Genomic DNA, 144,179 nt, shown 5'->3' on the forward strand with positions numbered 1-144,179 from the left:
GCACTGCATCAGTAAATCCACACAAAGTGTCTGTAATGTAGTCAAAGGAGAATTACAGACAAAGCACTGTAAACTATGGGGGAAGGCTATTTTAACTCTGATGGGGAAAGAAAATACTGCAGCTTATGGACTCACAAAGCTTAGGGTTAGGGTTTTAACTGAGGTTAAGATTAGAGTTGGTGTAAGGACTAGGGGTAGGGTTATATTTATGGTTATGGTTAGGGCTGGGGCTAGGTTTAGATTCAGGACCAGGATTCAGCTTAAGGTTAGCGTTAGCGTTAGGATGATTTGTCACACTGGGTAGGCATCAGAAATGAACTTGTATTTACAAAATTCAAAAGTCAATTTATATTTTGTACACTTTTACATATCCTGAGAATGGTCTTTTAATATTGTCTTTTAGTAAAATGCATGAATCCATCTTGAGACCAGGCTGAAAAAATTCAAAGAAGAACTTATAATAACAAAATACACATCAGAGTACACAGTCATTTTTAGATTTGAGTGATCCAGTCTGAGCTCTTTGCAGCTGGTTCGGTTGGTCATTTCCATCATTTCACTTATGATTACAGTGACCAGAGCATGTGGTTATCATTAGTTACTGAGCAGGTTCCAAGTTAAAACCAACCTTGGGTCAGGCGGTTGTCCCAGTGGCCCCCCACTCCCTTAACCTCCATGCTACGTTAATGATCAGTGAGAAATGGGAGCTGCTAGGCATAACATCCACAATCGCAGGCATTATCGTAAGCACCTGAGCAGGACTCCACGCTATTTATTTTTTCATTTATTTATTCATTTCATTTTGTCCAACAAGCCACTGATCAATAAGTAATTAATTTTGCAGGCTAAAAGCAAAATAGTTTTATGGGTCACCAATTAAAGAGCAGTGTTACTGTGTTGTTCTGTTTCTACTGTGGTCAAAAAGAGGAATTATGTGCATTATGGTTATTTCATGCTGCAGGGAAGAAGAACCCAAAGACAGACATGTTTCACGGCAATAAGTATAATCTAAACTAAATGATACAATAATCCAATACTTAACAGCAAATGTTGATGGAAAAAAATAAACGAATGTAAGTTGATGTAAGAAGATGATTCAACACATAGAGCCCAAAGCAAGAAACATCCATGTTATTTTGTATACAACTATGAATTTATTACTAATTAATTATTAATTAGTTCATATAAAAATATTGAAAATAATAATTAAATAATATAAATATGCAACATATTTCCACTGTTTATATGAAGAAAACTCATAAAGTTACATATAATGTGCTCAATATATTCTAATAAATTAAACAACATTAAAAAAGTTTATAACGTTTATTTGAAACTGATCTGAAGATTTTCCAAAAAACTAAAGATAATGTTCTTTAAACATTGTTGTTAATTATGAAACTTACCATTAATTAATGCTAAAAATAAAGGGTTGGATATTACACCAAATATAAAAGGTAACATAAATTTAAAAAGAAAAGTCCTGACTTTTAATTTGTATATTTGATTATACTGGTGTACACGTTTACAATTAAGCGATTAAAACTGATCGATATTAGCCCAAATCCGTATCTTAACACTGCCATAAATCAATACATGTGACAGTGTGTTTATACTCATTCATGTGACTACTTTGAGTGAATTTAGCTGTAGGTAAGAAACACTTGCTCTGGACTTGATTTGGTTTCCATCACCACTCCTTTTTTCATCTTAATAATATTATTATTCAGACGCCTTTAAATATTTCAATTAAGGCAACTTTAAAAGTTCGGGTCACCTTTAAAAAAATCCCATTACAAACAAACACCTGAACGACGGCTTGTGCTTTCAGTTGATGTTTGTTAGAGTTAGTGCAGAAGAAGAAATCTCAGCAGGTTCACACTCAGAAAAAGGAAGAAAATCAGCGCGGAGGGACGGGGAGTGAGCGTAAAATGCTGTGAGAGCCAGGCCAGGCACGGAGCTGGAAATTTCCCCCACTGAGAGCACATATTTTAGGGTGCTGGAATTTGAAAAGAGTGAGGGAGTGGAGGGGGCCTGCGCTTTGACATTTTGTTTGTTCTTGCAGGCAAAATGGAAGACATACATTGTCCCTTATTGCCTAAAGACCCACAATGCAATTCCAACCCCTTCAGTGGTCACTCGGGGAGTGTGCTCCAGGAGTCACATGGTCAGATGGATCACATCAATTTACCGTATGTGGGAAAAACAGAGATGAAGCCTCTTTTCGTTTTGCTTTTGTTTTGTGTGTGTGTGTGAGTGTGTGTCCTTCTGTTCTGTAGTATGTTATGATATGAATAAGGCCTGGCTAGCGTTTTGTTTTGGTTGCGAATGTGATAAATGAATTGCAGTGGGTGCTCATTATGGCTCGGCCAAGCATGAGCCACCAGAAAGCTCTATGTGTAGATGTATATCGCCACCTAGTGGTAAATATGGTCAAAAGAAGCCCAGTTTTGCTCTGTACCTTTACCTAAACTGCTTTTTCTGTTTTCTGTCTTAAATAATACATTGCGCTGTCTTGAATGCCACTTTCAAGACAAGATACTGACCAGACTAGTCTTACATAATCACAAATAAGGGCCATTCAAAGCCGAGGTTCTCTGAAACTGACAGTTGAGTCACCTGAGGTTGGTGGAGCGAAGGATGAAGGAATAGAGCAGCAGAGCTCTGTCAAAACGGTATGTCCTTTCAGGTTTGGGAAGCTGGATGGTGAAGGAATGGTGACAGAGTTGGGGGAGAGTGATATGAGTTTTGAAGGTGATGCGAGCGTTGGTTTGACTGATGCAATGTTGATGTCAGTGGTGTTTAGAGTGAGCACAGCGGTGCCACAAAGTGACATCATCAGACAGGGTTTGGATCACAGACTCCTCTGGGGCCCATTCAAGTCACTTTGCCATATCTCTACTGACATAGCTATTACACACACACACACACACACACACACACACACACACAACTTCACTTATACTCTGATATTCCTTACAATGTTATCAAAGGTTTTTTGGATCAATTGCAAAGAAGAATCCTGTTTATTTCCTATAGAACCTTTCAGTGAATATTCTGCTGAAGCCCTCCTTTAAAAGACACAGCTAAAGTTTGGACAAAACCAGCAAAGGACAAGTGTCTCGATGTTTGTTATGATTGTCCTGGGTGAAAACAAATGAACACGTCCTTTAAATGGAACACCTTCTCTTTCTGCTAATGTTACTGATACTGGTGTATGATTAATCTATTTATTTGCTTTTGTTTAACATTCTTGAATATATTTAATTTAGGAAATGAATGTTTATTGTGCATTAAACACACTTTCAAGTATGCAGATTAATTGTTCCCTTTCTAATTATCACTTAGAAGATCAATTAAACATATTTCAAGAGGGGTTTCAGATTTTATGATGACTTTTCTGATCAGGGTTTATTCACTTCTGATGTCATTTCAGTTTGACTGACGCTTATATAAACAGCAAGAGCTCTAAATTCATTCATTCATTCATTATCTGTAAGTGCTTATCCAGTTCAGGGTCACGGTGGGTCCAGAGCCTACGTGGAATCATTGGGCACAAGGCAGGAATACACCCTGGAGGGGGCGCCAGTCCTTCACAGGGCAACACACACAGACACACACACAGAGACACTTTTGAGTCGCCAATCCACCTACCAACGTGTGTTTTTGGACTGTGGGAGGAAACTGGAGCACCCGGAGGAAACCCATGCGGACACTGGGAGAACACATCAACTCCTCACAGACAGTCACCAGGAGCGGGAATCAAACCCACAACCTCCAGGTCCCTGTAGCTGTGTGACTGCGACGCTAACCTGCTGCGCCACCATGCCGCCCAGAGCTCTAAATATATGTACATAGAAAACCACTCAGCAGATATTCATAACATTTGTACAGCTTTATTCTGTCTTAAATATCTTATGTAGGTCTTTAATGAATCAGCTAATGAATGATGCCCTTCAGAAAAGTGCAACCAAAACCTGTTTATGAAAACAAAAGAACCATTTCTAAAACCATGCACCAAAAGCTTAGCAACGTCCTGTTCCACGAAGCAAGTTTAACTTAGGATTCCTGACTCGCTTCAGCTTCACAAAAGCAAGGGTTAACCCCCAAGCACCATGCGCTCTGGCCTTGTACTGCCAGCCTCATACTGTTTACTGGGGTAATAACTACTCTGTATTGTTTACAGCTGTCTTGTATGTTGTTTTTCTCCCATTAAATACAATATTCCTCAATGTGATTGCCATCGCAAACCTCCTAAAGAAAACTAATGAATTCACCTGATTGGTCAGAAGCTCACTTTGACTGGTCCCAGAGCTGTGAATGATTACAAATCCCAAGCATAACCTCCTTGGAGTAGATCACACATTCAGCATACCTCCATACTGCTTTTGTGTGAGATGATTGACAGACCAGAACGAAATATATATATATAATGATATCTATTATAATAGGGGGAAAAATTCAGGCTCACTTAATTTGGAGACCTGAATAAGGAGGTGGTGGCAACCCAAGTTTTAGTTTCTCACTCCATCACTCACTCCCTAAGCCTGAAAAAAAAGCAGCGAAGGAGAGGGTGGGGGGAAAATCCTAAAATAATAGCTTAAACTGAAGTATTACTTTAATACTTCAATAGAAATAACCTAATTCCAACATTTTCAAAGGAACAGGCTGCCTTTGCTCGAGGCCAGTGCGTAATGTGAGTGAAAGTATATCTGGTGTCAGTCTGAATTAGAGGCGAGCCGCTGTGCTGCTGAATGAGAGGCAGCCAGGGTAATAGGAAGTGCGGATATTAGAGTTAATAAAATCACATGGAAGAAGACAGATATGCAACTTGACCAAGTACCTCGATGGGGTGGGGGGGTGGGGGCGGGAGGCATTATATTAGGCCTCAGCAGTGCTACTCCAACAAGAGGACAACAGAAAAGCCCCATCGCAGAATAGCTCTTAATGCCTGGTCTAAATAAATACTGCACATCAAATAGAGGGCGCATTTATTTACTGTGGCTGGGACTAGTGCTGGGTGATATATCCTCTTTACACGTATTTTTGGTACTGGTTTCAAGTATCACTGTCACACAACTCCTGGGGTTGTGGATTCGAGCCCCACTTCAGGTGACTGTGAGGTGTTGGCTGTGTTCTCCCTGTGTCCATGTGGGTTTCCTCTGGTTTGCTTCCACAGTTCAAAAAACACACGTTGGTTTGTGAGTGTGTGTAGCCCTGCGAAGGACTGGCGCCCCCTCCAGGGTGTGTCCCTGCCTTGCACCCACTGATTCTAGTTAGGACAATGAATGAATGAATGACTTAATAATGATTGTAGATATAGGTTTCCACACTTCTATAGTTTAATCTTTGACGTTGCATTTCCTACTTCTCAAGATGCAAATAATCCCAAACACATTCAATGACGTTGAGGTATGGGTTCTTGGGAGGTCCATTTTTCAGTGAAACACCACCAGCTTCGTTGATATGTGGTCCTTTAATGAACTTGAAGGCTTTCTTTTAGCTCAGATGCTGTGGAGTGGTTAACTGTATTAACGTGAAAAGCTCTCAGTGAAAGTGATACTGGATAATGTTATGATATTGACTCGAGAATATGAGCCAGCCATCATTGGGGTCAAATATAGGCTACGCTGTCCCTAATATCTTACTCCCCCTCCCCACTCCCGACCTCAGCCCCCACTCTTTTCCTCTTAACTCCTCGTCATTTTGATGCATTAAATCGTACATCATGCTCCTGCTCCGTTCTATCACAGTCCTTCTGTAAATTTGCCACAAGCGCATTGAGAGAGGAGAGAGAGCATTTCCAGCTTGTCATCCAGGAAAACACAACTGTCACCTTCGGGTTTCCATCAGCATCCACACGCTACGCATGTCACAGAGCAAATATACAGAGGAGCCAGACAAATAAACAGCGCAGCCTGGAGTCATTTTAAAAATTGGTGGTCGGGGGGTAGTGGCCCGGTGATGGCCAGAGCTGAGCAATGCTGTCTCTGACCTGTGGCACTGGAAACAAGACTGTACAGTGATTCAATGCCGGAATATCCTTAATGTATCAAAGATATGAAAGACTAGTGACAGGAGCTCAAAAGCTCGTCATGGTGAACATCACCCAGAACCAAAATGTTGCAAGAAACAAAGCATAGGGAGTTTTTGTTGTCTTTTTTTTTTCTTTCCTCCCTTTCACCACAAGGCCACACTAGTGGACTCACGTCCATAAACCGTTTATGATGAACTGCTGTAGCACTTAATTAAAACAATAAATCCAAGCTGTGCATTAGGGATGTTAGCACTCTCTCACCACTCCCCACCACACACACACACTCTCTCTCTCTCTCGACCTCAACTCAGGCCACTAAACGACTGGAACTCATGGTCAGAAATGACAACACAAATGTGTTCTTATTACTGTCTCTCTCTCTCTCTCTCTCTCTCTCTCTCTCTCTCTCTCTTTCGTTTGCTCTATTCCTATCTCTCATTCTCTCATAAATTGCACAAATCATATAGTGAGATAATTTCATTCATATTTCACTTGTGGCGAGGAGGGGGTGGTGACAGAAGCATAATCTCTTTCACACACACACACACACACACACACACAAACACACATCCCAGTTCTGAGTGGTTGCACTGTAGCTCTGTTTGTGTGTGACTGTTTACAGCTGACTTTATTCAGCAGCATGGCCCCTGTGTGATCGTATACGCAAGAAAACAGATCAAAACCACAAAACAGAAATAATTTATTAAAATGGTTCTTGTAAATTAGACATAAAAAAACAAAGAACCAGAAGAGGAGGAACTTCTACATAGTTACGTTTCTGTTATACAGCAGATGTTTCTTACTATAGAATTTACAATAATATATAGTTTAGCACGGAATAATCCCAGATAAATAAAAAATATCGCCCGACAAATTTCAGTTCATGAAGAATGTGAAATATATTAATAACTTGATACTTTTTTGATTTTGAAAGGTTATTTTCAGTTCCATTTGGGCTATTACTACTTACATGATCCAGGATTAGGTCACTTAAACAGTCTATTAAACTGAGTGAATATTGGCAATAAATAAATAAATACATCACATGGCGAATGGTACAGAAACTTCTCAAGTGAACTGACCATAAACCTCAGTAATTACATAAGCAGCTTGACTAAATCTATGATATATACTTACCTCACAGAGGAAGACAGATGTTTCCATGGGAACTCAGCATGAGACAAGTAGACAATACATGTGTAAACACTCTAAACTACAGGACCTGAGGTTGTGTCTTTAAGATGATGTGTGGGCCTCTGTTTGAAGAATGTGTGCTGTTTTCAAGTCAAATCAGTTTGGGGACTGTTCACACCAGGAGGGGGTTGTTCCTAGTGTGTGTGTGTGTGTGTGTGTGTGTGTGTGTGTGTTAACTTGGAATATAGTGATTGGACAGCGCAGTGCAGTTTCCATCATCACTGAGGTTTATGTGACGGACAATAAGTGGTGTCCCAGTCCCGCCATAAAAAACATACTTTCCAGCCCAAATATGGCCTTGTTCCCTTGTGCCTTTATAAGTACAGTAAGATCACTTTTTGGCAGTATGTCTGTGTCTCAACACTTGTCTGAAATTCCCCCACAGTATGAGCAACTATTTGACAACAAATATAGATAGAAGAGTCAGCTTTAAATGCTGTTTTAAAATGGAAAATCACAAAAAGTCATAAAAAAACATAAAATACAATTAAATGAGAAAAGGGGTCTTTTTTCTGTTTCCTACATTTGCACATATACTAACCAATGCACATTAGTCAAATGTATAGTGTTGACTCCGCCGCTAGATGGCGCGATCGCTTATCACTCAGTACCAGATCCATATAAAATGTATGGCCCACCAAGGAGCCCTCTGCTTTTCAAATAGGTGGAACATTTGGTTTTAAATCGATTAGATTATGCTTTTTTTTTTTTACTTATAACAAAGTATCTGTACAATTGTCAAAAATATTAAAAATATTTAAAATATAAAAATAGGCTTTTTTTATAATAATAATGTATGTCAAATTAATCTACATTTTTATTCCCTGAATAATTTCAGTCCCAAAATAATAATGTAAAAAAGGAATAATACAATACAATACGTTTTAATAAAATTGAATAATATAGAATAATATATGAATAAATAATAATACCAAATGTATTGATTATTTAAATAAAAACAATACAAAAATACAATAAATCATGAAATGCCTCCTTTTTCTCTGCAGTGGTGCACTGCATAGTTCCTGAATAATGTGTTCAACGTACAAACGTGTTTTCCATAAACTGCAGTTGAAATTGAAGCGCAGGCAGTGCACCGACCTACTGAGATACAGTGTATTGTTTAATTGTTATTAAAATATTATAGCGCAGTGGCTTAGTTGTGTCAAAATAAAAGTTCTGTATAAACAATAAAAAATATATATAATACGCTGACGTCACAACAGAATAAATCGCTTATAAATATTTTAAAATCCCACGTATTAAGTGCGTGAATTTACAAACGCGATACAGACAGAGACTCGCTGAGGAAAGTGGCAGTGGCGTGTGCAGGGCCTCGCATTCCTCTGTGGTCACCTGACCCATTCCAAAGCGTGGTCACGTGATCCAGGCTCCATTCTCGCCATTTTGAGCGCAGGGCAGTGTGAGGGGGGAGAGAAAAGTGTGAGATCACTTTATTACACACAGAGAACAACGATTAACAGCGCCCAGGGACAAAGATCACCGCCAGCTGCCGCTTCAGTAAGTAACTTCTACGGGTGAATTAAAAAAGCGCATGACTCTGAGGTATTTTTTTTTATCACACACGTAATGTTTTACTGGGTTATACCTCAGTCTGCCCTCCTCACCATGCTCTGTGTGTGTGGACGTGCCTGCGTGTGCATGTACTCTCGTCAGTGTGTGTGTGTGTGTGTTCTGTGGGTGTGTTTATAGTGCCCTTCATTTACTCCATTTGCTAAATTCAAAGCCAGTTGCAGTTAGGATTTCCACTCTTTATGGTGTGTTTTCAGGATATGAAATCCCTTTTATTCAAATGTTCATGGTCTTTTAACACTGTCCCTCACAATAAAATAGCCTAGATACCTGTGTTGTCCATGAAAGGGGGTTCATCCTACACCTCTCTTCTCCTTAACTGAGCCTACAACGTTTTTCAATTTGCCAAACTCTGTGTTTTATCACTAAACAAATCACTATCGGTTCCGTTAACACTACACGAATAAGCTCTGCTCTGGTGTGCTGATCTGTATTGTCCCATTCAGAAAGCAGGCCTTTGGGGAATCACTTAAGCAGGTTTTGTAGCTAGTTTCCTGTGTGGACCTGTTGCACTAGGGCTGGGTGATCTGGTTGGAATCTTTGCCACTGCTTACACTGATATCTGACAAGATCTTTGCATTAGAATGGTTCCCTGGAAGGATATGTCTCTCTTATAAATCACAGAAATTCCATCAGACTGTTATTCAGATAAATAACAATAAAATAGATAGAAAAAATAAGAAAATGATTATTTTTTACCTTTTTTAAATGCCCGTGTTATATTGTTTATGTGATAGAAAGTGTGTCATGAGCGATTGAAGCAGTCGACATTTCCACTTTGCAGTGGCAGAGTTCCAAAGACTGTTTCAAACACTCAGGGTTTTTCATGCCATAAGTCTAAGGAACCAAACATGACAAACTGTGGGGCAAGTAGCTGAGGGGTGGGTAGATGGAAGAAGAGGCAGTTGCACTTTCATAGGTCTGCATGGGCTAATTGAAGGCAAATGTGTAGAATTATATCTAACAGATGAGTTTTTAAATAATGACTGAAGAGGGGTTTAAAAGGGAGTTCAAAATGTAAAAGTTGATCACTGCTGACACATTCGTCTCGACCTTTTCTCTGAGGCCATGTGGTCCAGCTGGGGTTGCACGTGTGTTTAACTCCACGTGTGTGTTGTTAGTAGGAGGGGAGAGTCATGGCCATGCTGCTGATGTTGCTGTGTTGAACTTCCCCAGTGAGTAAAGTCAGACAAAGCAGAAGTTAAGACCTTGTGGTCAAAGAGGGAAAGTCATTTGTTGTAAACCACATCTTTTTACTTTCTTTGATGTTGAATGGACCTGATCCCATTGTAAACATGTCAATGATATGAGCTTAGATGGGTTTATCTGCACAAACTGAACCTAATAACTGTGTGATAACAGTGTAAATCATACAGTAGTTTTAACCTCAACAGATTATCATTGAATGGGGACAGAGAAAAAGGCCACATTTTTTTTCCTCACAACGTGCCGTTACAGCATAGTGTTTACATTAACAGAGTCTCCAAATGGTCAGAGCAGAAACGTTTTACCAGCCCAGGGTCACACACCTCACACCATGTCATTAAAATAAGGCCAACAGCTGACTTCCTCCATGGCTCCTAATGAGAGATATTATTAGGGCTGTGAAGTCATAGCCTCTGCTATTCTCGTACAGTCAAGGCTCCTCACTGGACTAGCACTTAGTTTTACAGTAATGAACACGTTCAGGGATGAAAGTTTTATATCTTTATCTTTTCCTAAAAGGTTTCAAACCCAGACCATAGCAAACTTGCAAAATTTAGCAATTCAAGGTTTTCTAAAGACATTATTTAGATGGATTCTTTGTAGTGGGGAAATTCTTAATTAGAATTGCATTTTGACGTTAGAAAAGATGCATTTTTTTATTCAACTTGCACATAGAGCACCATCTCTACCAGTCAAAACGACAATTACATACAACTTCATCTCTCAGGCTCAAGGGAAAAATCAGCAAACATGTATTTCATAGAAAATGACATAGAACAAAAGTATGATAAACCATTTTCAGTGTTTTTGTCCACCCTTTGCCTTTCTTACATCGGCTATCCTTCTGTTTGCAATAAGTTGCATTAACCTCCACATCTCAGATGTCTGTGTTTGTTGTTGTGTATAATCCCTTTAAGTTATCAGAATGCAGCATAGCATGGAATACAGATAACATATAGTGTACACAGTTTGTTCCTGTGTATAACAATACGTCCTGAATCAGACTGGCTGTTGATTTAACCGTTTAGTGTTTTATATATGTCTAATATGATTACACATTTATAAAGGGGGAAAAAAATATATGACGGCAGCACAGTATTTCCTTTTATAGTAGATCTGAGTGAAAAAAGTGGGTTTTTTTTATGTGTTTAGGTATGGAGGACAGCAGTGAAGTTGCGGTCATAGTCCCTCATGCCAGAGGTCAGCAGGAGACTGTCTTGGTCCCTTACCTTAATGATAACCAGCAGAAACAGCAACACAAACAAGCTACAGACTCCCTCATCCAGGTGATCGAGAAGCTGACTAAGATAGTGGAGAAGCGGCCGAGGCGGTGCGGTCTGCCTGGGAAGAAGAGGCCCTCCATGACTTGCGCCTCATTGACCGTCGCAGAGAGTAGAGAAGGCAACAGCGGGGCTTCTCCATGCAAAATCTCCAGAGAAGAGGGCCAGACTCGTAGCCATAACACACAGCCTGGTGTGGAATCCATTAATAGAGACCCTCAGACAGTTACCTGCTACCAGTGCAGCCTGTGCCGCTTTCTAGCCCCCACGTTGGGTGCCTTAAAGGAGCACCTTAAGCAGCACGAAAAGCAGCAGAGCAACCTCATCCTCATGTGCTCGGAGCGCTGTTTCACGTCCAACCACCAGGAGGAGCTGGATGCACACGTCAGGCTCCATTTTGAGCAAGGGTCTGAGTCAAGGGGAAGTTCACAAGTGAGGACCGGGTTCCCTACCACATCTGACACTGAATCTGAGAAGACATTAGCAGCCCCTAAGAAGTGGTACAGTTATGATCACGGTGAGTATACTTCAGTGATAGTGCCATAGTTTTTCCTTAAAATCATGCCTTCAGATTCCTTGTGATGCTTCACTGGCATGTAATAGGGAGAATAGAACCTCTGCCATTGCTGCTCCAGACTCCAGACATAATAAGCAGAAATGCCACTATGTAACTTTTGGAGGAGTGTAGGAAACCACTCCATTCCCCTTGATTTCAACTGTAGGGGGAGCTCATTAGCAAAAAGTACCAAATTGTATCCCTTTTAACTTGATCTTATAGGTTCTACAAAAAAACAACAACACACACTTTAAATATTTGAATAAATGAACCACATATTTTGTATTTGTTTTGATAATGACTAATTACAAAAAGTTTGGCAAGAAGTTAACATGTCATTAACATGTAATACAATTTTCCCGTCCACCTTTAGGAAGGTATCACTGTCTGATCTGCAGCTATGAGTGCCGGCAGCAGCGTAACCTGAAAACACATGCCTGGAAGCACGCTGGCTTAGTGGACTGCTCATACCCCATATTTGAAGATGAAGACGAAAGGCATGCGGTTCGTCCCGTACCCACAGTCAGCACCAGCCCTTCCTTAGCGCAGAGTAAAGAAGAGGAGGCTATAGTGGTTTTCACACCCGTAGTCGACAAAGGCCAGGTTCTGCACAGCAGTTCCTCCATTCAGTTGGAGCTTTGCGTGCCACAAGGAGTGAAATGTGATGACATTATGGCTGAAGGTGCTGTAGAAATTGAGGGACATATCAGCAACGTATTCTCTGTTAAAGAGGAAGTTCCTGAAGACCCGTTGGTGGACGTTCAGGTGACCCCAGAAGCACAGGTGGAGCTGGAGCTAGAGATGGAGAACCAGCAGATAAGTTCTGACAGTCTGCTGTCTTCAGCACAGAAGATAATCAGTTGCAGTGGCAATGATGCTGGACATGTTAATGTCATTGTAGAGAGGTTGCCCTGTGCTGAGGAACCTGTAGGGAGCAAACCTCTTCTCCTGAGCCCAGAGGTGGCTGGGGACAAGTCCCTGCTTGCTTCCAAAGACTCCGGTTCGGAAAACCAACCTCATCCTGTCTACTATGAGGAGCAGGAAGAGGTTGTGATCGCTTGGAGTGGAGAGAAGGCACAGCAGGAAACTGAGAATGGAACATCTGATGAGCCACACCCGGATGAGAATGTGCCTCCAGTCCGGAGGAGGACGCATTCTGAGTGTTTGAGACTTCATTCACTGGCGGCAGAAGCCCTGGTGGCCATGCCCACAAGAGCTCCGGAATTGAACAGGTCCACCATTAAAGGAATAGTGGGTATTGGAACACAGATTCCAGACACAGGCCAGAGACTTATCGAGGTGTCTGCAGCTTCTGCAAACACGGGTCACTCAAAAACACCTCCAGGAGCCGTTTCGGGTCCCGGCACCTTGCTGAATCTTGGCCTTGATGGGGTCCCTCATAGCTCCAAGGAAGAAGTCCTGGTTGATGGACCTACCAAAGTCGGAATTAGCATGTCTCTGCTGACTGTCATTGAGCGGCTGCGTGAGCGGTCCGACCAGAACACCTCAGACGAGGACATTCTGAAGGAGCTGCAGGACAACGCGCAGAGTCAGTGTGGCAGTGGGAGTTCAGGGGTGGTGGTGGGATCTGTGGACCCCTCCATCTCAGAGGGTGGTCTGGTGGAGTACATTGCCGGGAGTGAAAGGCCATACCGGTGCCGGTTGTGCCTCTACAGCAGCGGGAACAAGGGCTACATTAAGCAGCATTTGCGTGTCCACAGGCAGAGGCAGCCCTACCAGTGCCCGATTTGTGAACACATTGCCAGTGACAGCAAAGATCTGGAAAGCCACATGATCCACCACTGCAAGACCCGGATGTATGCCTGCAAGCACTGTAGTGAGACGTTCCACTATAAGGTGAGCTTCAGACAATTCACTTTCGGTCTTTAGTTACCCCTGCTCTGGAGTTTTATCGCTGCCGAACAGGGGTGGGCGATAGAGCAAGGGTGTAAAGAAAGTATGCTATATTATGGGTAACTGCATGATGATACGTAAACAAGTTAATTAGATTTACCTGGGGAGGTGTAATAATGATTAAATGATTACTGACCAGATCTGTGATTTTAATCCAGTATTAGACCTTTCCAAAATGTTTACAGGTCTGACAAGTAATTATATGAATGTCCTTCTATGCTAATCCTGTTTGAACTGATGGTATGGTAATGCATAGTAAAGCCTAGGGGCAGTTCCCTGCACAACATTGATCAGTAAATGTGTTGGGTCGGGTTTGTTACACCAGGGGAAATCCTAAATATGCAGGCAGTGTTTGTGAGCCACACCCAGATGAGAATGTGCCTCCTGTCTTGAGTAGGATGCATTCTGAGTGTTTGAGACTTCATTCACTGGCGGCAGAAGCCCTGGTGGCCATGCCCACAAGCTCCAGAATTGACCAGGTCCACCATTAAAGAAATAGTGGGTATTGGAACGCAGATTCCAGACACAGGCCAAAGACTTATCGAGACGTCTGCAGCTTCTGCAAACACAGGCCGCTCAAAAATACCTCCAGGAGCCGTTTGGGGGTCCAAGCACCTTGCTGAATCAAATTTTTGTTCTGGGTTAAAGTCGCAACTGTGTTCTCTTCCAGTGGTGTGGACTGCATAAAGCAATATTAATACATAAACAAAATTGAATCTGCTGCCAGTAGAAGAAGTGATTTCTACAGGCCATTTTCCCTTTTATAAAGTTTTATTTTATTTAGTGTTCCACAAGTTTAAGTCCAGGATATTTCTCAGATCTTTTTTTTTTCACCTGCTGAAATACACTTCTTAAATCAAGTGTTTTTTGTGAAGCAAAATTGCCAGACTGCAAGGCTAAGAACCCGCAAGACCGCGTCTGAATGCCTCTGGTATAATGTGTTCACACTGTTGAACTGACCTTTCAAAGAATAGTGAAAGCATCCTGAACACACTTTGAATGGTGAGAACATTAGTCTGTGGAGGAAGGTGCACCTTTCTAAGATAGTGCTGAATGTTCTGTTTCTAAAGACCTTTTTAGATCTGCTTTTAAGCTCTTCAACCATGACAGGTTATACAGTGAAGCATCCTTGCCACTAAAAATGGCTTTTATAAGTGTATAGAAGATGTTGATAAAGCTTTAAGGTTTTGTGGAATAGCTGCTAAAGAATGGTTTTCTGACCACCGCATTTAATTGTTTTTTTTGGGTTTTTTTTCATGTCCACATCAGGTTGTTCATTCAATAAGCTCCATAATAAGCACCAGCATTTCTGGATATATTCTCACTTCCCTTGCTGGATATTTAACCTGATGTCATTTTCAAACTGTTTATTATTATAAGGGAGTTTTCAGTCTTAAGTCTTGTTTAAATTTCTGATCAGTGTCGTAGTCACACAGCTCCAGGGGAGGTGTGGTGTGTTCTCCCTGTGTCTGCGTGGGTTTCCTCCGGGTGACTCTTTGTGAGGAGTGTGGTGTGTTCTCCCTGCGTCTGCGTGGGTTTCCTCCGGGTGACTGTCTGTGAGGAGTGTGGTGTGTTCTCCCTGTGTCTGCGTGGGTTTCCTCCGGGTGACTGTCTGTGAGGAGTTTGGTGTGTTCTCCCTGCGTCTGCGTGGGTTTCCTCCGGGTGACTGTCTGTGTGGAGTGTGGTGTGTTCTCCCTGTGTCTGTGTGGGTTTCCTCCGGGTGACTGTCTGTGAGGAGTGTGGTGTGTTCTCCCTGTGTCTGCGTGGGTTTCTCCGGGTGACTGTCTGTGAGGAGTGTGGTGTGTTCTCCCTGTGTCTGCGTGGGTTTCCTCCGGGTGACTGTCTGTGAGGAGTGTGGTGTGTTCTCCCTGTGTCTGCGTGGGTTTCCTCCAGGTGACTGTCTGTGTGGGGTTTGGTGTGTTCTGTGTCTGCGTGGGTTTCCTCCGGGTGACTGTCTGTGAGGAGTGTGGTGTGTTCTCCCTGTGTCTGCGTGGGTTTCCTCCTGGTGTTGCCCTGTGAAGGACTGGCGCCCCCTCCAGGGTGTATTCCCGCCTTGCGCCCAATGATTCCAGGTAGGCTCTGGATCCACTGCGACCCTGAACTGGACAAGGGTTACAGATAATGAATGAATGAATTCTTAAAATCTGTATCGCCATTAGGTTCATATCGATCGATCCCTAGTTTACACTTGACCTGTTTGGCCAGCTTCCTACACTGTTTTGGAGGGCAAGGCTGCTGTGTAGCTGTATTGATTTCTCCGCTGCCTTGGACAGGCCCTCTGCACAGCAGCAGGGATCATTAAGCACATCATTGACCGAGCTCTAAAGTTTAGAGTTTCTAATTGTGGAGCTTCAGACCAGTGCTTCTCCTCTCCTCTGCCGTGTGCGTATTAATAAAGTGTCTGCTTACGACGAAGCACTGACGGGTTTTATTAATACCTCCCTCAGAGTCAGCTGAGGAACCACGAGAGAGAGCAGCATGGGATGGGTGACACTTCTGCAGCTCTGACGGCTGTCAGCGAAACCACGGCAAGCATGGACGAGTCTGAAAAGATGACAGAAGAGGGTGAGAATGGATGTCATTTCAGAATTCATGTCATTTCACTCCATGCCATAAACAAGTATTACTGACTGTTGCTTCATCCACAAACTCAAGTGGAAAGGAAGCCTTCCATTTGGCTTCAATTCCCCAACATTTTTAAGCTTTCTTGTAATATTTATAATCTCTGCATAATGAATGTATTTAAACAAAGTTGTGCTAGATAACTGTTAGTGGTGATTGGGAACTGGACATCAGAGGTATCTATTGCCTTTAAAATCTCCCTCAGAGAAATGAATGAACAGTTTTGAACGTGCCATTTGATGCCTGAAACATTCCCAGGAGTTCTGACAATGTTTTTCAATAGTTTTAGCGGCTTTTTTTCTTTGATTATCTACTACATGTCATTACAGAACAAGCCTCTGTGTTTAAGTGATTAAATATCACTCACATTTTGAAAAAGCAGTGGAATTTTCTTTCACAAGCCTTTTAGTGTTAATTGATGTTTGCGTGCACTCTTTTGCAGACTTGGCCAGCGACCAAAAAGTGTACAAGTGTGACATGTGTGACTACACCAGCTCCACCTACGTTGGCGTGAGGAACCATCGCAGGATTCACAATTCTGACAAGCCTTACAGGTGTGTTCTCAACTCCTATTTCAGTGTAGCATGGCATAGCAGGATTGTAAAGACATCGTAGATGTTAAACCATGACAGGGCTGCATAACTGTCTTCAACCACACGAGGGCAGTAAAGCCCAAGTTAAATTTTCCTGCCCGTATTCCTGCCCTCAAGGAGCAGGGCTTATGCTGTATGTACAAACATAGTATGGTGTGGGGTTAGGTGTGGGTCTTCAGGATCTTGCTCTCTCTTACACACACTCAGATACAGACCAGATCTCGTTGTCTGACTCTCAGCGGGGCTTCTTTGTGCTTGTGGAGACATCTCAGAGTCGTTCTGCTCGGCTAACCCACGCCTACTTCAAACAGCCCCTGAGAGACGCCAGCCTCTTTCAACTAACACACGCCTGCCGGCCGCACTTTGTGCTCGGCCTCCGCGCAAATGGTCTCTTACAGGACTTCAGAAGTAGGCCTGAGGGCACTTGCGCACATCACAAGCAGCCTCACAAATTAGCGCTCAAACAAACAATACGTCCAAATAGAGATTTATCCTCACTCTGAGCTGTCGGGCTCCTCTGGGGGAGGGCCGTCTTGCATGGGCTTGACAGTTTTCTGATGTTTTAAGTGTGTGTAAAATGTTTTCAGTCATTAGCGTCGGCAGGGTTATTCATTAAAAAAAACGATTAAAGAAAGTAATTTCTGACTAATTTAAATATTCTAGTACCTTTTTTAAGCGGTTGTTGAGAGGAAGTGGGGGTAAATGAATGAAAATTAAGCTGAAATGCAAGGCTTTGCGTATTCAAGTGAGAGTGTCTGTTTTTCACGAAAATTGCTGCGTTCACACGGCTAGATTTGAAAGTGTTTTAATATTCAAACATAGTGAAGTGAAATTATGATTTCAGCCTCATTTCCGCCTCAATTTTCCAGTCACAGAGGGGCTCATAGATATTTACCCCGTTCTCCATTTGCAAGCTGTCACTCTTATAGAGTGTGCACCTCTATGACTAACAATAGAAGCTCCGATAAGAAGTAGTCAATGAAGGCAAAAGCAGCCAAAACAATAACAGTCATGAAGGATATCTGCGAATATTGACCGAGGCGCTGCTTCCCACTGCAGCATTAATTTGGAGAAGCTTTGGAGTTGTTGTTGTTGTTGTTGTTTGTGCTGCCAATAGCCACAAGTTCCCTTCATGAACCCAGGAAACAGAAGAAGCTATAGCGCTGTGAACAGAGCATCGATGCTGGTTTGTAAATGATTAAAAATAGATTTTTGTGGGGGTTTTTTTTTCTTTTTTCTCTCTCTCTCTCTTGAACTCCTGTTTGGTATAAGATAAAACGACAGACTGCTGTTTGTGAGACTAGTCTGCGGCCACTTGTGTACTGTGCATATGGCTATGATAACAGTCAGTGGGTGGAAAGCAATAAATGTCATGTTATGTGATGTGTATAACGATTCCACTTAGCATAACAGAGGCTGGCTCATATGAGTTAATGCTGCAGCTATCTGCAAGAACGTTAGAAGATGTTGTCTTCTTACAGGTGATCTTTCGCTCCATTGTGTTTGTCAGAGTTGTATATTGTGTTGTTAGACCGGGTTAGCGATGGCAATGGTGAAAGCCCCTGGGAACCCATTTTTATTTTATTTTTTTGGTTTATTTTTGGTATAACTCTAAACTTGGGTGTTATGAGAAACTTTCAGTGAAGTTTAAATAAAAAACACAAAACAGAAATATGATAATTCTCTCCTCAATAATGAGCAGAACTGCTCCCCTCTTGATGTGCAATGGGCAGTCCTAAAAGTGGGTAATGCTTATGTCACTATTACCCTGACCAATCGCAAGGCTACCATAGCCACGCCTCATCTCTGAGTCGAAGAGACTGTTGAGCTAAAGCTTAGGAGCCATTTTAACAAGCAAACTGTTCACCAAGTTATGGAGGGAGTGAAAGACGTAAACAGAGCAAACACAGAACACAAAACAATACAGAACGAGCATGAATGGAGTAAGTCTGAGTACAGCAGCGATAGCAGTAGCACACTTTTAATTGACTATCAGCTGCAATATCAGCCACGCTTGGCTACCGCACAGAGCAGAGTGACAGCGGGGAAGGCAAGACCCACTCGGTCGGCGGTACGGGGGAGGTAGCGGCCACACGGGACCGGGATGTACAGCAAAGCAACAGCAGGGATAAAAGCCAGACTCGGTCGGCAGTACAACAGAGTAGCAGCGGTAGAAAGCAACAATTTGGACACACTCTAGGAGGTATACAATTCATACATTTATGTTAACATAATAATATTAAAAAATATCACAATGACAACCACAGTTCAGAGTAAAAACCTTGACGTCTCGATGCTGTGTGTTGCCATGGTAACGTAAACAGCATTCTGTTCTGATAGAGAGCTGTCAGTCACGCACGGTCATTAGTTTATTTCACCATGCACACACTGTCCTCAGAGAGCTCCGAGGTGAATGTTTTGGTCATTTTTGAGGAGCGATTAAACATATATCTGTTTTTTTTATTTAAACTTTGCTGAACATTTCACAAAACACCCATGTTTAGAAATATACAAATAAACAAAAAATTCCTAAATTGGTTCCCAGGGAATTCCCAGGGGCTTTGGGCCATTCTGTTATTCGGCACAATTGGAGGATTACAAATGAAGAAACAATGTTCTGGCACTGCTGTTCACTGGCTACATTACACATTGCCATAGGGTTAGAGACATATATATATATATATATATAAGAATAAAAACTTGTCAGGAAAAGTCACTTTCTAATAAGCATTGATGCTTGTTTGGGGTGTGTTTTGTTTTTTAATCAGTGATTCATTATTAAATCCCAGTTCTTGTTTTTATAATACATAACAGGTGCTGCAGCTGTGACTTTGCTACTACCAACATGAACAGCCTGAAGAGCCACATGAAACGTCACCCTCAGGAGCATCAGGCAGTGCAGCTGCTGGAGCAGTACAGGTGAGAAACCCAGTGTCAGCCTCAACCCTGTTATGAGTAGACTTTTGTTTTTAAACCTCCATCCCCACATTAGCAACTGGGTGACGCTCCAGGGGTAAAAAAAATAGAGAGGTGAGAACAACAAGCAGAAAGCATCTTAATTACCCTAGCTGAGTGTCTTCACGTCTGGTACAGAGAGGCTGAATAGTTGATTGTGTCCTGCTCTAACACAACTGGATTAAAGGGGATGGGTTAAAGTGATGTACTAGAGCATAGAGAATGCTAATGGGCTGTAGTCTCCAGAACCAAGGAAAATAATAAGAAGCAAATGTTGATTTATTTCGGTGTGAAACTCAGGTGCTCGCTGTGCGGTTACGTGTGCAGTCATCCTCCGTCCCTCAAGTCCCACATGTGGAAGCACGCTGGTGATCAAAACTACAACTATGAACAAGTGAACAAGGCTATCAACGAGGCCATCTCCCAGAGCAGCCGGTTAGTGCACCTTTCATTTCCGTGGCTACTATACTTCAGCTACGATGGCATTGACTTCTGTTCATCGAATGTGACCTTGCTGCTGAAAAGGGCTATAGTTAATAGGCAATAACTTAAACCTTAGAGTTCCACAGTTCTTGTCAGTTTGCTCTACTTGTAGTACATAATGTACTGTTAAAACATGGTTAGTTATATAATGAATTACATTTACTTTCAGTGGGAATTCTGTATTGATGTGTTGGCTCACATGTCTGACTTTATTTCAGGGTTAATTTTCATGCAATTATTATTATTATTATTTTTTTGCCGCAGAACTTTTCTGCTTGTTTTATGAGGTATGGCTGTGACATTACACCATGCATTTATCATCCATGAAACTGTGACCTCAAGAACACCCAGTGTACAGTAATTTGTTGGAAGACATAAGCTGATGTTTAACACACAAGCAAAAAAAAAAACATTTCCAAGGTAATGAGAAATGTGTTTTAAAGTACATGGATATAATATTAGATATTGAATAGCATCCATGTTGCACAGTGGTATTGCTGATAATGTTGATGCCACACGGCTCCAGGACCCCAAAGTCCTGGGTTCAATCCCCACCATAGGTCATTGTCTGTGAAGTGTTTTAGTAGGCGGATTGGCTGTTTGAAATTGTCCATAGGTGTGTGTTTGTGTGTGTGATACCCTCTGATTTGACTGGTGCATCCAGGTCCAGGTTGCTATTCCTTGTGCCCAAAAATTCCTGTTGGTGACCCACCGCAACCCTGATCAGAATGAGTGAATGGTGCCACCTTGTGGACAGTTTTGGGGTAAAGGTGATTGAGTATGTATATGTGCGAATGAAAGTGATTTTTAAAGCCGGTTTCATGAGCTGTATCTAACAAGTTCCATTATTAATTCAGAATAGGTTTAATACCTATACATTCAGTATCATCAGCATAATAGATACTGCAATGCATCTATCTGATTAGCTATATATTTATATTGTTGTACGTGTTGAGTTTATTACATTCTGTCGGTACTAGTCCCAATCACGCATTTCTGGTTTAGGCAACAGTGAATTTTACTTTGTCATTTTAAAAAAGAAAATGTTACAAAAATTGAATTCAGGGTTCAGCACTGAAGGCAAGGCATTACTATTTATATCAAGTTGTCCTTGCTCTCATATAATATGCTCTCCTATGTTCGTCTCTGTCTTGTCTAGGTCTTCAGTTGTGTCCCCTGTTGTCTTTGGCAAGAAGGAGAAAGCGCAGCCCGGTCCAGCCGCTGCTGTAACAGGGACCCTCGGAAATGACCCGAGAGCCAGCCCTGTTGAACATACCCCTGGGGATCAAGTGAGAAAAGGAGGCATTGGGCAGTCACGGGCAGGGATGGAATACTGCATGCTGTTGTTCTGCTGCTGCATCTGTGGCTTTGAGTCCACCAGCAAAGAGCAGCTGATGGAGCACATGAAGGAACATGAGGGAGACATCATCAGTATCATACTGAGTAAGGAGCAGCAGGGAAGCCAACCAGCAGAGGCTAGCGCAGTGCTGTGAGGAAAAAGGAGCGCACAAATACATACACATTCACTCACAATCTCTTAACGTTAGAGCCAGTAACTTTTGCACACGTTTCTTATTTGTTTTCAACCTGTGTGAACACGGATCACAGATTTTACAATATTTGCTTTAAACTGACGTGCACAGCTAGGAAAAAGATTCTGCACTTTCACTATCTGGACTTTTTAAAATAAGGACAAAAAAAAAAAAAGCATAATTACTTTTCTGTTTTTTTTTTTCTTTTTAAGTAATCTCTTTCTTTACCAATTTCACTGCTCAACATTTAAGTTTGTTCAGCTTTGCTGGCATAAACCTTTAATTCAAATCTACAAGTTTATATAAAAGGTCACACTGAATTTGAAAAATTCAGCCAATGAAGCGTTTCATCACATAGTGAAACATGTGTTTTGAGTATTGCTGAAAGGCGTTTCATACCTCATCAAGTCCAACTTGTTATACATAGTATATGTAGGTTACTTAGGGTAAATTATAAACAGGGCAGCTTCTAGTTCACTGTAAAGCTATTTATCAGTATATTGTTTATTTGCTACCTTACAATGTAGCTGTCTTTATGGAAAGGTTGGAAACGAGAAGGGTTCGAGTTCTTATTTGTGTCTATTTATCACGTTAATGGTTTGTGTGTGTGTTTTTTGCATGTATTTTTCCGTTATATCCGCGCAAAGTAGGTAATTTTGTTTCTCAAAAGCCGTTCTTTGGTGCTACTGACCCTTCCTTCCGGGGTCATTTTTGGAATGTATCTTAAACCTATAGATAAGCCAGTAGAAAGTTGTGTGTTTATCCGTTACAGTTGAAAAGCACAAGTTAATTCATAAAACATTCTAATGGTAATTGGTCCAATAATCAGGTAATACAAACTAAAGAATCATCATCTACAATCTGATAGTGCCGCATAAGCCAAGTGTGCCGTCGTACATTAGCCGTTCTGATATTTAAAGGGGAAGTTCACTGCTAAAACTGTTGATGGAATCTGATGACTCTCTCTAGAACGTCCTGTCTGACTTGGCCTTTGTTGTGAACCTTGATGTTCACCTGCATTCAGTCCAAAGAGCTTGTTCCAAATCTAAGAACATATCTACTGTCTCTCCAGATCTATGCACATATTCACAGCAGTGGGAAAGCTTTTGACTAGCTAGCCTAACTGGTCAGTTGTTTCCAGGCTTCATTCATTTTGGCTTGACATCTCATTGTTGTACCTGCACTGGTATTGACATTGAAATTGCACTATTTCCTGGTGACTAAGCTTAAAAATCCTTGTTAGATAAATATAATGCCATGTATGAGCTGTAAATATTCCTCTTTTTTAAGATTTTGTACAGCTGATTTATTGGCAGTTTATAATGGAAATACATTTGAGTGTTTACCAATATACCTCTTATGATCCATATACCTCAATTTTAGCCTTCTACACAATTTGTTTATACTATAAAGTAAGTCAATATAGCCTCAGACATCTTAAGAAAAGTTCAGACCAGCAACATGTCATTACAGTGAATACACTTCCTCTAGAAATGCAAGCTTTCCACTTATTGGAGTCTGAATTGAAAACAGCAGTGGGATCTATGAATGGCGTGTCTGCTCCTGGAATAGCAGCATTTTAACTAAATACAACTCAGCGAGTTGAACCGATGCCCAGAGTCAGATAGGAGTCTTGAGAGATAAATGGACCATTCTGATTTTTTTTATTTGATGTTTCTATATATAAATGTTTTTGTAAAATTCTACTCTAATTTGAAGTGTGTGGTTTGTGGAAAAAATATATGCCGTGTTTCAGTGGTTTGATTTGTCCCCTCCACATACGACAGCATTTTCTTACGATTGAACGGTTTTAGGTTTAGACTCGTTTGGAATGTTTAAAACGCAAAAACATAACTCACATGTTTTAGTACAGTTTTGTTTAAGTAAGTTTTTGCTTTACTTTATTCTGAAGATCAATAACAAAATGTTAAAATATAAGATAATAGTAAGAATAACAACAATTCTTGAAATTATTGCTGTAGAGTTTCTGGAGTCTAATCGCTGATGGCTACCTCTGGTCAAAATGTTCCCAAATTTGGTTAAACTGAACTTTTTGAATGCTAAGTCCTACTTTTCTGCTTTAAATGCAGAACATTTACCACAGAAAATATTTGCATGCTCTTAGAAATGCAAAATTACGAGGATAAAATGAAATCCATTATTCATAGCTCTTGTGATTGCTTTCATGCAGCACAATGGATCAAACACAGTAAACCTTTATTTTCTACCAAGGAATATCTCATTAACAGTATTGTCTTACCCCAATTTGCAAATTAAAATGAGCAGGTCAGGAATGTGGTGACATTGTGTGAATTCAAAGTATTAAATAATTTTAGCGCAATGTGCATTTTAACAGGAATGTCCAGAACAACAGATTTGGAATTACTTTTCCATTGACATCAAATGTTCTCACTCACGGGAGGCTAATCAGAATGCATGTTGCTAGTTTGCAATGTTTGCAAAATGAGACTTCTAGAATTGCAGGGAATTTGTATAATTTAGGAGAATAAACACTAGGCTTATCCTCTATATCCTAGTACTACATTTCAGTTCAGATTCACTCAAAGGAAATTAGATTGAAGACATTGCCGTGTGCCGGAATCTGACTGATATTTTGATTAAATTTGAAAGCAATCGAAAGTGAAAGTAGTTCTATCATCTCCCTCATTGTTCAGATAGATTACACGTCTATTAAAATTTCCTCTAAAATGACAGTTCACAAGAGTTTAGAGAGATCCACTTGCTATGTGCCTTCCATTGTTACGCCTAATGGTTTCCAATTATGTTTATACTGTGTTTACATGTTGTCGAGGAACATCGTTGCACATCATAATGGAATTGGCAACTGTATAATAGCAGTGTTGCTGCCAATGTACGGAGTGTTTTTTTTAATACTCAATTCTCCTTAAAATCTAGGTTTTCTTTTACACAAACAGTTGGGAACACTTCAGAAATGCATGTTAAGGGCCAGTGTTTGCCATCATTTGTCTACCACCAACATATTTACATAGTATTTAAGTTGGTTTTCTGGACAAGATATTTAAGCAGAGTCCTAGACTACGTTTTAATTTGTGTTCAAAATGCTATGTAGTCCTGGACTAGGCTTTATCCCTCTCATGGAAACTGAACCTAAGTGTAATGATTCAATGTTTTAGCCAAGTGTTGCCCCATTAATGGATGTCTATATTGTTTTGAGATGGGCCTTGACTCTAAAATGTACCCTCACAAGTATCAGTTTGTACTGACTCATGGTACTACAGTATGGCTTTGTACGTCACTGGCTGTGTATATACTACAGAGATCTGAACTGACATTTTTAAGAGAATCTCTATTTTTTTTAAGGCAACTTGTAAAAAAAAATTTAAAAAAATAAAAAAAAAAAACTATAAGAATCAGAAAAAATGTATTGCTTAGCCAAAGTATATCAAAATTTGGGGTTCTTATTATGCCGCTATTGTCAAAAAAATAAAATAAATAAATAAAAATAAAAGTAAAGGGAAGTTTTGGCATAAGAAACTTGTCATGGTGCCAAAGGAGGGAAGGAACTCTAGACTTTAACATGGTTAACGCCTTTCAGTACTATTTTCTTCACATTGTAGTGGTCCTCTGGGTCATTTTGTTTAAGTTAGTGTTCCGTTTGATTATTTATTTGCTCTTCATAGACTGTAAAATGTTACGACTTTTGCCAGTGTATTTTTGGTAATAAAGACTGAACAATAACTTAACCTTCTAAGAGTGTCATCAATTAGTGCTGTCTATGGAATGCACAGGCATCGGCGCGGAACGACTGGCCAACAATCACAGCGTTTAACTTTTTCGTTTCACTTATAGCATCTTCACTGTGCCATTTCCAGATGATCGACTTTTTCACAACAGTGAAGTCTGGCAGCATCGGTCCTGACTAAATGGAAGACGGTCCTTGTCCAGGCTCCCTGTAACAAATCACACCATGGCACAAGTTGGGGATCTCTCCAAACTAATCCAGCTTGGATAATTGGCTGAGTCAAGAAGAGCGCTAGTCGTTTGGAACGAGTTTCTGCTACACTGTTCTCACACTGGGACAGAAGCCCTCTGTGGCTTGATGTAATTTATCATTTAAGAGGGCAATGTCTTGTTCATTCTGTGCCCTCAGTCACTATCAGTTTGCTGCAGGGCCAAATATAGATAAACAAAAAAGAAAGCAGCAGGGATAAAATGGGCCCCTAACCCGTGGCAAATGCTCACAGAGGTGTCCATCAAAAAATTGATATAAATGCTCTAGAAAAGATAGCCTTCCCTAAAAGGCTGGGGGGGGGGGGGGGCTGATTCACTTCAGTAACTAGAATTAAGCCCTGGACTGTCCACTGAAGTGAATTTTTTCTAATCGCAGTCTAAAATGTGAAGCATATTTCTGTTGACTGAATATGCACAATTTTTATTTTATTATTATTTATTTATTTTTAATTTTTTTTTACAAAAACACATTAATCTAGAGCTCCTAAAAACCCACAAACTGAAGTAAAAAAAAAACCCTTTTGGTTTTTCATGATCTGCTTTAGAGCTGGGAAATTAAATATGAATAAACAAAGACGATAGACGAAGATAAATAAGAAATAGCTCCTTGCAACTCACTCCTTGTGCACGAAAGTAAACTGGCCTGTTCTCAACAGGTGTTGAATGAGGTTATTAGAAAGGGGAAGACAATGCTAGGAATGGAAACAGTTCAATTCATTCATTCATTCACTATCCAGTTATCCAGTTTAGGGTCGGGGTGGGTCCAGAGCCTACCTGGAATCATTGGGCGCAAGGCGGGAATACACCCTGGAGGGGGCGCCAGTCCTTCACAGGGCAACACACACATATTCACTCACACTTATGGACACTTTTGAGTCGCCAATCCACCTACCAATGTGTGTTTTTGGACTGTGGGAGGAAACCGGAGCACCCGGAGGAAACCCACGCAGACACAGAGAGAACACACCACACTCCTCACAGACAGTCACCCAGAGCGGGAATCGAACCCACAACCTCGAGGTCCCTGGAGCTGTGTTACTACGACACTACCTGCTGCGCCACCGTGCCGCCCTCAGTTCAATTCATTTTAAAGAAAAACTAGTTTGCAAGTGTAGTGGAATAAATCAAGCAGAATTATATATTTATTTTTTTAATATGCTTTGTTTCAACCTCTCAGATGAAATCTTTATAAAATACAGACATTGCAGAAAGTGTTGGTACCCCTGAAAAATATTTCTCCCAGAAAATGATTGCAGTTTTTTGCTATACACATTTATTTTCTGTGTGACCTGGAACAACACAAAAAAAACAGGAAAAAAAAAAAATTCCAGTTGAGAGGTTTAAGAAGCTTGCTGATGGTTATAGGAAGCGATAGATTTCAGATATTTTTTTTCCAAAGGATGGGCAAAGCTGAGGGTGCCAGTAATTTTGTCTGACCCATTTTTGGAGTTTTTCGTGAAATTATATCAATTTTGGCTTTTCTTGTGTTGTTCCTATACACACAAAGAAATACATGTGTACAACAAAACATGTACAATTGCAATCCTTTTCTGGGAGAAATTCTTCATTTTATGGAAAAATTTCAGGGGTGCCAACACTTTCAGCCATGACTACATAATTCAAATGTTTGTACGTAGTTAAGAAACATTCTGCTTCATGCAATTCATTATTCTTCAATGCTTTATTTGGATGTCTGTGGCTTATTGCTGTAATGAAGCAACACACGTTTTTAGGTTAATGAGGTTCAGAGCCAAGGCCTTTCAGTGGAGGCTATTTCTGTTGCACCAGTGTTCGTGTCATCTCCATGCTGCGCATTATTTCTTCGCGAATGAGCAAATTGAAATTTAAGGCAAATTAAAGTCACTAGAAGGGATATGACAGAAACACTTCCCACAAGGATTTACCGTACTGTAAAATAGCGTAACCCTGGGCTGCTGCGACAGTGATAAGCCGGGGGTGGATTCCACTCGTCTTTTGGCAAATAAGAATTTCCACCTCTCCATATAATCCCTTCATTTTACATGAAACCCTGACCGCCTCTAAGAAGTACAAAGCAGCACCATTCCACTGATGCACTAGTTTACAAGATCAGCCTTTTTCAAAAGCCTCTTGAAAGTGGAGATCATGTTGTGGGGGAAAGGGGGGTAATAGAGAGAAAGTCTGCACAAGGAAAAAAAGGTAAATCACGTTCAGAATCACGTTCAGTGATGGCAAAAGGGCGCATGCTTGAAGTAAGTGGATCTAAGCGTTTGGGGTGTGTGTGTGTGTATGTTTGTATATATGTATGTGTATATGGTCTTTTCTAGGTTGCCACCCTCTTAAATATATGAAGCGAACACAAAGCATTTTCTATTTTCTGTCTTCACTTTAAGAAGCCCCCTCATGTTCCACTGCAACAAATGGAAGCTTAACTTTAATAGGCTGTGGCCTCGTGCCTCACAATCTCTTCTACAACCAACTTCCTAAGAAAAGAGTGCTATGAAGAGAATGGCCGCAACCTACTTTCTCCAGTAGGCTTATCGAGAACTAAAGCAAGGCAAACAACTGCCTTCCTAGAAAGAGGGTAAAAAAAAAAGGGAGACAGCCATTAAACATTTACGCTTTTCTTCCTCCATAATCCCTCACTCCAATGAGCTGCCTGCCAATTTATTCTCTTAAATCTTTTCGATAATCTTCAACCCTTTCATGTCAAATGCTTGCCCCTCCCTATATTTTCTACCCCAACCATCCCAATGCCCAGAGTTTTCTCTCATTTTCTTGTTTTTCTGTAAAAAAGATATCCAACAAGGTCTTACACACACACACAATGGCACATATTCACGTGGAAACGATGCCCTGATTTGCCCTCTGTTTTTAGCTCAATCCAATACTAATGATATGTCATTTATCTTTTTATTTATTTGCGAGTGGGGAATTCAAACTAGGTTTGATAGGATCTCCAGGTCACATGAACTTCTTGATCAGGGCTCTGAATCAGTGAAATACCGAGGAAACAATGGCTGCTTGGTCATCAAGGGAATTCTCCAAGGGCTATCTGAACGTGTGCCAAAAGGTAATGTAATTGAGGAATATCAGGAGGACAGGATAAAGGAGTTTGTGCAGGCTGATGCCCATTAAATGAAGTCATTAACTTAAAAATCATCTTGTAAATGCATTAGCTGGTACTTTATGCTTATTAAAGTGAAATTTATACATACACAACATTTATCACACCAGCAGAGATGAACAGACTGGATCAGTACAGACGGATGCTTTCTGTCCTCCATCACAGCAGGGATGGTCAGAAGAGTGAAAGGGGAAACATTTAAAATTGGAAATTCTAATCAACGGTATCCTGCGCATAAAAAATGCTTGAAACCCTGATGGTATATGTATCGAATAGCAGACAGTAGTAAGCTCTACACTTTAGTTTGGACATGCATGATGCAGTTATAATAATGCAGTTATTCTAGAGTTACTGATCATCATCAACAGCTGTATGATCAGTGTTCAATTTTGTCATTCTGCTTTCTGATTTCTGTTGTTCTGTGTGTGTTTGGATATTCATATTACAGAGCACAGAAATCCTATAATTCTGCATAAAACCTTTTGCTTCTTGACCATTTCTTCCTTCATTACATTATCCAGAATCAAGCTATCAGTTACACTAGGTTCTTATGCCTCATATCAAAGTTGTGGACTTACATTACATTGCTAAAAGTGTGTGGACAATTGTGTATCTAACAAAGCCTTCTAAAATAAAGGTTATTAAGCAGTCTGCCTTAAGCCTACTGCTGCAGTAACAGCTCCTACATCTCTGACAAGACTTTACTTTTGTGAGAATTCTTTTTACCCATAATAAGTTAGTTGGCTGTCCAAATATAGGTTGTGATTAGATCTTAATCACTAAAACACTACTCCCACTCATCCCAAAGCTTTTGGATTGAGCTTCATCAGCCCTGAGACTGCTGTTCCACTGCTCCCTGTTATAGTTACTTCTTTTATAAAAACCCTGATAAGTAGTTATGTAACGTCAAAATAATCTGTAGATTACTTGATTGCTGATATGGTTTGTAATGAAAGCTCAAACCCAAAACTATATTCATTTCCATGTATACACACCTAAATGTTAGAGCGACACTCTGAGGGCTCTTCAGGGATGAGGCTAAAGAAATAATCTCTCATTCTGATAACTCCTGCGCCAAAGCTCCGGGCACTCACCAGGGTGAGCAGATAGTCAGTCTCTGCAGTGTCTGTGTAAGGACTCAGGCTGTTCCACACAAAAGGATGATATGCTTTCCTGCACAAACACATCCACAGTCAGTTTGGAGCTGGTGATCAGGTAGAGGCTGTGGCTGTGCGTGAAGCACTGAGAGAGATAAAAATCTAAAGAATCACTGTGCACTATTTTAAGCACATGATTTCAGGCGCTGCAGCTAGCGGTATTTGTGAAAGTTTGAAGTCTGAGTTTGTCCTGTTCTCATCTCAGCTGCCAAGTAAGTAACATTTAGTTGTCTGATAAATGCACTTCAAGTCAGGCTTGATAAACATCACATTGCAATCAACACATTTCTGCTGTAGCCAAAAGTGCAATGCCCTTTGTAATAAAAAATAATTTGTCCTAAAAAGTGTGAAACTGTAACATCAAAGTTTAACTTATACCATTTGTTAAAAGAACTTTAACTCACCAACTCACTTTTGTGAATATAAACAAATTTAGAATTAGATCCTGTCATGACACTGCAAACATTCATTATCTGTAACCACTTATCCAGTTCAGGACCAGAGCCTACCTGGAATCATTGGGCACAAGGCAGGAATACACCCTGGAGGGGGCGCCAGTCCTTCACAGGGCAACACAGACACACACACCCCTACGGACACTTTTGAGTCGCCAATCCACCTACCAACGTGTGTTTTTGGACTGTTGGAGGAAGAAAACCCACACAGACACAGGGAGAACACACCAACTCCTCACAGACAGTCACCCGGAGCAGGAATCGAACCCACAACCTCCAGGTCCCTGGAGCTGTGTGACTGCGACACTACCTGCTGCACCACCGTGTCGCCCACACTGCAAACAGTTTGAGACAAACGTAAAACAAGAGTGAGAAGTTTCTAGAATATTTCAATTACACCATTAAAAACATTCCACTCTATGGAGCTGAATATAACAGGTATAAATGAAACATCCACCAAAGGTTCAAATGTGGCCAGGAAAGAGAATTCATGGCTCATGACCCTGTACCACACTTTAAGAGAGATTTTTCAGAGTTCAAACAGAGAGTTCAAACAGAACATTTCTCAACAACGAACTGAATTTAGAATTTGTGCACAATATGCTGCACGGAATGAGGAAATCTATAGAAATCTCAGGGCAAGGCCAGAAACCACTATTCAATTTTCATGACCTTTGAGCCTTCAGATGGCACTGCAAGAGAAACTTTGTGAAGAAACACGACACAGACTGCTCAGGGCCTGAGCTCAACTCAGACGGTCCAATATGCTATGACCAGATGAGTCCACATTTCAAGTTGTTGAAAAGGAAAGGTGATGTAACACTGTGGTCATTTTTTGGAGTGTGTTGCAGGCATTAAATATCTATATTTGTTTATATATATGAATCAGATTCAAGTCAGTCAGGGAAATACTGGTACTCTTTCCTTTCTGCTTTTCTCAGTTACATAAATGTCCAAAATGTCCACAGCTTTTAATTATTGCATTTTATTTTTTTTGGATATGGGTATGTATTTATTTACACACACACACACACACACACACACACACACACACACACACACACACACACACACACACACACACACACACACACACACACACACACACACACACACACACACACACACACACACACACACACACACACACACACACACACACACACACACACACACACACACACACACACACACACACACACACACACACACACACACACACACACACACACACACACACACACACACACACACACACACACACACACACACACACACACACACACACACACACACACACACACACACACACACACACACACACACACACACACAGTGGCACAGCAGGTAGTGTCGCAGTCACACAGCTCCATGGACCTGAAGGTCATGGGTTCGATTCCCACTCCGGGTGACTGTCTGTGAGGACTTGGTGTGTTCTCCCTGTGTCTGCGTGGGTTTCCTCCAGGTGCTCCTGTTTCCTCTCACAGTCCAAAAACACACGTTGGTAGGTTGATTGGCGACTCAAATGTGACCGTGAGTGTGTGTGTTGCCCTGTGAAGGACTGGTGCCCCCCCAGGGTGTATTCCTGCCTTGCGCCCAGTGATTCCAGGTAGGCTCTGGACCCACCGTGACCCTGAATTGGATAAGTGGTTACAGATGATGGATGTAATAATGTAATCAAAAGTTAAAGTTTTATAACAATATGTTATGAATATTCTTGTGCAGAAGCTGTTTATTTGCTAACTAGTTTATTTCCAACATCTTGTGAAGGTGCTGCACCCAAAAACAGAAATGTCAGAAGTAACATGTGAACATTGCTGTACCTTACAGGATGCAGACTTGTGTGCTGTTCTGAAACATTCTGTTTTCATCCTTGATCTGCTCCAGTTTTCCTTTCATCAGCTGAGTTTGGCTTTTATATCTGACCTGAGGCCTGCGTCTCACTTCTCATCTGCTGCTTACAGGGAGGCCCAGATCAGTCTTTCCATATCTCTCATCTGCAGCAGAAAGAATTATAGTATTAGTAATAACTATATATTGTTTTTACATTTGATTCTGCTTTTACCTATAATGGCATTTAAATGTGCTCCAAATGTCAACAACTTTTAACAACACCTCAAGATCCTCCCACGTGTTGTACTAAAATTAAGGATCGTTTTTTTTGGAAAAGCAAGTTACCTTTCTGTACAAACATTTAGTATCTTTGTTAGTTGGAGAGTGTGTTCTTGATGGGTCTAAAAACAGAATAAGAAAATACAACTTTGGTTGAAAGGCACCCCCACAGTCAACAAAGGCACTGCATAGCCTACAGCACATCTACTGCCCTTAGGGTTTAAGCTGCCATTCTCTAGTAAACCTACCCTAGCCTACATGTATTATTAACATTTCCTTGTTAGGTGGTCTATCAAACACAGAGTAATCAACAGTCCACACTAATTTAGCACCTTCCTTATTCCAAAACCCCAGCATCAAAGGATTAGCAGTCACCCCCATTTCTTCTGGGGACACTGAAATGTTAGATTAGAGAGGGGGGGAAAAACACTTGAGGCCAGTTTAGCACATTTTTATTCTTCTTTTCAAAGAGTCACTTGCTTTTGAAATCCCCTTTCGTCCCAGGAACCCTTAGAAAGGGTGCTGCTGTTGCTCGAGGTGCTTCTTCTACTCGATGATGAGGATGAGTCACACATACTTTTCAGAAAAATCTTTTAATTAAAAGACTCAATGTGCTTTTATTTCATGTCAGGTAAAAGTTAGACTTCACAAGTGGTGGTTTGCCTTCTTGTTTGCCATAGCAACAGTTGGCATGGAGCACTGTGTGATTGGAAGTGTATGAGTTACTCTGAGCACTTAGTGGTTCGGAATCTGGAGTTACAAAGTGCACAATAGGATTATTTATGAATGACTGATGAATAATTTGATATTTATTGTACTGCAAAGGAACATAGAGTTTAGGCAGTGTGGAGCTACTGCTACTATTGAATATTATACTGCAGTTGTAAACCTTGAGGAATAAATGTCATATTTTCAAGGTATGGTAATCCATGTGGAACTAACCCACTTTCTTAAAATTTCTATATACTGCTATTGGCAAATATGCATGTCAAAGACATCAGATATTAACATTACCCACAGGTCCCATATTAGTGAATTCTAGCAGAAGGTTGGGTTTGTAGGATTATGGTAGTGTAGAAAATTAACCTATTTCAGTATTGCCATCAACATCAACAACAACACTCCAAATCTATTATGTATCCCTTCATTTATAAATTCATAACTTAATCCCAAAATCTTCAAAAACAAAACTGCATTTTAGTAAATATAGCAGCAGTTATACATTTTTATTGAGTTTTTTTTTTTGTACAATGAAAACTTAGGCTTTTAAATTTACATTAAAATTGTATTTATATATACACTTTGTTAGCCACATTTCACCAAGTTCTTAATGGTGAGGACGCCAAGAGGGCCACCACCATAACACAGGTGTTTCAGGTGTGGATACTCTGGTATGATGGATGTGTGTTAGTGCTGGTATGAGTGGATCAGACACAGCAGGTGCTCCTAGAGTTTTTAAACATGGTGTCACAGTGCTGATAATGGTCTCTTATCCAAATGACACCTGATGTGTTGTGGTCCTATGGCAGTCCTGAACATTAAAGAGCAGGGTCAAAGAGCTAACAATGTGTGCAGGGCAACGGATAGACCACCATTTGTAATTGTAGAACTACAATATACAGTCAGTTGACATATGTACAATGAATATAGAAACAAGGAAGCTATATTAATGTTATGGTTGATTAGGTTTTATGGTTTTTCATCTCTGTATTGGCGGAGGAAATATTTTGTGCTTGTGTCTTGTGACTGTATAGTGGCTCAGGTGTCCCGCTGCTGATTTTCAACAGGTTTTATGAAAAAATGTGAGTCACATCACCCCCTTGGCCTAGCTTGTCCTTTTTTCATTTCCTCTTAGATTCCCCCATGTTATTTTAAAACAGAAAGGCTGTTTGCTTTGGAGTTGTTGTTCCTTCCCACCATGTCGTCCCTGCATGGCAGCCGTAGACTGTATGGTGGCAGTAAGCTATTGTACTGTCAATCTATTCACAGAGGGGGACAGAAAAGAAGTGTTGGAGATTTCCAGAACTGCTGTTTCTGTCTCTAGGTTTAGAGAATTTGCAGGCATATAATATATGAGAATTTGGTAAGGCAGCCTTTATACATTAAACTCTTTTGGGTGTCTGTTTTTTTATCAACTCAGTGTGAGCTATTCTGACGATTGGACAGGTTTGGGTAGAAAGTTCTAGGCCAAGCCAACCCAATCACAACGGTTGTTAATATCTCAAAGGGTAAATTATGCAGAACTTCTGAAACACCTGTGTAATTCATTTTAACATTATGTTTAATCCTATTAATTAAAATGTTGAGTTTGTTGTGTTTCTCAGTGTTCGGTGCCTGGGATTTGAGATTTGTGCAGTCTATGCAAAGGTTTGGACACCTGTGTAGCTACATTTTTTCCCCCAAGTTATTACACAACATCACCAGGGAATGCACTTCTGAAAATTTTAATACACGTTGTTGTTTATTTGTTAATGTTTAAAACATTTTAGAAGACGGTAGGTTTTATATTCATTCCTAAAGAAAGTCTGAAACTAGTCATTTAAGCATGTAATAAGACTGCATATCTATGGTTGCCTCAGGTGTCCCACCAGTGATTATCAACAGGTTGTAGTAAGAAAATACGAGTGTTTATAGCGTTTATTTCAACACCCCCCATTGCAGTCTTTATCATTTTATCATATGATTCCCCCGGCGAACGCGAAAAAGAAGACTCCTGTTTGCTTTGGGTCGTTGTTCCCTCTCCGTATGCCCCCTCTACGCGGCAGCGAGCTATTGTACTGTCAGTCCGTCCACGGAGAGAGAAAGAGAGAGGGGATGCAGCGGTAGACGGGACAGAACCGCGGTTTCTGTGTGTTTTACTGACTCGTTAAATTGAGCAGTGAAGAAGATAAGCGGTGGACGAAGCTGCTTCTGTTCCCGAGAAAAGGAAAGGAGGAGGGGGCTGCTGGACATCCGATACTCAACTCCAGCCTCCGCGGAAGAGGGTGAGGACCGGCCGGTGATGTAAATTTGCATTAACCCGAGCGAATGTGGAAGGATTTTAGGGCGAAACAGCGGCGGGATTTGAGCGGCGTGAGCGAGCGATGCAATCAGAGATTGGATGCCACTCTGGCCGCGGTGTGGAGCAGGAAACGCCGCTGCATGACAACAGGCCTGCGGAGCAATGGACAACACAACAAAAGCTTATTATATTGCATTTTTAAACCAAGCAGGCTCTGGTTTACTAAGGCTGCACGACCCAGCTTATTGATAAGGGCTAAAAAACGCAAAACTGCTTAATTTTTCTTATGAATGAGCTCGACTTCCCGGAAAAAGCCTGAGAATATTGACATTGTTTTGGTTATTGTCCTCATTCAAAGCTATGGGTGGGTCAATATAACGGTCTTCTATCGATATCGTGGTAAATTATGTTTGATGTGGTCTATATGACGATATTGCCTCGTTATTGTGGTAATCTATGGTTGCTGTCCACCACCCACAAAAAAAACAAACACTTTATCTCAACAATAGTAGTAATTTATAGTAGAAATAGTATTTGTTTTACTGGTCCAAATGTAGGACTGGTTAAACAATATATCACTAATAATATAATAGACAGTAGTTGCATTTGTGTGGTGTGTATATATATATATATATATATATATATATATATATATATATACTCTTATTTATTTTGATTTAGAAATCTCTGTATTGCGAAATAATTCTGCTATATTTTCGCTGTATTGAGCACCCCATTTTATTGACAGCACTGATTAAATGTCCACACAAAACGAAGGTCTCATTATTCTGATATTGTGAGGGACAAGTGCACAGTATCGTCTTTGGTTGGTGTCCATCTGAGCTGTGACCATTAACAGATCCTGTCCACACATTAACTGGAGCTGAGGGACAAATGCACCCCTTCATGTTTGCTTGTGCATACTGGTTTGAGATCAGGCCCGCGAGTGTTAATAATTTAGAGAACAACAGGAAGCTTTCCATGGTCATGAGGATTCTCATTTGAATCATGACATTGTTTTCAGTTCCATAATTTATGGAAAGCCATTTCCAACAGGAGTAAAATATCACTATTCACACCCTAAACTTTTTTTGCTTTTCCAATTCTTGGAAGAGTTACCAAAAAAAAAAAATCTCAAGAATTTTATAAATATTTCTAAATTTGATCAGATTGAAGGTGAAGTAGAAAGCACACATTATGGATGCATGATATATACCATTTCAATTACATATTTTACATAGTGTCCCTATAATATACTTCCTAAGTGGTAAGGATCAGTTTAAATATATTATAAATAACACCACAGAACGTTGGTCTGAATTTGAAAACCATGCTTTTAAGAAGACCCTTTTTTGTAGTTCTCACTTTTTTTTGTTTAACTATTATCTCTGTATTACCCACATTTGTAAAATTCATCAGCACACAAACACATTCTTATAGTCCTTGGTTTCCTGTTTACATTTTCCTTGAAGCATATTACATTTTTATTGGTGATACTGGCAGAAATATAAGTGAAGACAGAGAGATCCTGTCAGTTTATATTTCAACATAAATCATAGATGAAATATTTGTTTGAAATTATTGCTCTATTTTTTTTTCAGAAATGTGTCTTAAAATAATAAGAACTTGATTAAGGATTTTTCCCAAACATATTTACTTTAAAAAAATAAATACGCCTGCTCATTGTATGTGGAAATACCATCTCTATAAAACAAATAATATAATTTTCTAAGTAAATGTCAGCTTTGAGACACTCACTAATTATAGAGAGCAGGCTTTTTTCCAATTTTACTTTCAGAAAACAAGTAATTATCTGAAGATTCTTTAAAAAATCCCAAGGCATGATTATAAATTATGATTTTGAGATATCAAACAGCAATTCTGTTGCTCTCAGGGACAACAAGAAGCAAATTAGGTCTAGACTGTGATGGGTCTATTGAAATATATGTGTAAAGTATGTGTGCATTTATCTGCATGGGCATTGTACAGAGTTAAATCTATCTTTCAAGTGCATTATTGATAAAGGGGAGTATTTTTGGTTGATTATTGACCTCACTTTAGTTCTTTACACAACATTTTACAAACCCCATTTCCAGAAAATGTGGTTTGTCAGTGAAAGCACTGAAAAAAAATCTTTAAAAAGTTTTCAGTTGAATAAAAGTGTAAGCGATTTAACAAATTACATTTTGTAGTGTAGTTATTGTAGATGATTTCAAGTGAATCTGCCTCTGTTTTGATGTTTCAGGAGCTGTGATCCAGAATGACTGCCCTGCGGCAGAGGAAGGGCAGTAAAGGGAAGGACCCAGGTCTGGATGCTCAGAACCTGAGGTGTGACCATGCACCTGAGGACGCTTTGAAGCCCATTTCTGGTTAGCTCCTTTTTTTTTTTCCTTGGCTGTTACTGGTTAGGAGTGATTTAGTGTTATGGACTCATAATAAGTCTGTCAGTGTGAAATAATAGGCCATAAACTTAGCACTATATATGGAAAGGCACCCTCTAAGCATTTACGGATGCTTGTAATACCCTGGTGTGATTATCATTATTGATCTTTTTAGCAGGTACTTCATGGTGGACAGTACTGAATGTTGTCAGTGGTTCTACAGTGGGAGTTAGCCTGGGTCTTTTGTGCTGCGTTTATGTGGCAACACTTCATGAGAATGACCTGTGGTTCTCCAACATAAAGGTGAGATTCAAATACAACATACATTCTGTCGGAAAACAAAGCACTGTTTCGCTATTTGAAATGATATCAGAAAAGTCTGTAACTCCTGCGTATTAGCACCTTAATGCTAAGGTGCTAATATGGAGGAGATGGAGAGACCACACAAAATATTTTTGAATAGTCAAATCTGAGTAGGAAGGGTCCTTCATATGTTGGCCCACACAGTTTTACAGTGGTACAGACAGTTGTATGATCTAATTCATGAAGAAACCAAATGTTATATGTTATTCAGAGTTGTTCAGAACAGACATTTTTGAAGGGAGATGTAGAATTCTCATTGCATTAACCCAATTTTTTTTTTTAAATGTTTAAATTGATTAGATTGCAGGTGGAGTACAAACACATTATGGATGCAAAATAAACTCTGTTACGTTTGTGAACTGAATAGTCGCAATTTCATATTTAAATATTGTCCCTATATTACACCTCCTAAGTCGTCAGGAGCAGAGTTTAAATCTACAGGAGGTCCTCGGGTTACGTCAGTCCTGAGTTACGATGTTTCGTGGTTACGACACATCTCCCATTTACTGTTTAAAGCCTTGTTTCAACTTAAGTGGTTTTGCATCGTAAACGTCGTAACGTGAACTTCGTGTTTGGTGTGCGCGGCGTAAGAATACACGGTTACGCGGCTCGGGACCGAGGAGGATAGGTGTTAGGATAGGATAAGTGCTTACAGTATGTTATTTACGTACAGTATGTACGTATGTTCCGACTTGCACCGAAAATCGGTTTACGACGCGACGTAGGAACGGATCAACGTCTTAAATCAAGGACCCCCTGTATTGTACATAACACCACAGAACCTTAGTCTGAATTTGACACACATGCTTTTAAGCAGCTTTTTTGTAGTTCTTGTCATGTTGATGTATATATTTCACACATTGTGAAACTCATCAGCACACAGAAGCATGCTTAGTCTCTGGTTTCTTCTTTACATTTTCCTTGAATCTTATTACATTTTCACTGACGATTGTAGCAGAAATATAAGGAAAAGAGAGAGATGCTTTCAGTTATATATTTAAACCCTAGAGCAAAAACTTGAGACATTCTCTAGAGAATAAAGTGATCTTATTGTTCTCCACATAAAGGTAAAACAGTTAAAAACAGTTAAAAAAGAGCATGCTTCATTTATTTTTATTTTTTGCATAAATATCTCAGAAATGTTTAGTTTGCATACTGACAGATTTTCTTTAAGTGCCTTTAATTGCTCTTTAAGTATATTTCACAGTATAAACATCTAGTGACTCGTGACTCTTGATATTTGATATGAATTTCGAATATGAATGCTGAAGACCGATAACAATAACAGGTTATTTATTTAACTGTGATTATGTTTTGTGATATTAAAATTGCAAGTTTGGCTTGTATTGCTGTAATATAATTAAAGTATAACTGAATTAATAATTTCTATAAAGAAATCCCTAAAACCTAATATTGAAGGTGTCTGTGTCACAGTATTCACAGAAGAAGAAAGGAAACAAAATAACTGTAGCCTTTTACTTAATACTATTCCATTTGAATCCACACATTTTAAGGCAAGATGTCTTGGTTTTATGCAAAAGCCAGAAGAGTAATTGCACACAAATGCAGTGCAGTGGATGCTCTGTTGTCATACCATAATAGGGGTGGGTAGGCTGGTCTGATATAGTACCTGTAGAGGAAGAAGGAAAGAGATCAAATGAATAGAAAGATACTTACCAGTAAGATGAAATCTGAAATAGAGGTTATGTGTATGTTTTTCTTATTGATTAGATCTTATGTATTTAGGTAATAGGAATTAATGGTTTCAAGGATGTCCCACCTAGGGCGGGGGGAATGGTTTGGCTCAGGCCAATTAGGGGGCAGAGCTAAAACCTATAAAGGGAGATAAGTAGAGACATTAGAGGGTTGAACGGAGGCTGGAAAGAGCTGTTCTAGAGGTCTATGGGCTATAGGTTTTGGACTAATCTAGTAGTTGCAAACCTTAGTTTAGTGACTGCTGTAAAGACAGTGTATATTGCTATATGCATATTTTTACTATTGTTTTCTTGAAAAAACACCTCACCTTTACCTGTGCACACAGGCCTCTGGATGTTATTTTTCCCAGACTTTTCTACATGCATGTGATGGGAAAAAGCAGCCTGATGATTATAAATTTACAAGAGGCAGGTTTATTTTGTTCGGTTCTTGCTACTTAATATTTGTCACACATACACATAGGCTCACACACATACTTCCTGCTGGGAAAGAATGATTCATTCTCCACATGTGGTGAAAGATTGGTTTTCTTGCACTTTCCCAGATAATCCACGTGCTTTAAAACAGTCAGGCAGAGTTTGGGCAGGGGATTACACTGTGGCTTCCAAGCTGTGACTGAACAAAATTCAAGGGAGAGCCAAAAAGTTATGTCATGTTCATTTGCAAGCGTCAGTTTTTGACTGTGTTCTCAAGCAGTGATTAAAATGGATTCAACTTGGGAAGGTTCTCAAACTGGGATCTAGACCAGAGCATATGATGGGTTTGATCGTTTACAGTTGTTTATTCTGGCACGATGCCAAATCATCTTCTCCAGTTTTGACAAAATTGCACTTCATTTTTAATTTTTTTTTTTATCTTAACAGTCTCAGGAGTCCAGTTAAGGTTAAAGCAGTAACATTGTTATAATTGTGTGATTAATAAAACAGATATTTTCTGTACATTTACTTTACATATGTTCTATGAGCCATTGACAGTGTTCTTGTGCTCATTCTCTACAGTATAATGATAATAATAAAAGCACTGCTTGTATGAGCATTGAAATTCTCTTACATTGGCAGTACTGTAAAGCCAAGACATATTTATGTGCTGTGTTCTTAGGATTGGAATAAGGAAGGAGCAAGCTGTGTTTTAAGGTATTGTAAATGTACTATGTAAATTTGGGAATATGGAAACAGTTGTTCACAAAAATGTCAGCTGGCACAAACTTATATTTAAAATTATAGGTTTATTTGTACAGGAAACCAATGTAAATTAGATATTATCTCACATAAACATTTGATTACAACATAATTATTAAGTACAGAGATAAGTAACATAAGAAATATAATAAGAATGTGTTGAACATGCTGTAATCATGGATTCCTCACTGTAACTAAATGGGGAAAACACATAATGTGTACTAGATGACTTATACCTTGCCTGATATATACAGTAGGTGGAGCACATGGTAGTTCACTCAGGCAAAGGACATTTTGGAGTTTAAATCAAATCCAGGCACAATTGCAATGGAAAGAATAACAGCGGCACATAAAGCACACGGTAGTATTTTAAGACTTGCTTATGATTCATTCTCTGCTTTCATCTGCTCCCTCTCTCTGTAAACATGGCTGGGAGCTGCTTCACTCTGCTCTCAGGGATTAAATGACCAGAGCTTTTTTTCTTCTCCATATGCTCTTCTTCTCTTTCTCGAGTGGAAGGATGCCTTCAGGACTACATCAGGGGCTGCAGGTTTTTCAGTGACAATACGACATGCTGGAAATATATTTTCTTCTGTTTAAGGGAGCCGACTGTGGATGAGAAGAGCAGTTGTGGCTAATCAGAGTGACTACAGACAGCGTTCAGTAGGAATACAGACGTCTTCTGGAGTAAAGTGATAGTTTGGACGGTTGTTTATACATTTTGGTATAAAAGGGTGTGCCGTGGAGTTAGCAAACCTGGATGCAGTTAAGATTATAATGATTTTGTTAAAGCCACTTCAAGTCTTTGAAGCACTCCTTCATGAGTTTGAGGATTTAGAAACCATCGTTGCCAACAGGTGGAAGATCATGTTTGTAATATTGGATTCATCTTGGCAACTTTAGCTGTCGTTTTTAAGTTGTGTACAGGTTCAGTGAATAACTATGTAGTGTTGGAAGTCTATATGCTTATTGCTATAGCAGTGACATTTGCAGCATCTGAAGGAGAAATCTAACAGCATTAAAAAATGGTGCTATCCACCTAGCTTGCTTTTTTTGGTACTGATTCATAATGCTACACTTTTTGTTTAAAAATCATGAGGTTAGATTATCTTGGATCAGTATGTCCCTCACAAAGCTGCCTTTTCAGCATGGGTCTTATGTACGACTTGAGTGTGGCCATATGTTTTGTTGACATCATTCAGACATGATCACAGGTCCAGTTGGTATCTTTTTTGGAAGCCAGTGTGTGATGGCAAACAGCTGCAGTTGGGACTCAAGTTGAATTCACTGTGTGTGAAGTCATGTCAGTGACGCTTATAGCACCTAGTGGACTGCAGAGTGGAACTAGCGCTCCAGTTTTTGGTCTTTATAAATGCTTTAACAAATGTTCTTAACATTTTCCAAATGATCTTCCAAGTGTTTTTTTTTTTAGCTCTTTGAAACTCCTTTTTCCTGAGTGTGTCAACAAGTCACCAGTTGTGCTAACCAAGTGCCTGCTGTTCTTTGTTTCTTTGTCTTATCTTTTTTTGTGTAAAATTTTTTAGTGATGTTGTAATTGCTCTCTTGGTTCTGTTCGGGCTAGCACGTTTTAAGTAAGCTCTTCCTGAAAGACTGCGAAACAAAAGAGACAGGACTTTTTTCACCGATACCAAGTGGGGAAACTAATTGGAAAGAGAAGCAGAGAATTGCTTGAAAACATCCGAAATGGAGCCTCGACACAGGGGGAAGAGTATTCGAGAGAACAATTTGAGGACCTCTAAGGATGTGGTGTCTTTACAAAGCTTTGGAACAAAAGAACATGTGGGGGTCGGGTACAACAGAGAGTGGATTGAAAACTCCCGGAACTCTTTACAGAAGAGGCTTCCTGCTTTGAGCTGTTGGCAGGCTGTTGTCATGGCAACGGGTTTTCTTGTGGCAGGGATAACTGGACTATCCCATGCCTGGTATGTTTACTCCATCCATGAGAACCTGCTGTGGTTTTCACAGTTGGAGGTAAGGAGGACAGTTTTGGCATAGTACTGGTTGGTGCTGATAGAATTCAGTATTTGCAAAACCTTTAATACAGTAATTAATTTTTGCATTAGGGCAGTCATGATCCAATCAGATCTAAATGCAGCCACCTTTTCAGATAGGAAAGGACGTTTTGTAAAATGCAGTAAAAATGAGAATCTGTGATGGGTTAAAGTTTTTTCTTCCTCCTCCCATGAAAAAAGCCCCAAATATTCCAGTGTTTTCATTGAACAACTGAGTTATATTTTTTAAATATAAACTAATTTAGTATTTAAATTTTAACCAAAGGCTTACTTTTTGCAAGCAAAATTAGTTTGAAAGACTTTGTGAAAGAAATTTATACCTTGTGAAAGAATAATAATAATAAAAAAGGTTTAGTCTGTTTGAATCTGTTTGATAGTTTTTTTTTTTTTTTGCTGTTATTACCATCCTGGGAAGTAATTTATTATTTAGTCGTTATTTCAGCATTCTATAAACAGCATGGCTTTGTAGACAGAGTGTATGTACTTGACTGACATGCTTGCAGTCCAGGCCTTTCTCTTATGTTACACCATGAAGAGTAGAATATTTACAAAATACAAGAAGTTGTTCAGTGAAACACTTTTTTTAAAATAACTTAGATTCTTGTTTTTAATGCGTTTTGCAAATGACTAACTTTTTTTTTTGATATGGGGTTTGTACATTTAATCCTGAGAATTGAACTGATACTGATTTGATATTTTTGTGTTTTTTATATACAGTGCAAATCACTTTCATCGTTTTTGATAAGTCAATTTTTGGAACAGTTTTGTTAATTAAATACGTCAAAATATTTGATAATGGGGATCATAAGTGTCATTCTGCTTATGGCCACACCTACATTAGACATACTATTTTATATGCAGGAATGATAGATAATTAGATTTAAAAAATATATATAAATGCAAATAAATAAATAAATAATAATTGCAGCATAATTCTCTTGATTATTTTTAAAAAAATGTTGGCGTCATGTCTGTGAACCAATGACCTTCTTTTTTTTTTTTTTTTACTTATTGGACTATAATGTTGTGTATTAGTATACTGATATATTTAATATATTGCTCAGCTCTGCTCTCTAGCATTGGTGTCAAACCCACAAAGCCTTTAGCCCTTGTTTTTGAGTGTTATGTTTATAGAGATTGTAGGGAGAGATCTTCAAGAGTCTTATACATCATCAACAGCTCTACAGTGATATCAGAGAGGAAGTGCTGGACTTCATTTAAATTTAAGGAATCATATGCCTTCAGAAGCATTCAGCAAGCATATAACAATCTTATACTATCACCCCGTCTATCCTTCCATGGTATAAAGCTGAAGCCTGCTAATTTCAAAGCTTGCTCCACTTTTAATGTTGTAGCAACAGCAGATGCCAGAACGCTTCACCATTTATGGTGGAACTGGATATGTACTTGCTAACTACCAAGACATCAGCATACTACTAGTAAAGTTTTATGCTTGTAGTTAAGTAACATAACACATAAAAACTATGTTAAAATAAGATAATGCAATGATTAAAACCATCGTATATCATAGCTTTTAAGAGGGGCAGGTATTAGGGGCAAAGTGGTATTCACTCTTATAGATTTGCATTTTCTGTATTCTAATATCTGAAGGCTTTTCTGATTATCTCATGAATTCAGTCTGTTGTGTTTAATGTGGCACAACTCTAAACTCAAAAGGGCTGTGGCTTGTACTCTGACACTTAAGCTCTGAAGCACAATTTATTTTGTTGTGTGTTAGCAACATAAGCGCTAGTGTATTTATGTATGTTTTTTTTTTTTTAGTATTCAATAATATTGTCTTTATTTCTGTCTAAAATATCTAGTGCAGGTCTCATGTTTGTTTTCAGCGGTGTCTGATAGATTCACTTTAAATAGAAAATGACATTAAAAAATGAATCAAAGAAGTTGAAGAGAACTTTGTTGCAGACTGTAATGGGTTCTGTTCTCTCTGGAGCTTAGTTTTTCCATTTATTACTTTCCATTATTGTTTCTCAGGTGGATGTGTAATGTATTTTCTTTTTGCGGTGATGTATGTATATGCTTTATATTGCATTGTATTTTCAAGAAACTGCAGAAATTTTGTAAACCATGAACGCTGAGGCAAAATTGGCTTAGCTCTTAGAACTCGAGCGATATTATATTTACATTGAGTTGACACATGATAACAGCAGATACAAACAAACACAGGTGCCAAAAATAAGTACTTCGGAGCACAATTTTGGTTCCCTCATAACGGTCCTTTGGGCCAAATAGATGGTTAATATTTTAAAGATTTTATTACATCTTTATTTTTGAAGTACATTTATAGAACAACTCCAGTTGTTTTAAATAGATTCAAAAACGATACAATGCTTTTTTAAATTATAGTAATAATAATAAAAAAGAAGCACAGAATAACTGATGTTTCCTGGTTATTTTATTTCATGTTTGACCATTTGGAATATTTATGTGGTCAGGATGAACTGAGATGGGTCAAAGTCTGGACTATTTTAATCAGTCAAATTTACTGCATCAGTTTGTCTCTGGACTTTTATTGCATCTCTGGCAAGATATTTCCTTTGAGAGATTTATTTCAACATCCATTGGAAAATAATGGATTGCTTTATAAGTATCTATTTCTCATATGGGACAGACATTTTATGAAAAACTGATTCATAGGAGCTGTTTATTTTTCCTTTCTTGTTTGATGACACTGCATTTGTCTTGGCTTGCACGGCAGGAAGTTGAGCGTGAAATCTCCTTTCGGACAGAATGTGGCCTCTACTACTCCTACTATAAACAGATGCTGAGGGCTCCATCTATACAGGAAGGTACAGAGATTTGTTCACTTCTTAATGATTATATTGTACTTGTTAATCACTCTGTATTGAGCTACAGCAATAGAATGGAAATGAAGAGAATATTTAGAAATAGTTTGGTATTTTAATAATTAACATTTATTTCCATTGAATCTTATACTGCAGTAGTCTTAGGTTAAATATGACTGGTTATGATTCAGTTGTTAACTGTGACATTTTTTCAGTGATCCTGTTTTACGAACTCAAACAGCAGGATAATATAAATATCTTAGCAGTAGGTACATTTTATCCTTTTTTTCATTTCCGTAATTCTTTTCATGTTTAAGGTAAAGATACAATGATTAGACAATGAAGCTGAGACACCTGTTATTGTAGTGTGGGAGGTTTCATGGCTAAATTGGAGCAGCCTGGTGGCCAATCTTCATTAATTGCACATTGCACCAGTAAGACCATGTGCATCCAATGGTTCAAACATTGTGTCCTGAAGGCAGTGCCATGTATCAGGACGACAATGCACCAATACACACAGCAAGACTGGTGAAAGATTGGTTTGATGAACATGAAAGTGAAGTGGAACATCTCCCATGACCTGCACAGTCACCAGATCTAAATATCATTGAGCCACTTTGGGGTGTTTTGGAGGAGCGAGCCAGGAAACGTTTTCCTCCACCAGCTTCACGTAGAGACCTGGCCACTATCCTGCAAGAAGAATGGCTTCAAATCCCTCTGACCACTGTGCAGGACTTGTGTATGTCATTCCCAAGACGAATTGACGCCGCAAAAGGAGGCCCTACACCATAGTAATAAATTATTGTGGTCTAAAACCAGGTGTTTCAGTTTCATTGTCCAACCCCTGTACATCACACATTGTTGTTGATACTTAAACATGATAATGTTTTTGTAATTTTTGTTTTCCTACATATTTATAAATTCAGCCTTTAGGGCTGTCATATAGAGCTTCAATTAGAGACTTAGGCCCTAAATGTCAGAACAGTTATCTCCAAAATATTTGCTGAGGCAATGGAATATAATTTTCATTATCAGACAACTAACTTATTAAACTGGTTTTACTTTATTCTGCGTGGAACTAGGGGCATCCTCACATTTCACACAACTTAAGACTGTACTTATTTTATTTGCAATACAAAACATGCTTGATACAAAGCAGAAACCAAAGAGAATAACTTGTTCTTTCTTCTTGTTGTTCCAGCACAATAATTTAAATGTGTTTTTTGATTGAAAAAAAACAGCTGCACGTCTCAAAAAGCTTCCCTGTTAATGGTAATCTTTCAATTATTCATACTTCAATCGTCCGGCAAATGGAAAAATGAACTATAAATGAACTAACGAGCTGACCAGTCATGCTTCTGTGTCTACTTCGTCTGCTTTTCATTATCATTTGTGTAACACATAAGCTATCACAGGAGTGAAAGTTTTATTATGTTACTGAAGGAAGAATGATGAATGAGAGACGGAAAATACGAAGCTGTTTTCAAAGATGATTGAAGTTTCAGTGAGGTAAAACCCTTAACAGCCATATTTAGAATGGGCTTCTTTTGTGCTGCAGTGTGGAAGATCATTACAATTAGGCCATTGCCCATCAAAAAGAAAATGGCTGTAGCAATGTCTATAGCTGTTCTCTGGGTGCCACTTTATCGTTGTTGAGAGATCGGGCTTCGTGTCATAATAGGCTTGAAGCATGCTTTGAGCAACATTTCTTTATTGAATATGTTGGTATTGAGGTAATTATTAAGTTCCCATTGCTATTAAGGGTGTTCTGTGTGTTTTTCTACAGGTCTGTATGAGCTCATAAATGACAACACTACAGAGTCTAAGAGGACTATCAATATTCTGCAGCGCATGAACATCTATCAAGAGGTGTTGCTAAGCATCCTCTACAGGATCCTGCCCATTCAGGTAGGCTGATGTTGTCATGGTAGCAAAACACATTAACTTAGTTTTAACAGGATTGCTCTTTAACGTTTTTTAATAAAGCAGTTTATTTCTGTGTAAAAGTAGAGACCACTTTACTATTCTGAAAATTAAACAGTACATTATATTCCCACATGTTCTCACATATATGTGGGTTGCAGTGGCGGATGCTGGTCTTTCAAGGAGGGGAAGCTCAGTTTCGGCCTACATCATAAAATGTGTCAGTTTATTTATACGTAAATTCTCCCCTCTGTTCCTTTTTAAGAAAATGATGTTTGACCCTGTCGTACCAACAAGGCGTCTTTTTCAGGGACTTGACTAGTGTCTTTACACCAAAGGATCGCTGATTCGCTCATTTTGCTGTCAATCAAAAAGGGATTCAGCCTCAGACAGATCATCCAATCATCATGCAGAAGCTGAGGCCAGCCCACTGCCCCATAGACCCCCAGAGACGCTGAGCGTCCGATGGGCGGGACAAAGCCCAGCATTTGTCCAATGACTCGTCTCCTTATGCTGCACTTCGCTATTGAACTCAGTGGACACTGTTTAAAGCACTGTGAAGCTGCGGGAATGATTGAGAGAAAAGCCGCGTCTTTACCAGTGAGAAGAAGCTGATTCTGAACAAAAGTTGAGCGCGTTGTAGTGCATATTTATTCAGTGACATGTACACACAACAGTATATATTTGATCACTTATTTTTTTACATTTTAGGGGAAGCTGAGCTTCCCTTGCAGTCTTAGAGCAATCGGCACTGGTGGGTTGTGATTGGAAATGCACAGGCGATGAGGATGTAACTGACAGGAAAACAAGCAACATCAGAATGTCTTGATTTTTTCGTGTTTTCTGACTAGGACAACCCCTTAAAAACTGACTGGGTAATCTTATTTCATAGTTTGTTGTTTTGTAGGCTCCAGACTCCCAAATGAAAGTGCAAATGTGCTAAAATCACATCAAATGCCGAAAACATTATTATATTTATTACTTCCGTTCTCAGCTTTCACTCTTCTTAGATCACATGCTTGTTTATGTAACGTGACAGTTTATTTCTGATTTCTCTATTGTAAATTTTACTGCATTCTTTGTCCACAGGACTACCTTGAGCCAGTTTATTTCTACATTTACACTGTGTTTGCTCTACAAGCAGTGTATGTTCTTGGTCTATTCCTCACCAGCTGGATGCTTAGTGACTCGTGGCTGGCTGGGGCTCTCACTGGAGTCTGGTACATCCTCAACAGGTACTACACACACACAAACAACACACACACACACACACACACACACACACACACACAATTAAAATTCACCCTCAAAGCTGTGCCTTCATTCTTATTCTGAAACTATTTGAAGTTAGTGCATCGAGTTTCTGACAAAATTCCACTGAACAGAAACACTTTACATAAAAGATTGCCAATTAATAATTGTTGTTGTTAATTAGTCATTGATTGCCAAGTGATATATTATTCACCTGTTCATTACCTATGCATTATTACTAAGTGATTAAGTTCTTACACCATAGGGACATATAAAATAGTAATTAATGGCTAGGTGTAAAGTAATAAAGAGCAAGGAATGGTCAGCATGGACAGGAACCTCGAGCACAATAAGGCAACTAAATATGTGGAGGTGAAGGAAAAGCTGAAATGTGGAGAGCATTACTGTTTACCATTAGAGTAATATACGTAACAATATCCTTTTTTTATGAAAAACCCATAGGTATTAGTTAAGAAAGACTTACCAGATAGTGTTCATTTATTCATTCATTCATCATCTGTAAGTGCTTATCCAGTTCAGGGTCGCGGTGGGTCCAGAGCCTACCTGGAATCATTGGGCGCAAGGCGGGAATACACCCTGGAGGGGGCGCCAATCCTTCACAGGGCAACACACACATTCACTCACACAGTCACACACTCGGACACTTTTAAGTCGCCAATCCACCTACCGTGTGTTTTTGGACTGTGGGAGGAAACCGGAGCACCCGGAGGAAACCCACGCAGACACAGGGAGAACACACCACACCACACACTTGATATTTTGTGCTCCTTTGAAATTGTCAGTAAATTATGTTTAAAAAGAAATACATTGGAAGCTTTTTTGTGCTTTCTTGTAAAATAAAGGTTCTAGACAGTTAACAATTTTGCTTTTGATTTTGGCATCATTCTATAAAAAGGGGTTTGTATATGCTATTAATTAATTAATGAAAAGCAGAGGTATAAAAAATAAACTTTAAGATGTTTGTTATAATAATAAATCAAAACCTTCTGCTTGCAGACTAATATGGTGCTGACAGAATGTTTAGATTTGTTGTACTCTTTAATTGATTTTTTTTGCTTGCTGACAATTAGTACTCCATTAGAGTTCCTGGTTTACTGGTGTCTATGCCTACATCAGTCATTTTTATCTGAAGATTAAGTGCCATGTAAATAACTTTAATTAACTCTTTGTTCATTGTATGCAACCGTTTATTGTATGCAAATTTGCTCATCAGATCTCTTGTATCCTATCAGTTAGTACTCAGTAGTGCATTGAAGATATACCTTGAGCTCGACTAAACAAAGATTACTCATTGCTACCCTCTAAAAGTGATAGAACAGTCTGTCAATGTGCATTTTTGTTTTCTTTTTATCTGCAGGCATTAGCGTTCTCATTGATTTCACATTCTGTTTGTCATATTGTACGTGTGACTGTAAAATTCATTCATTCATTCATTCATTCATTCATTCATTGTCTGTAACCGCTTATCCAATTCAGGGTCGCGGTGGGTCCAGAGCCTACCTGGAATCATTGGGCCAAGGCGGGAATACACCCTGGAGGGGGCGCCAGTCCTTCACAGGGAAACACAGACGCAGACACACATTCACTCACACACTCACAGCTACGGACACTTTTGAGTCGCCAATTCACCTACCGACGTGTGTTTTTGGACTGTGGGAGGAAACCGGAGCACCCGGAGGAAACCCACGCGGACACAGGGAGAACACACCACACTCCTCACAGACAGTCACCCGGAGCGGGAATCGAACCCTCCAGGTCCCTGGAGCTGTGTGACTGCGACACTACCTGCTGCACCACCGTGCCGCCTGACTGTAAAATGTCTATGCAAATTGTTATCGTTATGTAAACTAATTGTTATGTTGTTATGTAATTTGCAGTGTTGTCAAAAGTTGAATGGTATTAATAGGGCAGCAGGTAGTGTCGCAGTCACACAGCTCCAGGGACCTGGAGGTTGTGGGTTAGAGTCCTGCTTCGGATGACTGTCTGTGAGGAGTTTGGTGTGTTCTCCCTGTGTCTGTGTGGGTTTCCTCCGGGTGACTGTCTGTGAGGAGTGTGGTGTGTTCTCCCTGTGTCTGTGTGGGTTTCCTCCGGGTGACTGTCTGTGAGGAGTGTGGTGTGTTCTCCCCATGTCTGTGTGGGTTTCCTCCGGGAGACTGTCTGTGAGGAGTGTGGTGTGTTCTCCCTGTGTCTGCGTGGGTTTCCTCCGGGTGACTGTCTGTGAGGAGTGTGGTGTGTTCTCCCCGTGTCTGTGTGGGTTTCCTCCGGGTGACTGTCTGTGAGGAGTGTGGTGTGTTCTCCCTGTGTCCGCGTGGGTTTCCTCCGGGTGACTGTCTGTGAGGAGTGTGGTGTGTTCTCCCTGTGTCTGCGTGGGTTTCCTCCGGGTGACTGTCTGTGAGGAGTGTGGTGTGTTCTCCCCGTGTCTGTGTGGGTTTCCTCCGGGTGACTGTCTGTGAGGAGTGTGGTGTGTTCTCCCTGTGTCTGCGTGTGTTTCCTCCGGGTGACTGTCTGTGAGGAGTGTGGTGTGTTCTCCCCGTGTCTGTGTGGGTTTCCTCCGGGTGACTGTCTGTGAGGAGTGTGGTGTGTTCTCCCTGTGTCTGCGTGTGTTTCCTCCGGGTGACTGTCTGTGAGGAGTGTGGTGTGTTCTCCCCGTGTCTGTGTGGGTTTCCTCCGGGTGACTGTCTGTGAGGAGTGTGGTGTGTTCTCCCCGTGTCTGTGTGGGTTTCCTCCGGGTGACTGTCTGTGAGGAGTGTGGTGTGTTCTCCCCGTGTCTGTGTGGGTTTTCTCCGGGTGACTGTCTGTGAGGAGTGTGGTGTGTTCTCCCTGTGTCTGCGTGGGTTTCCTCCGGGTGACTGTCTGTGTGGAGTGTGGTGTGTTCTCCCTGTGTCTGCGTGGGTTTCCTCCGGGTGACTGTCTGTGAGGAGTGTGGTGTGTTCTCCCTGTGTCTGTGTGGGTTTCCTCCGGGTGACTGTCTGTGAGGAGTGTGGTGTGTTCTCCCTGTGTCTGTGTGGGTTTTCTCCGGGTGACTGTCTGTGAGGAGTGTGGTGTGTTCTCCCCGTGTCTGTGTGGGTTTTCTCCGGGTGACTGTCTGTGAGGAGTGTGGTGTGTTCTCCCCGTGTCTGTGTGGGTTTTCTCCGGGTGACTGTCTGTGAGGAGTGTGGTGTGTTCTCCCCGTGTCTGTGTGGGTTTCCTCCGGGTGACTGTCTGTGAGGAGTGTGGTGTGTTCTCCCTGTGTCTGCGTGGGTTTCTTCCGGGTGACTGTCTGTGAGGAGTGTGGTGTGTTCTCCCAGGTGGTGTGGTGTGATTCCAGGTAGACTCTGGACCCACCACAACCATGAACTGGATAAGGGGTTACAGATAATGAATGAATGGTATTAATATATATCTTGCTCTCCCTGTGCTGCAGCTTTTAATCTTAGAGTGCTGTACAGTATGTTGAAACATTTCCAGGACAATTTGAATGGTAGCTCTGATCCAGTCCACAGAACATAGTTCTATAGCCCCGCAGCCCAGTGCTAGACATGGTGTAATCTGAAGTAGTGAATAAAAGCACCAGTTATAAAAGATGTCTACCAATGTTTAGGTATGTAGTGTAACTGCGATAATTCAGCCTGAGGCATGTGAAGGATAGTTTAATAAATGTTTGTAAGTAGTGTAAAACATTACCCTCTGAACACATGTCTGCTCCAACTACTGTATTACAACTTCTTATTTTATGTTTTAATTTAAGTAAAGCATCAACAGCATTTCTGTGCTTATTCTTCTACAGAGTGGATACCACCCGTGTGGAGTTCACAATCTCTCTGAGAGAGAACTGGTCTCTGCCGTTTTTCGCCCTGCAGGTCGCTGCCATTACCTGCTATTTGCGTCCTCAGCTTAGACCGCTGCACCAGGTACACACGTGCCACATAACTAATTATTAATAAGGTAGTCTTTCGAAAGTTTTATTCGCAACTTTACTTTTGTCCATAACATCTGCATTAGAAAACATCTGTTAACAGTGAAGGCTGAGGTAATGCCAAGGAAAGAAGGCCATTTTTAAACAGTGGGCTGAAATATGAAAGAGATGTTTGTAGTATTTACTGAACCATGTGAAATATTTATTCTCTGGTGCACACATTTGTTCTCTGTCAGCTTGTATTCTTTGTAGAGGTGATAGCAGTCTGTTCCGGTCCTTCAGACAGATGGTGCTTCAGTGGAAGAATTCTTCTCCACACCTGGGCTTGAGACAAGGACCTCATGTTCCAGTGTATGATTGGGTGTCTGGATAGTTAGGGATTAACATCTTGTGTGTGTGTGTGTGTGTGTGTGTGTGTGTGTGTGTATGTGCACGCTGTGTTCACAGAGGGTAGTGCTGTGGTTGGTGTTTGTTTGCACACTCTGCTTCTGTCTGACCTGGCAGTTTAATCAGTTCATCCTTCTGGTGCAAGCCCTCCTTATCTTTACTCTGGACGCACTGGACTTTCTGACAGCGGAGCAGGTAACGCACTTAAACTCCCTCAGAACGCTACCATAAGCTTGCTTTGAATTAGTCTTTTTTGTGATTTCACAAAAAGCACATCTCCACCTATCCATTTTAAACCATACAGTGACATCGGTCTAAACAGAGATTGTTTATGGCTGTATATCACTGGCAAATGTAGGCTCCATTTAAGCTCTGTGGCGTAGCCTATTGACCTACGTGTGCCTTGGGACTGTAGGAGCACATCAGAACTGTTAATTACATGCAGCATTATGTTGGCAACATGACGGTTTCAAGACAGTATGCACTGTGAAAATAAAAAGCTATCACGATGACACAAAATCACACCTAAATCAATTTACACCTTGTCTGTGATGCGTCAGATAAATAAAGGATGGGATATCGGATGTCCTGTTTTATTACTCTACCAAAACTATACTGTGCCATTGTGTATTGTGTACTGCAATAAAAAATGGCCAGAGTTTTCTCATCATTGTCCTTTCCTCTCTCTCTGTAAAGGTGACGTCTCTGTACCTCGTGCAGGTGGTGAGTCTGCTGTGTGTGTGGACGCTACAGTTCTGCAACTCCATGATTCTGGGTTCTCTGGTGCTCAGCTTCATTGTGGCTGTACTCTTCATTAAACACTTCCAGGTGTGAAGCTAATTCAGCCAGTAACTGTAACTAGAGGGAGAGGGAGAGAGGACACTTTAAAAGAGGATGATGTTAAGAGAGGAAGGGAAATAGACCTTGATTTGAATCTCCTTTTTGTGTGTGTGTGTGTGTGTGCCTCAGACAGGGCTGAAGACAGGAAGCTGTGTTGCTCGTGTAGCGAAGCTGGCTCTCCATGCCTGCCTGGTCCTCACATTAACTTTCATCATCAATTATTCAGCCAAGGTGAGCACTGGGACATGTTCTACATCCTCCGTCCTGTAACCTGCAGGGGAATTCCACTTCTGGCCAGTCTAACTACCACCCAGGGACTTGTGTTATTTTTATTTTTTTTTGTTATGTCTCTCTCTCGCTCTCTCTCTCTCTCTCTCTCTCATTCGCTCTCTCTGTCTCTCATTCGCTCTCTCTCTTTCGCTCTCTCTCTCTGTCTCTCAATCGCTCTCTCTCTTTTGCTCTCTCTCTGTCTCTCATTCACTCTCACGCTCTCTCTCTCTCTCTCTCTCTGTGTCTCTCATTTGCTCTCTCTCATTCGCTCTCTCTCTGTCTTTCATTTGCTCTCTTTCACTCTCTCTGTCTCTCATTCGCTCTCTCATTCTCTCTCTCTCTCTCTCTCTCTGTCTCATTCGCTCTCGCTCTCTCTCTCTCTCTCTCTGTCTCTCTCTCTCTCACACACACACACACAAATATTTTCTCTCTCGCATGCTGTCTCACATAACCTGATTCATCCTACTTTTTTTTCTTCTTTTTCTCTTCTCAGAGAATCCTGCAGCTGAGGTCAGACGAGCACATCTTCAAGTTCATAAAGGCCAAGTTTGGCTTGGGGGCCACTAGGTATGTTCTGTATTGGAATTCTCTGCCTTTGTAGACTTAAGCCTTTTATCATCAATCAAAGCCATTAATGTAATGTTTTATTCAGTATCCCATTCTACAATGAGACTACATGGAGACATTAATCCCCTGTGATTTATAAAGGTCTTACCCCTGTGAAAAATGGCATCTGGAATGAAGTGTAATCTACTCATTCACTCAATATTACAGCTATTTCAGATTACACCATGCCCTCAGGACCATATCACTGTAACAACTTTTTCTAACGTCTAAGCCATAATGTATGGTGCTTTTTTTACATCATCTTTATCATACCTTCCTTCTCTCTCTCTCTCTCTCTCTCTCTCTCTCTCTCACTCACTCTCTTTCTCAGAGATTTTGATGCTAGTCTTTATCTGTGTGAAGAGGCCTTTGGCTTGTTGCCATTAGATACGTTTGATCGCTTGGGTGGTACTCTGCTGGTTTACCCGTATCTCTGCACTCTCTCCGTTCTGATCATTGTGCTGGCACTTGCTGCTTTTACCAACTTCAGGTATTCACCTAAATAAACAGACAATCAAGCAATATTTTAACAGGAATTGTTTTTAATTATAATACGTAAATGATTGTATTTGCTATTATTCAGAGCAGAGTAATTGGCAAAAAACTGTACAACAGGGAAGACCTGATAATGATATGTTGTCCACTCACACTTGCTTAGTATTCCAGGTTAATATAAACACGCATATAGCTGATTATTAAATGTAAATCTTACACATTCAGATTCTCAGAGTACTTCACAGTCTGAAGCTTTGCTGTAGTCCTGTCCTTTAACCATGTACTCTCCTCTGTTCTCACCCTGTTTCTCATTTCCGTCTGTAGCCAGCAGACACACACACACACACACACACTCCCTCACACAAACATGAATAGAGCTTCATTTCAGATAAGCCGGTTAACCTTTCTCTACTTTGAACAAGACGACTGAGGAATAATCAGGGTTCTAATGTCACCGAGTCTTTTTTTCCTTTCCCCAATGTTTAATGCATTTCTCTTTCCTCCTTTACCTGGTTTTCCAGAGAGACTGGGTTGGGCAGAGGGACCGGAGAAGGAGACGACTCGACCTTCACTATGCGGCCAGACATTGCCTACAATCTCCTACACACAGTCTTCTTCGGCCTGCTAGCTTTCTCCACCATGAGGTCAGTGTTACACAAAGTTACACAAAGAATAGGAGTTTTCCTATGAATTCCACATAATTCCAAGGGAGCTGCAGAATTGTGTCTGACCTTCTCTGACTTATCCCCAACCACATGACCATCTGTAGGTTTACGTAGCAGAATCGGATAGTTAATTAGGATAGGTTTTCTCCTCTCAGTGTTGAGCAGTTCAGTGAAGTTGGAGAATAATATTCCGGAGTGACGTAGTACTGGCAAGGCAGGTTTGTTTATATGGCACCTTTCATACACAATGGCAATTTAAAGTGTTTTACAGAAACAGTGTGAAAGTAAAGACATGTTAAGGCAGTAAAACAAATAAAAAAGTAGAAGAATTAAAATTATATACAGTATAATAGGGGCGGCAGGTAGTGTCGCAGTCACACAGCTCCAGGGACCTGGAGGTTGTGGGTTCGATTCCCGCTCCGGGTGACTGTCTGTGAGGAGTGTGGTGTGTTCTCCCTGTGTCTGCGTGGGTTTCCTCCGGGTGACTGTCTGTGAGGAGTGTGGTGTGTTCTCCCTGTTTCCGCATGGGTTTCCTCTGGGTGCTCCGGTTTCCTCCCACGGTCCAAAAACACACATTGGTAGGTGGATTGGCGACTCAAAAGTGTCCGTAGGTGTATTCCAGATAGGCTCTGGACCCACCGCGATCCTGAATTGGAGCGGTTACAGAGAATGAATGAATGAATGAATGACTGAATGAATACAGTATAATAGAACACCCCTGTGAGGATAACAGCAACCAGTATAAACACACAATTATAAAATGCTAACAAAGAAAATACCTGCCTTACCTCAACTGGTGTTCCCTCCCATGGGGATAACAACAAAAAATAAAAACAAATCCTTCACGTGAGAGGATAATTAAACCCATGGATTGACGGCAGCTATTTTGAGTGATTTGGGAAAATACCTGATGACACTCAACCATTAGCTGTTTCTTGCAAATCAGATCTCAGAGTTCTAAAATACTTTTAAACAATTGAAATGGCAGTGTGTCAAAACAACATGGTGCTGATTTAAGATGATTAAACGATTCTTGAAGTATTTTTTGATAAACCGCGTTCAGTTGTGACATAATGTTTCTGAAAGGTTTGAGAAATGGCATATTTTCGTTGTGTGATTGTGTGCTACTGAAAAACCAATTGGATTTTTTTTCCCCACTAAAGAAGAAAGCAAATTCATTACAACAGCAGCATTTGTGTAGCTAAATAGCCCTGTAGATATATGCAGCAGGGACTATACAAACTGCAGCCATGCGTTAGCCAATGTCAAACAATGTAAAAGTAGTCTGAAAGTTTTATTCCCTTTACGTTTCATTTTAACACGCCTTCCTTTCTTCGGTTATTATTTCCAGGCCCTGCCTAGCCGTTTAGTTTTTCTTTATGTTGAAATTCTACCTCTTTTATCTTATCAGTTTCTCTTCCTGTCACTCAGACCAGTTCTAATCTTTAATCTCCATCTTATTAGAGGAAGCCTTGAGCTGCAGGCCTTTTCGCCTCCTTCTGAAGAAAACGATAATGCTGAGTGAATTATTTTGCTGGAAAAAAAAAAAAAAGATTGCAATATATCACTCTCTGAATTTTTGTCTGCTGTCTTCTGAATACTAACAGGATTGAGAGTGTGGTCTCATCCATAGATAATGTGTTCACTGTATATTTTGCTGTCCTTTTATAAGAAAAATGATAGAAAGAAAGAAAAAGCACTAAAACACAGTTTTCCTCTGGCTGCAGGATGAAGTATCTGTGGACTGGTCATATGTGTGCTTTCGCTGCCTTTGGGGTTTGTGGCAAGGAGGTCTGGGCACTGTGTCTGAGAGTGATCCACTGCAACACTACAGCTAAGGTCAGTGGAAACACTAACGTAAGAGCAGAGGGCAGAAACTCGCACTGTGACCAAGAACTGTTTTTTCTCGCAATTTATCGGGAGTGGCGATATATTGTAACTGAATTTAACCATGGTTTCTGGCCATTTAAAAATATATCTTTTCATCTGACAGCTATAATTTCAGTCATGTTACAGAGAGTAGGGGTCCCAGCATCAAGAGCCTTGCCTCATATTTTAATGATGTAGCCCAGCTTTATTACTTGAGAAGGGACTTAGTTCCTTCTACATGGAAAGAAGCAGTGTTACCCACTACACTATTTAATAGTCTTCTGTGTTAAAGCTAGCAGTGCGTCACCTGTTTATACTTCTTAGGTGAGGAAGAATAACTATATCAACCAATCTACAACAGCCTGTGAGTCATCCTATCACATGCTTGAAAATAATCTCATTTATCACTCTTAATAATTGCTTGTGGAGTGAACTTCAGGAAAAAAAGCATGCCACCAGTAACTTAACAATAGAAGGATTACACCTCAGTGGAATTAGACTTTTTCCTGTGTACCTCAGTCTCCCATCGCCTAAGCAAGTGTAATTTTTAATATGTGCAATCAGAGCCTCATTAATGTCCTCACACTGTGTTCAGTCATGGACTTTTTTAGTCAGAATACAAGTTGGCACGAATGCGTTTACATGCATCCAGCTGAGGAGCACCTGGGTTTGTAAGTATGTGGACGTGGAAGATAAGCAATGCCATATTAAATGTGAGTTCATGAGAAAGTGGAAGTTGACAAAATAAGAATATAGATCCTATCTCGGTCTTGAGATGTATCTCGAGAGCTGCATTACACCTGTAGTTGTTATGAGTGGAGATTTAGTTTCTGTGAAAGCTTGCTATCAGATTGCTACAGTATTACAACATGCACTTGCAGTGCTCTCCACTAGGTGGCAATGTAGCAACAAAGTAGTGACAACCTAAATCTGTGAAAGTGTGTGTGTGTGTGTATGTGTATGTTTGTGTGTGTGTATGCGCATATATCCGTATATATGTGTGTGTGTGTGTGTATATATATATATATATATATATATTAACGTTTTTTTTTCTGTTTTTACAGCTCAGGCTGATCAGGTACTTTGTTCCGATTGTGGTTCTGGCATTCCTTTATTACAAGGTAAGACATTTGTAGCAGGGCTATCATTTTTCAATTTGCATATTGGGCTAATCTGTCTGGGCAGCAGTAAAGCGGGCAGCACTGCGCTGAGCTCAGACAACCATGAAGAAAATCTCACTGGAGAAATGCTAGCACTCTCCCCATGTTTGTTGTTTTTAAGAGGATTTCTTTTCTCCCCTGATGGACTATTTCTGCTCTGTCAACAGTGTACAGGCAATATTTAAACACACATAAAATATGCAGGTGCTTGCACTCAATTTCTAGTCTTAATCTCAAAATATCCAGATCTCTCTCTCTCTCTCTCTCCTCTGTTCTCTGTCACTCTATTTTCTCTCTATTTCCTTGCATTTTCTTTGTTTCTTTACATGTGTATCTCCTTCTGTCTCCTTTTTGTGTACTCTTTCTCTTTCTCTCTTTGTCTCTTTTTCTCTTTCTTAAGCAATTAATCTGTGTGTGTGTGTGTGTGTGCAGTTCTGGCCCAAACTGATGGAGGAACTGTCTGAACTGAGGGAGTTTTATGATCCAGACACTGTGGAGCTGATGACGTGGATTAGGTAAGGCACTTGAGCACAGACATACCACATGCTGAAGTATTCTTTTGAATGTAGACTGTACAAAATATGAATTTACAGTAAAACAGTGGAGCAGCAGGTAGTGTTGCAGTCACACAGCTCCAGGGGCCTGGAGGTTGTGGGTTCGATTCCCGCTCCGGGTGACTGTCTGTGAGGAGTTGTAGTGTTCTCCCTGTGTCCTCGTGGGTTTCCTCCTTGTGCTCCGGTTTCCTTCCACGGTCCTAAAACACACGTTGGTAGGTGAATTGGTGACTCAAAAGTGTGAATGTGAGTGCAGGCGTCACCCTGTGAAGGACTGGCACCCCCTCTAGAGTGTATTCCTGCCTTGCACCCAGGGATTCCGGGTAGGCTCCGGACCCACCGCAACCCTGAATTGGAGAAGAGGTTACAGATAATGAATGAATGAATTTAACTCAGCAGGGCTTCCAGGCATCCTGGAAAGCTGGAATTCTGTTGTCTGTTCATAGAAAGACATGGAGAATTATAACATTATATAAAATGTCCTGGAAGTATAAGTGAGGACCTGTAAATATGTAAAGTTGTGCCATTAAGTCAGAAGGATAGCACATGCTAACACATTGTTGCATACTTTTAGTCACCCACTTTAGTGTCAGTTCAAATGTGTTGTGTTTATCAATGCTGCAGTGTTGCCTTGGGACAGATATATAGATGTTATATCAGAAATAAATTCTAAATGGAAATACGCTAGCTTTCTTTAGCATATAATAATATTCTAGTATTTCAACAGTTAATAAAGAATGGGTTGTCTCTGTATGATTCTGTAAATGACTTAAGGGTCATTAGGTGTTCTAATATAGATATCCTTGCAAAGAACATTTCAGCAGGATGCATGTGGTCTCTTTGTATTGAACTATGCATATGTCTATCACTATTCCCAGTATGCTCAGAAAAGCAGAACCTCCAAATTAAATTATTTCCAAATTGTTATCATTTAAATTTTTTTAAATTTCACAACAGCAAAATAAAAATTCATACCAATAGAAATGAACACAATAACTGTAATGTTTTCACAGTGTCCAACTCTAAGCACACAATGCTTTTTTTTTATAGTTGTTATATGTTCTTGGTCATGTACTTATATTCCCAACTAGTAAGTCTAACGGAAACATACAGGAAAAAGTAGACAGTGATTGGCCGTTCCGTCTGGACTGTGCTGAGAACCTGCATTTTGTTTGAGGAGCGGGCTGTTTTTAGATGCACCATGAATAAGTCATTAAGAGCTGGAGAGGACCCAGTGGCTGGGACACTAGCCTTTCAGAGTGTATTTTATCAGTGCTATGAGATGTAGCTCAAATGAAACAGTATATTTACCCCCTGGTCCTGTTACTTGTTGTTATTAAGGCTGTCAAAATTTTTTAATATATGTCAAACCTAATAAAAAAAAAAAGACACATTTGATTGGATGTTTTCTAAAAGAATGTTCTTTAGTTCAGAAACTTCTGGGTCAGTCAAATTATTTATGCATTCTTTGAATTTGGCTCGAGGTTTAGTAAATTTAGATACCAGTATTTACACAAATAACACCTACCAAATAGACGAAAGAACACTGCTGACGTAAACCAAACAAAACAATTATTACGTTTGGTTTCAATTAGAAATATATGAGAATAATTGTGAACAACCAATGACTAGGAACTCAGTTTTTCTAAATGAGGTGATTTTGTTTGTTTCATAAGCTGAAGAAAACTAATTGAGTGAAAAAGTATCTAATGTGATTGAATGATCTTCTAATAATGGCATAGTTATTATTTAAGATGAATTTAACCTACACTGTAAACCTGAATTAGTTCGCAGAACTCAAAATAATTAAGGAAATCTGTTGCCAAAAGATTCATAAACTCATATGTCTGAAGAATGCGCACACACTTACTTTAAGTGTCTACAACTTCTTTCAATACTACTAGGTACTATGAACTAATCTAAAAATACATTCATTCATTGTCTGTAAGCAGTTACCTCAAGGTACCAGTTCATCACAAGGCACTACACACTCACACCCACTCCTGCACGGCCAGTCCACCTGCCAAAGTGTGTTTTTGCACTGTGGGGAACACACCAAACTCCTCAGGGCAGTGACCCAATGCAGGTCTCGAATCCTCGACCCTAGGACTCTGGAGCTATGTGAAAGTGATTCTACCTGCTGCGCCACCGGCCCTCACACTGAAATAAGCCTGTCCACACTCCCTAAAAGCAGTGAACCCCAGACCGTCCACCATCTCGGCTGAAAATTGCTGCACCCGTCCTCTGTCTGTGACTTCATGCTGCATAAACTCAACATTTAAGTTCAGTTAAATCAATCATATACAGCTATTTTTTACTTAAAACAGGACTCTGCTCAATCTAACTTTTACACTTTCACAAACTCAAAATTAAGAAATTGTTGAAAATAATTGAATTGTTCAATTGAGTGCAAAATAGAATCACTCAAGCCAGTTAATTACTTTGAACATTAGGGTTTGCAATATTGAAATTAGGAGATGAAACACACAACCAAACCCATATTTAGCCTAGTGCCACTCCACTTGGTAAGTTTTCCCAATCACACTATGTTACCAAGCTGGTAGGGTGGAGGTACAGTTTCCTCAGAGATGTGTGAAGCCAGCCACCACCTCTTTTATAAGCGACTGCCAATGCAAAGTCATTGCACAAATCAGTATGCCTAGTGACTAGGGGACACGGGGCTAACTAGTGGGCTAGGACTGCCTACCACTCCTGGCATTTGTGCTCACCGCCCCCTAGTGTTCACTAGTGTGTGTAAATGTGTGTTTCACTGCAAGAATTGGGTTAAATGCAGAGAACAAATTTGTCTGTGTACAAGCACAGTGGTCAATAAAGTAATTTTAATTCTAATTCTACTTCTAATCTTTGCCACCTAGAGAGCTTGCCATGGATTGCAGTGGCATCACTGGAGAGATAGGGCCAGTGCTTAGACTCTGGTGCCACTCGGTCACACTGTTATATGATATTACATGGGCATTGATTGATGCAATGATTTATCCCTTTCAGTTTACAAATATTGATTGTATTTTGTTTTATATTTCTTATTAGAGTTCTCTGTTTATTACTGTGAATGTTTCTGTGTTTAGTAGCTCTCTCACGAATGAGAAAGTCGGAAATGTGCGTGATTAAAAAAAGTGAAGCTGATAAAGATTGTGAGTGTATTTATGTGGTGAAGGTAGATGTGATGTCACATGACACAGGTTTTCTCCCTGCTAAGCAAATCCAATTTATGTCGGAGATTAGAGTGTGTGTTACCTTGGCAGCGGCTGCTACTGCGGCATTAAACCTTTTCTCTGCGCTAATTACCCCACAGATGAAAGAGTTAAGTACGGATCACCTTTCACCAAACCGCACCGCTGCCAAAACTCCCTCTTCTCCAATGTAGATTCTCCAGAGTGCTATGTTCTTCAGGGAAAATAGGGAGTGGGTGCGGGCTTTAAGATGGCTGGCAGACTTCAGAGAGACAGCTCTCAGCCTGTTCTCTAACAACCATGAAATAGAATACACTGTGTATCATGCATTATTATGCCGTGTTGATTGTGGACAGGTTGTTAAGAAAACCCTGGCTTTTTTTTTTTTGCCAAGCCTTTGAAATAATTATTTGTTTATCAGGAACTCAAGCAACGGAAGATTCAGTTTCAAGTTAGGCTGTGGCATGCCTATTTAAAATGACCGTTGTCCTTATTCCAATTATGATTAATCTACAGTCAGCTCTGAGATAATTGGCAGCCTCAGTATCAATTGGTGAAATATCATAAAAATCTCAGCTTGATAATTGAATGAAAAGAATCTAAGATTTAACTGCATATTCAGTCTAAGAAACCCAAATGTAATTTACTCCATTCAGCTACAAGATTAAAACCACTGATAGACGCCGTGTATGAGGTTGATTATTTTGTTACAGTTGTCAAAGGTGTGATGAATTAGCCAGCAGTTTTACAGTCAGTTCTTGGAGCCTGATCAAGGAAGGACACAGTGAAGGGAAACAGCCACAGGTTCATGAGTGCCCAAGGCTTATTGATATGCGAGGGGAGCAAAGGGGTCAGCATGGTCATGCAGTCCCATACGCATCAAGCTGTGATACATTGTGTGTTCTAACTACTTTTTGTCAGAGCCAGTATTCACTTTTCCATCGGTTTATGTTACAGTAGCTCTTCTGTGGGATAGGACTAATGGGCTCCTCTGGTGCCTCAGTGAGCCTTGGGAGGCCATGACCCTGCCACCAGTTTACTGGTTGCCCTTCCTTGGACCACAGTTATTAGGTGTGTGGTGCTAATTCTGCAGTGTGTGTGCGTTTTGACTGCTTTTAAAGTGTTCAAAAAAGGTTGCCATATGTGCAATCAATAGGCAGGTTGTAGTCAGTGTTTCTTGGATGTTCCTCATCATCAGCTTCTGATTGGAGTACCTCAGATTTTACTTTACAGCACCTTCTGGGTCGTTAATATGTGGATAATATCATGGTATTATATTAATAGTTTCCCAATAAATTTAACATCAGTGCCCTGGTTGTTACTAAATAATCTAAGGTACCCCAAAAGTAACTCATTCGCCTGTTTCTACCTTTGTACTGTTCCTGACCGTCTGTGTCTTTAAATGCTCAGGTACAGTGTCAATACAGATCTACTGCTTCTCACATTAGCTGATAATAACAGTTTTTTACAGATCTTTGCTTTACTTAAGCAGGGAATCAAAGCCTACTCGTTCATTTTTGCTAATCTGTAAAACTGGGAGTTCCACCCTGTTTTTCTGCATAGAAGGCAGCAGCTTTATCATCTACGCCAACCTCTGGCTACAACAATAACCCTCAATATTCTGAAGAACATATGTTATTATCAGATATCACATACATTAGCTAAGAAATAAGATGTAAGTCTGAAATAAGAAATGCATCAGCTTGTTTGGCGGCTTCATTAAGCAGAAAGAATATCATGAGCTACTCTGTTTTTTTTTTACATTCATCCTCCAATATTCACTACTGAATGAAAATGACAGTATTCTTCTTCTTCTTCTTCATCATCATCTTCTTTTGTACTTAATCCACTTTCATGGTTGTTCTGTAGACAGAACAAGCAAAGAACCCCCGGCAACTCTTTCCCTCTCAACTTCCACCAGCTCCTCCTGGGGAATCCCTATGTCTTTTCAAGCCAGGCTGGATATACAATCCCTGCAGCGTGTCCTGGGTCTACCCCAGGGCCTCCTCCCTGTTGGACATGCCCGGTACACTTCCAGCGGGAGGTGTCCAGTGGGCATACTTATATGAACCAGTTCAACTGGCGAAGGAGCAGCGGTACTACCCTGAGCTTCTCTCAGATCACTGAACTCCTCACCTGATTACAGAGATTATGCCCAGCAAACCACAAAGCTAATTTCAGCCTCTTGTGTCTGTGATTTTGTTCTTTCTGTCTTTACCCAAAGCTCACATGAACAGGCCATGTTGAGGGCTGTGTCCTATCACCCTCAAGGTCTAGAGTAAGGGTATAGTGCAGTGGCCATAAAGAACAATTGCAGCGTGGACCTTAGCAACAGAAACAAACTGTTTCTACTTTCTAGCTTTTAAGATGTGTTCAAATTAGCTTTATTTTATGGCGGCTGCCTTGGGAGAAAGTTAGAGTCTGAATGTTACATGGTCATTGATCGCAATAATTCCTAAAAACAGAGGGTAAACTTTATGGTTTAATTCAGCAGCAGTAAAATGAGTTGAATTAAGATCTCATCAAATAAAGTATTTGGGAAAAATCTCCTAATTGGTAAAGTCCACATTACTTTATTAAATGTTGACTTTTTGGGGGCACCAGCTTGCTCTGAGGCTTCATTAAGCAGAATCAGTATCATGAGCTACTCTCACTGGGCCACAGAGCAGGGTTGAAACAGGCTCAGAGAGTTCCCCTTTTTGGCACAAACGGAGCGAGGGCTTTATATAAAAAGCTGACTCAGCCTTTGATGCCATTGCAGAAGGGCCAGTAGATTTCTCATTGTCATGCAAGTAGGCCCAAGCTTCTTAATTCTTAATAAATGTCTGAAGTAGGGTTGGCACAATACCACTTTTTCTTCTTCTAATTTAGATTCTGAAACTTTGGTTATCTGCTGATATTAGTTTTTTCTTTAAAATGTATTTGAATAAGCTTTTTTTTCCCCCAAATGGAGGCACTTACAGCAGCAGTTGAGCAAAGAGCCAAATTATAGTTTTCAACTTTCACAAAAAAGTAGCCAGTGTAGCCCAGACATATTTGGAAAACACATTTTACTTCATTAATTTAGCACTAGAGTTTCAGGACAAATTTTTTCAGTAAATACATTCCCAAAATGCCCCCCCCCCCTCAAACTCATCTAAGTTTGGTTCTCTATTAAGGTTATTGTTTATATACTTTACAACAATGTCTAGGTTTTCTTTATTTTTTTGGGTGTGTAATAGAAATTAAGAAGAGCTGACTGTGGCTGCTGTGTGTGACAGTGACCATCCAGTGATAAAGTAAGAAGGAAAACAGTACACCAAGTATATCTCAATGTAGAAAACTGTCATACTTTAACAGCTTAATGCACCGAAGAGAATGGAAAGAATTTTCTCAGTGTTGCAGTCCAGACCCCTCTTCACTGATTGTAGATTTACTGTTGTTGTGTGAACGGAGAGTTTGCGGGACACAATATGACACATCAGTCTAGAGTTTTCCTCTGAGCTTGTCAATGTGGTGTTAAACCAAGCCTTTGGTGTGTGTGTGTGGGTGTGTGTGTGTGTGTCTTCTCAGTGTGAGTGATCCGTGGCCTTTCTCTCTGACTGCCTCTGTCCCACAGATCCCAGCATGTTCTTTGTCAGCATTGTGACGCTCTGTCATCATAGTCAGTCTTATCACTCTGAATGTCTGTCTGCCATGTAATTAATTTCCTCTCCATTGTTTCACGATTTTTATACCGCACATCCTTTTTGTTAGAAGGGGAAAAACAGAGTTATTTCCGAATGTTGCCTTGTTTTGGAATAATGAAGACAAATTAGCCTTTTGTTTTCTCCGGAGGAAGAAACTTTCACGGCCCCTCAGAGCATGGGTAATTTATGTTCCTTGAATGAACCAAGATGCTTTTCATTTTTTTTTCTGCTGTAGTTTCTCTGGCTTTTCTCCCTTTTTTTTCCTTCAGTGTTTTCTTTCCATCTACACAGCCCTTCAATTTTCGCTACCAAATGGCGCTCACACAGCTTTATTCTTCCCTGCTTCTTAATTTGGCAAATTAGCATTATTTTTGGTGACTGCCTTGGGAGAAAGCTCACTAACACTACGTTAAAGCATGTGAGTGAGTCCTGACTTGCCTCAGGCCCAATTTTACACCCCCTGAAGCTTTTAAAGTCACACCCCCCCACCCCACTGCATTTTGGAGAGCTCATATCTTACGTTTTGGGAGTATTTTTATGTTCTTCTACCTTTTGTCCATGTTTAACAACTAAAGGAGTTCAAGTTTCTCATTATCTTTTAAGATAATATCATCCTTTATTAGTCCCACTAATTCACAGAATTTTAGAGTTATACACAGTGTTTTGGCTACTGTGCTTTTAAGACTGATATATGTTTAAATAAACCGTGTGAAGGGACTGGCCGAGCTGCTGAAGGCTAAATTGGTAAATGTAAATTGGTTGCTTGTCCCAGCACAACACCATACATTCTAAGTTAATTTTGCTGCCAAATTTCTACATATGATCCTCAAAATATTTTTTTTGGGTTGTTCACCTGACACTATGCAATGCTCTGTAAATCCAATAAGACTGAGTGTTGTTTCCTGCATGGAACAGATATGTGTGTTACAGATTATTATTATTAGAGTGAGATCTAGTGCTGATTGTGTGTTTGACTTAATTGCAGTTTGGTGGAACACATTTCCTGCGAGTGGCTCTGTTGCTCACTGGTCGCCCAATTTGCAGTTTCCAAATTGTCCACTTTAAACTGTAGCTGCCACTCAAGAAACACTCAGAGTGAAATTTCATTTAACTCTGAGTCACTTCCCCTCATCTGCAGATCAATCACATGACATTTCAGTGGCTGCTCTCACCCGATCGATCGGATCATGACTCTATCTGAACTACGTAATCGATATTCGTCTTTCTCCCTGTCTCTCGCTGTCCGTCTCTTTTGTTTTCTTTCTTTCCTTGTCTGTCACTGTTTGTTTCTCTCTCTCCCAACCTTCCATCCATCTCTTTCTTGTTCTCTTTCTACCTCTTTTCCTTCTTCTCCTGCCTCTTTCTTTCTATTTTTTTTCCTTGTTTTCTACCTACTCACTGCCTTTCTCTCTCTTTCTCCCTCTCTCACACTACTCTAATTTTGTTCTCTCCCTCTCCTCTCCATACAGCCTCTTTAGAGTGATAGTCACTTTGTCCTGGATCTCCGCCAGTTCACGTACACTGTATTGGGCAATCAGCACCCCGCTCCAAGTATGCTCTGCTGCCCTCTGAGATACGTGAGCAGAAGTTTGAAAAGTTACAATGACTGGCTTCACCTGTCTCTGAGCCATATTTTTAGTTTTCATCCTCAACACCTATCAACAGTTTGAAGACTTGGAGATACATAGCTTTTCTTAATGTGTTGAAATCATTAGCATGTTCTCTTTGTCTTGTCTTTTGCAATAAATTAGCAGTTCTTAACAGAACTTGCAATGAATACATTCAAGGCATTCAGGTGTTTAAAAACATCGCCGAAAAGATTTTTGACATTTTGAAACAGAAAAAACTAAATGCTTTATTTAGAAAAAGAATAGTTTAAAAAAATTAGCATTACATAGAAACAAAAAACACACAGACACACAAGGTACACAGACCCTACTATGTTTTGTCTTTTTACAGCTTTTTGGCAGCTGTAGTATTTGGTAACCCTGTGGCTTATGAGCATGGAGTCCTCTACATGGTTTGTGGTCCTAGTAAATCAAATATTCATTTACCAACTCATTGTGGGCACAAATTACATATTGTGCAGCACATTTTGCTCCGCGGCTGTTCTCATACGTACATCTGGCCATGAGTGGCCACTTTATTTTGTACACCTGCTCGTTAACGCAATTATCCTGCTGCGCTGAATAGAGAACCATGTGGGTGCAAAGAATATAACAGGAGATGTGGAAAGACTCTGGTGTAAACCTTAGATCAAGCAAGACACAAGATCTAAGTTAGCTTGACCATAGTATGAACAATAATGCCAGATGTGTTGACACTAGCATCTCTGAAACAGCTTAACAGCTTGTGATTTCATGCCCTATAGTCTCTTGAGTTACAGAGTGTAGTGCGACAAACAAAGAACACACAGCGTGCAGCAGCTCTGTGGGAGAATACACCTTGTTAATGAGAGGGGTCGAAGAAGAATGACCAGCCTCAAACTAACAGGAAGGTGACAAAGACTCAAATAACAGCTGTTTACCAACAGCTGTGTACAGAAGGGCTTCTCTGAATACAAAATGTCTCAGACTTTGAAGCAGATGGATGACATTAAAAGACCACACCAGGTTTCAGTCCACTCAGATGAGCTAAGAACAGGAATTTGAGGTTATTGCAGCCATCTTATCTACCAGAAATGGTTGACTGAGGATTAGAAAAATGTTCTGCTGAATCGGGACTTCTCCTGTTTTCAGATGGTAGGGTTGGACTTTGGCCTAAACCACAATTCACAGATTCATTCCACTATGAGTCAACAGCCAAGGGCAGGCCAGGGCACAAACACTACATATCAAGCACATCAAAAGGGAATTTCACACATTTCGCCCTATATTCTCTGCATTGTGATATTGTTATAATGGAACCAGAAGAAGACGTCTGAAGTTTACATCATGTTCATGATGGCTTAGTGCATGCTGGGTAATATGTGGCATTGCCAGACTCTGTAGGGAGAGCCTAGTACCATTCAAAACATAACGTGGCCAAGAACTGCCTACTACTGCAGAAGAAGTTTGACTGACATGCAAAATGTCCAATCACAAGTCTGCTTTATTTGGCATGATGTGTAGAAGAGGACAGTGTTTATGATTCACGTTGAACTGATACCAGAGCCATGTATGGAGAGATAATCTGAATGCACCTGGCAGAATCCTGACAGTGAGGCCATCTTAACTTATTCAAGTATCAGACACTGTCTTGTGGGCAGAGCTTCTGTGGCTGAGACTAAATAGTCCCCAAAGTATTATGTATTTATTTATTTATTTTAATCTAAAGCATATACTACATTCCATGTGGCTCCTTATGTAGCTGCTTGACAGAATGCAAGAGTAACACTTTTTATTTCCTTTTTTTTTTTTGGGCCATACATAAATGTGTTACTTTATACCTTAACTGTTTTCTGTTATTCTGTTTTCACACCTAGTGTGTTTTCTAAAGTTTATACCAGTTTGGATTGTTGTGACATTGGCTCTGTTATATTGCAGTGGCTAAAGGTTTTAGATATTAATGTATTGGCCTACGATATAGCACGACAAAAGAGACACTTAAACCATCTTTATCACAGTTAATAAGCAATTTAATTAAATCTCACTCTGTTTCTGTGTGATTGATAGGTTAAGAGTCACACATTATCAAATATACATAGCCACAGCAATGTGTTTTATTAACGAAGTGAGTGCCCTTGAATGATTTAATATTAAAACAGGTACATTCTGTGAGTAATACATTCTTTATGTGCTACTTGAAAAAGAGAAAATATTATTTGACACTGAATTCCCCTATTTAGTGTTGATATTGTATATAAAATTGTCTTTCCACTAGCAATGCAATGAGTTGGAAGAGACTGAGGATTTTTTTTTTTTTACCCCTTAGGGTTTACACTGCTTTATTTTCCAAATAATTTGTGGCACAGGCAGAGCTTTAAGTGGTGGGATAAAGGGAGGTAATCATAAGAAAGCAATAGTCACTAAAGTCGGTGTTATAGTGAAGGATATGTAGAAGGGGATGTGGTGTTGGACAGCAGCATGAATGCAGTGCTGAAGCAAAATTAATTGAAATTAAAGCCCCTGAAGTTTAACACTTATTCAGCGAATGCTGAAGGGAAAGTGCTTTACCAAAACTGTCTAAGTGGCTAATGTCAGTCCAAGTTTTTAACTGGTGGAGTAAACCTAATATACCTAATAAATTGTCCAATTTGTTTATAATAAATGATAAGTAAGATCAGATCAGTTTCTCTCTCGCTTTCTCTCTCTCTCTACGCTCCATTGTGACCTCAAATAACAAAGCTCTATGTGAGGTATGTTTCCAGAGAGAAACTAACAGGCCAGCAAGACAAAAAGGTCTGAATGTTCAATGCACTCCCTCTGAATACTCCCTAGAGTTTCAATAAAGTATTCTCCCTAATAGACTGCGAACCATTTAATTTGAATCCTAATTAAGTCTGAATTCTAAATGTGTGTTTGTTTGTTTTTTATTGTTTTTTTTTTTTGTCTCCAGGATCTCGCCTAATTGTCCAGCTATGTCTCTCTTACTATGGCTTTTTTTCCTCTTTGAGTGTGAACTCCTCTGGCCCGAGTTCTCCACCTAACTCACAGCGGGATAGATTTTCTGCTAGCTTTTTGCTGACTAACTAGCAGAGTGATTGACTGATGATGAGTGGGCAGTTCATTCACCCCCCCCCCCCCCGAGTTCACTCATCCGTTTGGCCCAAATCGACAACGTGTACTGATGGCTGCCGTTTTTTGGATGTGTCGTCATTACGGCGAAGCCCCACTTTGAGTGTGTTCATTAAACTTTGATGGCACACTGCTTTGACATTGTAACCATATTTTTATGAGGGATGAGTTTTCTGCTCGGAGCATAGAGCATTTGAACATCTGCTGATATGTCAGGACAAGATTGAGTGTATTTCAGTTAGCTGACTCGCTAAACGTTGAAATGTCCCAGTTGCCCAACTTTTGAGGAGAGGAGAACACGCCGCAAAATTCCCACGTGGTAGTTGTTAGCGTTTGCCAATAAAGGCACGGCCATTCATTTGGTCATGTCCAATATAACATCATTAAATTCGCTCCGTAGGCTCTGTGGGCAGAGTATCATTGAAAAGCTAGCACACCTGCATCTGCCTGCATGATAGTGGCCGGCCACCACTGCGAGGGTCCCATCAGCTTGAATATTAATGTCATTAATCAATTTTTATAATGTCAAAGGGGTGCGGGCTAACTCGAGCTGACATTTACCCAAGATAGTATAATTCTGAAATGAAATGCAAATCAGCCCAGGGCCAAAGGAATCCCTTATCAATATGGCGTAATTAAGCAAGGATAACCACCTCCACCAGAGCACAAACTGACCCCAAGGAAAGAGTGAAGGGTCACTTTCTTAGGCGTCTTTGATCTGGATTTAGAGCGAAAGAATGATAGATCGTTTTGGAATTCCAAATCCACTTGATTTTTACAGATTTGACATGGGAATGGGCGTGAGCTGTCAGAAGATTGGAGCAGAACGGCTGTTGTGAAAGAGGCTGACGGCTCTGTCTCACAGCGTCGCCTCATAATCAGATTGTGTTCCTTTTTAATATCGATAATACGATGACTCGGCCAGGAGGGAGCACTCAGCCTGGAACAGGGGATTATGGGACTTAATCTGCTGCCTTGGTGTGTGTGTGTGTGTTTGTTTTTATATACTTTCAGGGCAAAACATCTTGATTATGTAGTGAACCAGAGAAACCAGTCAAACCCAACATGGCCATCTGTCATTTTTAGTCAAATAAAATTATTATGTATGATGTGTTCATTTGTCATCATCAGGGATAACATATGTCACAGGAAATTGCGCAAAAGTCTTAATAAATAACTAAATATAATAATCACATTTTTTAAATCAGGTTTTCAGTATTCATTGTTTCCGTATTTTGCCTTTAATACACCTTCCGATCTTATCTTGTTTAGTGAACTGGCTTTCATTTGTTTAAGTGATGATTTTGCACAGCATCATCATTTTCTTCATCTCTCTCTCTCTCTCTCTCTCTCTCTCTCTCTGTTTGTGTGTGTGTGACTGTAGTGACAGTGTTAGTCTGTAACTGTACTCTATGGGTTGCTCTCTCTTCAAAGTCTTCCCTCAGGATCTTGATACCACCTCATTTTCTTCTCACATTAGCCGCTGCCAGCGGACAAGCCGCTCCGCCACCCGCTGACAAATGGCAACCCCTCTGTAGTCTATTACTGCTAGAACCTTCACCCTCATTCTTCTTTACTCCCTCACTTTCCTTCTATCTCTCTCTCTCCTGCTCGCATTCTCCTTACTCCTGTATCTTTCCCTCTTTAGCTCATTTCTTCCTTAGTCAACCCCCCCCCCCCCCTCTCCCAGTCTCTCTAGTTCTGTTGCATTCTCATTTCTTCTGTGTACACTTACCCATTTCTCATCTCTCAACATTTCTCTTTCTGTCTCTCTGTTTCTTTTGGCATTCCCTCTATTCTCTAGTTTCTTTACTCCTTTAACTAATTTCATTCTAAATCAAACTCATCCATCTGTCTCTCTCTCTCTCTCTCTGCCCTTCTCTTTTTGGCTCACCCCTTTATTCGCCATGCTCTCCTTCCCTGTCATTCTATTTCTAAACATGTTGCTTTCTTACTTTCTTTTTAGCACTGTCATATCTTTCTTAATTATGCTTGCCCTTCATTTACCCACCAATTTATTTCTTATTAACTTTGCTTGCTCTCTCTCTCTCTCTCTCTCTCTCTCTCTCTCTCTCTAACACCCCCACTGTATGTACAGAGGTGAGGATTCTGTGGTAGAGGAGGGCAGGCTGAGTGCTGAGAGACAACCCTCAGTAATTGTGGCCATTTTTCTCCCTGTTCAACTTTGCCAGTGTCTTGAACAGTCTCAAATTGAATGCTCCTGTAGTTACTGTGTGTGTGTGTGTGTGTTTGTGTCCATGTGTTTGGAAGAGATGGTCCGAGAGGAATAAGGTGTTCAGGGTTCCATTGAGAAAAGAAGTCAGTATGCAGTTAAAGTGAATGTGTTTTTATATTATATGCATTTAGCCCTCACATTTTTTTGGCTGCTGTTTATTGACCTGGTGCATGGCAGGGGTGGGGCTGTCCTCTGGAGGTTCTTGATATACGAAAGACTCTGAGCAATATTCCTTTACTCTAATAAAACATTCCTCCCAACACTTGCCGGTCGTAATGAAACATTCCTGCCAGCTAACATCTGCCATAATGGAACTGTCCTTTTGCACTCAGGGTCTAGTCTGTCCACCATTCTCCTTCACCTTACCTCTGAGACTGACAAACACAAACACTCCTGTTTACTACAGTCCTCAGACAAACTGCCATCTGTAGTCAAGGAAACACATTTGCTTCAACACAGTTAGAATAGCTGTTCCTAGTGCTGGTATTATTTGAACTAATTACGTGAAGCGTTTACTTCTGCTTTAGAGGGTAAACGTTTTTGATAAATACTGCTCTGGTCACGTTTTTAAGATCCAACAAAATGGCCGATAGACGTCTGAAGCCGGGCTGAAATGGAATTAAACCTGTTATAATGTCGTGTGCGCCGTGTTTGTTTATTTATTTATTTATTTATTTATTATTTATTTATTGCTGTACCGCTCCAGAAATTGAGCTGATGACTGGCAAATGTCAACATCGTCCACAGAACATTGACTCGCTATAGAACATTGAGTTTACAGAGTTCAGATTATAGCATATGCAGGGGAAAAAAATGAAAACAAGATGAAGCAGATTAAAAAAATCTTGTCTCAATTATAAACCACAGCCTCTGATGTATAATAAGTTCACTAATGTTTAATTAAACCACAAGGCAGCGAGTCTGTGTAATTTGGCTTTTTGCGAACAGGCATTTTACTCAGGAAACCTATTACAGAACAAGCCTTTGCTAAGAAGCAAGGGCCGTTACTTCCTTGAGTAGAAGAACTTCGGTGTTGAACTTGAACTTCAGGCAATGACCTTTGCGCTTGTTTTTTGTTTTCATGCAAATATATCAGCCTTTGCTTTGGCCACAAAGGTCTGCCTTATGCAGATGAGCTTCAGACCAGTCAATGTTTTTTTTTAGTATGCTGTGAATTTTTGGAAAGGATTAAAGATGATGTTTGTTTTAAATGAAGCAGGGCATTTGCATGACCTAATTAACAAAAGGGATCCTGGTCAAAATAATGAATGCCGATCTGAAATTCATTCCACAGCGTTGACCAGAGTTTTTAACACGTTACAAGCAAAGTCACCATATGCATGATTACAGCACAGGGTTTTGTTTTTTATAGTTTTTAATGTAATGCTACTTTCTGAATGTTAGCTCACAGATTTTGAGTTTAAAGGCAAATCACTTCATTTATGAAATACCACTGATTTGAAACATCCCAAATGTCCAATTACTCTCTAATAGCTTGTATCAAGAATTACATTTCAGATCAGTGCTAAATGACAAGTGAGTCTATTTTTCTGTACAATTTTTTTTTTTAAATATAAATTTCGCTGTTCTACACTCAGATGGTACTTATCATAATGATGCTGTAAGTCTCTAAAGCAGCAGAATGAGCCTTAAAAGTGATGATCGCATCCCAAATGTCTCCCATTTGAGCATTTTGCACTTGAGTAATGGAAGTGTACACATGGCTGCGTGCGCTCCTGCAGAGCCAGTTAACATTCTTCCCTCTGTTAGAAATTAATGTCAGCAGCTTGCTGCAGCTTTCGCGGCGGTTCCAGTGTGCCTACACTCTTCTCACTCACACACATTTAACCCCCACCCCTTTCCTGGTCTCTCCCACATCCCCCAACACACAAACACAGTCTTAAATGTTAATGAAACATGAAAAGTGTGTAAAGCTGAGCGCTCCCGTTTTTTTTTTGTTCCTCCCCGTGCAGCTCCAAGACCCCCAAGCGTGCAGTGTTTGCAGGAAGTATGCAGCTGCTAGCGGGGATAAAGCTGTGCACAGGAAGGGTCCTGACTAACCACCCCCACTATGAGGATCAGGAGCTGCGGGAGAGGACCAAGCAGGTACACATTTAGTTTGTATATATTTTTAATGTATATATATGTTTTTAATTTTGCTGCTATTTTTGCTTTCTATCTCATGGCAGTCAATTCAGATTTACAATAAGCCTCGGAGAGGACCAGAGATACGGCGGCTTTTTAATTAAGGATATAATGAGCTGGCTCATTTTGGCTGATGCGGCGGGGTGAAGTGAAGCATTCACACACACTCACACAGCCCACGGAGGTCATGATAGTGAATGCTTAATGAGCCAGCGACCAGATCCTGCCGAGATACCCTCCAACATATGAGCTGAAAAAACAGCCGGCCAGGGCAGACTGACAAACAGAGAAGTGCTAGTGTTGTGATGGTTGAACCCTGGCCTGGATCCTGTCAGACACAAGTTTCAGTGCTAGTATGGTCATTTAGGAGTGTTAAAATTCACCCATCATGGTGCATGAGTCTGGAGGTGTTGTTTCCCAATACTGGGTTCTTACAATTTTGTTGTTGCCAGTTCCTCCCGTTGGTCAAGTCTCCCCCGCACAGGGTCCTACATAACTAACTAATTACGTGAAGACAATCACTGCATCTTTTCAAACTTCTGCTGACACAGTTTCATTAGACATCTCAGCATACTTAGAGTTGAACACTAACTGCACCATATGTGCTAGTAGACACCCATGCTGGTTAGTATCTTGCTGAGTGATCAGGAGGGAAAGAGAGGACCACACAGCCCTCCCTCAGAGAGTAGAGCCCATTATGCTTAATAGATTCCTGGCCTTTAATGGCGGCTTCTTTGCCAACATTTGAACTCACACTCTTCTGATGACAGTGCAACACACTGGTGCTACTCAATAGACCCTCCATATTTAAATTGTGTTTTAATGGAAGTGAATTCATATAATATTCATATAACCAATAGATCTAGGTTAAGTTAATTAAAACTGATTGTGGATGTCATAATAAACCCAATTGTTTCCAAAGGATTGTAATCATATTGACCCCTCTCTCCTTTTTCAATACATGCATCCTCAAGCAAGGGTCCATTTCTCTCTCCCTCTCTCTCTCTCTCACTCACTCTCTTCCCCTCTCTCTCTTTCTCTGAGAGAGAGATGCAATGGCGTGTTGTGTTTGTCCGCTCTGCAGCAGATGGAGTGGAGTTAGGGTGCCTGTCAGTAGCAGAGATTAATCAAAGTGCTTCGGCACTTTCCCTGAGACCATTATGCAGAATGTGAAGGTTGAGGGGGATGCAGGTTAGGGCGGAAGATTCCGGAAAGGTTCTGGAGCCCTGGGGGGTGGTAGTGCTTGAACTCTCATAGGTCTTAGTGGAGAGGCCTGACTAATGAGAGGTGTGGATTAACGGACGAGCAGTTGGACAACTCCAACAGCTGCAGCATAAGAGTAGAGCACAGGAGCCGAGTGACCTTCACCTGTATCAGAAATACATCCCTGATCAATTAACACCTGCCCTGAAGATCAATCCTGACAAGATAACAGCGGGGACGCCACTCATTAAAGCTGTGACGTACATTAAATAAAAAGCGAAAGATTTGTGAATGGTTATTATATTGTTCACTCTGTAGGCTCAGCTGTGTAAGTGTAGAAAGGATGAAATATCCTTGTTAAAAAAAAAAAGGAATGGTTATACATTTTTAAAATATAATTAAAAAATTAAATATAATTTACCAAAACTTTCAGCTGTTTGCAATAAACCAAACAAGAACATTTTAAATAGCCCAACATCAGCTATTATACTTTCCCAACTCAACAAATATGTTAATTAATTGACTACTGCAATCTCAGAAATATTCAAAACCCCTGAATAGTATCCCTTATAAGAGTCTACACATGCAAATCAGGTATCTCAAGTATCTGAAGAAAATAATCAAGGGCTTCATTAGTTGCATCTGGTGTGGTTGAGATAAAACACAATAATATTCAAATTAGTTTGGTTTGATTGGTTTATTGCAAACAAATTTTGCTAACAAGTAATTAATCAAAATTGGGGAAGATGACAGACAACAGGATCCAAAATATTTGGCACCCTGGTCTTCAAATTTCTCATTTCTATCCACTGTAATGCACAATTATGCTTTGTTTGTTTGTAGTATATTGCAAAACCACATGAAGCCTGGCCTTTCTAGGAGTTATATTACATTATTTGTGTTTGATTTATTACAGTAAGTTAAACTTAGCAAATTAAGATTAATTGTGCACTAAAAGTAGTAGGAATATTTAAGTGTGGTCTTTAGAGAGCATGTGTTATTTTCAAATTAAGGAAACATGTAATTTGTCCAGGAGTGTTTAACTGTTGCTTATAACTACTAACTGCATTGTTTTTTGCTGTAAATGGTATGAGAACACTCATATAAACTTTGTACCCTCGAGAGCGTTGTTACTATTAATAATCTCTCTCTCTTTTTTTGTCTCTCTTTCTCTCTGTCTCCCCCACTCCCACTCCCCCTCCCCCCAACTCTTTCAGGTGTATCAGGTATATGCCCAGCAGTCTGCAGAGGAGGTGTACAGGCTGCTGCGCTCTGTGGGAGCAGACTATGTGATTTTGGAGGACAGTATTTGCTATGAGCGCCGGCACAGTCAAGGCTGCAGGCTAAGGGACCTGCTTGACCTCGCCAATGGACATGTAGGTCACCCCCCCCCCGCCCCCCGCCCTTATACAAACAGACAAACACACACACACACACACCTCTCCATTGCTACATTTCCAATTATTGTGGTTACATAACACTGCTGCAGTCAACATCACAATAAGCTGGTGTCTACTGCTCTAGACAACTTTCAGAACAATAAAAATAAAAATAATGAGTTTTAAGAAACGTTGTCTCTACAAAATGCGAGGTTCCTAGCTTTGCTTTGACCATTATTAGCTTTTAGATTTATGCTGCTATTTGCTGTTTACAAACAGTACACACGGTGTCTTGTTTCTTTATTATAATTAGACTAGTTCCTCTTTAATTAAGACACCCCTGTTTTTCTGTCCACATCGTTAGCTTTCTTGTGTACAATTGTTAGAGTATTACAGGTCTGCACACTGCGCATTAAAGTGTAAATATACACCTAAAATCGGTGGGAGCAGATTAACAAGGAAATGGAAGTGAAAGTATTGGTGAAAATCTAGTTTCTTCTAGCTTTTATGACTTCCACTACTATACCCTTGTTATTTTTGAAACAGACCGTTTTTGCGGTGTTAATTGGGGGCTTTGAGCTTCCATTGCTGTTTATTGCTTTGGCAGGGTATTTGACAATATTTATGCATATGACAGAGTATATCCTTATGTGCGTTTCAGATGATTTAATTAAAGAACACTGACCAACTTTTTAAATTTAAAACTAAGCTTAATTAAGCCTGGTTTATTGGATTATAAGCAGAATTATTTTTCTCAAAATATATTTGAAGCTTCGGTACCAAACAGACCATGGAGTATTCTTTAAGAGGACGATCCTGGTTAGCTATGTTTGACTTATTATTTACGTTTGGAGCTATGGGAAGAAGTTTAAATTTGACTTTTGGCCAAACTGCTCCTTTTGGAAGAGAAGCACTGCTGCTGAACAAGGGAAATATAGCTGTCAGCGACACTCTTCTGAAAGCTGTTATTTTGGTGGTGGATACTACACGATTTCATACTGAAACTGCCACAGACCCGAACATATCACGATGGCCATTTTGAAGCTTGAGCTGATGCTAGCTGTAAATGTCCGGACGGTTGAGTCTCATCAAGCATCATGCAGACAATTCTTCAGCAGAGAAGGCTTTGAAAGTGTTCAATTACAGACGTGATGGAGGCTGTGCATCTCACCTCCTCTGATCTGCACATGGCCCAGTCATGAAAAATCATTCTCTCACTCACCCGTTTGATGCAGCCAGAAGATGAGTCACTCCTAATTTGGATTCCTTCAGGCTGTCTTCAAAATCCTCTCTGATCCAATGCCCTAGCGATGCTCTTATGCCTCTCCATGTGTGTTGATATTTCAAATTCAAGCCGATCTCTTACAGAGACACAAAAGTGGGGTTTGATGGCCTTGATGCATCTCCAGCATGGTGGTGTCAGACTTGGAAACTTGTGGCATGCAAAGTGCATTTAGAATTCAAAGAGGTGCCTATGGTGTTTCCGATACCTGTGGGTGGCGTGGGAACTGGCTCTCTTTGATTAATTCCTCTCAGAGCTCCATTCCTCAGCCTTTAAATTAATTTGGGAATATTTACAAAGTGAATGTTTAAACACTTTAGGGCAAAGCTCTCAGTTTGATTTCGTTCAGAGATAAAGATTCTTACTACCTGGCTTTTACCGCTCTTTTACAAAAATGAATCCAGACAAGACTTCTTCAGTCTAATTATATAGACAATGTGCTTTAGTTGGATACTCTTACTTGAGTATATTGGAAGAGTGTTAGGCGGTCTGCAGGGAAAGATCTGAGGGTGGTAGAACAACTTCTTAGAGCCAATCCCGGTGTAAATGAACTGATGGAGTACTGAATGCACTGGTGCAGAGTAGAATTCACTGTGTATAACTGATCATATTGTAGAATTTCACTTATATAAACATAATAATAAATCACGCATTGTTGAATTTACCTAAGATGGCAAGACATTTTTGGAAAGCCGATGTAGTTTCCATTCATGTGTCATTGTCTGGGTGTGTGTGTGATGTCCTGTGATTGAGTGGCGACCTGTCCATGTTGTTTTCCTTCCTCCGTAGGCTCTGGACTCATGCCTAAATGAACGGATGAATAAAAATTGGAGTTTAATGCACATCCCAATGGTTTTCTCCTAATGAAATCCCCTAAACTCCTCTTAGGAAGCTGTAACATTGTCAGGGTCTTCATCAAGGTTTATAGCTCACAGAAGGTCAAACTGTCTCCAGTCTGTGAGAATTTAATGGAGACCTGGAAGGCGTTAGACAGGGTTGTTTAGAGTTTGAGGAATGTGTAAAGGATTAGCTTCAGTTTAAAGTTTAGAAACTATCAAAACCTTACACACAGTTTATATAAAGAAATGGTCACATACAATTTAAGGATTTCCAACAGTAACAATGTATAATGTTGTCATTTCTGTTAATGCATGAATAGACTGCTGAATGCTGAGTGATGTGTGTTTTATGCCTCAGATCATGGACGGGCCCGGAGAGAATGACCCTGACCTAGTCCTGGCCCCTCACCCACGCTTCTGCCAGGCCATCAAGACCGGAGAGCCGCCGTACTCCACCTTCTTCACCCGTGTGTTCCAAAACAAGACCTTTCACATCTACAGGCTGAAGAAGACCAAGAAGAAAAGCAAGGCAGACAGTGGCGTGTAGCAGGAGGCCAGCGATCTCCCCCTGAAACCTCCTCCACATCAGCCCCCCACCATGCAGGCTGCTGAAAGGAATGCTTAGTGAGTGTGTGATTGCAGTAGGGGGCTGTGTGTATGTGGGTGTGTGTGTGTTTGTGCCCGTGTGTGTGTGTGTGTGTGTTTAGACAGATGCCTGATTGGACCAGTATGGGCAGATAATGCTGGATGTCTACGGGCCTCTAGCTCTGAACCATGTGGTCTAAAGCAACAGGAGCTCGTGTTTAAAGGAGAGAAAGAGAGAGGGAGAAAGATGAAAACGTCCCCTGCTTGGTTTTCTCTTTCTTTTATTCTCTTTCTTTCATGATATGTGCTCACATGTCAAACTCTGAAGTTTACACACAATCATGCGCTAAAGTAGACCCCCTTTTCTTCTGCTGCTGTTTCCCCAACCCATTTCATCCTTTTATACATGTGCTGGAGAAATGAGTAGTGGGTATTTAGAAATGAAAAGGAAAAAAAAAGGGAAAACAAGGGGAAAAAAAAACCCTTTGATAGTCAGAGATATGAATTTATTTGAACTTTCGGGGTAATTATTGCCTAGCCTCGTGTTGTCTTTACATCAGCCGAGCTGTTGGCCTGTGCCATCTCTCTGCTTTCCAGTCCCAGAGATGCAGCTCACTGTCTGGCTTTTAAATTTAATGAGAGCCCTTTTTTCAATACACGCATCCAAAAGCAAGGGTCCAGCTCTCTCTCTCTCTCTCTCTTTCTCTTTCTCTCTCTTTCTCTTTCTCTCTCTCTCTCTCATTCTCTCTCTCTCTTTCTCTCTCTCTCTCTCTCTCTCTCTCTCTCTCCCCCTCTGTCTTTTTCTCTGTGACTAATAAAAGCTTGTCCTGGTCACGGGTGCAGTGAAGGTGCCATAAATTCTCGCTATAACACCTAATGGTTCTAGCACTGTGAATATCATTGCATATTTGTTCCCTTTTTAATTAGTGCTACAGTGTAATTTATTGTCTGGCGAGTTGCCTTGAGTGACAAAGAAAATCTTTTTTTTGTGAATTTTTTCCCCCCTCTTTCGTTTTTGGACCTTTGTACTCTGCGAGCTCAGTCATCTCCTCAGCACAATTTACTTGGTTTACAAGGATAGTATCACACTGTTACATTTAACCTTAATTGTTATTAGGACGTGTTGCGTAGATGACACTAGTGGACCTTCCTCTTTATGTGGAATGTGGGAATACGGTCATTGTTCGAAGCAGAGCTGAAAATATTTAATTGCAATTTTTCCTGACCAACATTTTTAATTTTTAAACTGCAGTTATTTGCAATTAATGAACATCCGTGCTAGTTGTTTATTTTCTTTTGTATTACCCTGATGATCTGACTTTAATTTTGAGTGCTGAGTATTTAGTAGTGGTCGTTGTCAGTATTTGCTAGCCTCTGATAGGTCTACCATTTTTTTTGACAATTCTCCTTGACACTGTTAGCTAGAATTAAAATTGTAGGGCCTTGAGTCTGAAAACTGCGCTCTTCTAAATTGGGATTTTAATATTAAAGCGATTAATCTTTCAGCTTGATTCTCTGGAAGACGTGAACGTTGTTACTTTTTCAGTCCTTTCGTTCCATTAAGGCCTTTATGAATGAGATGTGTGCAAGTGCCTTGCCATTTTCCTAATAGCCCAGTTAAGTTCAGTTTTTTTAAAACTCAAAGCAACACCTTCAGGATGATCTGGTTTTCTATTACTTCTCAGGCCCTTTGAGGCCCAAAGCACTACTGAAATATATTTTTTATGGATTGAACCATCATGCCCTAAATCCATTCTTTGATGTCCTCTAGAGTGTCTGCAACAATAATTCTTAAAAGGCTTACAGTGGAATATATGTGTACATAGGTGCTTTTGGTCAGTGAAAAAAAGGCAACCTCAGTTTGAGCTTTATCGAAAGGTCTTTTTGTACGTTTCTGTAAATCAATATGTGAACAAACACAATAAAACCTTACTGAAGGCTTGCATTCATAGAGCTATATGAGCCATAAGCAAGGCACTTATAACAAATGATATAAATCTACAGGAACTTTTATAAAGGCTTTCTCCAATTAGCGTCAGATGTCCTAATGTTTATTGGGGTTTCACCACAGAATTGGTTTAAAATTGATGCCCATTTGAAAGACCCTTTCGTAACGTTTGTGTAGGTATGTGTTATTAGTTATACCAGGCGTTTGTTGGTATCTCCTAGACTTATGAAGGCCCACAGTACGATTGTTTATTAATGGTACACATGGCATGGATTATGAAGTTTTGAAGTATTATTCTCCACTTGTTTATATCACAACCATTATTTTGACCAGGAGTATGTTAAAAGGATATTAGTGTCTGACAAGATCCTCAGGCGTCATCATTAAGTTGCGTAAAGCAGGGTGCTAAATTGCACTGGATTGATTGTGTGATATTTCGAGTGAATGAGAAGTTGTACAACATCATTATCGCCCGAGAGGTTTCTTTTCATTTCGTGAATCCATCGTCTGTTCTGTGTTTTGCAGTTTTGTAATAAAAGAGGATTTGTACAATGGATTTTTATTTATTTTTTTGATTAGTTCATTATTTATATTCAAAGTGCATCGACTCCTCGGAAACATGTAGATCAAAGATTCACCAACAAAAATTCTGTGTGTCTCCTTAAGTGCTATTCTCTCCAGCTGTGCTCTATTACAGACTAATTACTGCTCAGGTTCTGTGTCACAATAAGTTCCGTTATCATCCCAGTACCACTTAGGAGGTGAATTTAAAAGGCTTTTTAACAGAAAAATGGCTTCCTTCCCAAATGCACAAATAATATTTGAAACAATAATAGTAGTAAATAACTTTATTCATTGAGAAAAAAAAGCAAACATGTCAAATGATGCAAATACAAAACAGCAAGATATTTTCACCTACTGAAAGAAATATGGCAAAAAGAAAAATAAAAAAAGGGAAAATATAGCTCACGTTTAACAGCAGAAGCAGAGTCTTCAATATTTCTCAAAAGGGATCTGATATTTCTGTGAAAAGCAATATTTATTCAGTATGTACAAATGAGGTAAAAACATTATCTCACAATATGCAGTACTATATATATTCATCACACAAATAAAAAGTGGGCCTTTAAGGTGGCATTGGTCTGCCTGGCATGAAAGGAAATCCTGGGAATTCGAAACGGACCCCTTTGTGTCTCTCAATGATCATTATTTTCAACTCTGTTTACTGTCTATCCTCTTCAATCATTTTATGAGGATTGAATCAGAACTCCAATCCTCTCGGATCCTTTATCTTGTGCGTGAAATAGCAAGCACAGCGCTAGCAGAACCGTTTCCTAGCCTCAACTTGAAAAGCTTATTTTATAGTCGTGTTGCTGCCTTTGGAAAAATTGGCACTTTTGAGATCCGTAATAAGAGTGACGACTCTTCTGTCGACTTCTCCAACTCCCATGATCCTTTGGTTCACAGCATGACAGCGAGCAATCAGTTCACATTAGGATTAGCTCTCTGATGTCTTTTAACACACTCCTACTCTCCGCAGCTGGACTGTCACGCTCCACATACGACGGCGTGCAACAAAAAAACGCTGAAAATAAGGGGGGGAATAAAACATGGAGAGTTGGGGTACAAACGCTACCTCAGAATGCATAGAATACCAGGTTGGCATTTGAGGCCTCGCAGGGGGAGGCCACATGACTTTTCTGTATTCCGTTTGAGGTGGGGGAGAAAGCAGCACAGATAACCTTCATGTCCCCCTCGGCCTGTTGTTGCTGCTTCATGTCACTGCCACGCAAGCCCATTCAAATGGGACATTATGAGGTCCTTTTTTTTTTTCAGAGACCTGGGTTTCAGCACATACACTGACTTCCGAATGTTCTGGCCTAGATTCACCTTGCTGCTGAGGTTCGTCAGGTTTCTCGGCAGGGGCGCGTAATGCGATTGGAAGGAAGAACCGCTCTCTTTCGAATTCTTTTTTTTTTCCTTTTTTGGCAGGTGAAGAAATGCTGTGGCGCGCTGCGGTAGAGTAAGGAGGTTTTGTTAAGGACATAATGCTCTCTAAAGGGAGCAAAATGGAGTGGAATCGCAGTGCTAAGCTCAGACCAACTCCTGCACTGAAGTCCTACCACTGCTCAGTCACATGATCGGATCACACACAAACTGCATGCATGAAACACGTTCTCTAGTTTCTTTGTTCTTGACCCAGTCTAAATGTGTGCTGTATTTTGAAAAACGTCCATGATACTCCACTGCAGAAAGTCTCAGAGTGCCTTACTATGGCCTTCTGCGTTCCAGACACATTTGTATTCCAACTGGACTTGAGAGAAGGGGACATGATTTGTATTCCCCTGGAACTTCTTAGAAAAGGCTGAACAATAAGGCCGCTCTCTGCCTCGTTTTCTTTAGTGTGACTAACACATATTTTCGTTGTTTTTCAGTTACTCCTTCCTCCTCTTCATCCATGTGAACATTTATAAAAAAAAAATCAACTGTGACTGAGTTCAGAGCTGTAACCGATGAACACAGAGGGCCACTTGAGACAGCACAGGTAGCAAAATGGATTTAGAAAAGCAAACCAGCGAAGGCCACGGAAAAAACTCCTCGTCCAAACGCGTTCCTCTTTTGATCAAAAACATAGAATACAGACATATAGGACAGCATATCAGGAAACATCAGCGAGGGCCCTCCTCCTTCTCCAACACAAGTCACAAAGCTAACGCAAAGCTTCCGTTCCTATCATTGTCATCTACAAGTCACTGCTGTGAAGAGGGTTTTTCTCAGAATCCTGAACAAGTGCCATGTACAGATGCTTGTTTCTTTCTGACTGGCACTTCCCATTTGCGGCTCATTGATAGTCACCAGCCATGCCAGCCTGTCTCAGTATCCTTCAGTCCTCGGGAGAAACATTTTGCAAAGGTTCACTATCCCAGACAAGGACAGAAAGCAAAGCAGACCACCTTCTGATTTTTTTTTTAAATATTTATTTGTTTTTGTAAATAAAATTCCCCTTGAATTTTGGGTCCATAAAAGTCCTTCAAGGTGCTCTTCTTGTTTCGATTTGGAGAGCACAAGTTCCCCATCCCTTCCTTCAGAGGTCACTTGCCTCTGCCCTCTCGTAAAGTGCTTTGAGCTTCTCGAAGCGTGGCCCCCACTCCTTCAGACAGTCATGGCTGCTGGCGGTGGTGCTGTCCTCCAGCCCGGACGAGCTGAAGGAACTCAGTGACCCGGCCAGAGATCCTCCGCCCTCTGTGGAGAAAACCTGCAGGGAGTCAAAGGGTGCTGTCTCTGGGTGCTGGTCAGCATCCCGGATGATTTCACACAGGTAACGTGCCAGGTCCTGGCTGGAGAAAGATAGGCTCTTGCGAGATAACTGGGCAGCCCTGCTGGGCCCGGGACCAGCGCACTGACCCTGGGCTGGGGTACGGGTTGGGGGGACGTCCCGGCGCAGTGTGGTGGTCGTGGTGGTGCTGGACGACATAGAGGACGTGCTCGTTGCCGTCAAGGCCCGGGACGGGGGGTCTGACTGGTGGAGATGGTGCTGCTGTTGCTGCTGCTGAGCCGGGGGGTGGTGATGAAGAGCCCGTGAACGCCCGTACTGCACAGACTGAGCTGGGCTCGGCTGCAGGGACTTCTGGAGTTCTGCCATGTCGTAGGCGTTCTGGGTAGAGGGCAGAATGAGAGCAAAATATTAGATGAGCTTATTTGAAGTGGCAGATGATTTTTAAAGCAACAGGTTATTGCTCAATGGAAGCAGTTTAGAACATTTATTTACTGTTATTTATTGTTATATTGTTTATTATTTACTGTTAAAAACAGGGCCTGTTTTTTCTTTAGTTTTGCACTGTTAGAGTTATGCTAACTTAGGAAACAGACGTATATTCCCAGGAAAGTGTGTAAATTTACTGAAACTGTAAAAGGAAACAACTAATTCAAGCTAGGAACAGAGTCGATATAAATGCAGAGCTTAGGGGCACTACCTGCCCCCAAAAAATTATTGCTATATTGACATCCATTTAGTTATTGCTTAATATTTCAAAAGTGCAATATTCAATTTGCTACGGGCTTCATGCAGTAAACTCCATCTGTTATACGTGTCTGCTGTGGTAAGTATATTTTACAATGCTCGCTTGGGTATTGGCGAGCTAAGAGCTAATACCTGCCATCAACAAAGACAAAGTTTACCATTGGTTTTGAAAATAAGAAATACATATGGGACGTTAAATTACAAATTTTACTAATCTAATAAGCTCCTCAGCTGTTTGTTGTGCCCATTAATGACCCATGATCCCAAACCAAGATCTCAGTGATCTAATCACTTCTGCAATGTATCACGCTGAGTTTAAATGTATTATAGAAAGGCAACTTTATCCAGCCTTTGGTTCATGTCTATAGATGGGTATATGTTGTAGAAACTAGTCTGAGGTAATGATTAAGGCATAGGGTTTTTAATGCAAATTAGTGGTCTATAAGACCACTGTAGCACCAGTGCAATGCCAAAGAAACAATATTGGGACGTTAAACACGTCTTGGCCGACTGACTACATTTGGGGTAAGAGGATTGTTTTGTTTGTTTTTTAGTTTAAAATGTATGTGTACGTGTTTTAATCACAAAACGAGTCCAGCACTTGATCCATGGCCTAATAAGAGTACAATGAGAGACGGCGATAACGTAAGTGGCTCTGTTTGTCTTCGACGCAATTCATTCTGCTGCTAACTATTAATGGCATAAATCCTGATTCATGGCACTCATGCTAAAGCCTGATTAGTTTCTGTGTGTGCGCCTCTCTGTCTCTCTCCACCTGAGAATAAGAGAGAAATGAAGAGGGAGAGACGGAGACAGCTCTCTGGAGATTGGGTGGAGGACGACAGAGCGAGGAGACTGCTAAGTTGACACACTGAAACATGACGGCTCTGCTGCAGCCTCCTTTTTTATGTAACATGGCATAATCGTTTCAGCATTAATCCAATTCAGCCGAAACTGATTCTCCTCGTAACCGTGAGGGCGCTTTTTCCGCCGCAGAGAAAAGAAACTTAAGCCTCGGGAGGATAAGATAACAGGGGAGGAGAAGAGTGGAGTACAGAGAGTGAGAGAGAAGGGAGGGTGGTGTGAGTTGTACAGGTGTGGATGAGCACAGTAATTGATTACTTGATGTGTGAAGGCTCATCTGATGAACTGTAGAGTATGTGATAAGCATATTACAGTGTTTAACATAAAGCAGGAATGATTGTGACAGAGGGGCATAATGTGGTGCTACCAAACGCTCCACTTTAGATGAACACACGCTAAAACATCCTAAACTACCACCTGCTGGCATGAGTTTCCTCATTTTCTTCTAAAATTGGCACTTGGCATACTCTTTTCTTCATCCCACCCCTGGCTGCAAAAGATGAGAAACTTTCCTCCCCGGTGTATTCACTTTCAGTAAAATGTCAGGGGTAAAATGTCAAGCTGTCACAGTCGTCTTGGAAAAAAATGCTCTGCACTTTCTGAGTTTGTTAGGAAAATCGGAGATGGTGGGCTCCTAATGTTAAAGGTTGCCGTGGAGACAGGCACCTCTGCTTGAGAGACTGTCACGACGACTGCGGTTGGACGTTTTGGCTGGCCATGTTGTGGGTCGTCATGGTGACATGGCGCGCTTGTTCTCAGTGCACCGGCACGTCTCTGTAACTCGCCATCCCAAATAAACGTCAACATTGCAGGCCGTTGCGGTAGACGACCCTGCAATAAACTGCCATAGTCCTCCAGCAAGTGTCACAGACCCTTGGGAAATGTACCAGGACTCCTGAGCTCACCTGGTCCTCCTCTCCTCCTCCCTCTTCGTCGTAGTTCAGAACATTCTCTCGGATGTCTTCCCAGCCGTCATGGTGAGCGGAGACGTGGTAGACCCCCTCTTTCAGGCCCTTATAGCTTCGCCAGCGAGTGTACAGAAAAATCCCCAGCAGGAGAACTGCAAACAATAAAGAGCAGAAAGCAGAAATTTTAACAGTGGGCCAGGATTGATTTGGACCGTGTTACGAAGCCAGGAAATGTATGTTTAAGTCTTGTTGAAAAGTAAATTTTACTTTCAAATAAACAGATACCTAAATATGGTTACTGTTTCAAATTGTAATTCAAAATTCAAAATGTATTCCCTGACAACCAGCCTATTATGAATTATTCATTCATTCATTCAGCGCTTATCCAGTTCAGGGTCGCGGTGGGTCCAGAGGCTACCTGGAATCATTGGGCGCAAGGCGGGAATACACCCTGGAGGGGGCGCCAGTCCTTCACAGGGCAACACTCACACCTACGGAAACATTTGAGTCGCCAATCCACCTACCAACGTGTGTTTTTGGACTGTGGGAGGAAACCTGAGCACCCGGAGGAAACCCACACAGGCACAGGGAGAACACACCACACTCCTCACACACAGTCACCCGAAGCGGGACTTGAACCCACAACCTCCAGGTCCCTGGAGCTGTGTGACTGCTGCACCACCGTGCTGCCCCATTATGAATTAGCCATTTTTAAAATAAGCTTACTTTGCTTTACTTGCTGTTATATTAATTTTAAATCTTGTTTTTAGTGTTATGGTAAAAGCTGTGATAGTATTAGACAAGTGTCACGTGAAGAACTAAATATACTTTCGGTCCTTGTACTCTGTAAAGTATATGCCGACAAGATTCTAATGCATCAAAACCATAAACACACACAGTCTTGTTGACATCCTTGTCTCAGTGAACATCTGTAGCTATACGTCCTCGTGGACATGATGCTCATATATTACTATTCATGCGTGACTCGCTCTCCAGTCACTGAAAGCTGTTGCTGTTTTTGGTCTTGGTGTGTCACAGCACAGATTCCTCCTTGTATCATAAATTTTAATTACTGCTAGTTGTCATTTTACTAAACCTAGGTAGACTGTTATTGTTGCAGTCAGTTAAACCGATTAAACGTTGTGCTGTTCCTGGCTTTCCAAACAAACCACACATCAACTAGTTTATTCCACACTCCCAAAATCCTTGCGGATTCATGTCTTTGGGTGCATTAAAACACATATGAGAAAGGGGACCAAAATGCTGAGCGGAATAGGCACATTAACTTCTACGCTAGAGCCTATTAGTGAGCACTTTGCTAAATTATGCAGCAGGTAATGTTGGGATGGCGTTAAAGTAATGTCGTGGCAGTGTACCGGTCGTACAAAGATAACAGAGCTGCTTCACCACGGAGACAGTAACTCAATACGGGCAGAGCACCATGTCAAGAGCTTCTGGCTGAATCAATCCTCTCTGGCACCACATTGACCTTTAGAGTATATTATACAGCTCTCCAAACCTCACTCTTCTTGCAATCTGGCCTTCCTCCAATACACACTCACTCTTGCATGCTCCCTCCCTCCCGCCCTCTTTCTGCTGTTTGTTTTTTTCTTCCGTTTTGATGCCTTTTCTCCTTCTTTTTCTCTCCGTAGTCCCCTTTGCCTCTGACTCACTCTATTTTTCATTCTGTTTCCCCCTTTCCATTCCACGGGGGCTTCCTCCGAGTTGCTCCCATTTTCCCTCATGCTGTTTCTTACTTGCCTTTTCCATTTATTGCTTTCTCTTGGTCAATACGAGCTCTAGGCCCTATATGTACCATACCCTTTGTGGTGCCACTGCGAGGTCAAATGACCCAGCCTTTTGGCCCTTAAATAGACAACTAATAAGAACACTTAACTGGGTTTTTAAAGGAGTACTCTAATGCTACTTCAACCCAAACTCTATCAGGTGTATGTTAAACACAGGGTGAACCGCCATGGACAACAATCTAGAAACCACTGCAAAACCATATGTAAGGCGTGAAGCAGCATGTTTATAAGCAGTTAAATTTAGATTCATAGAGTTTTAGGTGGATTTTCAAGTCTTTAGGATAAAGTCTATTTCCATTCCCTTTTATTATGAATGAAGAGGAAGGGTAAGAGAGATTCTGTTCTTATTTTAGAAATATTTTGGATGCGCTGTCCATATAAACAGTCAATGTATGTTGTGCGGTAAACATTTAAATTTATGTATTTGGCAGACGATTATATCCAAAGCGACTTACAAAAGAGGATCTAACATTCGAACTACAGCACAATTTATACAAAATACCTTACATTGAGTGCAATATGCCAGGAAGTAATTCAGTGCAAAAGATACTCTCGGAAGAGCTGGGTTTTCAAGGATTTCTTGAATGCGGAGAGGGTTTCTGTTGCTCTGATGGTGCTTGGAAGCTTGTTCCACCAGCGTGGTACCAGAGATGAGAATAGCCTCAACTGACCTGTACGGGGGCCGTGTTGGCCGTGTTAGTTGGCGCTCCTTTGAGGAACGGAGAGGGCGGGCGCTAACATATGGTTTTAACAGTCTATTGAGGAAGATGGGAGCAGAGCCAGTGAATACTCTGAAGGCCATCATTAGTGATTTAAATTTGATGCAAGCAGCTAAACAGGTTCATCTCACAAATTCCAGAATAAGCCTTTACATTGGGGGAGTGAAGATTTTACTAAACTTCAACATTTACTTAATCCAAGCCTGAGCAAAATAAAAAAAAAAAAGTGCAAAACAAGTATAAGCTCCGCTGTTCCGTGGAGAAGACGGGCTTTTTCAGTTACTGAAGTGACCATGGTGACAAGCGCAATCCTCTGGTGGAGACGGCATCAACAAAAGCACTCAATTATTGTGTCAATGCCTGACAACTGCGCAACTCAAAGTATTTTTGTAGTTGACAAGAAGCCAAGCAGAAAAAAAAACCCAAATCTATACTACATCCACATACAAAAGGTTACACATACCAACACACACACATATATATACACAAACATGCAAACACACACACGCACAAAATCTCTCGCCTTGGCAGACGGGCTCCACACAAATGAACATCAAATATCTATCCTCTTTAGAGATTTGTCATGCTGTGTTGGTGCCAAAGGTAGGTGCATACCCAGAGAGAAAAGACATTTTTAGCTCAGTTTGCTCTCCTAATCACTGCAAATAGGGAGTCTGGCTCATACTCAAAGGGAACGAGTGCTTTAAAAAGACAGCCGAGCGTGTTCAAAGAGAAAAGGTGGCGAGCAGCCTATTAATTGAATCGCTTTCTAAACGGACATCTAGTCAAGCCACGTTTAGAAGAACTTTTCTCTTTTCTGGTCGGGTCCCTTGGCAGTCAGCGCCTTATCAAAGCTAATATGGACAGTTTCAGCAACACCGCTGTCATATTTTGACATATGGCTCGTGTTATATACACACACCGAGGCTCGATTTTGTCAAGCTTTGTATGAAAGACTGACAGGATATTCTGTATACCATAAGGAGCGTGTCTCTGTGTCTGTACGACTGATTTGACACTGATGTGCCGGATTTAGGAAGAAAACCCCAAAGCAGTACACTTTGGCAGCATGTGGAGGAATGTTCAGCAAGTCCTAAAGTTTGTAGACAGCCACTCGTTCAGGAGGTTTGTCCCACATTGCTCAGAGTTTGCCCCACATTGCTGCAATAACAATGATCATATTTTTCATTATTAATATTCATTGGGGGTGGCACGGTGGCGCAGCAGGTAGTGTCGGAGTTACACAGCTCCACGGACCTAGAGTTGTGGGTTCGATTCCCGCTCCGGGTGACTGTCTGTGAGGAGTGTGGTGTGTTCTCCCTGTGTCCGCGTGGGTTTCCTCCGGGTGACTGTCTGTGAAGAGTGTGGTGTGTTCTCCCTGTGTCCGCGTGGGTTTCCTCAGGGTGACTGTCTGTGAGGAGTGTGGTGTGTTCTCCCTGTGTCCGCGTGGGTTTTCTCCGGGTGACTGTCTGTGAGGAGTGTGGTGTGTTCTCCCTGTGTCCGCGTGGGTTTCCTCTGGGTGACTGTCTGTGAGGAGTGTGGTGTGTTCTCCCTGTGTCCGCGTGGGTTTCCTCCGGGTGACTGTCTGTGAAGAGTGTGGTGTGTTCTCCCTGTGTCCGCGTGGGTTTCCTCCGGGTTACTGTCTGTGAGGAGTGTGGTGTGTTCTCCCTGTGTCCGCGTGGGTTTCCTCCGGGTGACTGTCTGTGAGGAGTGTGGTGTGTTCTCCCTGTGTCCGCGTGGGTTTCCTCCGGGTCCTCCAGTTTCCTCCCACAGTCCAAAAACATTGATAGGTGGATTGGCGACTCAAAAGTGTCCGTAGGTGTGAATGTGTGTGTGTGTGTGTGTGTTGCCCTGTGAAGGACTGGCGCCCCCTCCAGGGTGTATTCCCGCCTTGCGCCCAATGATTCCAGGTAGGCTCTGGACCCACCGCGAGCCTGAACTGGATAAGGGTTACAGACAATGAATGAATGCCCTTTTCCAATCAACCAAAAAAGAAACGATTAAATAGATAAAATGAAAATAAATATAGTAACAAATTCAAAAGCAACTGTTGATGTCATTAAACATCGCACCCCAGAAAAGATGCTCTAAAATAACACTAGTTTAGAATTTCGATAAATAAAGCTGAAACTATACAAAAGGACCATTTGTGCAGGTAACTGAGCGCTCTCTGTGGGGTAAAACAAGGTAAAAAAAGAGAGTAGAACAAACCCATCTGACCCAAAATGATTTTATTAAATATACAGTAATAAATAACTAAAGAAGAGAAAAGGGGTCCTGTTTGACCTGTTCTAGTTCTGTGTTGTGCTGCATGGTTCCGTATAGAATTATTTTACTCGCTATCGCTCTCAAAGAGCAACTTTTAAGTGAAAAGTTGTGAGAGATTATTGGATGAGTTTTGCGAGCATTATTGAGTGTGAAGTTTCTGTGCTGGACTTCAGAACACCATTCTGTTGCTGCTTTCTACATCGATCTCAGGCCCCAGTTATGACCTCACAGGACTTGGCAGCCCTTGAGACACAGGCCTGGTCAGTTAGACCAGAAAAAAAAAAAAAAAAAAAAAAAAAAAAAAAGTCCAAACTGCTTCAAGCATACACCCACTGTGTAAATCACTTGCTAACGATGACAGTCTGGTACTTTCCAGGAAACCATTATAAAATAAACTTGTTTGTGATTTTTGGGCCATTTCAGTCAACCCTTTCAATTAATCGATGGTGAATGACTTCGGCGAATTAATGAATGAATGCACTCAATGAAGAGCCAAGGCAAAAGTTTGGCTCATTCATTCATTCATTCATTATCTGTAACCGTTATCCAGTTCAGGGTGCAACGCAGAAACACACCCTGGAGGGGGCGGCAGTCCTTCACAGGGCAACACACACTCACACATTCACACCTACGGACACTTTTGAGTTGCCAATCCACCTACCAATGTCAGTTTTTGGATTGTGGAAGGAAACCGGAGCACCTGGAGGAAACCCACGCGGACACAGGGAGAACACACCACACTCCTCACAGACAGTCACCCGGAGGAAACCCATGCGGACACAGGGAGAACACACCACTCTCCTCACAGACAGTCACCCGGAGGAAACCCATGCGGACACAGGGAGAACACACCACACTCCTCACAGACAGTCACCCGGAGCGGGAATCGAACCCACAACCTCCAGGTCCCTGGAGCTGTGTGACTGCGATGCTACCTGCTGTGCCACCGTGCCGCCAAAAGTTTGGCTCATGATAGTTTTATATATTTTTTTTTATTTTGTTGATTACCTCACTGCACATTAATGTGAAAAGGCGATGCTCTAACTATGAGAAAGTTTAGAGCCTAACCAAGCAGACATGTGAGAGTTGTGTTTTCCTGCAATTATCATATGGCATTTTTATGTGCTGTATATTACAAGGTTAGCTCTGTTTGCGTATTGGAATATCTGGCCAGAGCAGTACATCATCCATCTCTGGAATAATGGCGATAATTCTGGTCATATACTGCATACTGACTTTTGGGCACAATCATTACATGAGACAGATGCAGTTCTCATTTTGAAATACAGCCAATCTGTTTATTAATAGAAGGCACAGACTGAATATAAAGCACAGTAAAATGACTGTGTTTGGTTACTTCCATTCACTACTGCTTATTATTAAATTATTGCAATTATTCAGAGATAAAATATGGCAAGAACGTTGTGTCCACTGTATACATCTCTTGAGATTTAAAAAATAAACTGTAAGACTAATGTATTGAGAGAGAATGCAAAATGTAAGATATTCAGCCTTCATTTCCCCTCTCTTCCCTCTTCTGTCTCTTACTTTCTGTCGTTTTTTTGCTCCCCCTTTTGCTCTGAAGCGTCTCCCCCTCTCTCCTTTTAAACATGCCTTCATCCTTCTCTCTCTGTTTCAATCTCCTCTGTTGTCACTTCTCCGTCTCTCACTTTGTCATTCTCCCTCAGCTATGTGTTCTCTCTGTCTCTGTCTCACCGTTATCTACAGTAGCTGTGGATCTCCAAGTCTCACCCGTATCTCAGGAGAGAGAACATCAACAGACAAATCCTTTGAGAACATTTAATTCTCCAAATCAGCAGCAAACCTAAGACAAGTCTGACATTTACACATCTGTCTAATACTTTCTCTCTCTATCTCAAAACACACAAACAGCTGCACAGGTTGGTTTTCATGCTGTGGCAGGACATAGAGTCATACATTCTTTGCATTTCCAGATATATCCTATCAAAACTTTGGAAATCTTAGAAGAGGCATTTTTGTGTACTGACGGACTGACTCCTAATGTTGAAACGTGCCTGCAAGAGTAGGAACTGTTAGTTCAGCCGTATTTTATAGAGAGATCTTATGGTGGCGCTACTACTCCGTCTGTTGTTAGCTCAGCCATATTTCACATTCCAGTTTGTGAATTAAATTTGGAACCGTCCACTGAGATAAACTGGTTCGCAAACCAGAAAAATTCATTCCCAGCAGGAAACAATAGTTTCTTCAGCGTGAACCATGGCAGAATATTAGAAAATAAGACAGGAACAAGCTCTGTTTGTGTGTTTCTGGGGCTGTGTTTGCCGCTGCGTTAGTTAAGTTTCTCCACTGTTCACAAGCTCAGCAGGACTGGTTCGGAACTCTGCAACATGTACACACGTATTATACCTCACAGAGCGAGGAGGACTGCTGAATTTGTCTTATTTTGGGTGAATGCGTGTCTTTGTGGTGGGGAGACATTTTGTGGCATTTATAAAACTCCATATAGCTGCGCACAGCCACACTGAACTTAACATGTGTTATTTTAACCTGTTACATTGGGTAAATAAGTCATTGTAATTCTTAAAATCTTCAATTCTTAAAATGTTCTTGGTCTTCTTTTTTTCTTTGTGCTCCTTTTTTCATTTCTGCATTTATTATTATGTACTCCATATTTTCTGTATGACACAATCACATGATAAAACTCACATGTAAACAAAGACATTGATATGAAGCACCAAAGCTTCTCCAGACCTTCCAATGACAAGGGGATGTATTGTGGGCTTTCCTGTTTTTGAAATGCCAGACACACCTCTGTGACAATGGCTATATGGCTAATGTATGGCTAATGGCGGTCAGGCTAATCTAGGCTTGCCTAGTTTCTCTTTGCTATTGTTTTCCAATTTTCTACAGATGACACTTGAGGCTTGAGGTTAAATTGCACCAGTTGTGAACACAAATGTTCAAATGTGCTTGCACAGCTTGTATAATCTACACATATAGCCTAAGATCTACTCCCGCAATGTCAAATATCAGATAGAGGATTATAAATCCCCACAGAATTTGGCTGTGGAGCAGTGGACTTGTGTTCTGTGGAGTGATGGAGCACCTTTCAATACCTGTGCTATGAGTTGGAGCAATTTTTGTGAACCAAAGCTAATAAACTAACACCTGTACCTGGCATGACTAATGCTCTTGTGGTCGAGCACTAGAGCACTGTCAAATCTTCATAGAAATCTTCTAAAAGTTAGTATAAATCCTTCTCAGAAGAATAGTGGCTGTTACTGCACCAAAGATGTGACTAACTACTTTTTAATAAACATATTAATAAGGCAGGAAAAGTTGAAGGAGCAAGTGTACAACTGATCATAGAAACCAATAAAAGTGCATTCGTCTTACACGTGTTGGGCTGAGGGGCCCCGATAAGGCACAGTACAACGATCAATCCCACCTAAGGTTGAACTTATGAAATTCTCCAGACTCCCTCACAGTCAACTATGGAGTGTAGGGTCAGCTCCACTGCTGCTTTGCCTCAGTAATCAACTTGGTTGTGAATAAAATAATCAAAAAGGAGTAAGTCCAGCAGGCTGCAGCCCATATGCCGCGAAGTTAAAACACACTGAACCCTGCTGTACTCCTGTAGAGAGTTGAGTGTGAGTGCTGAGGACACTGTCACTGTCCTCCATTCTTGCACGTATACTTCATTAAACAGCACTGAGGACTAAACGTGGTTGCCATGGCATCAGACTACATTTACACTCACTTTTCCAGGGCCATTAGGGATAAAAGAACATGAACTACGTGATACATCTTCCAAGTACTGTCATTACAGCAATATAACCCACATAAATTTTTATGTAGTGTTGTCGGTCACACACCCTGAAATCTGAAAAACAGGTTATATTTATAAACCTGTTATATATATTCAGAAATGTATTCATGTAACTTACACTCTTACCCTTCCTTCTCTTGCTATCCCTCATACATACACACACACACACACAAACACATGACTCTGCTAGCCCCAAGGGTGTTTCCCTGTTGTTATGGAAACTAAAGCCCCTTTCAGAAATGCACAGTAATCCAGAACTTTTCCGGACATTACCCAGAGGAGCTATATGTGGGAAAGCAAATGTCCGAATCATTTGTAGCAGACATTACCTCGACATTATCCTGCCAGGTCCCTAGTACCAGTCCAGGGAATGTCTGAGGGAGCCCACTTATGAACTGAGCAGGTGATTTTCTGGAGAATTCAAATCCCTAAACCACAAGGAACATTTCCAGTAGTGAGAACGTGTTTGACGTACAATGTCCCGCTCTTTGCTACATCTGTAAAACGGTAACAGAAAACATGAATCTCCATATGAAGAACTAAGAACAATGAAAAACTATAACCAACAACTCAAAACGTAGTGTGTCCGGAGCCTACCCGGAATCACTGGGCGCAAGGCAGGAACACACCCTGGAGGGGGCGCTAGTCTTTCAGAGGGTGACACACACTCACACCTATGGATGCTTTTGAGTCGTCAATCCACCTACCAAAGTGTATTTTTGGACCGTGGGAGGAAACCAGAGCATCCGGAGGAAACCCACACAGACACAGGGAGAACACACCACAGACAGTGTTGAAGTGGGGCCTGAACCCACAACCCCAAATCCTCGGAGCTGTGTGACAGCGACGTTATCTGCTGCGCCACCATGTCGCCATGTATGTTAACAGTCACTGTAGGGATTGTTCAGTCATGTCATTTCTTCACTGTAATAGTGGTCATGCTAAAACACACTAAATAAATAAGTAAGTAAAGAATTTTTTTAAAAGAGCATGTGAGTTGCAGTTAACACTCTTTATGTAAGCACTTCAGTGCTGATGTGCTCTAATGGCTCGATGAATACATCAAAACACCTATATGCTTTGAATAGGCCAAGCTTGTGTTCAGCTCTGACAGAAAAACATTGCAGTGATATATATATATATATATTCTCCGTGCTTGAGAACACTCAGCATTAGTCTTTCTAATTTAAGTTGGTTAGATGCTGCACACTGAAGGGACTGGGAAATGACGGCTAATTCCCAAGACACCGCTGAAACACATTCTCTATATATTAAATTCCCATTTGTATAGTTCTAAGGATATATTTATTGTTTACTATCATGTGTTGCTAGTTGAAGCCACAGCAGTATTTACCCCGTTGTATCGTACACTGTATATCACTAAGTTTGCAGACACCTGATAATGATTTCAGGTAATTTGTGTTCCTAGTGCATAACAGTTCAAAGGTCCTGGAGTTGTGGGGACTTTGGTGTGTTCTCTCAGTGTGGGTGTGGGTTTCCTCCGGGTGCTCTGGTTTCTCCCACAGTCCAAAAACACACGTCGGTAGGTGGATTGGGCATGCTGAACAGTACCGGTTTTGATCCCATTGTGTGTTCCTGTCTTGCACTTCTAATTCCAGGTAGGCTCTGGACCCACCGCGACCCTGAACTGGATAAGAGGTTTCAGACAATGAATGAATGAATAGTTCTCCAAGTACTGGGCTGTAGCGCAGTTGAAGTACATTTTCTGGAGTGCTGAAGTTCCATTAAGTGCCCCACCCAGTACATGACAACACAGAGGGTCACAAACAATGTAAAAAACAATGTAAAAAATGTCTCTTGCCTGCTTGCCCTTGCTGGCAATGTAGGTTCCAAGTAGCCTACACTACAGACTAGTTCTGCTTAAAATATTTGTTTTGCCTCAGTAATTCAATTACAACTTGAACAGAAACCCAGGAGAATATATCCCGCAATACTCTATTTAATACACACGCTCCAGAGCTGTGACTCAGAGGACCCTGATGTGTGTTCATATATCATTTTCACCTTTTTATTTAGAGCTTGATTAAACAGAATTATAACAAACTTTGTTGCCAAGGCGTCAGAACAGCAATCCCAGCGCACATCCCTACTCACAGTTTCCTCTCGCTTTGCCTGGCATATTCGAGCTGAAGGAACTAAACACGATCATTGTTTTACAGGTTTTGAGTAGAAATTCACACACTGGAGGGCAATTTGAAATGTGTAATTTTCACTTAACCTGGGGTCGTCTAACTTTAAAAAAAAATCCCATAACGGAGGCTTGTACATTGTGAGGACCGAGGCAGTTTTTTAGTTGTTTTCAGTGGGAGAGACATCATTTTGTGCATTTGTCACTTTGTCATTGTGTTTTGGAAACTGCTGAACTCCCAACTGGTAAGTAAGGAAACAAACAAACAAATAAATACATATTCAGCTCAGAGTAGTCAATCTGTCGGTATAATGTTTTATTTAATTTTTTACTTACTAATCTGATCAATTATTACCACTATATTAGTTTGATTGCACTGCACAAATACAACCTCTTTTTGGTTTACTATCTTTACCACTGGTGTTTCCATCAGTATGTACACCACATGGCCAAAAGTTTGTGGATACCTGTTCATTAATATTAACAATTTTAAAACAACGTAAGTATGTTCGGGTACTGATTTTAGAATTATTTAGTTTTAAAAAGCCACTCCATTCTTATTAAAGATACTGGAAGTATCTCTGCCTAGAGAGAAGAGTTGTTTCTTTACACACTTCTAGGTAACATTTGGTAATACCAAGGGTGAATTAAATCTAACACCTTTCTATGTACATTAAACAAGCTGTATACATATAGCTTTATTTTATTTTCAATCACTGCTGATGTAATGAAAGCACTGAGGTAGTTCCATACAGATTACAGATGAACTTGGAATGATAAGTTGGGTAATGTCAAATGTAGTAGAGCTTTTGTCAAACGTAATTCTTTCTTTCTGTGACTATGAAATGGAAATAAATTGGAAGAATATTTTAAGATGTAATCACCACAAGGTTCCTGCATCTACAAATAGCAGAACCACAGGAAAACCTCAGCTCCACTATGGCTTATTTGGCTCCAATACATTTTTAACCCAGTAACTGTCAATTATGCAAGCTATTCTAATTCAGTGTCATACTTCCATAACTCTTCTAAATGAACACTAAAAATAGCACTGTGCACTTTCAAGGGCCGAGCATGAGTTTAGCACACAGGGGCAGATCACAATGACGCACATTTCCATAGTGTTATTATTATAACAACTGCACTCCTTACCTTTCATAATTTTCCAACACCAGCATGAAGCATGCTAGCTCACTGACCTAAATTATGAAAAGGCAATGTCTCATATAATGAAATGATTAGCGAGGAAGATTATAAGGAAATGTAGGAAGTGAATGAACAGGTAAAAACAAAAGACAAATGATGATGTATAATTTAGCCTCTTTATTTTATTAAAATAATATCAATTCCTCCAAAGGCACAACTGTGTGGTATTTATTTTTCAAAAGATCTAGTCATGACCCACCACCATGTGCTCTTACATAGCAACTGTTGCCGGGTTGGACAAGCTTTACAAAAGACACATTCAGCGTAATATGAGGTTTTTGTCAACAATCCTACATTTACAGTGCGCTATTCATTTCAAATATCTTCTTTTGTCATGTTAAAGTTACTTAGATTCAATTAACTACAGCTACATAATCTCAGCGTAACAGCATTTAAGCTTCAGAGACCTTCCAGCCCTTCATGAGGTGGCAAAGAGCACATGAAACTGCGTGGTGTGTAACATATTTAGACCATACTACAATTTATTCAATTCATTGTTTTACCATTTTACAACATTTATTTATATCAAATCAAAGTGGACAATAATTATTTACAATTATTAACAATAATTTCTTAGTAGGGTTTTAGAAGCCTTGATGTTCAGGTATTTTGTAAAGTTTGTTCAAACTGATAACAGTTGCCATGAAATAACACAGTATCGATTGATCTGTTTTAAGAAATGGAATTCACCACAGTTCACAAAGACATGAACGTGCAAAAGATACATGAATAAGAAAGAAGGAAAAGAAATAATTAAAGAAAGAAAGAACGAAGGAAAACAAGAAATAATTAAAGAAAAAAAGAATGAAAGAAGGAAAATAAGAAATAAGAAAAAGAATGAATATATATACAGTACTGTGCAAAAGTTTTAGGCGCACTATTTTTTTGAGTACAAATTCTGTTATATATATTCATTTTAAGAATTCTGCATTATTGAGTCAGTACAAAAACATTTTAGATTTACTTCACCAAAAAATAATAATTGTACGTCTGTAAAGAATGTAACTAATTTAAAAAGAGCTTAATAACGGCTCCTGAGTTTTTGACTGAAATAAGAAGTGTGACAATCCAACCTCTTAAAAACACTGTGGCAGATTCTCAGGAAAACTACCATCTAATTTCTTTATAAAACTGTAGCTAGGTATAAACAGCACCTAGGACTAATATTTAAGAAAAACAGAATAAAAGCCAATAGTTGTCACATATGATACTGAATTTCTTTCGTTTATTAATGTTTACTGCACATTTTTGTCTATTTCTTTCAAGTAATAAAGGATTAATTCCAATATTTTTGAAGTCATCTTTACTTTCCAACATTTTCTGCATGTGCCTAAAGAGTACTGTATATATATAAACAGTGGATATAAGAAATGAGAGAAATGCCAGATATAAGACACAGTGGGGGGGGGATGGCAGATCAGAAGATTTCAGGCTTGGTCTGAATAGTGCAGGAATCTGCATTAATCTGAAGCATTGACTTTCTGGTTTAGTGCACTGCAGTGATTAAGAGTTGTGAATATGATCTGACACCACAGTGAACTGAAAACAACCGACACTGATTTACTATGAGCAGCACACATGGAGGAAGAATTCAGCAAATTACAACCCAGCATGACTGTGTTTATTTGATTGAAGCTAGAGGAAAATGAGTGGTTTGTATATAATACGTGCTCCCCTTTAGCAACGAGACGTACCTTTAGCAAAGCTGTGATTTCACAATGTGCCAAAATACGTATCCTGCAGAGAATATTCATGGAGGAAACAATAAGTTACCAGCAAAGATGGGTAGAGTAGCCAACATCGATCCATACCTGATCTGGACCTGGTCTCACAAATGAGGATGAATGCAATTAGATTCTCACAGAAATGTTTCAGGATTGAGGACCAATGTTTCTAGACCCTTGTTCCTTTGAGTATCCTTGTGCAGTTTGACTATACGTCTGTAGGCTTTGGCCAATGAAGATCTGTCCCCAAAGAACAAGAGCTCTAAAATCACACTAATTAGACTGAATCAAGTCGTTCACCATTAGAAGATGTCACTGAGGGGTTCCAGAGAAAAAGGCCATGCTGCGTTCTGTTGGTGATTCGTTACTGAGTTATGATGATGCTCTTTTTGTTTTGGCTTCATTTCTCGCCGCAGTAAGGCTGGACCCAACAGTGAGTCAGCGTTTATGTAGGTGTTTCCTGGAGCTGAACCTCGGGGGCTCTTTGATGGACCCTTAGGTTCAATCACCTTCACTCTACACACCGAGTTCTGAGTCAGCAGGGATCCAGCTTTAGACGGCTATTCAACCTTCATACATCATAAGACCTCTTCCCAGGGTCTGCAACCGCCCCCCCCCACACACACACACACAAACACTCTCACTCACACACACTCTTTATGTTCCATGCATGAATTCCTCTGCAGACGCAGCCCACAAAACACAGCATGCCACTAATGCATGCTGGAGGACAGCAGAAGCCCAAAACAGACTGACTCATTAAGGTCTTTATTCCCTTTAAAACGGTAATGCATTTTAGAGATTTAAAGCATTTGAAAATAATTATTAGTCTTTGTGATTCCTTTACAACTAAATCCACTTCTGATTTTGAGCATATCTCGCTTTTACTCAGCAGTTCACTGAATAAACGCAATTTCTTAAAAATAAATCGGCACAAAGAATTACAAATATTCTTGATAAAGCCATTTATTACATTCAGGACATAGCTACACTTCTATTAAATATTAGAGATTCTGCTTTCTGGCTTTTTTTTCCTTAAAAAATGCTACATAAAAAATGATAGAAATTGTAAATCAAGCCACATATTTCATTTGTACTTAGAGAAAAACATTTTTTATGATAAAAAATGGATAAAAAAAGTTAACTCCCTGCTTTCTACGAAACAACTCAATAAATAAACACAATTTCATAGAGTTCTAGGCTCTGGCCTTTTTTTTCTTCCCTGGCTCACACTTTATTGCTCACTTGAGAAACGCTGCAGTAAATCCCTCGACTAAACCCACTCTCTCTTATCAGCGCTCAGATCCTCCCAGAATGCCGAGGGCCACATGCCAAAGATGGCCTTGGGCAAGCCAGCGGTGCACAGATGAGAAAAAAAGGAACATGTGCCTCATCGGGCAGTCAGAGTGTCACACAGCAAACTTGCAACGCACACACACGAATACAGAGGATCTCCATTAGGTCCTGCCTTATTCCACACCCTGAGCTTTACCGAGCTAATGCCCTTCTACAGTTTACGATGGTAATATTGGGTCCTCCCTGTCTTAATCCCTTCAGCATTTCATGTAGCTTCTTCTCTGACCCTTATGATCTGCAACACTATTAAAAAAAAATAAGATAAACCCCTTACTGCAGTGAATGGTGCTGTGTCCTGATCTTATGCCTTCTGCCAAGATGTAATTAATTTTTTTTAATATTTCCCTTGATCTAAAGCTTCTCGATGAAGCAGCTTCCAAACATAGGTCAGGGGCAGATGTTCAGTGCCCCAGAAGGGGTGGAAAATAGAAAAGGGATTTCTAAAACAACTTGAGAGTTTAGTAGAATATTTGCGGTCAGGATTATTAAAAAAACCCCAAAAACATTCTATTGGAAAAAGGTAGATTGTTGTATCCTGCTCACCTCTATGGATCTGTCTGGAGACAAGGTCAAACAAAAATGGACATATGGAAATAAAGGCAGAAAATTTCTACACTGCACACTACTTAAGATTCTGTAAGGAGTGAATTTTAGTCTGATTAAAATTCCACCCAAAAGCCCAAGTGCATTGATCTCTATTTCTGACCCAGCTTTGGGTAAACAGCACATTTGGTGCCTACAAATCATGAAATTAACACTTCCAAAAGCTTCAGCAGCTGTGAATGATGAAGGTCGTAACAATTCTACCATCAGTGTAATCTGCAAGTGATTATTTAGCTTCGTGTAAATGGCACCGATGGCTGACTGTTCCCTTAGTCCTCTGATGTAGAAAAGTAAACATGAAATAATGTTTTACAAGCTTTCATCACCAAAACATGGCGTCAAGGGCATGTGCTTCATGTTATCACAGAGTTACGATCCTGATTTCATCTGCATTTGGACCCGTGAGGAGAAGGTCTGTACAGAAACTTACTATAAACTACTTATAGAATATTTCAAGCCACAAAAGTACAGTACATGAAGCTGTCACAGTGAGGTACAATGAGCACGAACAGTACAATAGTCACAGAACAACAGACTCAGAAAAAACATGTAGAATCAAACAAAGGAGAGAACACAATGACAGAAATTACACTGAGACAGACAATCAAATGGAGAATTAACAGCTAATGCCTTACATAACTTTTCCATATGTGGGCATTCATAAACAGATTGGGCAAATAATCGAAAGCTTAAATCAAATACATTTATATAAATTTTAGGACAGAAATAATAAACATCCCTTCTTTATGAAACAAACCCTCTTGATGTCAAAGTATGTATTCAAATAATACCAAAATAAATGACTCACACTTGAATCGGGTGGAACGGGATGATTCACGATACACTGAATCATTTTCTGAAGAATCATATTCAAAGTGAGTCATCATGAGAACAGAGAGTTACGTTCTCTAATATAAACCCGCGACGGCAATGCGTCAATTTGATTTCTGTCTAAATGTAATCACAAACATGCAGAAAGGCAGGACAGAGACCATGCACTGACTGTCACCAGAGGTAATACAGGACATGCTGTACATAGCTACCTAGGAGTGCCATGAAGCAGATGCATATGGCAAACAGCGAGCTGAAGCTGAGGCCCACATCGTCGCGGTAGATGGCCAGAGTGACCTCGCAGTGCCGGCCACGGTAGCCCTCGGGGCAGTGGCATGTGAATTTGGAGGGCGACTGTGCCACGCAAGTGCCCCTGTGGCACGGGCGGCTGGCACACAGCGTGTACACACAGAACTTGCCCGTGGCGTTGGCCTTGACCATGTGACCCGGGGGGCACCTAGGATTGAATGAGACCAAAACAAACAGATGGACAGGGAATTAATAATCACTGAAAAATTAACGACAGACTGGCAGAGTGCATTATTGGGCATTAGGCTGAAAAGTAGCTTATGTTTACATGGATTATGAGCTAATGTGACTGATTGTTTGCATAAAACACAGGGATTTATTGGATTTATCACCCATTACTTTCGCCATGCTTTAAGGGGTTAACACAAGTTTTGCTGGCAGGCGTACAAGCAGGCATTTCTCATAAAAACATGCCATAAGTGAAATCGTACACATTATGAGGGATAACACAGAATATTCTCAGTCTATAAACCCATGCCCATGTCATGATGTGCTTGTAAATTATTGTGACAATCCTTTGCAAAGCAAATAAGCCCCCACACTGTGTCCAAATCTAATGGATTCCTCTGAATGTCTGGACATGGGACACTGAAACACACTGGGATAATCTCTATGTAGCAGATGGAGCATTGAACAGTATTTAAAACTGTTGTAAATGTGGCTAAATACCAATATGCCTGTGCTATAGAAATGTGTGCACATATATTTATATATTCATAAACACAGACACACACACACACACCCACACACATACACCACAGAAATGTATGACCTCCTGGACTGAGGCCCGTTACTGAGGGCGATAAGTGGTGGAATAAGGATTTTTCCCCAGTAGATAAGAAACATGGTCCCTTTGCACCCCATTCACACATGCATGCACCCACCCACATAGACACTCATGAATGCACATGTACCCACCTACACTCACACACACACACACACCATATATTTCTAACCTGCAGTGAGAAGAGTGAGGTTAGAGGCCTGCCACAGTCTGATATTGGCAAATTTACACACAGCCCTAGAGTCTCCTGCATTCAAAGCAGGACTAAGAGGACCCCCTGAAGCTTGTGTGTGTGAGAGAAAATGCTTGCAAAAATGCTAACTTTACAGGAGATGAAAAAACATTCTTAGCTCTAACACAAATTGGCTGTCTACTAATAGCAGGAAAAACTAAATAAAACAGGCACCTGCACTCATGGATCCTCCACAGGTCGACGCAAGTGAACGGGGGAGTGCACTGGTTCCTCCTGCAGGAATCTGAAGAGCAGCCCAGAGTGACCCCCTGAGAGTTGACCACTGACACGCCCTCTTTAGGCTGACCGTCCAGTGGCACATACCTGCCATTCAGCCTCAGGTCCCTCATACAACCTGCCAAAGACAGATAAACATGCACAATGTACATTAGTTTTTATGTATATTTCGTTATGAAAATATTAGCCTCATTGCTTCATTCATTCATTCATTATCTGTAACCCTTATCCAGTTCAGGGTCGCGGTGGGTCCAGAACCTACCTGGAATCATTGGGCACAAGGCGGGAATACACCCTGGAGGGGGCGCCAGTGCTTCACAGGGCAACACACACACTCACACATTCACTCACACCTACAGACACTTTTGAGTCGCCAATCCACCTACCAACGTGTGTTTTTGGACTGTGGGAGGAAACCGGAGCACCCGGAGGAAACCCACGCAGACACTGGGAGAACACACCAAAACCTCACAGTCACCCAGAGCGAGAATCAAACCCACAACCTCCAGGTCCCTAGAGCTGTGTGACTGCGACACCTACCTGCTGCGCCAACGTGCCGCCCCTCATTGCTCCAGAAAAAGAAAAACAGGAAAGCAAACTATGGTCATTTATCTTGAACTAAAATTTCTGGCAGCTCAAAGGACAGTAGATACTTTTCATTTGCAAGGAACAGAGTCTCAGAAGTAGCCCCTCTATCAAGAATTATCTTCACAAACCAGAAATTAGAAAGCAGGAGGCATCATGGAATATTAACCAACACACGCCAGACAGAAAGTATTATTTAGTTTCTCATCGGCTTTCTTACACCATTACATTACACACATTCTCTCTCTCTCTCTCTGTCAAACACACACACACACATCATGCCATGTCCTCTGCTTTTGAGAAAGTTGCTTTTAAAGTCCACTTATTGAACACACACAGCGGATGTTTCTGCCTGAGGCTAAGCTGTCTGACTGCAAGTTGTCAGGCCTGGGGGAGCACTCATCCGCTTCTCATCCTTTCTTCTCCCTCCATCCTTCACGTCATGTGTCATTTCATCCACTCTTCCCTTGTCCATTTCATGCCAGACTTTCAGCGGCGCCACACTTTGCCTCTACAGCGAAGGTGCATTTGGGACCATTATGTATTAATCACCTCTATTAATGTTTCATTGTTTTCAATACAATAGAGTGTAATCAGACAGGGGAGGAGGATTCAAGTATGAATTCCTAACGCACTACAAATCCTTTATAGCGTGCTGCTGCAGAACTTTTGCCCTAGGTAAATCAGTAAGTGCAGCGACTCGGCCTCCAGATCGATCGACATTTAGCCCTGGTGGCCGAAGTGTCAGACTGGTTCAAAACAGGCCATACGTGACTGAGCTCGGTAACTAATAACTAGATAAAGTAGGGCCACACATACGCAGCGGAGCTACATTCACATCACACGTCTTACTCCTCGCTTCTGGATTGGGTTGGTTGGGCATGTCGGAAAAGTTTGGATCAAACCTTAGATCAAAGACTAGTTACTAATTCATCTACAGGAGCAGATTGATATGTGACATTTTCTGCAGATTTTAACACAATTTCTATTCATTTGCTTTGACATTTTGGAAAGAACATAACGCAAGGGTCACATTTAACCCCTCCTCCTTCTCTCAAAGCTCCTAAATTCAGTCAATAAGTGTGCTCTCTGTAGAGGGAGTGTATTCATTTTCCCTTTGCGGAGTACATCCGATGTCCATGTGCTTTTCCATCCATCCATCCATTATCTGTAACCGCTTATCCAGTTTAGGGTCGCGGGGGGTCCAGAGCCTACCTGGAATCATTGGGCGCAAGGCGGGAATACACCCTGGAGGGGGCGCCAGTCTTTCACGGGCCAACATACACACATTCACTCACACACTCACACCTACGGACACTTTCGAGTCGCCAATCCACCTGCAACGTGTGTTTTTGGACTGTGGGAGGAAACCGGAGCACCCGGAGGAAACCCACGCGGACACGGGGAGAACACACCAACTCCTCACAGACAGTCACCCGGAGCGGGAATCGAACCCACAACCTCCAGGCCCCTGGAGCTGTGTGACTGCGACACTACCTGCTGCGTCCATGTGCTTTTAAATAATGAAATAGGAGTCAATAATTAATCTAAAATTGTGCATACAACAAATGGACATGAACTGGCAACTCCATTTCACATCCATCAGGTCACAACAAAAGCGCAACACCATGGTCGGTGATCAACATGCTTAAGACGTGCCTGACTACATGCCCTTAAAGAGGAGCTGGTCAATTCCTACCTTGGAAACTCTTGTTGTGTCCAGTCGGGAAAGAACTACCCAGCATGACCACTGAAGGGTCGATGACGATCTCGCGGCTCCGTCCAGGCGATCCCGTTATCTCCCGCCTCCCCCCACCACCATCCACCCGCAGGTTCATCTCGTTGTCATGACGATCGAGGTACACTTCATGCCACTCGCCATTGTCCAGGCGATGAGAGGGCATGGTCAAGTTGAAATCTCCATCACCGAGATTATAGAAAACTGCTAACAATCCCTGAAATATCTAAGAGCGGGGGAGTGAGAGAGAGAGAGAGAGAGAGAGAGAGAGAGAGAAAAGAGAAGAGAAAGACAATTAAACAGAGCAAGACATGAGAAAAATGGAAATGAAAGAAGGAGAAAGAAAAAAACAGAAAAGAAGTGTTAAACACATTTAAATATTTCCGCTAAGCGTACTTGTCTGTAGTTGTTACCTGCAGACAAGGCAGAAAACAAACAGCTTGAGCTACTGGACCGAAAAGGACTCTGAGATGAACACAGAGAAAGAGGGAAATGTGATGAAAGACAGAGCAAGGAACAGTGAGAAAAGATGGAAGCAAAAAGGTTGCAGTGCGGCAGGAAGCCATCAGAGAGGGCTGTAATCAGGCAAGAGAAAAGATCTGATAAGGCCCTGCCTCACACTAACGGAATTAAACATACCACCCCTTTAATTGGAAACACTGGGACCAGGGAATTCAATACACTGTCAGTTTAGGCTGCCATTGTCTGCTCTGGCTGCAAGACACACTCCCTGCTGCCCTTCTGCAGGTCTTTCTGCGTCGCTTTATTTGTTCAGCTAGTTCTGCAAAGAAAATGACCTTGGTTTCAAACCTTTCATTAAAACTGTAGCATAAATTGATCAAAATGGCGTTTTATATATAACACACCAGTGATAAAAGCGCTGTTTAACCACTCTTACATTTGCATTTTTAACTGAGAGATGCACTATATGCATAGCGAGGTGATCCTATATGTCATGCATTAACAGCAGCTACTCCTTGGTAAATGCTTTACACTGAAAAAGAAATACTACTGCAGCTCATAGCTCATCCAATATCTATTCAACACATGTCTGGCGTGAATATTTGGCATTAGGCCTGGTGACCTAGAATGCTCCAGAGCATCCAGCTCTATGCATTAATGTTTTTTCTATCGAGATTTTACAAGCTATGAATGTGCAAATGAAAACTTCAGACAGAAATTGTTCGCCAGTTTCTGAATTCTGAATGTCCATAAATGTTTGGATACATAGTGTATGTCTATGCTTCATTATTGCTGGACCGCCTAGAACAGGCATATGCGCTCACCGACTGATTACCTGACACCTAAAGTTGAGTAGGAAATGTTAATTCAGCCGTATTTCACAGAGAGAACTTAAGGTGGCGCTACACCATCTGTTGTTAGTTCAGCCATATTTCACATTCTAGTTAATGAATTAAATTAGGAACCGTTCGGAGGTGACCAGAGGTCCTCTTTTCACAAGTACTCTTTTTGGGACCTAAAAAATGCATGTTCAAATATTCAAGGGGTCAGAGAGTTAAGAGCTGAATTGGGACACGGTCGCGTCCCTGACTTTCTGATGAATAAATTAAATCTGCACGGCTTTTTGTTTAAATTTACACGAAAGTGGACAAAAGCTCTGGATTTTTAAAGTCAGAACACCAGAGCGAGGTGTTACTCAAAATAAACGAGGCTGTGGATTAGTTACAGCACTCTTTTATCAGTCAGACCTTATAGAAATATAAATCAGTAATAAATAGCTAGTTCCCAGCGAAATATCTTTGTTATATATCTTTATATATCAAAATTTCTATTCTGCTGCTGTGCATTAGATATGAAACCTCTTGTATACACTTTGAATACCATCTGTTTGATTTCAAATACCTCCAACGAAAGACTAGAGATGAGCTCAATCCATTTGGTCTTTTACTTTTTGCTTGATTATATTTACAAAAATACTCATATTCACCATTAGTTTCTTACTTTCCAAAGAAAATACAATAATTATCGAATAAAGACATTCATTCATTCATTCATTCATTCATTGTCTGTAAACTCTTATCCAGTTCAGGGTCACAGTAGGTCTGAAGCCTACCTGGAATCACTGGGCGCAAGGCAGGAACACATCCTGGAGGGGGCGCCAGTCCCAACACCTACAAACATGCGTTTTTGGACCGTGGGAGGAAACCGGAGCACCCGGAGAAAACCCACACGGACACAGGGAGAACACAACAAACTCCTCACAGACAGTCACCTGGAGGAAACCCACACAGACACAGGGAGAACACACCACACTCCTCACAGACAGTCACCCGGAGGAAACCCACACAGACACAGAGAGAACACACCACACTCCTCACAGACAGTCACCCGGAGGAAACCCACACAGACACAGGGAGAACACACCACACTCCTCACAGACAGTCACCCGGAGGAAACCCACACAGACACAGGGAGAACACACCACACTCCTCACAGACAGTCACCCGGAGGAAACCCACACAGACACAGGGAGAACACACCAAACTCCTCACAGACAGTTACTCGGAGGAAACCCACACAGACACAGGGAGAACACACCACACTCCTCACAGACAGTCACCTGGAGGAAACCCACACGGACACAGGGAGAACACACCAAACTCCTCACAGACAGTCACCCGGAGGAAACCCACACAGACACAGGGAGAACACACCACATTCCTTACAGACAGTCACCCGGAGGAAACCCACACAGACACAGGGAGAACACACCAAACTCCTCACAGACAGTTACTCGGAGGAAACCCACACAGACACAGGGAGAACACACCACACTCCTCACAGACAGTCACCTGGAGGAAACCCACACGGACACAGGGAGAACACACCAACTCCTCACAGACAGTCAGTCACTCGGAGCAGGGCTTGAACCAATGACCCCAGGACCCAGGAGCTGTGTGACTGTAACACTACGTGCTGCACCACGGTGTCACCCACTAATAAAGACAGTTTTGAGCAAATTTTCCCCCAAATTCTATATGTTTCAGAGCAGAAAGTAGGCAGGTTTACAACAAACTGTCAAAATTTAGAGATTTTTAAAGCCAGAACACCAGAGCGAGGTGTTACTCAAAATAAACAAGGCTGTGGATTAGTTACAGCACTCTTTTATCAGTCAGACCCTTATAGAAATATAAATCAGTAATAAATAGCTAGTTCCCAGCGATGCCCTGTTTCTTTATCACTTTATCAAGTGTAGATTGCTTCGTTGATAAAATGTTAAGGTGCTTGGTTTTGGAAACAAGTAACAAACACATTTTATAGATTATTACTTGTTATTGTTGTAAACAAAGACATTGATATGAAGCAGCAAAGCTTCTCCAAACCTTCCAATGACAAGGGGATGTATTTTGGGCTTCCCCTTATATTTGAAAATCCAGAAACACCTCTGTGACAATGGCTATATGGCTAATGGCTAACGTAGGCTTGCCTAGTTTCTCTTTGTTTAATTACAAAAATGACACATAATTATCTTAGCGAGGGACACCATGGACTTCTAAGGGTTAAAAACTATGCTTTAAGTTATGACTAAACCGTGGATAAAACCACCAAGCCTCAACCATTTCTTGTATTAAGCACATCCTTTCAAACTATTTCAACAGGAGTTTACCCTTCAGACTTCCTTCTAGTTTTATCTCCATTTTTATGACAAACAAAATAAAAAAAAAGTGATTTGCTAAGGAGAGAAATAAGGTGTGTGACCGCGTGTGCGGTGATGTGTACAGTATGAGTGTGAGCACGAGTGTGTGTGTATTAGCAGGGCATCTATTTAAGTGCAGCTCAACCTTCATTTCCGTTTCACAAGCCCGCTGCACGACTCCCAGCGAGCATAATTTAGCCTCCTGCATTTAAAATCCCAGCCTTTTTGTTATGACGTGAGCACCAGAGTCAAACAACGCGGCAGAGCCTGGAGGCATTTAGGTAGTCTTGCATTAAAATAAAACAAAGTAATGATAGGTCGTGGCCACTGTAAAAATAAACAAGACAGACCTCGCTGAACTCCTCACCTCTTCCCACTCTCTTGCATATGGCTTGCCTTTACTAGTCTACTAGAGGAACCCTGAGAAAACACACACAAACAAGTATGTCATCCTTCCTCCAGGCTCTGTTTGCAGTGCGGGGGATCCAGCTTCAAGGTCTGATAATGCACTATTAATTACAGCATTAGTATATATTATATTTAGCCCTCAGCATGAAGGCATTTTACCAGGCTCACCGCACATTCATGATGGTCCTGATTTTCCCACCAATTAAAGATGAAGTGGCTTTTGGTTGCTTTCTCACCCTGGGTGGCGGGGTCTCATCTGGAACATTCCTACCATGCAGCACAAGCTAACCCCAGCCCCCTGAGGTACAGGCTCTGTAGCCTCCCTGTACGGAGCAGCTAGAAATAGAGGTGTGCACCACAGGTGAAACAGAGAGGGGGTGGGGGTCATCATAACAACAGGTGCAGGGATGTAATGAGACCCCTGGACTATACATCAGTGGCTTGTGGAAATTTCTATTCTGCTGCTGTGCATTAGATATGAAAGCTCTTGTATACACTTTGAATACCATCTGTTTGATTTCTGAGATGAGCTCAATCCATTTGATCTTTTACTTTTTGCTTGATTATATTTACAAAAATACTCATATTCACCATTAGTTTCTTACTTTCCAAACAAAATACAATAATTATCGAATATAGACATTCATTAATTAATTCATTCATTCATTATCTGTAACCGCTTATCCAGTTCAGGGTCGCAGTGGGTCCGAAACCTACCTGGAATAACTGGGCGCAAGGCAGGAACACAACCTGGAGGAGGCGCCACCTGGAGGAAACCCACACAGACACAGGGAGAACACACCACACTCCTCACAGACAGTCACCTGGAGGAAACCCACACAGACACAGGGAGAACACACCACACTCCTCACAGACAGTCACCCGGAGGAAACCCACACAGACACAGGGAGAACACACCACACTCCTCACAGACAGTCACCCGGAGAAAACCCACACAGACACAGGGAGAACACACCACACTCCTCACAGACAGTCACACGGAGGAAACCCACGCAGACACAGGGAGAACACACCACACTCCTCACAGACAGTCACCCGGAGGAAACCCACGCAGACACAGAGAGAACACACCACACTCCTCACAGACAGTCACCCGGAGGAAACCCACGCAGACACAGGGAGAACACACCACACTCCTCACAGACAGTCACCCGGAGGAAACCCACGCAGACACAGGGAGAACACACCACACTCCTCACAGACAGTCACCCGGAGGAAACCTACGCAGACACAGAGAGAACACACCACACTCCTCACAGACAGTCACCCGGAGGAAACCCACGCAGACACAGGGAGAACACACCACACTCCTCACAGACAGTCACCCGGAGGAAACCTACGCAGACACAGAGAGAACACACCACACTCCTCACAGACAGTCACCCGGAGGAAACCTACGCAGACACAGAGAGAACACACCACACTCCTCACAGACAGTCACCCGGAGGAAACCTACGCAGACACAGAGAGAACACACCACACTCCTCACAGACAGTCACCCGGAGGAAACCTACGCAGACACAGAGAGAACACACCACACTCCTCACAGACAGTCACCCGGAGGAAACCCACGCAGACACAGAGAGAACACACCACACTCCTCACAGACAGTCAGGGTGACCCTAGGACCCTGAAGTTGTGTGACTGCGACACTACCTGCTGCGCCACTGTGTCACCCACCAATAAAGACAGTTTTGAACGATTTTTCCCCCCAGATTCTGTATGTTTCAGCGCAGAAAGTAGGTAGGTTTACAACAAACTGTCAAAATCTAGAAATTTTAAATTATTTTGGTTTTAATGAAAATTAGCAATTCTGTTTCATGTTCAACGATGAAAAAAAAAACATGCTGAACTATTTATGGTCTTACACCACAGGAAGCAACATATCTAAAAACAACTCTTGTTTTCACCACTATAGTCAAGTAGCTTGTAAGGTCTGTGCCAAGATTGTTTTAGATAGCAGTTAGCAGTAAATAAAACATCAAATGTTTGCAGTACTTCTCTTCAAATTACACAAAAACACACATTTTCGGGAAAATTTCAGGACCAGACAAGGTGTGTCAATATTCTCAATAATACATGTCTTCCAAGCAGTTGCTCTGGCCCAGCTTGCCCCAAAATATGCAGCGAGCAAGCAACAACAAACAGTAACAAACAACAAAAGGTGGTTTGGGCTCATAGGCAAGGCCCAAACTCAGGCACATTTCCCAACACTCATCCATCTTTAAGGCTGGAGACTCAGAATCAAACACGATTTCAATACTCACACTTCGAGTCCCAGCGTGCCCCATCAGCGTCAACAAGAAAACACCCAGTTTTTTTTTTGTTTTGTCTCATCTTGATTGAGGGATGACTAATGCTACAGCACCTTGCTGGAATTACCTGCTGAGGCTCTGTGGTTTAATCCAATAGATCAGTGAACGCTAAATAGGCAGCGGCACATCACATCAATTAGCAGAGTTGCTGGGGTAATTGACAGCGGAGCAGTAGGAGAGAGAGCCCTTTCTGCATTTATGATGAGAGCACTATCGTCTGCACCATCGCGGCAGGATGCTTAATAAAAGAGAAAAAGGAGACGGAGGAGCTTCACATGAGTCACATTGTGGAGCGGTAATGAAATCTGTAGCCTGCCACTGGAGAGAATATATGATATCTCACTGCCTGCCGGAAAGACAATCCTAATGCATCCCACAAATAAATCAACACAGATTTACATAAGTCAGAGAAAGAATAAGAGGGAGAGAGACAGACAGACAGACAGACAGAGAGAGAGAGAGAGAGAGAGCAAAAGGCAAGGGAATAGTACATAGCAAGGGAGAAGGAATGCGAAAAAGTGGAGAAATTAAAGGGACAAAGAAGGGAGAGAAGGAAAGCAAAAAGGTGAAAAACAGTAAACAGCGAGATATGAAAAAAGAGGTGAAGATAAAATGGGATAAAAACAGTCAAAGCGGAGAAAACATATGAAATGAAGGAAGGCAAGAGGGAGACTGAGAAGTAGGAAGTGAGAGAAATAAACAGATACAGAGACAGAGACAGAAAAAGTGGCAATCAGTAATCCAAACACATCATCTTGAGACAGGTGTTTGGAAAAGCAAAAACAAAATCTGGCAAAACACGCAGGCCTCGGAGCTAGGGTTCGGCACGAATTCTGCAGGTAAAAAAACTCATTCAGAGAAAGGCATACTAATGTCTGTGATTAAACACCCAACACCCCACCACCCCACACACACACACAGGCTGTTCCGATGTTTGTGAGTCCAGCAGATGTACCACTGCTGAGGAGCAAATAATCATTCTATTTCTCCAATAAACACTTCTTTAAAAATACTACAATGACACTAGCAGCAGACCATCAGTTAAAACACCAGTTCAACATAAAGAGCCAGCGTGAAACATCATGCACTGACTCGAACGAAGAGCTAAAATACAGAGTGAGTTTGAAAGACAAAGAAAGAATAAACGTAGACGCTTAACACACTTGGGGAGGCATGAAAAACAATAGTTCCCCCAACAATAAGCACAGCAGATATGAGGTCAGGAGAAAAATGATAGTTTTCAGGGAGTCGGAGAGGGAGGGATTGAAAGTGAGGAAGAGAATGTAGATATAAAAAGACAGACAAACAGAAAGACAGCGAGAGCGACTGAAAAAAGAGAGGGTGAGAAGGAGAGGCATGTGACTTAAACCTGGAGGTATGGAATGTATTAATATAGTGATTCCTCACCTCTAGTCTGACGTATTCATTCTGTTGTGCTGACAGAAGGCTGAGGATGGAGCTGCTGTGTTTCCGGGTTCGGATCAGAACCTGAACCTGCATGTGTCTGGCTGGGAGTGGACCCGAGAGCTGATAATGAACATGACTCCGACCGTCAAAAGAATACTCCGGCACCTCTGTCGATCACACACACAAACGCACATTGATTGCTGATGACAAAAATGTTTAAAAGCATTCTGATTAGATGCTGTACTTTATCAAACTTCATAGGATTCAACACAATTAAAATGGCCCTGGCTAACGATGAATGTAGTAAAGGGGACTTATACATTTCACAACAGATGAATGAGAGTCTGAAACATGTACCTGCACAGTAAGTGGACTTTATGTGTGTTCAACTACAGATTAAGACTTCTGTAACTGCAGTTCTTGCTGAACTCAATCTCAGCATTTGTTAGTGATTCCAAATGTTTGAACCTGAGCAAAGTTCAGGAATTGGAGCATGCTTCATGTTGTTTTCTGAGAAGATGTGTTCTGGGTGTTACATAAACAGAAACCTAGTGTAATGGCTCAAAACCGTTCAAAATTTGTCAGATCAGTGCCAGATTTGTGTTTCTGCGAAAGCGCTGTGTTGGCTGCTAACACTTTCTCCTCCTACACACGGCACATTCAAAGCCACTGTATTGACTCCTACGGTAAAAAAAGGCCTTCTGCTGACATTCACAGACGTACTCATGTTTCCTCATAGATTTACACATCCATTCACCAGCATCTCTCAATATTGGAGATTTAATATCATGCCAACCTTCGCTGCTGCTCTGCTTAGGTGGCATGTGTGCCAGTGTTTGAGTCGGTGGGATCCCCTTACCCCGTTCACACTGATGCCCGCTGTACCCGGCAATGCACTGGCAGCTAAAAGAGCCCCATTCGCCGTGGCAACGGCCCCTGGTGCCACAGGAGGGAAAGCCCATGTTCACGCAGCTGCTGTCCGTCATCAGACAGCCAGGACTACTGCCTGAGGAATCAGCTGGAGAGCCCAGATCATACAACTGAGGAAGAAAGAAACAAAAAAGTTGTTGGTTTCGCAGCGATGTTCAAAAGGGAAGACATAAAGAAAGAAAATATTGTAACTGAAATGGTACCCTAACTATGGAAAAAAATCATTTTTAAAAAGTCACCAATTTTTATGTTTCATTCATTTGCAAGTTGCTATCTCAATATTTCGAGATACTTTATCATTATTGTTGAGATACTAAGTCAATATATTGTGATACTATCTCATTATTTTGAGAAATCATCTCTTTATTTTAGATAATGAGTCAATATTTTGAGATCTCAAAATAATGAGTTACTATCTCAATATATTGACTTATTATCTCAAAATAATGAGATATTAACACAATATATTGACTTAGTATCTAAAAATAATGAGACCCTATCTCAATATATTTACTTATTATCTCAAAATAATGAGACATTATCACAATATATTAACTTAGTATCCCAAAATATGGAGATACTATCTCAATATATTTACTTATTATCTCAAAATAATGAGACATCATCACAATATTTTGAATTAGTATCTCAAAATATTGACTTACTATCTCAAAATAATGAGATAGAATCTCATTATTGAGACAGCAACTTGCATATTAAGAAAAAATAAAAATGGGTGCCTTTCTAAAAATTATTTTATGTGGCAATAACAGGCTTCCATACCTAACAGATACTGATCTGTCCTAGCGCTGTCAGAAAAAAACAGTACTATACGTTGTGAATGCTGATCCAAACAATGTAAACCTGGACTCAAGGTCTAACGGGTTACCGTAAATAAATGTTTAATACATTGTTTTAATAAATAAACATATTTTCCCCAAACTGCAGTAGAAGTGTAGGCCAGTTACACTACCACTACAACTGTACCCCTCCAGCTCCCCTCCATGGCTTTTAAAAATCACAAATATTTTTCAGACACAGCACTAAAACTAAAGTATACAAAGAATGAGATTGTGATTAATGATTTTAATCATTTAATATCCATATATAAATTAGCCATGTCATACATCACTTTTGATGACATTAGATGAGATAAATACGCAAACAGATTAGCCTTACTTAATGACTTAATGGTTACTGAAATGCTTGTTTACTAAATTGTTTGGTTTATGATTGATTTAATAAGGCAATCTATAATCTTGACTTTTTATACCAAATGTTTGACACACAACAGGAAAATCTGAAAACAAAATTTAAAGAATAAAGGAAAAGCTATACGTTGGGAAAGAAATACATGAAATATATATTTGTAAAGGTATTAGACTACTTCAAAATAATCAATTATCTTTTCAAAATATGCATTTATTGCTTTTTTTCTTATTTTACATTTGCAACATACACCTTTTGAATCTTCTTGAATTCCTCAATTAAAACTCATGTTGTATCTTTGAGGACCTTTAAGTATATGTTTACCTCTTTTTTACCTGGATCTAATTTTTCTGACAGTGACAAACATGAGATAGTCTTTGAAGGAAGAAAGGAACAAAGATATTGAGACAGCAATGACGTGCAACAGTGTGATTTAAAGTGGCAAGCGCAGCCTGGCCTTGAGAAGAAGAAAGGTATTTGAGTAAGTGCCCTTCAATCTGTTTACGAGCTGCCCATTATGCAGTCTGCCTCCTGGAAATGACCGCAGTGGTGGGCAGCAGCGGCAGAGCTGCAGGCACATTAAAGAGCCGGCTTGCAGGGCCACAATGAAAGGACAAAAGAACCTTGAGGCCTTCGGTTCCCTTCACGGCGGTGCATCCCACACGGCGATTAAAATGTCCAATCTCTGCTTTTATGAGGAAGCTCCCTGTTCATCTGCGTCTGTGTCTCATAAACACAAACGCTGCAGAGCTCTGAGTCTGAGCACAGCGTGGATTCTGTCCCATCCAGAAGTGAAACTCTGCTGAAGTGAGTGAGTGTGTGCACTGCTGAAGAGAGTCATGTGCTTATAGGTGTATCACAGGGGTAAGGAACCTTTCATAGACATAATAGACCTGAGCAATAGGGGGTGGCTCATTTAATAGACATCTAATTCAGTCCCTTTCACTTTTGTGACATCAAAATATTAGGAAAAATATGTGTAATTGTTCACAAAAAATAGGGAAATAGGGATAAAATATAATTCAAATTTCAATCATGCCTAAATTTAAATGCCAGTTAAATTTATACATTAATTTAATGTTTTTAAGAGAGCTGTATAAAATCTAACACATGTTCAATATTGAGCATATATTTTATTATTAATTTATTTATCTTCTTTAATCACATCCTTATCAGGATTGTGGAGCCTAAGAAAAATATTTGGGAGTGAAGCAGGAACTCAGCGTGGACAGTGTGCCAGTCCATTCTCACATTCAACATTCCAGGTGACACAGTGCTGCAACAGGTAATGCAGCTGTACCACAGCTCCCAAGCCCTGGGGTTGTTGAAACTCTGCCTCGGGTCACTGTGAAGAATTTGAGGTGTTCTTCCTGTGTCTGCGTAGGTTTCCTTTGGGTGCTTCAGTTTCCACCCACAATTCAAAAACACATGCTGGTAGGTGGATTGTTTATTCAAAGGTGTCCATGTGAGTGTGGTGTCCTGTAATGGACTGGCAACCTGTACAGTGTGGGTTCCTGCCGTGTGCCCAGGGATTCTAGGTAGGCTCCGGACCCACCATCCACCCTGAACTGGATAAAGCGGTTACAGAAAATGAATGAATGAATGTATTTTTGGGGGTGGGGGATAGAATAATCTCATTTCAAATGTTATTATAGATGTTAAAAAATTTCAAAATAATGCTCGTGTTTAAATTCCGATTTCTTTTAGTATGATTCTACTTCCACGTACGACTACAGTACATTTAATTGCTTTAAAAGTTCTGTAAAAGTGCAATGGGATGATGAGAAAGAGAGGTCCCTGTAGAGTTTACAACACATAGGACCCATAGAAAAGGGCTACTGAAGAAGAAATGGAAAAGAGGAGATTCACAAACAGAAACCGTTAAATTCAGTGTCCCATCCCCATCCTCTCACCCACAGCCTGGGCGTTTTGACCTGTCCCATGCTCCAGCTGGTCTCACGCTTCAGTAAATGCACTGAATATTTCCACGCCTCTGTTTCCATGTATGGAGCATGAATGTTGCATGTAGTGGGTTGTTGGTACTGCAGGCCAGTGGAGGAGTGTTTTAGCGTCAAGGACCGTTAGCATCCGGAACCACTGAGTCACGAAAAGCAGCACAAAAACCCGTCCACCGTAGCCAACCCAGCCGCCTGCAGCTAGACTTTACAGCAGGGCTGCATAAGTGTTATTTGGCACTGATGACCTATTAATGTCCACCCCACAACCGGCCCAAGGTGTGGAAGCTCAGTCCTCAGACGGGAAATTTAGCATATAAATATTTTATGAGCCATATGAGGTACAGCAGCAGCGCTGACAGTAAATGAATATAGTTAAGCCCATCTTTTTATCTGTAAAAAAGGCTTCAATAATGTTGTATGGGAGAGGAAACTGCAAATACACAACAGTTTTTAGTTTTGGAAGATAATGGAAACTTGGATCTTGTTTTTTATTAACACTATTAATTTTTAACACTTGTAATAAATAAAATAAGAATATTTCTTCAAATGTGTGCGAATGTAATGTAATGCAAATTAATGCAGTTACTGTGTGAGTATATTTGCGCTCAACCAAATTTTAACCAGCACTTTAAATCATATACCCACTCAGCTAATGGTAATCTGCTGCACTACTGTACACACAGGACACTTTCAAATTCCCTCCAAACTCATCCCGAGATGTGGAAGCTCAGCACAATAAAGAACTTTCTTTTAGAGCATAAATACTACATGATCCATTTGAGGTACATCAGCAGCACTGACACTGGACGTGTGTGTTTTAGTTCCTCTGTTTATCTATGAAAGCCTGTAAGGGTTGAATAAGCAAGTGTTGAATATTACAAAGCAACTAAAAGCTGCAACCATACATAAAACAGATTGTACTGCCATTCTCAGACAAATAGCTTTTCGCAGATGCTGCTATGTGCAGCATTTGAGTACTGTTTCTTTTTTTGTTTGTTTGTTTTATTCAACATCTCTACTAAGCAAAATGCATCTTTGTAAAGTGCAATTTCATGTTTATTACCTTTGAGATTGCACTTAATTTAGTCAATGGAACAAAAGCAGGAAAGACTTTTGTATTGTTGCTCAAGCTAAACTTTTCAAATTTGTACTTTAGCATGCACACACATTAGGAACAATATTTTATGGCCCTTTCATAAACTTACTGGGAAGACCAGCACTTAATCAATATAATAGGTCTTGTGTAGTGAATACAGATTGAGCTACAAACTGAGCCTCTTTGTGCTTCTTCATAACGACCAAGCTACTACTCCACAAGTTGAAATTTACAGTATAATCAAGTGTCAAGAGTTTGACCGTGCTTATTTAAAACGCTGCTGTGTTTTGTGTGGAGCCTTCACCTTGCTGTCAACGACGAGGTTGCGGATGCAGCCGGTGAAGTGCTTGTGCTGGAGCTGGGGGTAGATGTAGGGCACGTTCTCATTGACCCCTCCCAGTTGAAGTACCTGGGTCACGTTCAGATGCCTGTGGACAGATCAGACTGAATTAAAGTGGCTGTCCAACAGTTAATCAGCGGGTCCACTCAATGAGCATTAATACCCACTGAAAACAGCACTGGATTGATTGGTGGTTATAGAGTGCTCCTTCTCATCTGTGGATGCACTCAATCAATCACTCAACCTTTTAACCCTAATCCCTAATGTGATTATCAGGAAATCGATATGCCATCGCATCGATAGTTTACAAGGAAACATTAAATACTTCATTGATCAGCCACATCACGCGGGAAATCGCTAATGTGCACCACCCGCAAAAGGGTTGCTCGTTTAAAATGCAGCGATAAGAGAGCTCTCGGGTTCTCAGCTTTCATGCTGGGGCACTGTCTTCATGCCCTTGAGCAAGGTACTGCACCACATGCTCCTCCAGGGCAGCTACAAAACGAAGTCCCTGCCAAACGCAAACCACTGGCCACCCCCACACACCTCAGGCAACCGCGTGAATGAGATGCACCCACTGTACTTTCTCAGCAGAGGGATTCATTCAAAAAACTATTTTTTTACTTCAAATCACTTTGTTGTTTTCTGAACAAGTAAATTACACCAAATTACAAAAACAAATAAATAAATAAATATATATCACTTATTTTATTCAGATGAATACAACCTGAGACCGAAAGCCTGACTACGCAGTCATTTTTCTTACCTGTCTAGGTTTGGAGTGACCCCTGTCACTTCACAGGAAGTGTGGTCCTCAGTGGTCAACCAGCTGCCTACACCCTCCATCTCCATAACTGTGGCTCCTGTGCAGCGGTCCAGGGTAAAACGCACATCCTAAGGAAAGCATCACACATGCTCAGTGTATATACCACAACACTTAACTTAAGGATGAAGTTTCAATTTGCACTTGACAAAAGGCTCATTCACTTTCCATCCTGTCTGCTCTTCAGTGAAGAACTTCTAAGCCCCTTTTATAGCTACAATGTCAGCACTCAACCTGAGGATGTTCAGCTTCTTTCCACTCCTAAAAGACAATGATTCACCACCAGGCTATAATCATTGTCCAGAAATATGAATATCTCTAATATCTCTAGAATGACATTTCACATGATGAAGAAACAAAGGAACTGAAAAAAAAGAACCCACTTTTTTATGGACAGTGACATGCTTTTCATTTTCATTTTAAAAATGCAATCAGAGACATGGTGAATTTGGCACAATGCAGTCGTTCTCTCAAACATCTATCTGTTGGACGGGACAAGCCACAGTACAATTAAACTCAAGGCATGTCAAACAGACAGTGGCAAGAATCTGCAATATTCCACAAGTAGCTGGTGGGCTGCTAGAATGCTATGTGCACTGGAAAGTGAATATTATAAATTGTAATTTGGTAAGAGGCCCTCGGGTGGTCTTCTCCAGCGTGGCACAGACCACTGCAGTTTTGCTGACGGAGACGATGCTGCTGAAGGAGACACTGCTTAAAATGTTTTTCCATGTGCTCTATGACAATTGCTCTGGCAGATTTTCAGTGCATATCAGCACCCATCTCTCACTCTCTCTCACACACACAAACACACACACACAAAGATCCTGCACACCAATACAAACCAGTTTTATTTCAAAGCAGTTTATAAAAGTGCTGAACTTCAGGCCAGAAACTAAATGTTAGCGAAAGACACAGAGAGTGTGGGGTGCTGGGCCGGAGGGATGCAGGTGAAAGGTTAGATTATGTAGTGGGGTGAGTGTGGGGAGGGAAGGTGTGGGGTTTGGCGGGAAACCCTGCTGCTACCCACACACACACACCCACCTTGCTGTTGCTTCTCACGTCCAGTCTGTGCCACCGTCTGTCCGCCACATTCACGTTGCCCGGCAACTGCAGGACCAGAGTGCCTGAGCCGTGGTTTATCTTCAGGGTGGGAGTACCGTCGATCAGTTCTGAGAAGGAGAAGATTGTGGGGAGGTGGGGGGGGGGCAGAAAGTAAAACATCTTCATAAGTCTTCAAACACCAGCAGGAGTCAAACAAGTACACAAACACTGAGGAGCAGCAACTCAACTTTGCACTGACCAAACACAAGCAACTAATTCCTCTCCTTTACCCTGAACCCTGCACACTCAGCATCTAAGAACTCTAAGACGTTAAAGGGGCCTTCTGGCCTAAACGTATTAATTAATACATGATGTGTTGTTATTTGATGCATTATGTATTACTTTACCATGAAGCATAGCATCCCTAAACCCCACAGGCTTGGCTGAAATTACAATTTCATATTGTTTCTGAGTGCTTGACCATTGCAGTGCCAATCAGAAAGAGCAGAGAGAGAGAGAGAAAGAGAGAGAGATAGAGAGAGAGAGAGAGAGAGAGAGAGAGAAAGAGAGAGAGAGGGGTGTATCTTGTACATATTAACATGTTATTCTCAGTGAGAAACAGTCACAAAAGTCGAGTAAACATGCGTTCAAGGCCAACAACTCAACATTTCAGCTGAGATGAGCCATTTTTACAGAAGTTAACATGGCAGAACATGTCATGATTTGTTTGTGTGTGTGTGAGGCCTGTAATGGAGGAAATAAGAGCTGAAATGACTGTCAGGTTAAAGTGCAGAGTATCATCTTTAGGGGTTGGGAGTCTGCATTTATATCTTTAATGTGAAGCCACATTGAGATCACTGGCTTTTCTAACAGCAGCTTCATTAATGTGGTCTTCATTTCAAACGGAATGTAAGAGTCAGTAAATCCAATAACTGAGAATGAAATAAGCATACGCCAGTTAAAAACTGACTGCAGATTAATCTAAATGGGATTATAATGGTTAAACTCCATTGCCACTTCATGAATAGATTTATGTCCAAAAAACAAACCTTTCAAATATGTTTCAATATTTCAAACTCAACACCTGCGTACGTTTTACAGAGGTGAATTCGTAATGACGAAGCCTGCAATAGAGAGCATTCTTGTAGACTGTTGAAGGCCACAGCAACGGGAACTAAAGGTTTCTTTTTAAACCATGAAAATGTTGAAAAGATCAAGAACATTCTCCTGCATGTAGGCACCAGATAAAATAGAGAAATACACTGACATTTACGGCCACTATTTTAAACCAGAAAAATGGAAAGATTGCAATTTACGTTACAGTTTATTCAAAAGTACATAAAAAGCATGGTGTCCAGGGAGTTTGGCTTATGGAGGGGTGAGATGCCAATTAACATGCAGCAAAGTCGTGGAAAAGAAGCAGCTGTTCATGATCCAAATCAAGAACATCTAACAACCTGCATTAGATCTCACTAATGTCGTCATGGTTTAAAAACCCACGAATCCTGAAATCACAGAAATGTTCTGATATCAAGTCTAGTGCTTTTGGAGAAAAGTTAGTCACAGTTGTAAATCTGGAGGGGGTATTCATTCATTCATTATCTGTAACCGCTTATCCAGTTCAGGGTCACGGTGGGTCCAGAGCCTACCTGGAATCATTGGGCGCAAAGCAGGAATACACCCTGGAGGGGGCACCAGTCCTTCACAGGGCAACACAGACACACACACTCACACCTACGGACAATTTTGAGTTGCCAATCCACCTACCAACGTGTGTTTTTGGACTGTGGGAGGAAACCGGAGCACCCGGAGGAAACCCACGTGGACACAGGGAGAACACACCACACTCCTCACAGACAGTCACCCGGAGCGGGAATTGAACCCACAACCTCCAGGTCCCTGGAGCTGTGTGACTGCGACACCTACCTGCTGCGCCCCCGTGCCACCTGGAGGGGGTATTGATCCCCGTAATTTTAGAAGAAATATCGGAAGAGCAGGTTTCCATAAACCTTTGACCATATAGTGCCTATTAATAAGAAACAGCAAACTTGCTCTACAGGGTCCTACCACTTCATAAACACTCCTGAATTTCAGCCAAGTTTCACAATATAGGCCACAGAGGTAGATAACCCAACAGAGGCCTTGGTAATTATGATCATATTTTCTTCCAGTATACAAGAACAAACATATTAAGGAAAGTTCACTTTCATCTGGGCTATTCGATTGGCAAATTAAAAATTAATGATGCAATGGAAACTCCCCCAGGCTTTAAACTGTCAGATAGGATGCTCAGTTTGCAAGAGCCTTCTCCTCTCACTGATTCTGCATTAATCAGTTTGGCCTCAAACAAGTAGCTGTGTCCATTTCGCCCTTGATATCCATAGCAACTCACGCACTGCTTCTTGAAGCCTTTGTCTCAGTCTCCCTTTTGCTGAAGATTTCTTTTCATCAAAGAGTTCGCTTTCAGAGATCTTTAGTTAGTTGTTTGGGAAGGCTTGTCGGCCTGTGGCTCTACTGTGTGAGCTGATGTAGATCTGAGAGCCCTTTTCTGAGTGTAATCTTTGGCACTGGCACAGTGGCAGAGGTCAGCCAAATCATGATAAAGCCATCAGGACAAGAGGCCTGTGCCGAACACATCCCCCGTCTTCATTAACTCATTCAATCACTGGCTAGTGGTGGAATTTGTCCAGCTAATTCCCTCCCCGAGGAATCCCAGTCCACTGCCCTGCATCGGAATTAGCGCTAATTGACTTATGGATTCTGTCTCCAAGCCATCTCCACTGTCACTCTGTTATCCCCTGCCTTTCATAACCTGTCTCTTTTTATTTCACATATTTATCTAACTGTCTTTGAAGGATTGTTACTTGCTCTGACCCTCCTTCTAGCAGAGTATAGTGCAATAGAATGCTATGCCCTGCATCTGGTACCTGTCTAGAGCTCATAACATCTGAATCTTGATTTGAATTAGATGTCAGGAATGTGAACTTAAAATAAATGGTACACTTAAAATGTATTAGTAATGATGAGAAAGAAAGGGGTTCCTGTGTTATACGTAAAAACATCAGCTTTCCTATAAATGAATATAAATACACCTTTACACATGCTGAATGAAAATATATCATACATTAATGTTAAACTGTGACGCAGCAGGTAGTGTCACAGTCACACAGCTCCAGGGGCCTGGAGATTGTGGGTTTGAATCCCGCTCTGGGTGACTGTCTGTGAGGAGTGTGGTGTGTTCTCTCTGTGTCTGCATGTGTTTCCTCTGGGTGACTGTCTGTGAGGAGTTTGGTGTGTTCTCTCTGTGTCTGCATGTGTTTCCTCCAGGTGACTGTCTGTGAGGAGTGTGGTGTGTTCTCCATGTGCCTGCGTGGGTTTCCTCCGGGTGACTGTCTGTGAGGAGTGTGGTGTGTTCTCCCTGTGCCTGCGTGGGTTTCCTCCAGGTGACTGTGTGTGAGGAGTGTGGTGTGTTCTCCCTGTGTCCGCGTGGGTTTCCTCCGGGTGCTCCGGTTTCCTCCCACAGTCCAAAAACACACGTTGGTAGGTGGACTGGCGACTCAAAAGTGTCCATAAGCCATAGGTGTGAGTGTGTGAGTGACTGTGTGTGTGTGTGTCTGTGTCGCCCTGTGAAGGACTGGCGCCCCCTCCAGGGTGTATTCCCGCCTTGTGCCCAATGATTCCAGGTAGGCTCTGGACCCACCGCGACCCTGAACTGGATAAGGGTTACAGAAAATGAATGAATGAATGTTAAACTTTATTAAACCTAGCTGAGGAGATTATGATGAGGAACAAGGCTGGTGAACAACACTGACTGAACATGTTTAGAGGAGCTGGGCACTGTATACCACTGGAGCAGGCAGATATCGAAATACTCCTGGATATCTACAGGTCTTTGGGAGAAATAACTCATGGTAAAAAAAATATCATGTCTCAAAAAAAAAAAAGTTAAAATTAACTACGTTACTCTGAGACAAAGTGTTGAAGTGTTGCTAGGGATATTATTATTATTATTATTATTATTATTACTATTGCAACACTGTTTATTAATTTGGCCAAACAAGAGATGAAGAGTATGAACGCTCATTTAAATTAAAGAACCATTTTGATGTTGTGTCATGACATGCATCAGAAAAAATCTACTCAGAAAAATGAACTGGAGCCTAGAGTGAGGGAGAGTGAGATAAAGCATATTAGTTCTCAATTTAATAAAATTGTTGTGTTTGGTTAGACCAGAGATATAGAGGAGCATCCAGGTTAAGAGGAAGACAGAGAAGGAACCAACAGGCCGATGTCCAGTAGAGCGAGCCTGAACAGCCTGCTATTCGCTGGAGGTGAGATTCTGTCAGCTTGGTTTGTTGGCTTGAGTGAAGTTGGGGCTTTGTGAATGGACTATGAAGAGAGGAAGTCGGTCTCAGCTCATCTTTTGAGCTAAAGTGGCCTTTGATGTTGTCTCGCGCTTTGTTTTGTTTTGTTTAGTTTATTTTCTCGGATTCTTTAAAGCTTTGAGTAAGTGTGTTTGGAAGTCACTCAGGGTCAGTAATGCTGAACACCCAGAGGAGGAGCCATTTCAAAAGAGAAACCTTAGAGAACACCCGGTCCCTCACACACACACACACACACTTTATTTTTGTCTGAAAGTGCTGTCGTAGTCACTGTACCTGTCCAGTGTCTGACCCTTCACTGACTGAGGTTAGGGCATTTCCTGTCAAAGCTAATGTGACATTTTGGAATGAGTGGAGATAGGGATGAATAGTGAAAAGGGGAAAGAAGAGAGAGAGAGAAACAGATGGAAAGTAATATGGACAAGAAGAAAAAGACTGAAAGAAAGCCTGTAAAACAGAAAGAAATAAAACTGAAATATCTATTCAAATTAAATAAGCTGTAAACCAGGGCCCAAATCTTAACAACACTAAATGTTTTTGGGATTAAGAAAATTGTTTAATTAAAAGTTTAATTTGTAATTAGGAAATGCAACCACCTTTTAAGATTGAACTATGTAGCTTTGGCAAAAATAACCTGTTATAGGTAAAGACTGGAAAAGCTAAATAAATCAACTTATTATATTTTATTTGTGGATAATGGGGACATTTCTGTTGTTGTTTTTTGAGGCTAAGAAGTAAATAAATGATATTAAACCGCTATTGAGAATGAAAGCTGGACAAAGGGCTTAAGTATCTGAATTAAGCACAGTTTATACATTGCTTAATACACAAAATTAATTTTAAACATTGTCAGTAACCCCGTATTGCACTGTATAGAGTATGTGGTGCTGCAGTGTGGCCACTGCTCTATGTGTGGATGGTTGTGGGTCATATGGCCCTCCTGCGGCTCGGCTGCTAAACGTCTCATGCTGAAAACAGTTGTATGCATCCTGCACTCGGCTGCTACATGCTTTTGCACTTAGCCACGGTGTGCACGTCATGCTGAATGGCCACGGCTTTCCTCTCCTCATCCCTAATTCATGCCGGCCTCCCTTCGACATCGCGGCGCATTAATCCCTGTGTCAGCTTGGGTGGGAAGTGGAGGGGAGGGTAATTTGACCCCTCAAAAAAGTGTTTCCTCTCTTAAACATGAAAAATGGCCTCTTTCACTTGGGCGCATGGGACAGCTATAGCAAACAGCTGGCATATGGGCTAAGCAAATAGCATTACGAATCAGTCAGCATATACAAATCAGCGCCATATCAGGGGTAGTGTGTGTGTGTGTGTGTGTGTGTGTGTGTATGCAGTTTTTCCCTCCCCTACATGGGAAAAGGGCCTGAAATACTGTGAGTTGAAAGTGATATTTGAAACCTAGCGTAGCAGTTAAAGTCTGAAGGGATTGGCTAAGAAGCAAGTTTCTGCAAACTGACCGTAATGCTTGTGTCACACTCGGCTTGTAACTGTATACACCCCCCACCCTTGCTTTCATCTGCCAGACATTTCCCTCCAAAGCTTCTCTGGGTGTGTGATGAGTGTTTGTGTGTATGTATACATACATATACACCCATAATAATCAGCGTTAATATTAAAAATATTCCTTGTTTCTATGCTCATTGTCCATTTTATCAGTCCTACTGAATATAGTCGTATAGATGCACTTTATAATTCTACAATTTCAAAATCTACATATTTTACCAGCACTCTTTTTCCATGTTCTTCAATAATAAAGACACACACAAGTCCACCAAGGTATGATTCAGGTGGTGGATCATTCTCAACAATGCAGAGACACTGACATAGCAGTGTGTGTTTTACTGTGTGATGCACTCGAGGGTATCAGATATAACAGTGTTGCTGGAGTTTATTCCCCCAACCAAATAATTCATCCAACAGCTTCCTGTTAGTAGAGCCTTGTAACCTTTGATGAACTACAGGTTCTTCACAACACAAACGTTGCAGCAACAGATGAGCTGCAGTCACTGACTTCATTTCTACAAGATTGCCCAACAAGCTACGTGTGTCTAACAGAACAGCCAATGATTAGATAAAGCAGCAGATCTACAAAGCACACCTATATGGTTTGTGGAGCTGGTAATACGAACAACGCATATAAAAAAGTCATTTTAATGTATTGGCTGATTGGAACACATAGTGCTTTAAAGTACATCAATCAATGGCTTGAGAAATGACATAGTGATTTTCTTAAAATTCCTCAAGAAAAGTAAAATCAGACATAGAATAGAATGAAGAAAGTGTCTGCCCATTGCAGTAAACATGGAATTATCTCAGAAAACCTGAGCACAGTATGAGTCTCCTTTGTTGTTCTACCTGATCTCCACAGGAGAAACTACAGTGACATTATGGGCCTCTCCTCAGTTTGTTCTTTACTATGTAAATGTAGCAGACTCTACCCTCAAACTCATTCTCAAACTGTCTGCATCTCCTCGTCTTCTTCCAAGCCCATCGACCCCTAATGAACACATCAAACTTGCATAGGCAGCTTCTAATTTAGAAAAATTGGATGGTCTGAAAAACAAAGGAATATAGGAGGCCATTATTCACAAATATAAGCTGGAGTCATAATTTGATTTATGCTCTGCATTATGTTTCAGTATCACAAAATTAACCTCACATCAAATCAATCTATAGGCAAATTAAAAGTCTTGGTTAACCGGTGTGAATAATGAGATGGAAACAAAGAAAAAAAGATAGGTCCTGTTTTGTGTTTGTGCAACCCTTGGGAAAGAACATTACAGCAGAAAAAAAGAGATGAATATAACCGAGGGGCACTGATATAGATTTCTGGGCTCACAAATGCTGACTGATAACTGATAACTGTATCAATAACTGATCATTTTACGTTTATGTTCAATGTCAAGAGACCAAAGGGGACCCAGGGCTGTAGAGCAGTGGACCTGCTTCCAACCAAAACATTTGTTATGGGTCAGAAAGTCCATCCAACGTCATTACCTTATCTAACCAATGGTTTCATGATCGAATGCAATCAAATCCTCACAGAAATGCTTCAACTGAACATGAACTCTGAGGCTTTTTAAAATATATATTTGTTAGTAATTAGTTTAGTTTGTAATTACGTGCCCAGGGTCTACAGATGGCTATCTCTGGCATATTTACATAGATATGGAAATTGAAATGTTGATAAATGTACTTTGCTCATGTCAGCACCAACTGAAATTGTGTGGTAGTTGTTTTTGTTTTGGGTAAATGTGGTACTGTAGGCGCTGTTGTGACTGAAGGATGTCTAAGGACAAAAAAGCAGTGGAATCTGCAATCATTCACTGGGTCATTCCTATTTTTAACGTTGGTAAGAACGTTCGTCTAGAGCCAGTATCAGTTAAGTGTTAGTAAATAAATATTCCACAGGGAGACTTCCTCAAGGACTCTCCTCAAAGCCTACGCCGCAGCTGAAGTAGGACTGGCCTTCGAATGGGGAAAAATAATGCAAATTTGGATAAACTTTAATATTGAGTTCTAAAGTGTATTTTAAAAAGCCTTGTAAATATCACCACACATTCATTAGTCAAGTGTGAACTAACTAAAGACTTTTACATGCATGAATATGTAGCTACACTTGGCACTTGCCTGGACGTGGAATCAAACCACATCAAAAGAGAGAGCTGTATGTTTTCTGTGAGCTCAAATCAAGGGAATGTAGTTCATTTATCACCCCAATTACAATACACCCCCTAAACATAATTTGAAATCCTAATTAAAGAGACCCTCATCAGTATTAGTTTCGCATCTTCACCTTGATTAAGAAGTGATCCAAGTGAACCGCCTTGTCACAATGGGACAATAAATGCCATTTGATTTCCTCTGCATCATTAGCGCCCAAGGCATGCTTTAACACCATGACAATGCTATGACACCCACCTGCCTCAGCGAAGCCTTGGGAGACTACTTTCCATTCATTGGCTGTCCTTAATCAACCAAATTTAATTTGTCAGTCTAATTTGTCTATTGATTAGACATGCTCACCTTTGTACCTCTCAGAATCTTTGCGCAACCTTGAAAAGAGACTCTATCTGGAGACCGAACCTGCAAAGGGTCTTGGCACACAAATATTCTTGCCCTTTTCAACCGATGAGATTAATCGAGAGAAAAGCCAGGGGTCAGGAAGGAAACGGGAGTCCAGCCTGGCAGAGAAGATTGTGTTGACAGAGAGAAAGAAGAAGAAAAAAATGGAGGGGAGAGTGGAAAAAAGACTGAGGTAAAAAGTGAGTGGGAATGGGGCTTTATAACAAATACCACATGCAGAATTCATATGTGCTGAAAGGAATTGCACATATAAGCTCTGTAAATTATGAGCCTGCAGCACATGGTCTGATTCAAAGGCGTGGGTATGTATATGCTTCATGGATGAGCTGAAGACCGTCTACCAACCCAAGAGCGTTTATTATGTATTCTCGTCCTTTGCTAAGCTGGTGGTCAGATTTTCCAATTTCCGTTTACAGGGGGGTCGAGAAAACACTAATCACTCACCATAACCTCTTCCATGAAACAAAACCAGTGTCCTAGCAACACATGCAATCAATCACGCTCGGTTAAGCTACAGAGGTCTCCGCCAGGGTGAAATATGTTTATATTATGTTTTAAAAGCTTTCATAAAGGCTTCGTTAAGCTTCGTACACACACAAAGTAACGTTAGCACTTTGTTTAGCCTGGATCTAAACATCTTACAGATTTAATTAGATTAGTTAAACCCTTACAGCCCTGCGCTATATTAAATAAAAGTGCTTATTATTCTGTATTAACAGAAAGAGACGAGAGAAAAGAGAGACTAAAAATTGGACGCAGGAGGAGTACATGGGTGATGGTGTGTGTCTGAGAGAGAAACAGAGGGAGAGGGAGCAACATATAGAAAGAGGGAGAGGAGCATTTGTGCGTGGGAGTGTGTGTGCACTGAGAGAGAGAGAGAGTGTGAACGAGAGCGAGCAGCTCGAGCGGAAGTGTTGGGGCAGCAGCAGCATCAGTATCTTTAATAGGGAGAGCAGAGGCGTGAAGCTGGCAGGCAGTAGGCCAATGATAAGGTTTAATAGGTTGCACTAAAAAACAGCAGAGAATAATAAGGTCTGATGGAGTGAAACCAGAAGAGTGCAGAGAGAAAAAGAGAGAGAGAGAGAGAGAGAAAGAGAGAGAGACGCACTGTAGCTACACTCGTTTAGCTGTCTCTTCTCCTTCACTTTGCCATTCATCATTCATCATCCCCTTCTTCCCCTCCTCCTTTTGCACTCCTTTACTCCTTCTATCTCAACCAGTCATTTGCACTTCTCTTTTTCGATCGCACCCTCTCAGACATATACATCTTCTCTCTAGCTCCAACAGACTTCTATTCTTCAACCTAGCAATTCTCCCCATTGCCACCACTTGTTATCTACTACCGTCTCCATCTCTTTCTATTTCTTTCTCTGTATCCCTCACCCTTACTCTCTCTTTTATCTATCTCTTTCTCTACTCGCTCTTCATTCCTCTCCAACTCTCTCTTGGCACTAGACGCTTGCATGTCCTCACTAGCCTCTCCTCTCGTTTCTCTCTCTATCCCGCTGACTATCACTGTGACTGGCCACAGATGGATCCAGTGGGTGAGAACACTTTTACAAACCTTACAGCATGAATGGGCCGGATTCAATTTAGATATGGTGCCTGACTGATCATCTGTTGCATGAGAAAAGTTCACACGGCATTACGTAAGCACAAACACACACACACACACACACACACACACACACACACACACACACACACACACACATATTGCATTGTACAACAAGCAAACTTTCACTCCATATCTCTGCAGCTGGCTTCTCCACATGCCACTATTCACTCACTCACTTTTCTGTCACTTCCCATCACTCTTTTCCTACCCCCCTCATCACTGCATTCGTCCTCTCCCTGTAAATTCTTCTCACTCCTTCCCCACTCTCTGGTTTTGTCTTTTGGAGACATGGTGGCGGTGGGTTAGTGTGTGTTGCGTTGGTACAAGTGTCCATTCACTGTCCACTTTATTAGAAACACCTACCTTTTTGGTCCACCTTGTAGATATAAAGTCAGAGACATAGCTCATCCCCTAGTCCTTCATCAGTTGATAGGTGAGACCACCACAGGACGCTGTGGGCCGGGTATTTTTGGTTGGTGAACAATTCTCAGCCAGTAGTGACACTAAAGGCTTTAAAAACTCCAGCATCACTGCTGTGTCTGATCCATTCGTACAAGCACAACACACACTAACACACAACCACCACATCACGGAGAGTGGTCCATCACACACATCATACCTGCTCTGTGGTGGTCTGTAGGATTCCTGACCACGGTAACTGCAGAGCTATAAAGTGCTCCTGTATGATGGATGGGGGTAAGAGAAAGGACATGAAGTGTGGTCATCAAATTCTTGCTTATGAAAAGCATCATGAATTAATCTGCGCTGAAACAGGAGTGCATCATGTCTGCAGTAAGGCGTTTTTTCCCTGATAAGTACAGCACAGCAATGACGTGGTTCCTGTGGTGATTCAGAACCGCAGGAGATACTCACCATCTAAATGACAGAGAGAGCGGGGGAAGGCATGAAGTGAAGGCTGTCAGGCAATGTCTGAGCAACACTGTATTGTCTGAATCAACAAGTGTTGATGGTAGGGAGGGATGTAAATAAATAAAGAAATAAATAAATAACTTAGGAAATCCTCCCATCTGACTCAGACTCCTCTTCCACACTTCATGACTATTACATAATCACATGACCACAGCTATTGAAGGTGACAGTGATTATTTTTTTCTATTTTTTAAAATAAGTTTACATTTTAAATTTACTTTTAAATTCAAACAATGGCAATAAAAACGTATTCGTTTTCCACTCAGAATGACAGAATGAACCGAAAGCCGTTGAATTCCTACACTGCGACGTTGCAGACGACAAGCAAATAAAACTGATCCCCAAGTTCACCAGTTCTTGTGGTTACTATCTCCACGGCAACGTCTGCAAAGCTGCATGGTGCCATGGGTCATGTAACGTAAGTAGGCGATGAAGTTCAATACTGTGAAAAACAAACAAGAAAATTACAATCTTCAGCCATTTTCCCAGATGCCAACACTGTTCGAGGTAGAACTCTGTTTAATTAGCCTTTAGCCCCATGTTACACTGTCAGCTATTAAAATAAGCTGGCAGGTAAATGAAAGGGCAGCAGTTGTGTGTTTTGTTTAAATTGTATTTTCCCCCTCAGGTTATGAAAGCTGGGATATTTGGCTAGTTGGTGGTTGTCATCCTCAGGGTTGCCATGCCTCTGGGATAAAATGCTTTTAGGTGGCCCTCCTCAGCTGTAACCAAACTCTGGATTAAACAAACAAGCCCTTTTTTTTCCTCAGTCCAGAAACTAAGAGCATATGCATGGCCCCCTTCTTCAAGTTACACAATCTGACCCTAAATTTTCGCCTGAGACACATTTGAGGCCAACTGAAGTGCCAGGTAATTTTTTTTAATCTTGTTTTCCACTTGTTATCAGATCAAATGACACAGATGTTAATGCAGAGTCTGGTAAAGGGGCCACTGACGCACAGTGAAAAACCAACCAGGAAGATATTATCTAATATACATCATGAAAAAAATGAACTTTCCCAAAGAAAAAGTAAAGTTTCTCAAGTCTAAAATCACCCAAATCTAGCAGTTGTCTAAAGTGACTTTTGTGGCCTATGGTTGAGGTTCTGATTGTTTGTAAAGGTTTGAAAGGTATAAGAGATATTTTGGGGGTGCATTATGGTAAACATTTAGATGACTGTTGATGTCTAGTGTTTGTTAGCACAGTTAGCCTTGGAACTCCAGTTTAAACCTAAAACACCAAGACTCCAAACATGTCTTGGCTGATGAACTTCATCTGTGTTCATTCATTTACTTGTTATCTTTAAGATACTCAGAAACTATCTTTGTTAATATGATCATAGTGTGTTTAAGTGTTTTATCACGATGCCATCATTAAGCTTATACTATCAAAGTTGTATGAATAACCAACCAAAGATGTATTCAAAATAGCTAAACTTCTGTGGTCATGGTGTTCTCACGCACATGAGAATGTGAATGATGTGTTCAGATGTATATAATAAGAAGCATATCGCGAGCAGAGACTGTGAAAGCTATGCACAACACGTAGACAGACATTGGTGAGTTCATTAGAGCTCTAAATGTGTACACCCCATTGTAATTACTCTGTGAAATGAATGACAAATAAGGCTTTACTGCATAATGAGTGCCTTCGTTAACCCCTGACACACTACTGCTCACACACTTTCAGCTCAGACCACAGTCTTACAGAGAAGGCTACACCCCACAGACTCACTTTAATGACCTGGGTCTTACACTCACATATTCTCTCTTTCTCTTGATCTCTGGCTCATACACTTTATTTCTTACTTTTTTTTTGCTGCTTGTTTAGTGAAGCAAATCTCCCATGAGTCCTCGCATGTTTCAGTCTTCAGACTTTTATATTAAAAACACTAAATCTTAACTGAGGGGGCCAATACTCTGTGTAACTCTCGCTCGTCCTGTCTCTCCTGTGATCTTGCTCTTGAATAAATAAGCACATAAACTTTTGTTATCTCTTTCTGTCTCTGTCTATCTGAAATGGAGTCTTTCTGCTTGCTCCTATCGCTGATGAGGCTCCATGAAGAGCATTCACTCCAATTTAAACACCACTTTGCCTGAAAAGTTTAGACTTATGCATTACTGGTTCGTTTCTTCCATCCTGAGAGAAGAGAATATACTTTGACTTTGTGACTGTGTTCTATTATTCATTTTAGTAATGATTTAGAAAATGTTTCCATCTATGATTCTTAAGTAGATGATTTCCCAGTCGAAAAAATTCTCAATTTCACCACTGTCCAGTTTCAAATGAATTCTTTAAGTGATGATTAAAATGTACGCTGAGTTTTGTACAAATTATTCAGTGCATTCTTACAATCCACGATGATTGGAATGACATATAGTGTTTGAGATGATTACTCAGGGTTATTACAAGGTTATCAAACACAGTTCGACATTCTGTTTAAAATAATTCAGACACTGAAGCATTTCTTCTGTTTTTAAGGAATCACTTTTCCATTTAAACACATGCTCACACTTAAAAATGTTTCACCGCTGCTAAGACTGGACAAGCAAGCAGTTCATTCATTCATTCATTGTCTGTAACCCTTATCCAGTTCAGGGTCGCGGTGGGTCCAGAGCCTACCTGGAATCATTGGGCGCAAGGCGGGAATACACCCTGGAGGGGGCGCCAGTCCTTCACAGGGCGACACACACTCACACCTACGGACACTTTTGAGTCACCAATCCACCTAGCAACATGTGTTTTTGGACTGTGGGAGGAAACCGGACCACCTGGAGGAAACCCACGCCGACACAGGGAGAACACACCAACTCCTCACAGACAGTCACCCGGAGCGGGAATCGAACCCACAACCTCCAGGTCCCTGGAGCTGTGTGACTGCAACACTACCTGCTGCACAAGCAAGCAGTGCTACTAACAAATAGAAGTGGCTAATATATGAGTCTTGGATTCAGGGGCTCAAACGTTCTTCATCATTCAATGTGGAAATAATTAGTTATTTTTACTGTGCTGTTAAACATAGTTTTAATCAAACTGATCACTGAGTGTTTAGGATCAATTTAGTGCATCCAATTTCCTTTTGAATGTTTTGGGATGATTCACAATTATTAAAAAACTAACTTTTCCATTTCAGTATTAAAAATAGACAATAAAAATAAGACAGCAAGCTGTTATTTAGATGAGCGTGTTTGAAAACAGACAAAAAGATAATAATAATTTGGCCAAAATGAGCAAAGGGATCTACTTCATTAAGTGCTAATATAACCAATGTTAATTAGCTGTTCCTAAACTGATGTAGTCGAGTTGCCGCTTTCCTGGATGCTTTTCACTGTAGTAAACGAAACGCAGTTGACTCACCTATGGCCATGAAGTCCTCCGGTTCCCAGGGTTGCAGCTGGGCCAGGGGTCCACTGTAGAGCAGCAGGCCATCTGCCACCTCCGTGATGAACTCCAGCGAGAGGTGACTCTCAAAACACGGCCTTATTGGGGGAAACCAAGCATAGCCGTTGCCATGGAAACTGTGCTTGGTCTGTTGGCATTCAGGTCCCTCAAACTGAGCTGGGCACTGACATCTAGGGCACACACACATAAAGCAAACACATCAGAAAAAAAAAATCACAGAAACATTAAAAGTAGGGGAACGAGGGAGGATGGATATAACAGGCCATGCAAGGACACATGGGACAGCTTAACTGGCCTGAGGTCACAACTCAGCCTCCATAGACTAAAACAACATCCTTCTGCTTGACTGGGCAGAAATCATGACCTTAAAAACACAGGGAAACTGAAATACAAAACAGACAGATAATTGCATACACACAGATTTGAACAAATGTTATGTACTGTGCCACAATATGGAGGCTTGTGTATTAGGGGAATTAATATCTGACTGCAGAATGGTTTAGTCTAATTCAACATGATTTGTTTGTGATTATACAAACGTACTCACATAGTCCAATACATAAGATATTTTATTATTTAAAATGATCTCTGATTAGAGGTTTCTTAACAACCATGCGAGATGTGGTAGACCTCCAAAACTTACACCATCAGCACTTAAATCTTTCAGAGACTTTCAGGTCTCAAGCTTTAATCTTGCTTCATTCATTCATTATCTGTAACTGCTTCAGGGTCGCGGTGGGTCCAGAGCCTACCTGGAATCATTGGGTGCAAGGCAGGAATACACCCTGGAGGGGGCGCCTATCCTTCACAGGGCAACACAGACACACACATTCACTCACACCTACGGACAGTTTTGAGTCGCCAATCCACTACCAACGTGTGTTTTAGGACTGTGGGAGGAAACCGGAGCACCCGGAGGAAACCCACGCGGACACAGGGAGAACACACCAACTCCTCACCGACAATCACCCGGAGGAATCCCACGCAGACACAGGGAGAACACACCACACTCCTCACAGACAGTCACCCGGAGGAAACCCACGCGGACACAGGGAGAACACACCACACTCCTCACAGACAGTCACCCGGAGCGGGAATCGAACCCACAACCTCCAGGTCCCTGGAGCTGTGTGACTGCGACACTACCTGCTGCGCCATCGTGCCGCCCCCAAAGTACAATAAATATGTTTTAATTCACTGTTTTGAAATATCAGATTAAAATATTGTGCAGTAATGAAGGTTGGCAAAAAACAAATACCACTGTCGTGTATTCAAATATTAATAACTTCTTCATCACTGATTCAGATCAAAGCGTCATAACACACTGAAACCCGATTGTTTTCTGAAGTGTATTCATGCATACACAGATTCGACAGGAACAGGGACAACGAGTCTGCAGTTATCCCTTATTACTTGTGACTTCTCTTCCCAGTTTGAGTCTACCTGTTGCAGACACACTAGACGTGGTAAATGCAGCACACATACACTGTATCATTCACTAAAAGGCATCAGTCACAATTGCTTTCCTTTGATTTGCCACCGAAACCACTGCTATTTTCACCGTTCCCCTGCCTTTATGTCGCTTCGATGAATATAATCATAGTTTTTGAAAAATACATGAAACTTGCTTTTCTCTTTTTCTTCCCCTCGTCTAGATCTCTCTCTCATTCCTTCTCAATCACTTACACTTGGTAGCTTCTCCATAGCAGTTTTTTTTTTTCATTTTCTTTATTCTCTCTCTCTCTCTCTCTCTCTCTCTCTCTCTCTCTGCCTGCCAGAGGCCTCTGATTTTGTGATTGAAAGGCAAATGATGTTGTGAGATGACGGCGTCCCGGCAAGTCTGACAGACGCAGGATCCGAGCATTACTCAGGAAGAATCTGCATCCAATAACAGAATAGCACACTCCATGCTGCCTGTTGTAGCAACACCGCTAATCAAAGATGGGTCCATGTTTACTAAAACAACACACCATGGCAGGAGACGGGCATGATGAAACGCAGACAAGAGAGAACGTGTTTATAGTGATGATCAACATGGAAGCGGAGGGAGGAGGAGACGGCCCATGCATCATACACAAGGCTGGGTTCGGCGCTCTTCAACGAGGTGGACATTTTCACAAAGCCGCTCCCACTTGCAGGCAATTAAAGTTAGCAGACGCTTTTACGGCACTGAATTATACCTTGAAATAAAAGATTCACTTGGTGAAATTTCACTCCAGTCAAAGCTGCAAAAAGGAGAGGATGAAACCACAGGACAGACGAGATCCAGGGCTCGATCTAACGGCGAGATTTCCCGAGACAAAGCCAGCTGTCTAAAGCATGAGAATAAGAACAGCAATGGACTTACAGCGTACTAAGGATTGATTCGCAAATAGATGGTTTAACGCAGTAAAAGGAGATCGGCATCACAAAAAAAAGCGTCCATCCAGAAATTCGCATTTACAGTACGTCTTTATTGCAGTCTCAGATTTGCTCATGCATCGGAGTCATTTACAAAACATTCATCACACATCACGACAGGCGATGCGAGAGCACAACGGAATTCTAATGGGCAGCAGCAAAGAATTTACTGTGATAATATCGCCGTTATTGCATTTCTTATACGAGGACATTGATTAATGTCAGTCTCCTGGAGAAACCCAATCCAGATAGTTTTCCAGCCCAGTGCAGCAAATTTTCTCCCCAGACACACATCCAGGACGCAGCAAAGGGCTGGGCCTGCTCGCAATAAGCCGACATTTCACTCACCAATCAATACAATAAGACTAGAATCAACTGGAGGACCTTTTAAGCTAAAGTTTCACAAAGAGCCACAAGCAGCCCATGTCACCAGACTCCGTGTTTATGAGCAGGGTTTGGGTTACAGCCTGAGCCCTGGTATCTGGCGCTGGTTAGAGTTTTTTGGCCTCTTTTTAACTCGTCACATATGGACAACTATGGACGGTTAAGAGGCTGCTTTGTGCAGATGAGTGTTCATGCATAAGACCATAAGGTCAAGTGACACAAGCAATAAGAGAGGAACTGGACCATCAAAGACTTTCGGAACTGGACCGGAATAGAGACACAGACAAGCAGAAAGAGAGGAAAGAACATTTTAACAGTTTGTGGTAGTTGGTCCTTTTTGTTTCCTTTCTGTCGTCGACATTTGAAGCCGTATACAAGGTAGATTTGTCTGCATTAGGGAAAGAAAGATTAACATGTAGAGAGAGAGAGAGAGAGAGAGAGAGAGAGAGAGAGAGAGAGAGAGAGAGAGATTTAAACAGAAAGAAAGAAAGATTAACATGTAGAGAGAGAGAGAGATTTAAACATTTAAAAAAGAAAGAAAGAAAGAAAGAAAGAAAGAAAGAAAGAAAGAAAGAAAGAAAAAGAAAAGACAGAAAAACGGCAGAAAACTGAGAAAGAGACAAGGAGAAGAAACAAAATGAGAGAGGGAAGAGAGCTACAAGGGGTTAAAAGAAGCATAGAGAAAAACTAAGTCAGACAAGCAGAGGAGAGAGACAGACAGACTGACAGAGAGAGAGAGAGAGAGATTTAAAAAGAAAGAAAGAATGATTAACATGTAGAGAGAGAGAGAGAGATTTAAAGAGAAAAAAAGATTAACATGTAGAGTGAGAGAGAGAGAGAGAGAAAGAGAGATATTAAACAGAAAGAAAGAAAGAAAGATTAACATGTAGAGCAAGAGCGAGATAGAGAGATTTAAACATTTAAAAAAGAAAGAAAGAAAGAAAGGAAAGAGACAGAAAAACGGCAGAAAACTGAGAAAGAGACAAGGAGAAGAGACAAAATGAGAGAGGGAAGAGAGCTACAAGGGGTTAAAAGAAGCATAGAGAAAAACTAAATCAGACAAGTAGAGGAGAGAGAGAGAGAGAGAGAGAGAGAGAGAGAGAGAGAGAGAGAGACATACCCTCTGTTACAAGAAACACCAGCAGCTGATAATCATCAGCTAGGTGAGGCAAGGTCACAGCTTTCACAGAGAGAGGTCACAGAGAGAGAGAGAGAGAGAGAGAGAGAGAGAGAGAGAGAGAGAGAGAGAGAGAGAAATTTAACCAGAAAGAAAGAAAGAAAGAAAGAAAGAAAGAAAGAAAAAGAAAAGACAGAAAAACAACTGAAAACTGGGAAAGAGACAAGGAGAAGAGACAAAATGTGATAGAGGGAAGAGAGCTACAAGGGGTTAAAAGAAGCATAGAGAAAAACTAAGTCAGACAAATAGAGGAGACAGAGAGAGAGAGAGAGAGAGAGAGAGAGAGACATACCCTCTGTTACAAGAAACACCAGCAGCTGATAATCATCAGCTAGGTGAGGCAAGGTCACAGCTTTCAAAGATTAAGTTCAAAATGTCACACCATCGACTACAGGCCTGGCAGGCCATCGAATCACGCCATTCGCCCAACTTGATAATCACAATTCTTTGCCTGGGGGTATGCAGTGAGTTCATCACCACTAGTCCAGTCTCTCCAATCTGAAAGTAGCCATGTTAAGTGGGCGGATGAGTGTTTACAAGGCGATCATTGCCTCTGCAATTCCCAGAATGCCTCAGACCTCTCTTTCAGGTTGTCTCCTTTAGTCTGAGCCTTTATTTCAGCCACGGTGGCCTAAACACAATTCTCTCACTCACGCTGGCTTGTTTTATCTCTGCACCTTGTTGTGTTCATTTCCTGCTTGCATACCCAGCATGAGCGATGCTATTTCTTTGCGGGTGAGAAGCCCAATGTAATCTCCCTCCTGTCCTCCATTTCGAAGCCCCGTATCTACATGCTGTTCCTTAAATCTTGAGTGTCATCGCTCGCTGGGTGTTCGGGGCGAGTGTAGACTACATATCTCAAGATCTTGGCTCAAACGATTGTGATAAATGCAGCTGGTCTGTCAGAAAATGTTAACACCGGCCTCCCGCGCTTATCTCTTTTGGCAGAGCTTGCATTTGGGTTGAACCGGGGCAGATGAGGGTGGAGTGGAGAAATGAGGGTCTATCTGAAGTGCCTTTAGCGCTGGGCG

At 41.1% G+C, this 144,179-nt stretch overlaps 3 protein-coding genes across 5 annotated transcripts in view; 2 read left to right on the top strand and 1 right to left on the bottom strand.

The window, feature by feature from the left end:
- The first annotated feature begins 8,652 nt into the window (after positions 1-8,652).
- Positions 8,653-25,669, top strand: LOC136677508 (zinc finger protein 507-like). The gene is made up of 8 exons (XM_066655073.1): positions 8,653-8,752; positions 11,183-11,827; positions 12,240-13,723; positions 16,228-16,345; positions 16,845-16,956; positions 19,810-19,914; positions 20,251-20,385; positions 21,593-25,669. The coding sequence occupies exons 2-8, from the start codon at positions 11,185-11,187 to the stop codon at positions 21,924-21,926; spliced, it is 2,931 nt and encodes a 976-aa protein (XP_066511170.1). The 5' UTR covers positions 8,653-8,752; positions 11,183-11,184; the 3' UTR covers positions 21,927-25,669.
- A 9,830-nt stretch (positions 25,670-35,499) lies between these two features.
- On the top strand, positions 35,500-82,288 carry LOC136677460 (protein C-mannosyl-transferase DPY19L3-like). 3 transcript variants are annotated; one of them, XM_066655000.1, is made up of 19 exons: positions 35,500-35,772; positions 38,035-38,158; positions 38,346-38,473; positions 46,180-46,270; positions 48,054-48,175; positions 49,280-49,425; positions 53,229-53,352; positions 53,805-53,939; positions 54,441-54,572; positions 54,714-54,815; positions 55,348-55,421; positions 55,792-55,950; positions 56,477-56,599; positions 58,348-58,459; positions 59,554-59,610; positions 60,082-60,164; positions 75,987-76,119; positions 78,579-78,737; positions 81,220-82,285. In XM_066655000.1, the coding sequence occupies exons 2-19, from the start codon at positions 38,050-38,052 to the stop codon at positions 81,406-81,408; spliced, it is 2,178 nt and encodes a 725-aa protein (XP_066511097.1). In that variant the 5' UTR covers positions 35,500-35,772; positions 38,035-38,049; the 3' UTR covers positions 81,409-82,285. The 3 variants fall into 3 exon arrangements, with proteins under 3 accessions (XP_066511097.1, XP_066511098.1, XP_066511099.1); XM_066655001.1 differs by having other exon boundaries at positions 38,349-38,473; XM_066655002.1 differs by lacking the exon at positions 55,792-55,950 and having other exon boundaries at positions 81,220-82,288.
- Positions 82,289-86,402: 4,114 nt separating this feature from the next.
- Positions 86,403-144,179, bottom strand: part of LOC136677411 (neural-cadherin-like) — a 261,783-nt gene continuing 204,006 nt past the window's right edge. The window contains exons 24-34 of the mRNA XM_066654931.1: positions 139,143-139,357; positions 124,757-124,884; positions 123,656-123,783; positions 122,854-122,977; positions 118,216-118,396; positions 117,357-117,523; positions 109,509-109,773; positions 107,162-107,342; positions 105,875-106,119; positions 89,185-89,339; positions 86,403-87,049 (exon numbers count right to left, since the gene is read on the bottom strand). Of these exons, the coding sequence (XP_066511028.1) occupies positions 86,480-87,049; positions 89,185-89,339; positions 105,875-106,119; positions 107,162-107,342; positions 109,509-109,773; positions 117,357-117,523; positions 118,216-118,396; positions 122,854-122,977; positions 123,656-123,783; positions 124,757-124,884; positions 139,143-139,357 (2,359 nt within the window). The 3' untranslated portion in view covers positions 86,403-86,479. The remainder of the gene's footprint in view (positions 87,050-89,184; positions 89,340-105,874; positions 106,120-107,161; positions 107,343-109,508; positions 109,774-117,356; positions 117,524-118,215; positions 118,397-122,853; positions 122,978-123,655; positions 123,784-124,756; positions 124,885-139,142; positions 139,358-144,179) is intronic.

The sequence above is a fragment of the Hoplias malabaricus genome, chromosome X2, assembly GCF_029633855.1.
Source record: "Hoplias malabaricus isolate fHopMal1 chromosome X2, fHopMal1.hap1, whole genome shotgun sequence".
NCBI classification, from domain to species: domain Eukaryota; kingdom Metazoa; phylum Chordata; class Actinopteri; order Characiformes; family Erythrinidae; genus Hoplias; species Hoplias malabaricus.

Bases quoted from the DNA above. Each gene is read 5' to 3' on its own strand.
- LOC136677460 (XM_066655000.1), top strand. From the start codon at position 38,050: ATGACTGCCCTGCGGCAGAGGAAGGGCAGTAAAGGGAAGGACCCAGGT. The intron at 53,940-54,440 runs GTAACGCACTTA...CTCTCTGTAAAG, and splicing joins ACTTTCTGACAGCGGAGCAG to GTGACGTCTCTGTACCTCGT. The intron at 54,573-54,713 runs GTGTGAAGCTAA...TGTGTGCCTCAG, and splicing joins TCTTCATTAAACACTTCCAG to ACAGGGCTGAAGACAGGAAG.
- LOC136677508 (XM_066655073.1), top strand. From the start codon at position 11,185: ATGGAGGACAGCAGTGAAGTTGCGGTCATAGTCCCTCATGCCAGAGGT. The intron at 11,828-12,239 runs GTGAGTATACTT...GTCCACCTTTAG, and splicing joins GTGGTACAGTTATGATCACG to GAAGGTATCACTGTCTGATC. The intron at 20,386-21,592 runs GTTAGTGCACCT...TGTCTTGTCTAG, and splicing joins GCCATCTCCCAGAGCAGCCG to GTCTTCAGTTGTGTCCCCTG.